General features: G+C 44.7%; 1 protein-coding gene across 3 annotated transcripts; it reads left to right on the top strand.

Annotated features, from left to right (window-relative positions):
* Positions 1–40,378: 40,378 nt before the first annotated feature.
* Positions 40,379–136,553, top strand: LOC144670086 (RNA-binding protein, mRNA-processing factor 2a). Of its 3 annotated transcripts, XM_078532492.1 has the most exons (9): positions 40,379–41,038; positions 69,656–69,733; positions 77,340–77,378; positions 95,794–95,856; positions 102,475–102,625; positions 102,846–102,953; positions 108,437–108,585; positions 129,679–129,748; positions 135,551–136,553. In XM_078532492.1, the coding sequence occupies exons 1-8, from the start codon at positions 40,985–40,987 to the stop codon at positions 129,739–129,741; spliced, it is 705 nt and encodes a 234-aa protein (XP_078388618.1). In that variant the 5' UTR covers positions 40,379–40,984; the 3' UTR covers positions 129,742–129,748; positions 135,551–136,553. The 3 variants fall into 3 exon arrangements, 2 of the variants coding, with proteins under 2 accessions (XP_078388618.1, XP_078388619.1); XM_078532493.1 differs by lacking the exon at positions 102,846–102,953; XR_013573820.1 differs by lacking the exon at positions 102,846–102,953 and having other exon boundaries at positions 40,549–41,038; positions 108,437–108,995.
* The last annotated feature ends 7,626 nt before the right edge of the window (positions 136,554–144,179 follow it).

The raw sequence follows: 144,179 nt of genomic DNA, 5'->3' as shown, positions 1-144,179 counted from the left end.
AAGAAGAAGGGAGATACCCCAACAAAATTATGTTCCACCTGTAACCATTGCTGAACCTGTGGTTCCTGTTGAAGTTGCTCAGTCAAGGATAGACATGCCCGATGTCTCTGTCGGAGTGGGAGACACTGAACTGTCTGTGCCTAATGATGTATCTGATGTTAATGCGGTTCCAGAGAACGTGTTTCCTGCTAAAGATTCTGAAGTCATGGAGCTGCGACATTCCACACGGATCAGGAAACCCCCTGAAAGACTGAACTTGTAATTTTGTGACCAGTATAAATATTGTAATGTCATGAGATAAATATCCTTATAAATACAAAATGTACAGAAAAGTTAAACTTGGAGGAATGTAGTAATTATAGTTTTGGTAAACGAAAGACTGTAACTTTAAGAATAATCCTGTGTTGTAAGATCACATGATCTGTGTAAACCAGTGGGTTAGCAGTGCAGGGAACTTCTAGTAGAGAGTTCATCTTTAGTTGTAGAGTTAGATCCACATGTTTAGTTGCTCCTGTCTTGTAAATAAAGTTCAGTGTTTCCACTAAGAAAAGTTGCCTGGAAAATCAACTCTATAATGACCTATAGCAAGCCTGGGCTTTCCAGGCCTCAATGACACAGAGGTCGCCTGTCAAAGTTATCGTGGTCACCAGGTTGCCTCTGTCCCTGCTGCGGATGTCAAGGTAGCACCTAGTCCTGGTGGCAGGTAACGGAAAATTAAGCAGTTTTGATGTCACATGAGTTTGTACAGGTTCACTCTCATTGTTCAATATTGATACGCTTTTGTTAATGTATGTTCACTTGCTCTTTCAGAAGGTCTGATGTCTTTTCATTGTGCTTCCTAGTCATTAGGCCTGTGCTCACCCCCTATATTCGGTGGGGGGGGAACAGCCTTGGCTGGGTCTATGTCCCCTGGAAGCATGCATGTGCAGGGAGGCATCGATCTTTGCCAGTGCCCTTGCCAGCCGTGTGCGAGAAGCCTCCAGTGCTCACTGCGCTTTTGCCATTCACGCCCTCCTTCATCCCTAAGCCTTTGCTTCGGCAGAACTATATGCTGGGGCTCCCCTTCGGTTGAACAGCTGAGCTGCTGTGCTCACCCGATGACCCAGCATCTCAACATCTCCACCACGAGGCACTGGATGGTTGTGAGCGGCCATGGCGCAAGTGACCTTTGAAGTGCAGTCCAATAACTTTCACCCTCCCTCCGTTACCGACACCCTCCCCACCATAACCATTGGCCCTTCTGGTGTTACCTTTGACCTCCTCACATTCACCCTAGAACCCCACCCCGCCCACTTCACCCATATCAACCTTCACCCAGTACATATTAACGTTACCATGCCCTTCTTTCCTGAGGATCCCAACTCAATAACTGTCGAGATTCCACCCCCTCATCCTGCTGACCCCCAGAAACCACGTCTATGTCCGTTTTCCCTCCGCAAACTCTCAGCACTCCTTCAACAACTATCACAGGACCCTCACCTCCCACCTACAGGAGACCACTGCCCCCTTTAACCCTCACGACCCCTTCAGCTCACCAAACCCTAGGTTTGCCCTCCACGGCTCAGCAGTAGACGGCACAGACCCCTCCCTCTGAAGACCTTCCACCCCTCCCCACTGCCCGATCACACCCGCACACTCCCTCTCCCCATTGCCTGTTCACACCCGCACACCCCCACACCCCCCCACCCGATACCTGTGCTCTACCATAGCCCTCCCACGCTCCCGCTCCATAAACCACCTCACCCATTCCAGACCCCCTCCCCCACTGCTTTTCATCCTTTCCCCCCACTGGTGACCCCCAACGTTTCCAGCCCCACTCTAGGCCTCTGCACCCTTTCCACCGCGCCTTCCCTCTCCTCTTGGCCCCCACCAACAGGAAGAATATCGCCGCACAACCTCCCGCTGCCCCTTGCCTGCTGGAGAGCTCACCCCAGCGATGTCCAGCCTAATGGAGGCTGCACGTGGATTCGCTCAGGAAACCATCAGCTCCCTAGTCCTCCAAGTTCTCCTGCGTCCGAGAACCACCCAGGTCAGACCCGACAAGTGGATGCCATTTTGGTCCGGACCAGCGCTGGCGGGGTTGGGTGTGGTGGGGGCTGATAGGCTGGGGATTGGGGGGCGTGGCGGGGTGGGTAACATGCCCTTATCCTGCCAATACAATCAAGACCGCAAACTTCCATCATCAAATCCCACCATCGGGAAACATTATTATGTCCCCGCGAGATTGTCCACCCCTCCAAGACGCTCCCGGGTGGGAGTGGGGGCGAGGAAATGACTCTTCCCATAATATCCTTATTCAAAAATGTTTACTTTTTCCGAAATATTCCCTGATACATTTAGGGATAGTAATTTGCTGAGGGTTTATTAATGCAGCTGAAAATGGGTTCATCACAGGACATTTTTATCAGTCCACCACCTTTGATTAACCCAATTTTAAACAACTGAAAATGCCTTTAAAAGAATATACAGAATTATTATCTTTTTAATTCGTTCCTGGGGTGTGGGCGTCGCTGGCTAGGCCAGCATTTATTGCCCAGCCCTAATTGCCCCTCGTTCAGAGTTGCTATTGATATTAGCGCATGGTTTTTAAAAAAGCTTTAAATTACTTTAAAAGGATGCACAGAATTATTTGCTAATGATATTAGCGCTTGGTTTTTTTCTTTAGCAAATTGAAGAATATTATTCAAAAAAGCTTTTAAATTGTGCCAAAAAGAAGCTGCTTAATTTTAAGAGCCTCCTTAAAGACATGGGCCTGGGTTTTTCGCCTGGAGGGGGGCAGCGCGATCGACAGGCCCCTAAGTGGATGTGAAACCCACTTCCGCCTGTGACCCCATTTTCACGCTGGCCGGCCAGTTAACTGCTGGCCGGTGTGAAGCACGTGTGGAGGCGTTGCCGGTGGGGACAGGCACCAGGACCAATGAGGATGCGGGCAGTTGCGGGGGGGTGGGGTGGTTTAAAATTGGCTCATGTGCACCAAGTTCACTAGATTGATTCGAGAGATGCGGGGCTTTGTCCCATGAGGAGAGATTGAGCAGTTTAGGCCTATACTCACTAGAGTTTTAGAAGGATGAGAGGAGATCTAATTGAGGTATATCAGATGCTAAAGGGGATAGACAAAGTAGACGTGGGGCGGATGTTTCCCCTTGTGGGGCATTCTAGAATGAGAGGCCACAATTTTAGGCTAAGGGGTGGTAGATTTAAATCAGAGATGAGGAGGAATTACTTTTCTCAAAGGGTGGTGAATCTGTGGAATTCACTACCTCAGAATGCAGTGGATACCGGGACGCTGAATAAATTTAAGGAGGAGATAGACAGATTTTTAATTAGTAACGGGTTGAAAGGTTATGGGGAGAGGGCGGGAAATTGGAGTTGAGGCCGAAATGAGATCAGCCATGATGGTATTGAATGGCGGGGCAGGCTCGAGGGGCTGAATTGCCCACTCCTGCTCCTAGTTCTTATGTTCTTATGTTCTTATGTGCTCCCTGAAGGGTTGACAATAGGTATTCCGGAGCCTCGGGGGAACTGCAGTGACATTCGCTGCACCAGGAAGGCATTCCGGGTGTCGCCCTCAGCATTATGGCATCTGGAGCTGTCGCCCATCATGCCAGGCGGGATGGGAAATGCCCGCAGTCTGCACCCCCCCACCCCCCTCCCACCCCACCCCCCAACCCTTTTCCAAATGATTGCCTTTGGGTTCTTCTGGAGGCAGTGAGCGGCCGCCGCGAGATTGTGTTGCCGCGTTGATGGGATGAGGAGGCCGTCTCGCCGAACCCAGGAGGCCTGGACGGAGGTGGCAGCCCAGGGTGAGCGGGCATGATGTTTGCTCGCCAGACATGGACCCAGAGCAGATAAAGGTCCAATTGACCTTCCGCGCTCTGCCAGGGTGAGTACTGGCTCTGTTTGGACCGGTGGATAGATGTCTTTGTGGGTGGCAGGACCTGTTAATGCTCACGGGTGTGGAATGCAGAGCCTAAAATGGCTCATATCCCTGTGCCTTGAAAGACTTAATAATTAGACTGGATGGCTGGCATGTATGTAAGGGTGAGGTGGGCCAATATGATGAGCATCTGAACATGCGTCTAAGGGGGGAGGCTGGTAGTTCTGGCATATAGAGGGGCAACTATTTTTTTATTCATTCATGGGATGTGGGCTTCGCTGGCTGGGCCAGCATTTATTGCCCATCCCTAATTTCCCCCTTGAGAAGGTGGTGGTGAGCTGCCTTCTTGAACCGCTGCAGCCCATGTGGTGTAGGTACACCCACAGTGCTGTTAGGGAGGGAGTTCCAGGATTTTGGCCCAGTGACAGTGAAGGAACGGCCGATATATTTCCAAGTCAGGATGGTTAGTGGCTTGGAGGGGAACTCATGAAAGTAGTTTTGTCCTCACAGGAGAAGAGGAGGAGCGAGGACGAACGGGTGGTGGAGTGCCAAACCTCCTTATTTTAACTCTGGAGGAGGAGGAAGTTCTGGAGATGGCGTGCGAGTGTGGAGCCAGGTCCACTGGTTGCGGAGAGGCAGGGGTCTGGGAGGAGGGTAAGAGTCCGGAGAGACTGGGGGAGTGTACAAGAGATGTAGGGCAGTGGCTGTTAGATTGGGATGTGTAAACCAATTGTCTTTGTTGCTCGTCCATCCAGGATGCCTTTTTGAGACGTATGTCTATTGTGAGAAGAAACCAGAGTTCATACACTGTGACTTCGTAATGGTGTTCGTGACTGACATTCTCTTTTCCTCCCTCAGATCCTCCATCCTCACGCTGCCACAGAGACCCCAAGGACCCTCCTTTGACCACCGAGGAGGAGCAGATGCTGGTTGCACTTGCATCGCTTCCTCCCCTTGCACCATGCGCCAGTGCAGGTACAGCATGTCGGTGGGCATGTGGGGCCAGATGGTAGTGCACAGTGGTGAAGGCACGTCACACTCACCTGAGGAGCTGGCACAGGCAGAGAGCCCACAGGGCGCTGGCAGGACTGCTGGAGACCAGGACGATGCTGAGCCCGAGGCTGGTGATGAGCCTCTGGAGTCGTCCATCGGGCAGTAGATGCTGGTTGTCCAAGCGAGATGCACAGAAAGGTCTGGCAGAGATCCTTGTGTGCCACGGTCTCGGTCTTGGGAAGTCCATGCGGAGCTTGAGCACTGCATTGAGCTGGAGGTCTGAACACACAGCCTCCTCCTCCATTGAGGGAGCGGCGACTCTCATGGGGAGGCAACTCCAGGAACCCAACCAGGGGTTTCTGAGGCTGCGTTCAGAGCTACGAGCGGGCATACTGGCAGTAACCTCAGCAGGGCTCTGCCAATGTGAGAGATGGATAAGGCATCTAGTGACTCTGCTGGCTGCCCGTCCATCGATGGGGGGCAGGGACGTTCAAGCAATATTCACCTTGGCAGCTGCAATCTCCTCGCCAGGCGATGTGGGTGATGCCAGCAGCTCCTTCACCTCTCTGCCAGTGGCCGTCGTGTCTGATCACAACGCGACAACTGAGGAGCGCCCGGCCATAGCGCTGGAAACTCCCACCCAGACCGGGCCTGCACAGGCTCCGCTGGCCAGAGAATGGCCGCCAAGGTCACCCAGGCCGACAGGGGCATCAGAGTCAGCGCGTCTGCCTCCAATCCTGCTGCCAGCGACTGGGGTGGGGGGAGGTGGGTGGCGGGCACCAAGACGTAGGACTTGTAAATGGAGGTTTAAGTCGCTTTGATCACTAAAGGGGTTATCATGGGTGGTTTATGTTTCATTGCCATTGTGTGCGCTGGTTAATTTGTATGTTTGGCTTCATTATAAAAATGTCTCGTGTGCATTTCACGCTTTCGATAGGGAGTGGGCCTGGGAGTGGCGAGTGACACAGGGGAAGGGCAGCAAACTCTATTTCCGAGGTCGGACCGAGCCTTAAGGGTGACAAGATTGCCTCATCAGGAAAGGTCATTAAGGTGACGTAACCCTCGCCATCCCCTTGACTCCTTGATTCGGGTGTCTAGCTGAAAGCCCCTCTGAATCAAGGCCTCCCTGGTCTCCCTACCTCCCACGAGGATCCTCACATCGGGATCCTGCTCCTTACCCGGGGTCTCCTCCGGCTCTTCCCCAGACCCAGCAGTTGAGTTGTGCGCTGCGGCCTGTGCAGCACGATCCCTGTCTTCATCCTCCAATGGGTGCCTCCTTCAACAGAGCCAGATTGTGCAGTGCGCAGCGCACACCAAGAGGGGAAACGTGCTCAGGAGGATATTGTAGTGATTCCCCCCTTGAGTGGTCCAGGCAGCGAAACCTCATATTGAGTAGGTCTGTGGTCCTTTCGATTACTGCCTTTCTGGAGGAGTGACTGTGATTATCGCTGTCCTCGGCTTCTGTCCTTGGGTGTTGCAGTGGGGTCATGAGCCACCTTTTCAGCGGGTAGCCTTTGACCCCCCCAGGAGCCAACCATCCAAGTGAGATGGAGCAACGCAAAGCCTTGGCCCCTGGAAGTGACAGAGGATGTAAGCATCATGGCAGCTTCCCAGGTACCTGGTGCAGCATCTGACTGTTGTGGTCACACACATTACATTAAGGGAGTAGAAGCTCTTTCCATTGACGAAGGCACCCGGCTCCCCAGCTGGCATCTTTACGGGCGCACGCATGCAGTTGATGGCTCCCTGGGTGTGGGGAAATCCTGCAATTGCAGCCACGCCTCTGGCTCTCTCAGCCTGGCTGGCCTGGTCTGGCCTGGAAGTGAATGAAAGTGTCGACCCTCCGGAATAGAGCGTCAGTGACCAGTTTGATGCAACCCATTGGGTTGACACCACCTAGATCTCCCACTGAGCCCTGGAATGAACCTGAGGTGTCAAAATTCAGGGCCACTGTCACCTTAAGAGCCACTGGCACAGGGTGTCCAGCTGCCCGGTTGGAGACGATCTCTGGATCAATCATCCCACATTGTGGGAGGTGAAACAAATGGAGGCTGTTTGACCAAGTGATCTGTGCACCGACCATGGGAGCGCACGGGCCCCTCAAAATCGGAGACAATTGCTGTTTAAATGGCCTTAATTGACCCTTTAATTGCCGGCGGGCGCACTTCCTGTCTTTCGCGCGCGCCCGCCAACTAAAATAGCACGGGGCGGCGCCATGACATCAGGGCACCTTTCTGGCATCACCTGGTGAAGGATGGGGATTGCCGCAAACACAAAATTCAGGCCTATATATAAATAGACACAATTAGCAGAAAATCACACTGGGGTGATTAGTTCAACCTGGGGGCTGCCCAGTTTTATGAGAGGGGGCCGCGGCTTCTAACATGACGATTTTTTAAACCTTGGGCAAAAAAATAAATAAATCGCCAAATCTCCATTCGCTTTTAAATGTAATTTGCCTTTGAAGTTTCTCAATCACTTGCGTTGGTTTGGCCGATTTGTGAGCGAATTCCAATGGAAACTCCAGGCCAGGCTGTGTAGATTTATCTGTGACTTATATCAGTGCTGTTACCCAACTGGCAAAAGCCTGTGTTTGCAAGTAGCTGGAGAAATGGGGGGGTGGAATCCTTCTCAGATGCCCTTTCTCAATCACCTCGTCTGATTCCGAGTGGAGCAATAAGCACGTCATCGTCCCTCTTCGCCAACTTCCGTTGGATTCCCCCAGCCGACAATCTAAACTCCAAACCTCTCCACAGCGTCAGCCGTTGGGTAATTGGTGTCAGTCTCAGGCCTGAGTCAGAGGTTGTGCGCTCAGTCCCCATCCTAGTGGCTGCAGCGCAAAATCCAAGGTAACGCTCCAGCACAGCAACAAAAGGAGTGCTGCACTGTCAAAGGTGCCGTCTTTTAGATGCAACGTTAAACTGAGGCCCTGTCTGCCCTCTTGGGTGGATGTTAAGGATCCCTTCGCGCTATTTTGAAGAAGAGGGGGAGGAGGGAGTTCTCCCCAGGTTCCTGGCCAATGCCGCTAGAACAGATTATCTGGATCATTACCACTTGGCTGTTTGTGGGGCTTTCCTGTGTGAAAATTGGCTGCCAGGTTTCCCACTTTGCAACTGACTACACTGAAATGGCTGAGCACTTTGAGGCATGAAGGGCGTTATATAAATGCAAGTCTATCTTGCTCTGTGTCTCTACCTCTGAAGCTGCATTTACACTAGATCCCTCCATTTTCTTCCTCTGGTTTATTTAATGTTCCCTCCCCCTCCCTCTTCAGGAGCAGAGCCTTCACACCATGAGCCTCAATTCTAGGATTCCCTTCTTCATTGCGCCCCCCTTGCTACCTCGCTCCCATTTATCTCCAGTCTCCTAAAACCCTTCAGACACCTCTGCTAACTTTTATTTCAAAATCATGAAGAGTTTTTGGTTGAGTAATTAAGAAGAAACCCTACGTAGGGACAGAAGAGTCGTTAGCCGGAGAACACTGATTTCAAGTGATCATTTTATTCATTCACGGGATGTGGGCTTCACTGACTGGGCCGGCATTTATTGTCCATCCCTAATTGCCCTTGAGAAGGTGGTGGTGAGCTGCCTTCTTGAACCGCTGCAGTCCATGTGGTGTAGGTACACCCACAGTGCTGTTAGGGAGGGAGTTCCAGGATTTTGACCCAGCGACAATGAAGGACCAGCCCAAAGAGCCAGAAGGGGGGATGAGGAGAAATATTTCTTGTATGGCGAACACATTGTCTGGAAGAGTGTTGGAAACAAATTCAATAACAACATTCAATAACTTATTATCTTACCGGTCTCCTTATTTAAGGACGGATGTAAATGTGTTGGAAGCAGTTCAGAGAAGGTTTATTAGGCTAATACCAGGAATGGGCGGGTTGTCTTATGAGGGAAGGCTGGACAGGTTAGGCTTGTATCCACTGGCGTTTAGAAGAGTAAGAGGCGACTTGGTGAAACCTTTAAGATCCTGAGGGGTCTTGACAGGGTGGATGTGGAGAGGATGTTTCCTCTTGTAGGAGAATCCAAAACTAGGGGTCACTGTTTAGAAATAAGGGTGGCTCATTTAAGATAGAGATGAGGAGAATTTTTTTCTCTCAGAGGGTGGTGAGTCTTTGGAACTCTCTTCCTCAAAAGGCGGTGGAAGCAGAGTCTTTGAGTAAGGTTAAGGCAGCGCTGGACAGATTCTTGATTAACAAGGGGTTGACAGGTTACCAGGGGTAGGCAGGAATGTGGGGTTGAGGTTACAATCAGATCAGCCATGATCTCATTGAATGGCAGAGCAGGCTCGAGGGGCCGAGTGGCCTACTCATGCTCCTAATTCGTATGTTTGCATGTTCGTACGTTCATCAAAGGAAGTTTGACGAATACTTGAAAAGAGCTTTGGGAATGGGCAAAAGAGTGGGACCAAATGGAGGGCTCTTCCAGAAATCTCACCCAGGAAAGATGGCCTGAATGGCCTTCTGTGCTGTACGCTTCTACAATCCTAAATACGTAGTAAGTCATTATTTAGGCAAAATTCTTGAATGAATTCCTTGACTGACAGGTAGAGTTATCTGATCTACCTCAAAAAGAGTTTGGTTGAGATCTCGAAAGGAAGTTATGAAGGTAAATTCAAACACCTTGAAAACATCTCAGACATGTTAATGGCAAGACTTTTTCAAGCACTTTAAGGTTGGTTTTGGGTTGATAATTTATCCAGCCAAGGTATTAGATTGCAACGTTATGATGTACCTGAGCTTCAAACAAGGTTGGAGAAGACCTTTAGTCTACAAAGAAACTCTGCAAACTATAAATCAGAAGCAAGTGTTGGAGGACAGGCCCCAGTGAGAATATAGCCATGAGATGGTCTACAGTCCACGAACGCAATACAGCTCAGGTTTTGAGGTCAGTTGCCAAACAACATCAGTCACACTGACCTCAAAGGAAGCTGCCCACGACGATCTAGTGATCCCTCTGACATGGAGTTCCCCTATCCTGACAGCAATTTAAATCTGGCGTTCAGTCAAGGGAAAATATTAGTGCGTAGCAGAGATGCCAACAAACAGGCAGGCGACCATTAGCATTGCAGATAAAAGCAAAAAACTGTAGATGCTGGACATTGCAACATCGCGGCATTCACACACATCAGACCAGGTCATTAAAAGCACTTAATATCTCTCACTCTTAATTTACAGTTTCAGACAACGGAATAAGTGATTATAACCGGGTAAAGAAACTAAACTGTGGAATCGTTTTATCCTAATGGAGAAATTTGACATTCCATAAATATAATTTTGCTTTTAGGGCCAGTGAGGGTGTTTAATAGTCATTACGAAGTTAGCATTCTGTTCAAAACTCAATTACAATTCGACTAATTGTTACTTTTTCGGGTGTGTTTGCAGTGAGACAGGAAATGTTAAGTTTGGGTGTTCTAGTCAATTCGTAGGGCGGAGTTTTACACCGACGGGAATTTCCAGTCCTGGCGAAGTCGATGGGATTTTGAAGGGCTTGCTGCATTTTACAGCCCCGCCCCTGCCCGATGGGGGCCATAAAATTCCGCCCATAGATTATTCATTCGTTGCGATCTTTGGGGGCGGGGGCGGTGAAGGTTCCTCAGCAGTGCACCCCCTGGAGAAGCATTGAATGACTCCCATCAATTTCTTAACTTCCACCCAACAGAGAGGGTTCTGCCACTCCGCTGCAGTCCACCCCCCCCGCACTCCCCGCTTTACACCGTGGTGGCCTCGCCCAAAACTCATTCTTTAGTTTATATTTTAGAAAGTTGGAGGGCACCTCCATTTTGAAGCTCCCCCCTCTCTCTCTCTCTCTCTCTCTCACCTTCCGTTCCACCCTGTTGGTGATGCCACTGCTTTGACAATGGGAGGCCTCTGCTTTGCCCTCCAGCTTTGACGGCCCATCCACTGTCTTTAATTGGACAGCGGGCCTGCCCTCCGGCCACTGATTGGCCGCCCCGCGGAAAATAACGAGTGACTAGGCTTCTCGCCCTCGTTCGGGCCTGATGGTGGGTTGAGAGGAATTCTCGTGAATTCTAATGAGAAATTCTCATCTCCGTCTAAAAAAGGGAGACATCTTATTCTTAAAATGAGTCTTCCAGCTCTAGCCTCCCCCACAAGAGGAAACATCCTCCTGGTATCCACCCTATCAACTCCCCTGAGGATCTTATATGTTTCAATAAGATCACCACTCATCCTTCTAAACTCCAGTGGATATAGGCCCAACCTGTTCAACCTTTCTTCATAAGATAAGCCCTCCATCACGGGAATGAGTCACGTGAACCTTTTCTGAACTGCTTCGAACACAATTATATCCTTATTCAAATAAGGAGACCAAAACTGTACACAGTGCTCCAGATGTGGTCTCACCAATGCCTTGTACAGCTGCAGTAAAACTTCCTTACTTTTATATTCCATTCCCCTTGCAATAAACACCAGCATTCCATTTGCCTTCCTAAATCACTTTTTTGTGATTCATGGTCCAGGACACCCAGATCCCTCTGTACCAAGTTCTGCGATCTCTCTCCATTTAGATGGTATACTGCTTTCCTATTCTTCCTGCCAAAGTGGATAAGTTCACACTTTTCCACATTATGCTCCATCTGATAATTTTTTTTTGCCTATTCGCTTAACCCTTTGTAGATTCTTTACCTCCTCTTGACAATTTACATTCCTACCAATCTTGGCGCCATCAGCAAAACTAGCCACCACACATTCAGTGTCTGCATCCGAGCCATTGATGTAGATTGATCCCTGCGGCACTCCACAAGTTACTAACCCGAAAAAGACCCATTTATCCCTACTCTCGCTCCCTGTTAGCTAACCAGTCCTTTGTCCTTGCTAATGGGTTACCCCCCGCTACAGCATGAGTTCATGTGAAATAAAAGGTGATTTTGGGGCAGCCATTCAACCTTACAGCTCTATTAATGCTCGTTGAACATAATTATTGTGGTTTATGAAGTCATGAGAGAAACTTAACTGCGTTCATACCAAGCACTTATTCTCCTTGCTTTGTGCAATGATTCATTGGATAGAGGAACATGAATGACAACAGACCTGGGAAATATTACTTACTCGTGGATATGGAATGAGTAATATACTTTGTAATATACAACCTCATGGTCACAGGATGATGAAGTCACAGGATAGTGTGAATACTCACCTGGCACTAGTTCCAAGTGAATGGAACATGTGGTGCAATAGAGTGGCCCATATCATTCCCAGGGACAATCATGTTTCGGTGAGCCACAGAAGCTGGTATGAATTCTTAATCTGTGGCTCAATATGAAATATAATGGGTCATATTCATTCGGGCATTCCATCGCCCATAGAACAGAAATAAAACCCTTGAATTACTAGTTTCTTTCCAGGGAGCAGGAGGTTATGGGGTTACACCAGCGACTGACATTTTCATAGCGCCTTCAGCATCCCAAAGCACTTCACAACGGCCCCATCAAAATAAAATGTTGAAACGTTAGAATGGGAGACGAAAAGCTTGCTCGAAGAGGTGGGGTCTGGAGGGGGGGAGTGAACTAGAGAGGCAGAGAGTTTTGGGGTTTGTAGGAGGAGGGTGGGCGGGGACTCTGGAGTTTAGGGTTTGGGCAGCTGACTGCATGGCCACCAATTGTGGAGTGATGGGAATCAGGGTTTCGCAAAAGGCCAGAATTGGAAGAGCACAGTGATCCATAAGACCATAAGACACAGGAACAGAAATTAGGCCATTCGGCCCATCGAGTCTGCTCCGCCATTCAATCGTGGCTGATAAGTTTCTCAACCCCATTCTCCCGCCTTCGCCCCGTAACCTTTGATCCCCTTACCAATCAAGAACCTATCTATCTCGGTCTTAAATACACTCAATGACCTGGCCTCCACAGCCTTCTGTAGCAATGAATTCCATAGATTCACCACTCTCTGGCTAAAGAAGTTTCTCCTCATCTCTGTTCTAAAAGGTCTTCCCTTTACTCTGAGGCTGTGCCCTCGGGTCCTAGTCTCTCTTACTAATGGAAATATCTTCCCCACGTCCACTCTATCCAGGCCTTTCAGTATTCTGTAAGTTTCAATCAAATCCCCCCTCATCCTTCTAAACTCCATCGAGTATAGACCCAGAGTCCTCAAACGTTCCTCATATGTTAAGCCTTTCATTCCTGGGAACGTTCTCGTGAACCTCCTCTGGACCCTCTCCAGGGCCAGAACATCCTTCCTGAGATACGGGGCCCAAAATTGCTCACAATATTCTAAATGTGGTCTGACCAGAGCCTTATAAAGCCTCAGCAGCACATCCCTGCTTTTATATTCTAGTTGTCTCGAAATAAATGCCAACATTGCATTTGCCTTCCTAACTACCGACTCAACCTGCAAGTTAACCTTAAGAGAATCCTGGACTAGGAATCCCAAGTCCCTTTGCACTCCAGATTTCTGAATTGTCTCCCCATTTAGAAAATAGTCCATGCCTCTATTCCTACCAAAGTGCATGAACTCACACTTCCCCATGTTGTATTCCATCTGCCACTTCTTTGCCCATTCTCCTAACCTGTCCAAATCCTTCTGCAGCCTCCCCGCCTCCTCAATACTACCTGTCCCTCCACCTATCTTTGTATCATCTGCAAACTCAGCCAGGATGCCCTCAGTTCCTTCATCTAGATCATTAATGTATAAAGTGAAAAGTTGTGGTCCCAACACTGACCCCTGCGGAACTCCACTAGTCACCGGCTGCCATCCTGAGAAGGATCCCCTTATCCCCACTCTCTGCCTCCTGCCAGACAGCCAATCTTCTAACCATGCTAGTACCTTGCCTCTAATACCATGGGCTCTTATCTTACTGAGCAGCCTCCTGTGCGGCACCTTGTCAAAGGCCTTCTGGAAGTCCAAGTAGATAACATCCATTGGCTCTCCTTTGTCTAACCTACTCATTACCTCCTCAAAGAATTCTAACAGATTTGTCAGGTATGACCTCCCCTTGATGAAACCATGCTGACTCTGCCCGATTTTACCATGCACTTCCAAGTATTCTGAAATCTCATCCTTAATAATGGACTCTAAAATCTTACCAACGACTGAGGTCAGGCTAATCGGCCTGTAATTTCTCGTCTTTTGCCTCACTCCCTTCTTAAACAGGGGGATTACATTAGCGATTTTCCAGTCCTCTGGGACCCTCCCTGACTCCAGTGATTCCTGAAAGATCACCACTAACGCCTCCACTATCTCTTCAGTTATCTCTTTCAGAACTCTGGGGTGTAATCCATCTGGTCCAGGTGATTTATCCACCTTCAGACCTTTCAGTTTTCCTAGCACCTTCTCCTTGGTAATGGCCACCATACTCACCTCTGCCCCCCCGACTCTCTTGAACTTTGGGGATGTTACTTGTGTCTTCCACCGTGAAGACTGACGCAAAGTACATATTCAGTTCCTCCGCCATTTCTTTGTTCCCCACTACTACTTCTCCAGCGTCATTTTCCAGCGGCCCAATGTCCAGTTTTGCTTCTCTCTTACCCTTTATATATCTAAAAAAACTCTTGCAATCTTCTTTTATATTACTGGCTAGTTTACCCTCATATTTAATCTTCTCCCTCCTTATTTCTTTTTTAGTTGTCCTCTGTTGGTCTTTGTAGGCTTCCCAATCCCCTGGTTTCCCACTGCTCTTCGCCGCATTGTATGCTTTCTCTTTAGCTTTTATGCTGTCCCTGACTTCCCTTGTCAGCCATGGTTGCCTCGCCCTCCCTTTAGTATGCTTCTTCTTCCTAGGGATGAATTTTTGCTGTGTCTCCCAAATTACTCCCAGAAACTCCTGCCATTGCTGTTCCACTGTCTTTCCTGCTAGGCTCATCTCCCAGTCAATTCTGGCCAGCAACTCCCTCATGCCTCTGTAGTTGCCTTTATTCAACTGTAATACCGTTACATCTGATTCCAGCTTTTTCCTCTCAAATTGCAGGGTAAATTCTATCATATTATGGTCACTTCCTCCTAAGGGTTCCTTCACCTTAAGCTCCCTTATCAAATCTGCCTCATTACACATCACTAAATCTAGAATTGCCTGTTCCCTAGTGGGCTTCAACACAAGCTGCTCCAAAAAGCCATCTCGCAGACATTCTACAAATTCCTTTTCTTGGGATCCACTACCAACCTGATTTTCCCAGTCTACCTGCATATTCAAAAACCCCATGATCACTGTAACCTTGCCTTTCTTACACTCCTTTTCCATCTCCTGGTGTATCTTGTGCCCCACATCCTGACTACTGTTTGGAGGCCTGTACATAACTCCCATTATGGTTTTTTTACCTTTGCGGTTCCTCAACTCTACCCACACAGATTCTACATCATCTGACCCTACATCATTTCCTGTTATCGATTTAATTTCATTTCTTACTAACAAAGCAACCCCACCCCCTCTACCAACCTGCCTATCTTTTCAATAGAATGTATATCCTTGGATATTTAGCTCCCAGTCCTGATCCCCTTGCAGCCATGTCTCCGTGATGCCCACCACATCATACCTGCCAATTTCAATCTGCGCCACAAGCTCATTTACCTTATTTCGTATAGTGCGTGCATTCAGATACAACACCTTCAGTCCTGTATTTCCCGCCCCCTTTCTCATTGTCGTCCCTTTATCTGATGTGCTTGAAGTTAGATTCCTAGCCCTTTCCAAACACTCTGTCTTATTTTGTGTTCTGGAGACTTTAACAGCCTCTCCTGGGCTCTCCTTTCTTTTCAGTTTTTTCATAATTTTCCATGAAGTTGAATCCACCCCCCAACACGGGTCATAGGGCTGAGGGAGGTGACAAATAGTATATTAGCTCAGGTTTGTTGATGGTGAGTTGTGAACATGAGAAATCCTGGCTCGGGCTAGCTTTGTAAGTGAACTGGGGTTTAACAGTCAACATCCAAGGTGGTAAACTTGTCTGTAATTTGCCCTACATGTTAGAAACACTGATTGATTAACCCATCTTGAATGTCACCTAAGTGCAATCGCTCATGGGAAACATCGGTTTGTTTATAATTATAGGGCACAAGTCTTCATAATTAGGAGAATCAATGAACAGAATCTCCTTTAAAAAGGGAGGGAAGCCAGACGCAGTAGGTTGGAACTCGATTTCACCATTGTAGCAACTCGGTGTATTGGCCCGCCCTCCTGGCAATCACTCATCATGTGATGCGATGGGGGGGGCTTCGACCAATGAGCTTATTGTGCGGGTAATCCTGTGGGCGGGGCTTCCGACAGAGAGGACCGCGTCTAACGTGCAAGGACCTCTGCACGTCTCCTCAATGAAGTTTAGCCTTTTCTTCACCGAACCTGCTACTCCATCAAGTTATTACATTTGGCAACAAGTATTTTGCTCCTGGCTGATGTGAGTAAAACAAAGTTGAACCATACCTACCAGCTGTTTGGAAGAATCGATTCATACGATGCTAACGCTGAAGATCGGAGTCAGTATGTCGAGCGACTCGAGTTCTATTTCGTGGAGAACGAGATTACGGCTGAAAAAAAAACGTCAAGCTATCCCGCTGAGTGCCAGTGGAGGCAAAACGCGTGACCTGATTGGAAACTTGACTGCCCCGAAAGCGGCCAGTTCCAAGTCGTACGGTGAGTTACCGGAACCCGTGAAATCGCGCTTTCAGCCCAAACCGCCCGCGCATCATGCAGCGCTTCAGGTTCAGTTCGAGAGTTCGCGCTCCGGGAGAGTCCATCGCCACCTCCGGGGCGAATCTGAAACAGTTAACCGAATACTGTGAGTCTGGGGATGCCGTGGATGACGTGCCCCGGGACAGACGTGTAGGCGGAGCCAAGGATGGCGCCATACAGCGCCGCTTGCTAGCCAAATCCGACATCGGTTTTGAGCGCGCCCGGGCGGCTTCCTCTCGCTATGGAAAGTGCCGCAAACGACGTGCAGGCTTTGCAGCGCGTGGAGAGTGGCGCCGTACTCCGTGTTGCCACTGAGCGTGGTGTGAAAAACAGAACAGCAGGTTTTAAAGACAATTCAATGCCCACCACACGAAACCTTAGGAAGCCCAATGGTAACACGTCGGCCAATAAGATATGTATTTGCTACAGATGTGGAGGAAATCATGGGCCTGAATTTTTTGGTCATCAGGCGCCTGGAGTGGCCAGGAAATGGACCCCACACCCCCCGACCACGATTAGCCCCCGTCTGTGATTTCACCCTGACTGGCCAATGAATGGACAGCCAGTGTGAAACGCACGCTGAAAAGCTCAGCGCTGCTGGGGTAAGAGGGCGGGCGATGATGTCACTGCGGGCGTGGGTGAGCGCTGTGCGAGAGAGAGCTCCCCGAAGGCAGGCAGCTGCCTCAGGGAGCTGCAGACCTGCAAATAATGAAATAAAGCTCTAAAAAGCTGCAAAAAAAATGTCCACGCATCACAACCAAGCACCTGAAAGCACAGCTCGTAAAAATGCCGCCCCCGGATATTTATTTTGATTTTATTTGTTACGGAGATTTCATCCCGCCCTTGGATGAGATTTGCTGAAAAATGTAAAGGCCGCCCGGCCGATTCGCCCCGTCCGCCAACCATAAGGTTGGACGGGCCACGAAAAATCACAGACAATTGCGCCATTAATGGGCTTAATTGTCGGTGGGCGCGCTTCCGAAATTTGTGCACTCCCGCCAAATGAAATGTCGTGCGAGTGCACGATGGCGTCGGGACGCTCGCCTGGCATCATCTCGCGTGATTTTGCGTCCGCCCGCAGGACGTAAACTTCTGCCCGTGGAGCAGACATTTCTGGATTCAAAGAGGCAAAATGTAATTATTGCCACAGGAAAGGACACCTGGTTAGGCAGGTGCAGAACAAAGGATAGGGCAGAATTTTCCCTTCCTCGGGGGGGGGGGGTGGGGGGAGGGGATGTTTAGGAGCAGGCGGGTGGAGGCGCGCCTCCGATCGGGGGCGCGCCGCCATTTTACGTGGGTGGGCCAATTAAGGCCCGCCCAGCCTGACGTCCGCAAGGCAGCGCTGTGCACTCCCTGTGCAGGCGGGGAGGGGAATCCCTGAGCCGGGAGTGCGCTCCTTCGCACATGCACAGGAAATAGCGCACTCATCTCCCTGAGGTTAAGTGCGGCCTCAGGGAGATCGGCTCCACATGAAAGAATTTTAAAAACAGAAGAAATAAATTCCCCTGACACGTCCCCTCATGTGACACTGTCTCATGAGTTGGGACATGTCCATCACTTTTATTGACAATTTTATTAAAAATGTTAAAACCTACATGAAACCTCATCCCGCCCGTGGATGAGGGTTCCATGCTTTCTCTGAAGCCTGCCAGGGCTCCCGGCCTGCCCGCCAACCTTAAGGTTGGACGGGCAGGTCCATTAATTACTTTAACTACTTTGTCAATGGCTCCGATTGGCCATTGACAGGTCGGCGGGCGCACTGATGATTCGGTTGATCCCCCAATGACCTGAAAATTGAAATGGGGCGGGGTAACGTTGGGAGTTCCGCCCGATGTCATCCTGTATCATTTCACGCGTCGGTGAGCGGACACCGGGAAATCCTGGCCATAATGTAATAAACTTGGAGAGTGCAGGATGGGTTTCTTGAAACAAGCAGTAAGCTTTATTAACAGACGTCGGAGGAGACGACACACTTATTCCAAGACCAAGGCTAAAAAGCTCCACCCCTAAGATTGGCTGATTGGTCAATACAGTCACATGATCCCCATAACAGTAAGAAATGGTTTAACTTACAATTATTACATTCCTCCCCCTTTGCTGTCTTATTTTACAAAAGTTTTACCATCTTATTTGCAAAACATCTGAATCCATATTATGTACAATTATATATAGTGCATACCATTATAAATTCAGCCTTTGAGGGGGTTTTCAGATTTTGGTAGAGCGACGCTACTCTCCGACAGGAGGTTCTTCCATTGGATCGACATGCACAGGAACTGCAGCCACAGGGACATCCCTGGACACTGGCAGATCAGAATGATTTACTTCAGCAGAGATATCCGGTATGTCTACTCTTTGTCGATCTGGCACCTCAGGTGTCAAAGTTTCAACTTTGATTTCAGGTGGATTAACTGGCTTTTGGAGGGTTTCTCAACTTCCGAGATGATCTGCGTGTTTCCTAACAATCCCGATTTCCACTTCGACCTGATAAGATACAGGTCCTGTTTCAGAGACCATTGGACCAGGGACCCATCTCGGTCCAGTTGCAAAATTTTGTACAAAAACTGTCTCTCTCTTTTCAGACTTGTTAATGAAGCGCCGACTTTATAAGAGATTGAGTCTAATATTCCCTAATACCACAGGGATAACTAGCTCAGCGGGGGCAGCCAAGCGTTCATAGCTTTTTGCTCCTTCGATGTCGGCTCTTCCTATCGTTGTGAAGCAGAATTCACCGTGGGTTGGGCTGTTCACCCACTAACAGGGAACGTGAGCTGTTCGACCTTTACTGTAAATGTCATGATTCATTTTCTGACTCCCCTGGTTTCTCTCCACCTTCCCTTTCTCTCCACCTGCAGTTCCTCTCGCACTGAGCAGGATTCCTGGTGCAACTTTTAGGCAGGATTCTGACTTAGAGGCGTTCAGCCATAATCCCACAGGTGGTAGCTTCGCACCATTGGCTCCTCAGCCCAAGCACACGCACCAAATGTCTGAACCTGCAGCTCCTCACGTCCTGAGCAGGATTACTATTGCAACGACACCATCATCAGTAGAGGGAGACTAACCTGTGTCAACCAGTCTGAACCCAGCTCACGTTCCCCATTAGTGGGTGAACAGCCCAACCCCTGGTGAATTCTGCTTCACAACGATAGGAAGGACCGACATCGAAGGAGCAAAAAGCGACATCGCTATGAACGCTTGGCTGCCCATAAGCCAGTTATCCCTGTGGTATTTAGGAATACTAGACTCAATCTCGTATTAAGTCGGCGCTTCATTAACAATTCTGAAGGTGTTAAACCAGTGGTCACATGAGGATTTGTGCAATTGCTGAACAGGAATCTTGAAATTTGAGTTTCTGATGTTCCCTCTCATTGTTTCTTCATGCCTGTATTAAAGGTTTGTCACCGCTCTTTCCACCAAGTCATTAGAAGAGGGGTGATACGGTGCTGTTCTGACGTGTTTAATCCCATTTAGGTTCACGAATCATAGGAATTCAGTGCCAGTGAAAGCTATGCCATTGTCTGACACAATAACTTCAGGTAAACCATGAACGCTGAAACTCTGGCGCGGGTTTTCAATGGTTGCAGAGTGGGTGATCTCACTTCAAACACGTACATCCATTTGGAATGTGCCTCGATAATCACCAGAAATATGGTACCTAGAAATGGAACGACATAGTCCATACGTAGTCTAACCCAGGGTGGACCAGGCCACTCTCACGGATGCAGTGGAGCTGAAACGGGCAACTTCTGCTGTTGCTGACACTGGAGACAGTGTCTCACCATCTTTTCTATATCACTGTCTATACCTGGCCACCAGATATAACTTCATGTGAGCATCTTCATTTTTGAAATACCAGGGTGCGCACTATGAAGTTCTTCTAAGAATGGTTCTCTTCCTTGGACAGGGATAATGACCCTTGCTCCCATAATAAGATACCATCTTGACAAATCAGTTCAGATCTGTGCAAAGAATGGTTTCAATTCTTCAAGGACTTGTGCATTTGACCATTCTTGAAACACTTGTTCACGGACTCTTGCTAAAAACTGGATCCTGATTCATCCAATTCTTTATCTGTCTCGTGCAGACTGGTGAGGAGTCCAGGAAATTTAATGCAAGTGCTACCTCTTGAGGTACTGGTATGTGTGTAATACTACTGGGCAAAGGGAGACGACTGAGGGTGTCTACATTTGCTATCTGCACACCAGGACGGTGCATAAAACTGTAAATCATATGCTAATAAAATTAAAGCCCATCTTTGAATTCTAGCAGAAGCTATAGGTGGGATGGCCTTACCTTCATTAAACAACGCTAACAGTGGTTTGTGATCTAACGCTATGGTGAAGTGTAAATATTGATGGAACTTCTTTACTCCATATACGATAGATAAGCCCTTTATTTCAATGTGCGAGTAACCTTCCTCAGCTGCAGAATAGGTTCTGGATACATATCCTACTGGTCTTTCAGATCCATCATCCATCGTGTGCTCCTATTCCATAGGGAGATCCATCACGAGTAGGCATCAATTCCTTAGACGGGTCATAGTGCACCAGCAGACATGGCCAGTGTAAAAGTTTCTTGACTCTTGTGAAGGCTTCCTCTTGCTGTGCCTTCCAGGACCATCTGTGATTCTTCTTCAATAATAAATGCAAAGGGGCTACTGTAGATAGATTAGGCAAAGTTCGACCGTAATAGTTTACCATGCCCAAAAAAGACTTGATCTCCGTGACGTTGACAGGAGAGGGAGCTTCCTTGATTGCCCTGACTTTCTCCTTTAATGGATGCAATCCTCGGGCATCCACTCGATGACCCAGATACCCAACTTCCTTTGCCTGGAAGGTGCACTTTTCCTTTCATAAATGAACGCCAGCCTCTAAAAATCTCTTGCTCCTGTGGATCCTGTGATTAAGACGTTGTCCAGGTACACAATGGAAAAATATTCCCCCCCAACCCTGTTTGGAGGTGGGGGGGGGGTCTTGCAGGAGCGGGCGGGGGCGGGCGCGAACCCGATCGGCGCCGCGCCGCCATTTTAGTTTGGCATAGGATCTTCCTCCTGTGAGTTTAGCATACAGATCTTCAACCTTTGGGATTGGGTACTTGTCTAATTTTGCATCCATTAATTTATAATCATCACAGATGCGAATGGTTTGGTCTGGCTTTAGTACAGGGACTGTGGGTGCATCCCATTCTGAAAACTGGACTAGCTGTATTATCCCTAACTTCTCCCAACGACATAATTCCGTATCAATCTTTTCTCTCAGAGTGTAAGGCACAGGTCTTGCCTTTAAAAGCCGGGGTGTTGCTTCATGGTCCACGTTTATCTTGGCTTGCAGACCTTTGATTTTTCCCAACTCCCCTCAGAATACCCTGTCATTTTTTTTTTAGTAACCCTGGTATTCCTCCTGTCCTGGCCTGAAAAATTTCTGACCAATTTAGTTTGATTTCCTTCAACCAATCATGGTCCAGAAGGCTCGGTACTTCCCGCGTTACAGCCATCATTGGCAACTGGGTCATCTGTTTGTCTGTACGATACAGGCATAGAGGTGATACCTTTCACCTGTATTGCTTCTCCTCAATATGTTTTTGCAGGAAGGATGTTCCCGATGGTGGGGGAGTCCAGAATCAGGGGTCACAGTCTGAGGATATGGGGTAGACCATTTAGGACTGAGGTGAGGAGAAATTTCTTCACCCAGAGAGTGGTGAGCCTGTGGAATTCATTACCACAGAAAGTAGTTGAGACCAAAACATTGTATCCTTTCATGAAGAAGTTAGATATAGCTCTTGGGGCGAAAGGGATCAAAGGATATGGGGAGAAAGCGGGAGCAGGCTATTGAGTTGGATGATCAGCCATGGTCATAATGAATGGCGGAGCAGGCTCGAAGGGCCAAATGGCCTACTCCTGCTCCTAGTTTCTATGTTTCTATGTAACTGAGCAGCGGTTTTCTCCAAACTCAATGGCTGGGTACCTTCTCTGAGATATTTAAAGATGTGTTATCCCCACCACTGTAGTCGATGCTCCTGTGTCCACCTCCATGAGCAGAGGCTTCCCATTCACTAGAAGTGTAAGAGTGATTGGTTCAGTTTTCCTGGCCTTCAGATTGTGTAGGGAATAAACATCAGCCTCAGTGACTTCTGGCTCATCTACAGTGTGCATTTCACTTCATGTGACCTGATGTCTGAATGGCTGCCTTGATGGAGTCCTGCATTGTTTAACAACATGCCTTTATTTTGTGGCACTAGTGACATTCTGCCTCTTTAAATCTGCAGACCTCGGGTGCATGATTCCCCCCACAACGGTAACACTTTAACTTCTGGGTTACTGGTGAGCTGCTTCCAGCGTTTCTTTTTATGTTTCTAGCGGTGGGGACCATGTCCCGCTTCGCAGTAACCTCCCTGATCTTGGCGCCACGCCCGGTGGCAGGTTCCCGCCCTAACTGTGAAACAGCGGCCATGTTGCTCACTCTGCAAAGCCTGTGAGGCCCTCTCAGCGCTCTCTCCATTGCTAGCGCTCTCTCCATGCTGCGCTTCAGGTCTATCTCAACCCCTGCAAGCAAACGGCGCTGAATGGCATCGTCACTTATCCCACAAATTAAACGACCTCGCATCATGTCGTTTGAAGTATCGCCGAAGTCACCCTGCTCCGTTAACTGTTTTAACTTCGTGATGTGCGTTGCAATCGACTCATCGGGAGCCCTTACTCGAGAGTTAAACTTGAATCTTTGCATGATCACTGAGGATTTAAGACCATAAGACATAGGAGCAGAAATTAGGCCATTCGGCCCATCGAGTCTGCTCCGCCATTCAATCATGGCTGATAAGTTTCTCAACCCCATTCTCCCGCCTTCTCCCCGTCACCTTTGATCCCCTTACCAATCAAGAACCCATCTATCTCGGTCTTAAATACACTCAATGACCTGGCCTCCACAGCCTTCTGTGGCAATGAATTCCATAGATTCACCACTCTCTGGCTAAAGAAGTTTTTGCTGAAAATGTCCCTTTCACGAGGTCGACTAGCTCGGTGAAGGATCTGGAATTTGGCGCGTTTGGAGCTGTGAGATTACGGGTTAGGTTACAGGTTTTGCTCCCACGGACAGTCAGGAGAATTGCCCTCTGTTTCTCCTTCGCTGTTATTTCATTGGCTACAAAATAGAATCCTAATCACTCAAAGTACTGACTCCAGTCCTCAATGGGTGAGACGTACGGGTCAATGCTGCCAAAGAGAGGCATTGCTGGTGAGTATACTTCTTTTCTGTTCTTCCCTTAAAATATCGGAATACTCACAGTGGCGGGGCAAGGTGATGCACTATTTATCCTCGTCACCAGCTGGAATAAACTTGGAGAGTGCAGGACGGGTTTCTTGTAAGAAGCAGTAAACTTTATTAACAGACTTCGGAGGAGACTACACACTTGCTCCAAGACCGAGGCTAAAAAGCTCTGCCCCTAAGATTGGCTGATTGGTCTATACAGTCACATGATCCCCATAACAGTAAGAAATGGTTTAACTTACAATCATTACAGATAGGCAAACAGAAAGACAACAAATGAATCTGATTGAGCTAACTGAGACAGCAAAGGGTGAGGCTGCTACTACTGACGTATACTCTCTGCAACATGTGACTGCTGTTAAATCTGGGCCCATTACAGTGACGGTGCCAGTGAATGGCCAGCAGCCGCAGATGGAGGTGGTTACTGGCGCTTCAGCTACTGTAGTTGGGGAGCAGACGTTCAAGTGCCTCAGTGAAGGGATTCGGCCATTGACATTGGAGCGGACCTCCGCCAAGCTGAGAACCTACACTGGAGAATCCATTCAGGTCAAAGGCGTAGCTGCTGCCCCAGTCTGCTACACACAACAGACAGCCCAACTGCCTGTGATAACCTTAATGGGGGAGGGACCTAGTCTTCTAGGTCGAGATTTGGCTGCAGGAGATAAAACCTGACTGGTCAGAAATGTTCCATTTGAAGTCCGATGGAATTCCAGAGGCTCTTGAAGAAGTGACATTGTTTTTCAAGACGAATTGGGGAAAACTGAAGGATGTGCAAGCTGAAACGCACGTTGATCCCCAGGCAACACCGCACTTCACCCAGGCCCAGGCCAGTGCCTTGCTCACTAAAAGAAAAAGTGGAAACAGAGTTGTGTAGGTTGGAAAACCCGGGAATAATTCAGCCTGTCCAGTTTTTGGAGTCGGCCGCACCCATAGTCCCAGCTGTCAAGCCATCCAGACTATAAGTAGGTGCGGCGACTACAAACTGAAGGTCAACGAAGTGCAAAGTTAGACAAATACCCCATTCCTAGAATCGATGACTTGTACCCCAAGACAAGTCATGTACAAAGCTAGACATGAGTCATGCCCATCAACAATTGGGATTGGATAGCACGTCAAGAGAATACATGACAATTAATACACATAAAGGCCTCTCCCAGTACACCCAGTTACCTTTTGGAGTTTCATCAGCATGCGCTATTTTTCAGCGCACCAAGGAGAGTCTCCTGCAAGGACTTCCACGTGTGGTCGTGTACTTAGATGACATCCTCATCACTGGGCTGATGGAAGCTGAACATTTAGCCAACCTTGAGAAAGTGCTGAGTAGATTTATGGAAGCTGGTGTGCGTTTCAAGTGAGAAAAAGGCACATTTCAAGAATCGGAGGTAACCTACCCGGGTCACAGAGTGGATGCTATGGGGTTGCATCCTGTTGAAGACAAGGTCCAAGCAATTAAAGATGCACCATCACCCTGTAATGTGACAGAGCTTAAATCTTTCCTAGCTATAATTAATTACTACAGCTGTTTTTGACCTGATCCATCCACTGTACTGGCACCACTACACTTGTTGCTGAGAAAGACCCACTGCTAGTTATGGGGTTCAAAGGAAGAAGAAGCCTTTGTAACAGCGAAGAAACTGCATCGTTCATCATGCTTGTTGGAACGTTATGACCCATTTAAAGAGCTGGTGTTGAAGTGTGATCCTTCTCCATATGGAGTAGGAGCCGTTTGATCACATCAAATGGAAGACGGATCAGAAAGACCCATTGGCTATGTTTCAAGAACACTTTCCCAAACTGAAAAGGGGCTACTCTAGGGTGGAAAAAGAAGGATTGTCGGTTGTATTTCATGTCAAGAAGCTTCACCAATACCCACTCGGATGACATTTTACAATTGCGTCTGGCCATAAGCCGCTGACAGGGTTGTTCAGTGAAGACAAAGCTATTCGGCTGATAGCTCCAGCGAGAATCCAATGCTGGGCTTTGACGCTATCAGCTTATGAATACACATTCAGGTACTGCCCTGCCTCGCATATAGCCAATGCAGACGCACTTAATCATCTTCCATTACCGGGTAGTCATGTCAAACACCCGTTCCACAAGTGTTAGTGTTATTGTTCCGTTTCTTGGAGTCATCACCTATATGTGTCACTCAGATCAAGAAATGGATGAACCGAGACCTGGTACTGTCAAAAGTCAAAGACTTTGTTTTACAAGGAGCGCCAAGAACTCTTGTGCCTGATGACTTGCCGCCATTTTATTCCAGGAACACTAAGCTGAGTTGTCAAGATGGAATTTTGATGTGGGGTTCAAGAGTCGTGGTCCCATCACAGGGTAGGGAGTCACTCTTGGCAGCGCTCCACAGTGCGCACCCAGGCATATCGAAGATGAAGATGCAGGCGTGTAGCTGCGTCAAAAAAAAACAAAAACAGAATTACCTGGAAAAACTCAGCAAGTCTGGCAGCATCGGCGGAGAAGAAATCAGTCAACGTTTCGAGCCTCCATGGCCCTTCGGCAGAACTGCAGCATAGTTTCAACAAGGGAGAAATATAAATTGGTTTAAGGTGGGTGGGGGGCGGGGGGGAAGAGACACATTGAGGGTGTGGTGTGAGCAGATAATAATCAAAGGATGTCAGAGACAAAAGGGTCAAAGAGGTGTTGAAGGTGGTGGTCTTTGTCTGAGAAAAGTGCTAATTAAGAATGGAAAACAGGATATTCAAAGTACAGCTCTAGTGGGGGTGGGGTGGAAAGACTAAAGGTTTTAGTTTTAGATTTAAAAATAATGGAAATAGGTGGGGAAAGAAGAATCTATATAAATTATTGAAAAAAAAGCGGGTGGGGGGGGAAAAGAAGCGGGGTGGGGATGGGGGGAGGGGGAGTTTAAGATCTAAAGTTGTTGAATTCAATATTCAGCCCAGAGGGCTGTAAAGTGCCTAGTCGGAAGATGAGGTGCTGTTCCTCCAGTTTGCGTTGGGCTTCACTGGAACAATGCAGCAAGCCAAGGACAGACATGTTGGCAAGAGAACAGGGTGGAGTGTTAAAATGGCAAGCGACAGGGAGGTTTGGGTCTTTCTTGCGGACAGACCGCAGGTGTTCCGCAAAACGGTCGCCCAGTTTGCGTTTGGTCTCTCCAATGTAGAGGAGACCGCATTGGGAGCAACGAATGCAGTAGACTAAGTTAGGGGAAATGCAAGTGAAATGCTGCTTCACTTGAAAGGAGTGTTTGGGCCCTTGGACGGTGAGGAGAGAGGAAGTGAAGGGGCAGGTGTTGCATCTTCTGCGTGGGCATGGGGAGGTGCCATAAGTGGGGGTTGAGGAGTAGGGGGTGATGGAGGAGTGGACCAGGGTGTCCCGGAGGGAACGATCCCTACGGAATGCCGTCAAGGGGGGTGAAGGGAAGATGTGTTTGGTGGTGGCATCATGCTGGAGTTGGCGGAAATGGCGGAGGATGATCCTTTGAATGCGGAGGCTGGTGGGGTGATAAGTGAGGACAAGGGGGACCCTATCATGTTTCTGGGAAGGAGGAGAAGGCGTGAGGGAGGATGCGCGGGATATGGGCCGGACACGGTTGAGGGCCCTGTCAACGACCGTGGATGGAAAACCTCGGTTAAGGAAGAAGGAGGACATGTCAGAGGAGCTGTTTTTGAAGGTAGCGTCATCAGAACAGATGCGACGGAGGCGAAGGAACTGAGAGAATGGGATGGAGTCTTTACAGGAAGCGGGGTGTGAGGAGCTGTAGTCGAGGTAGCTGTGGGAGTCGGTAGGCTTGTAATGGATATTGGTGGACAGTCTATCATCAGAAATTGAGACAGAGAGGTCAAGGAAGGGAAGAGAAGTGTCAGAGATGGACCATGTGAAGATGATGGAGGGGTGGAGATTGGAAGCAAAATTAATAAATTTTTCCAGGTCCCGACGAGATGGTCCATCTCTGACACTTCTCTTCCCTTCCTTGACCTCTCTGTCTCAATTTCTGATGATAGACTGTCCACCAATATCCATTACAAGCCTACCGACTCCCACAGCTACCTCGACTACAGCTCCTCACACCCCGCTTCCTGTAAAGACTCCATCCCATTCTCTCAGTTCCTTCGCCTCCGTCGCATCTGTTCTGATGACGCTACCTTCAAAAACAGCTCCTCTGACATGTCCTCCTTCTTCCTTAACCGAGGTTTTCCATCCACGGTCGTTGACAGGGCCCTCAACCGTGTCCGGCCCATATCCCGCGCATCCTCCCTCACGCCTTCTCCTCCTTCCCAGAAACATGATAGGGTCCCCCTTGTCCTCACTTATCACCCCACCAGCCTCCGCATTCAAAGGATCATCCTCCGCCATTTCCGCCAACTCCAGCATGATGCCACCACCAAACACATCTTCCCTTCACCCCCCTTGACGGCATTCCGTAGGGATCGTTCCCTCCGGGACACCCTGGTCCACTCCTCCATCACCCCCTACTCCTCAACCCCCACTTATGGCACCTCCCCATGCCCACGCAGAAGATGCAACACCTGCCCCTTCACTTCCTCTCTCCTCACCGTCCAAGGGCCCAAACACTCCTTTCAAGTGAAGCAGCATTTCACTTGCATTTCCCCTAACTTAGTCTACTGCATTCGTTGCTCCCAATGCGGTCTCCTCTACATTGGAGAGACCAAACGCAAACTGGGCGACCGTTTTGCGGAACACCTGCGGTCTGTCCGCAAGAAAGACCCAAACCTCCCTGTCGCTTGCCATTTTAACACTCCACCCTGTTCTCTTGCCAACATGTCTGTCCTTGGCTTGCTGCATTGTTCCAGTGAAGCCCAACGCAAACTGGAGGAACAGCACCTCATCTTCCGACTAGGCACTTTACAGCCCTCTGGGCTGAATATTGAATTCAACAACTTTAGATCTTAAACTCCCCCTCCCCCCATCCCCACCCCATTTCTTTTCCCCCCCCACCCGCTTTTTTTTCAATAATTTATATAGATTCTTCTTTCCCCACCTATTTCCATTATTTTTAAATCTAAAACTAAAACCTTTAGTCTTTCCACCCCACCCCCACTAGAGCTGTACTTTGAATATCCTGTTTTCCATTCTTAATTAGCACTTTTCTCAGACAAAGACCACCACCTTCAACACCTCTTTGACCCTTTTGTCTCTGACATCTTTTGATTATTATCTGCTCACACCACACCCTCAATGTGTCTCTTCCCCCCCGCCCCCCACCCACCTTAAACCAATTTATATTTCTCCCTTGTTGAAACTATGCTGCAGTTCTGCCGAAGGGCCATGGAGGCTCGAAACGTTGATTGATTTCTTCTCCGCCGATGCTGCCAGACTTGCTGAATTTTTCCAGGTAATTCTGTTTTTGTTTTGTTTTGGATTTCCAGCATCCGCAGTAGCTTTTAGCTTTTTGTTTTTATCTCTGTGTAGCTGCGTCTGCTGGCCAGGAATAGACAGTGACATCGGGAGCATGGTTAAACACTGTTCTCTTTACCAGCAACGCCAGAATCTGCCTGTTTCAGCTTCTCAAAGACTTGATTTGCAATCACCAGAAACCGTACAAATGTTTGTTGGTGTTTCTGACATTTTTTTAAAATTGTAAACATAAGGAATTTAAAGGGGGAGCGAGTGTATTGTCCCTCCCTCCTGTCAGCCACTCAGCATTTGATATGATTGCGGGGTGGGGCTTCGACCAATAAGCTTATTGCGTGGGTAATCCTGTGGGCGGGGCTTCCGATGGAGCGATCAGGTCTAGAGTGCAAGCGCCTCTACGCATCTCCTAAATAAAGCTCAGCCTTTTCTTCACTAGACCTACTGCCTCATCAAGTTATTACAACCATGACGCCCTTTTGCTAAATCAACTGGTTCCTGGGATGGCGGGACTGTCCTATGAGGAGAGGTTGAGGGGACAGGGCCTGTCTTCTCTAGAGTTTAGGAAAATGAGAGGCAGGCTCAGTGAAACAGGCCAAATTCTCACAGGGCTCGAAAGGGTAGATGCAGCCGTAACGAACTCCGATGCTTACCTCAAGTTTAGATCGGGAGTTTGGGAACTACAGTTCCCTTTGGGCCTTCAGGCTTCTGTGCAGGAAAGGGCCGCACATGCGCAGTTTGTCCATTTTCACACCTTTGGGCGGGGAACCAGCCCTGCACACAAGTGCAGAAATAAAAGGAGAAAAGTGAAACGGCGCAAAACTGCAGGTCAGGTGACCTGAACAGGAGCGTCATTAGAAGGAAGGTGTCCAAGGGAACAGGACACGGGGAGGGAAGGGGACAAGAGGTCCCAAACAAAGGTGAAGATCCAAAACCAGGGAGTGGGGCAGAAACCCCAGGGGCAGAATTTTACGACAGTGGGATTTTACCTTCCCGCTGAAGTCAATGGGGCCTATAATGGCTCGCCGCATTTTATGGCCCCATCCCCACCGAAACGGGGCTGTAAAATTCTGCCCCAGGCCCCAGAAGACAGTCCCAGGTAAGGGACAAGGACAGAGATCAGAAACATACCCTGTTAAGCAAAGTTGAGAGAAAGCAGCAGAGCAATAGGCTCCAAATTAAAGAGGGCACTGCGGGGAGCAGACTTGAAGCAAAGCGGGCTTGAGAGAAGCCTGAAGATCCAAGAGGGCAGCTGAAGATTGGTGATGCTGTGCTGCGGGCCGTAAGGGCAAAGGTACCCTTTTGGAGCATTGGTGCTCTGCTTGGCACAGCTGAAAATCTGAAAGTGTGCTCGGGCGGTGAAGCTTGAGTGTATGTGGAGATCCAGGAGGAAAGAATCTCAGGAGGCGAGGTTTAAACCCTAGGGGTGGGTCCTTGCTGAAGCCGCCCGAGTGGGAGTGACATTTGAGAGAGAATTCCAAGGCAAGTTCTTTGAACATGGAGAGATCGGAAACCCTCATGAGAAAGATAGAGTTTCAGTGAGACTGGTTGGCTCTCAATGTGACAAGCATCTGGATGGGTTGATGAGAAATCCATGGAATCCGTTTTGGTTGCATCTGTCACTTGTTTTGGGTCTGGGATGTCCAATCATATTTCATCTGTTAATTCACACGCACCATGTACTTAACCTGAATATTAGAGTATAAGATAGATATGGTAAATTGTTTTCTCTTTCCAAATTTGTATGTGTCTATAAAGCAAAAGCGAGGGTGAAGGAATAATGGATATCTGAATCATTTTCTTGTGTTTGGATTGAGATCTTTCCAATCTATTTGTCTGGTGTAATATCATTCATTTTTTTTGTTTAATAAATGATTTATTCTTTGTGTTAAAGGTTCATGAGCACACTCCTGTGAATTTGTTCATAATCTACCTCCACAGTTTCTACAAAAAAATAAAAGTTAGGATCTACCAAGCCAGGTTTCATTCTGGGATCTGACTTGTCCAGTATTAACATCAGCTGGGATCATAGCACAGGAAGGATGTTTCCCTTGGCTGGGGGGTCTAGAACCAAGGAACACAGTCTCAGGGTAAGACATTTAGGACTAAGATAAGGAGGAATTTCTTCACTCAGAAATCTTTGGAATTCTCTCACCCAGAGGGCTGCAAAGGCTCAGTCATTGAGAATGTTCAAGACTGTCATTAATATATTTCTAGATAGTAAAGACATCAAGGTATATGGGGATAGTGTGCAAGGGGATGTTGAGGTAGAAGATTAACCATGATCTAATTGAATGTTGAAGCAGGCTCGAGGGGCCGAATGGCCTACCCCTGCTTCTATTTCTTATGTTCCTATGGATACAAAGGTGCACCAATGTAATCCTGATTATTGTGTATAATACCCACCAGACAACGGGAATGCTGGAGGATCATAAAATTGTGTGGAGTAAATCTGATTATATGCCCATTATAAATGAACAACATTACCTTGTCATTCAAAGTCTTTTCTTATTCGTTCATGGGATATGGGTGTCGCTGGCTGGATCAGCATTTATTGCCCATCCCTAATTGCCTTTGAGAATGTGGTGGTGAGTCACCTTCTTGGACCGCTGCAGTCCATGTGGTGTAGGTAGACCCACAGTGCTGTTAGGGAGGGAGTTCCAGGATTTTGACCCAGCGACAGTGAAAGAACGGCGATATATTTCCAAGTCAGGATGGTGTGTGGCTTGGAGGGAAACTTGCAGGTGGTGGTGTTCCCATGTATCTGCTGCCCTTGTCCTTCTATGGAAGGCATGTCTACATCATGGAGGACACTCATGTTTGGTCTTTTGTCTTCCCAATTGACTCGCAAGATCTTTCTAAGACAGCGTTGGTGATGTTTTTTAGGGCCCATGGGCGTGTATAAGTTGTCCAATCTTCAGTACTGTGAGGGGCATCAGGAGAACCATGCCCAATAGACTTATGAGTATTGTGTCGGGTCTGATACCATGATTCTCGAAAGTGCAAGTACATATTTTACCATAGGCTGAGTTAACACGCAGGATTTGGTGGTGTACCTCTTCATCAATGTCAGCTTTTCAGGATGGATAGCTTCTGCAATCTGGGGATTTTAGAACATTCCCAACACCTCACCATGAATCCCAATTGAAGGTGTTGGATTTGATACATTTGGCATAGGTTGGTCAGGAACTTTGGTCCTTCCCTGGTGGGAAGTCCCATGCTCTCATCGGCTTCCGTAAATACGCCAGCTACCTGTTGTAGTTCTTCTTCAGACTGAACACTACCTTGTGCATCACATCACCATACTGCAGTTCCACTGCAGATGCAGTCATCTTGCTTTTTGGCCTTCAGCCAATTGAGAAAGACTTACTAATGTTTAATGTACTAAGCTGTGCAATTTCAATCAGTTAAACTTCCTGTGCCCACTTGAGGATCCCTAATCCTTGGCCATAGCCAATTTGTATCTCTTCTCTCCAGATTTAGGTAAATCAGTTGTGTTCCAATAGCTAAACAGGGACTCTATCTGAAATTCCAAGTTACTTAAGTTTGGAGGCTTCTTTAGCATGGGAACAGGTTTTGAAGTGATTCGGTAGCCTAGCCGACCAAAGGAAAAAAGGTTGGGTTTCAATTCACCAGAAGCTGGAATCTTCTGAAATGAGTTTTGGCAGAGTCAAAACAGCCGGGAAGGCATAAGTTCACAGAGACACAATTTAGCGCTAACGTGCACCAAATTGAAATCCCGATAAGAAAGGCAACAGTGGCGGTTGGTTCACCGAAACGGGAAAATATCACACCGACGCGGCATGGAGTTTGGCTAGGCTCAGTGGCAGCATTCTACATCAGAGTCAGCGAGTTGTGGGTTCAAACCATACTTCAGCACATTGGGCAATCTAGGTTGACACTTCTGTGCAGCACCCCGGAGGTAGGGTTGCCAACTGTGACTCAATGCATTCCTGGAGGTTTTATCACATGCTCCAGCCATTAGACGGCCACAGGTCCATCCTTGTGACGCACAGCCTTCCTACACCAACTGGAAAGCAAAAACGCTCATTGCCCAGTTGGATGATGCTTGACTCAGCCAAACACCCTTTATTTTTTACCCCCATTTTCAATATCTGGTAAAGATAAGCATTCAAAGAAAAATTTTAAAAAGAACAATCTTTTTTTAATATCCAAATGACTTTTCTCCAAGATTTCACACAGCCATGTCCTGGAGATTGATCTTCAATTCCTGGAGACTCCAGGCCAATCCTGGAGGGTTGGCAACCTTAAATAGCCCTCATGATGTTTATTTAAGTGAACACTGAACTCCTCCCCAGCACCCATATGGTTCGAATCACACATGCTGGACAGTGTGGAATGCTGCTGATCAATCAAAAGGGGAAAACAATATTGGCCAATTGATTTAACAATATGGCTTATCATAGTGTGTGTGATTTTATAAGCCACTGACTCTTACACACACATGGAATTACTAACCAAACTTCTACACTGACTTCAATAAATGCCACAGAGATTTATAGAGGAAGCCCCATTGACTTATATTGGTCTTACTCAGAAATGCTGTCCTTGGCCCCAGCATTTGACCATCTGTTCAGGTTACACTGTTTAATATGTAGCAATACAGGGGGAGCTTAGGGCAAGTTAAAAAAAATTCTTTCCAGTTATCAACAGTCACAGATTGCAACTCTTTCGAGTACAATCACAGTTCTTGGTTTCCGGGAGTGGGACATGAACCCACAACCCTCTGATTCAAAGGCGAGGGTGCTATGAACTGAGCCACAGCTGACACCTCTCTTAGGGCAAGTTAAAGAAGGACCTGCATTTACATAGCAATTTCCATGACCACCAGGCATCTCCAAGCGCTTTACAGCCAATGAAGATCTTTTTGAAGTCGCTGCTGCAATTTAGGAAGTGTGGCAGCCACTTTGCACACAGCAAGCTCCCACAAACAGCAAAGTGATAATGACAAGATCATTTTCTCTTGTGATGTTGATTGAGGGATGGATGCTGGCTAAGACACCAGGGATAATGCCACTGCTCTTCTGTGAAATAATGGGATGGAATTTTATACATCCACCTGAGCAAGCAGATTAAGTTTAACGTCTTATCCGAAAGGCAACGCCTGCTACAGTGCAGCGCTCCCTCGGTGCTGCCTTGACTTTTGTGGTCAAGCCCTGGAGTTGGAGTTGAACCCAAAACCCTGTGACTCAGAGGTAAAGATGCTGCCAACTGAGCTTAAACTGACATTCAACGTAATGATTCCTTTTCAGAGTTGCTTGTTGTATACTTTGGAAATTCCACTTCTTACAATATTCATTAGAGAATTGTGGAACTGCCGATCTGTCGCAATCCTCCCATACTGTGTCATTAAGTTGATTATAGAAGAGCGTTATTGTGAAATCAGAATACAAAAGTCAGATTGTCTTTCTAATAATTTTAAATTACTCAGTATGTTTGTGTTGTGAGGGGAGTTTGTTATGACTCTCTCCCAGTCAGATGAGCCTAACTTGGCACATTCATCCAATCCCTAAATGATCTATGGACAGCATTTGTGCAATCCACCTACCATCTTTGTCTAAGTGAGTATATTTCCGAAGTAATTTGATGGTTGTGAAGTGATTTAGAACACCCCAATTTATAGGTTTGGTGTCAGTCTAATTTCTTTCTTCAAGCTGTATTCCATTAAGAAAGAAAAGAGAAAAATGTACATTTCTATAGCACCTTTCATGACCACAGGATGAGCCAAAGTGCTTTACAGCCAATGAAATACTTTTGAAGTGCAATCCCTCTTGTAATGAAACACAGCAGCCAATTTGTGCACAGCAAACTCCCACTATCAGCAATGTGATCATGGCCAGGTTTTGTGTGATGTTGTTTGGGGGATAAATATTGGCCAGGACACTGGAGAGAACACCCCTGCTCTTCTTCAAAATAGTGCCGTGACAGGCTGGACCTTGGCTTAATATCTGATCCAAAAAATGGTGCTTCCAACACTGTGGCATTCTTGCAATATGGCATTGAAGTGTTGGGCTTTGATTTTTGTGCTCAAATCTTTAGAGTAGGTCTTGAATCCACCTCCGATTCAGAGGCAAGTGCTACCAACTGAGGTCAACACACAGGACATAAAGGCTGAATTATTGGTTAGTAAAGACAATGATAACTTGCATTTATATTGCACCTCTAACAAAGTAAAACACCCTAAGGCACTTCACAAGAATGTGAGCAGATAAAAATTGACACTAAAACACATAAACCACTGTGGGCTGACAAGTGGCAAGTAACATTCATGCCACACAAGTGCCAGGCAATGACCATCTCCAACAAGAGAGAATCTAACCATCATCCCTTGATATTCAATGGCATTAGTATCACTGAATTCCCCCACTATCAACATCTTGGGGTTACCATTGACCAGGAACTGAACTAGACTAGCCATATAAATACTGTGGCTACAAGACCAGGTCAGAGGCTAGGAATCCTGCGATGAGTAACTCACCTCCTGACCCCCCAAAGCCTGTCCACCACCTACAAGGCACAAGTCAGGAGTGTGATGGAATATTCCCCACTTGCCTGGATGAGTGCAGCTCCAACAACACTCAAGAAGCTTGACACCATCCAGGACAAAGCAGCCCATTTGATCGGCACCCCTTACACTAGCATTCACTCCTTCCACCACTGACAAACAGTAGCAACAGTGTGTATCATCTACAAGATGCACTGCAGAAACTTACTAAGGTTCCTTATGTAGCACTTTCAAAACCCACGACTACTACCACCTAGAAGGACAAGGGCAGCAGATAGATGGGAACACCACCACCTGGAAGTTCCCCTCCAAGCCGCTCACCATCCTGATTTGGAAATGTATCAATGTTCCTTCACTGTCATTGGGTCAAAATTCTGGAACTTAATCCCTAACAGCACTGTGGGTGTACCTACACTACACGGACTGCAGTTTATGGTTATTCCTGAGTGTTGTTGGAGCTGCACTCATCCAGGCAAGTGAGAATTATTCCATCACATTCTTGACTTGTGCCTTGTAGGTGGTGGACAGGCTTTGGGGAGTCAGGAGGTGAGTTACTCATCGCAGGATTCCTAGCCTCTGACCTGCTCTTGTAGCCACAGTATTTATACAGCTAGTCCATTTCAGTTTCTGGTCAATGGTTCAAGAATGCAGCTCACCACCACCTTCTCAAGGGCAATTAGGGATGGGCAATAAATGCTGGCCTAGCCAGCGACACCCACACCCCATGAACAAATAAATAAAAAAGGAGGCATTTAATGTTATTATGGTTATTTTGTTATACACTCCAGGTTTACACCATGTCACATGGCCAAACAGACCAGACCTAATAGACAGGTCCTGTTGAATGATACTGTATCAAAATTATGACTCCTTCTGTCATTCATGGGCCAAAATAACTTGGTTTCAAATCCCTCCATGACCTCAGCCCTCCCTATCTCTGTAATCTCTTCCAGCCCCACAACTCTCTGAGATATCGGAGCTCCTCTAATCCTGGTCTCTTGTGCATCCCCAACTGGAACTGTTCGACCATTGGTGGCTGTGCCTTCAATTGTCTAGGCCCCAAGCTCCGGAATTCCCTCCCTACACCTCTCCACCTCCCAACATCACATTCCCCCTTCCTCTTTGACAAAGCTTTTGGTCATCGAACCTGATACCTCCTTATGGTGACTCGGAGTCATACTTCATTTTATAATGTTCCTGTGAAACCCTATGGGATGTTTTGGTGCATTAAAGGCGCTATATAAATGTAAGTAGTTGTGGGGGGAGGAGGAGGCTATGGTATAACAGAGTTTAACAAAATGGCAGATTCGGGGTTAAGGGACAAATTGAGCAAGAATCACTCTGGCAATGTGGGACGTTATCAGTTTTTAATTATTTTGACTACCTTGCAAGCAGAGAGAAAAAAAATACATGGTATCCTGTGTATATTGGGAATAGTGTTTCGCTTCAGTTGTTACTGGACTTTGGGCTTTTAATGGTTAATGATTTGTACTTGGGGAGATACCCAACAGTGGTCAACAGAACAGGTTTCCATAGGAAAGAACCGTGTGGGGCGATTTTCGCTCCAACTCTTTTTGCCATTAATTATTTATTTGCATTTAAGCACTTGGGTAAGCACTTGTGCAGTGGACTGTGCCGTCAGAGATTGTGCAGGAGCCCATTGCACGGATGCATCATCTTAAGACATTCCGAAACAAGTCGGGGACCAATTTGGCGAGAGCTACGATTAAGGCGATTTTCGTTAAGTATGAAATAGTGACTAAAAATACTTGATTTCGTTCGGAAGCTTTGTATACAAACAGGTTATACGCCTGTTCAATCTCACATTTTCCTTTAGTAATAGAAGTAACAGCGTTTAGGGAAATTAAAAAAAAATATATATATAAAATCCTGTTAGTTGCAAAGATTTTCCCTAGCTAATTTCGAAATTACTGTTCCACGTAGTTGCATAATTTGATTACAGGCTTAAATTGTCAGGAATACATGTGGAATATTGTATAGTGGCCAATACTTTAAAAAATATATATACCCCGGTGAGATGTAAAAAAAGGGCAGCTGTTGACAAGGGATTATAAAACTGTGGAGTGGTTCTCTTTAATATCTCAGCCCTAAAAGTTACCATACAGCCGGCTCCACGCCTAACACCTTATCTTGTCTCCTTGTGTTAATGTGCCCCGTCTAGAAAGCGGGGAAAACTTTCAAATGATGCAATCCCCCACCTCCCACCACCCCAGGCTCCATTTCCAATATTGCTCCATTAGGATTTGAGAAGTGTAGGAGAGAAAGTGGGACTATAGGTTTGCCAACCCTCCAGGAAACTGGTGTGGGGAAAAAAAGTCAAAGGAGTATTAGAAATTACATTTTTTTTTAAAACAAAAAGTCTTTGAACACTTTAGACTGTTGGATATAAGAATGTTGGAGAATGGGAAAATGGTGTTGGACTGGACAAGGCGGGAGTTCATCCGATGAAACCTCCAGGAATACATCCAAGCAAGAGTTGGCAACCCTAGACGGGTCCTTCTCTAGTTTGCTATTGGCCACATAATCACACTTTGAACCTCACCGCCCCCCTGCTCTGATTTTATGATGCAAAGAGGTGAAATGCAGATGGAGGACAGAATTAACCTTGAACATTGACTATCCAATTGGGCCTCCCATTCCTTTACAATGTTGCTTTACAGTTCTCTCGATGGTTTTTCTCTCTCTGTTATTGCCCTCCCAGAGGCGATCAGCCCTTTTACTTCAGTATTTAGTCGCTTGGACCTGATGTTAGGGCAGCTTTTGTTGGCAAGGACAGCGTTTTTTTTTTGGATCTGAACAGATAAGGTACCTTTGAAAGAACTTTCATGAATTTATAAAAGTACAAGATGGAACCCTCAGCGGCTGTCTAAAAATAGACAGACCACGCAATAACATTTTTTTTTTGCTATTTCAAACTTCTAAATGGTACAAATTATTCGTGACCTCTTTGCTTTTCAATGACGCATTTTCTCTCCAGTGTTGATATTTACAACATAGTTTAGATCCCATGTTGAGTGGGTCACTATTATTTTCTCAGCCTTCCTTTTCCCAATATTGCTTCTATTTTTTTTAACTGTTTCGCTATTGTTCTCCCCCTGTGTTGCTCTCCCTCATCCCAATTCCAACACTAAATGCCTATATTTGTCTCGCTGTGTTGCCACTACACTCTCCTGGGATTAATCCAAGACAGAAACAACGAGCTGTCAGGTCCAGAGCTTTAATTACACCTATATATGGACCTGGAGACTGAATTTTACTGTTTAATTAATCACGCGTGATCCAAAGCATTCGCCTGGCAATCTGGAAATATTTCTCCCCCCCCCACCCACCCCCCCTTCAAATCTCCCAATGCCACTTTCTTTCTGAGGGATGAGAAACTAAACAGAAATCCAAACAGTTGGATTTGACTTTTTTTTTTAACGCATTACAACCGGACTGAAGGTCAGAGTGAGACAATTAAAACGTTTCGGTGTCTGTGAATCATTAGCCAGCCCAAACCTCGGGTTAAAGGGAACAGTTTGCAACCCTGTTTGAATAAGACCCTTATTTCTTAACTTTACTAACCTCCACAGTAAGTGACTTTAAATGTTCTTACAGCGAAGATGGCATCTTACAAGCTTATTCCCGTATTCTTAACCTTTCAGTTTGGCCCCGAGTTGCTATATTGGATCCCCCACCCCCCTCCTAAACTATTTGGAAAATATTTTTATAGGTGACAATTATTAAACCAACACCATTTTATTTTTACATAAAATATCTTCCAGTGAATTCGTCGCACTTAATGCACTTCATGTCATTTACCATAAACTCTGTAAACCCTGTATTTTTCCAAGTGCCTTGTGTAAATCTCTGACTATAATACTTACACTGCAATAGTCAAACCATTGATAAGCTGATAAGGGAGACAGTACACAGATTGCAGGTAACTGCAATATAACTGGATACAGCTTTAGAAAAAAAAAAATGCCTCTGTCTCTTATAGTCACCTTGGCAGGGTTGGACAGGGATGCATTTGAAGCGTTGCACACCCAGACATTCCCAGCACACTCCCCCTTTTCCCAAAACCATCATTTTTTTTCACCCAAAGTCCATGAGGAAGGACGATTTCGTGAAGGCGAGGGTTAACCCGATGACACCGGGAGATGAGTGGAGGCGAGGGTTAACCCGATGACACCGGGTGTTTAGTGGAGGCGAGGGTTAACCCGATGACACTGGGAGATGAGTGGAGGCGAGGGTTAACCCGATGACACTGGGAGATGAGTGGAGGCGAGGGTTAACCCGATGACACCAGGAGATGAGTGAAGGCGAGGGTTAACCCGATGACACCGGGTGGTCAACATTCTCCCCCCCCCACTCCTCGTTTCCATGTTATGCCAGGCGGTGCGTGTGTTGGGATGTGCGAGAGGGGAAAGGGAGAGAGCGGCAGCCAACGAGTTAAACCTGCAATTCCAGGTGAGATACATTGGAAGTGATTCCAATCGGTTTAATCGTTTAGCAGCATCTCTGCTGAGAAAAAAAAAGTTGCCTGGCTTAGGGGAGGGGAGGGTAGAAAGTTCAGGCAAAAAAAAGCACATCAAAGTTAACTTTTTTTTTTGGGTTTTTAAAAAAAAGAGGTGCAGGACGCGGTCTGATTGGTGCCAGGTTTCCAATGGAGACCATGACGCAGGCAGTTTGGATAGCCTCCCAGCTGGAGTACATTGTTCCATTGAAATCCTGCTCTCTGCCCTAATTGATGATCAAATTGGAGAGGATCCTCGCTGGGACCAGAGCTGATCGTCTCTCCCCCCCTCCCCTAACCACCCACCAACCACCCCCCACCCACCTCCCCACCTTATCCAAAACTAGCTTCCCAGCCCCCTGCTGGCTTTTGTTTTAATTTTTGCACCCCCCACCCACCTCCTCCCCCTTTATTTCCCCCCTCCCCTTTTCTTAAAACTGCGAAACACGTGGAACCAGGTTTGAGGTGGAAGGAAAAAGCAACGGGTGGCGGTGGTTGGCTGGAGGGAGGAATAAAGCAGCCACTTCTTGCTTGTAGCACATCCAAATGCACCCCCAACACCTTTAGTCCTTTTTTTAATTTCTTTTTTTTATATGTATGGTGTTTATTTTTTTTTTGGTTACAACATTCCGCCCTTCCCCACTTCCCCAGCACCAGCTTCACCAAGGACACTGGTCTTAACTGTTTCGCCTGGACAGCACTAGCGGCGGCAGCAGCTCTTGACCTTTCGCACTGCGGAGAGAGAGACAGAGAGAGACAGAGACACAGAGAGACCCCCCTTTTGCCTCCCTTGGTAAGCGAGCGAGAGAAAGCGTCCAGCCCCTGAAGGAGGAACCCGAGCCATGAGTACGAAAAGTGATGAACCCAATAATAATAACAACAACAACGAGGAAGAGGTAAGGAACTAACGAGGTGGTCCATTTCAGCCGGCCCCCCTCTTGTCCATTTCCACCCTTAATCCGTCTCATTGTTAAATGCAGTGGCCCTAAAAGTTTCTTTTTTAATGTTCGACTCGAAAATCTACTGGAATATTCTTCACCAAAGCTCTAACCAGGGAGAGGTGGGGGGCAGAGAATCCTGAAGAGTCCAATTCTTCTGAAGTTCCACTTTCTCCAGGGCTCCCATTTCCTGGTGAGAGAGTTTGCCTCCCTGACCCTGCCCTGTTTAAAAGCCTAATTTCTTACCTATTTAAGACGGAAGTTCTTTAATACTGAGGGGGTGTGCAGTTTATTAACTGAGCAGCTACTAATTAAAGCTGCGATTTATAGATGCATGTATCAGAGACTCATGTTGCTTTCTTTCTCTCTCTCTCTTCCCCCCGGGTCACGCTCTGACACTCTCTCTCCAGAGCCGAGAATTTAGTTCGTGTCCTGAATTGTTTTGTCATGGGATAAACGTCTCTTAAACCGGGACTGTCCCGGGCAGTTTTAATTCCTCAGCTTCTGAGACCCCCCCGAGTTTGTTTCTGGGGTGAGGTGGGGAGACTCTGTATCCCAGATGTGTGGGAGGCTGGCACTCCCAGGCTTGCTAGATAGAATGCGGCGGGCATTACTACTTTGCCACTGTTTGGCATTCCCGTCCTCCTTTTAGGAAGCGCTGCACAGTTTTGGTTGTCAAAAGTGTGCCAACCTGGGTAACCTGGGCCAAGGGAGGGACGCCTGCATCCTCACTGCAGCCCTGTTGGGGCAAATCCATGTAGAGGGGCAAGAAGGGGTGGGAGTTGGTTTGTCGGAGCATGCAAGCACCTGAAAAATGTGCCCTAACCCCCTCCGAAGTATCCTGGAGCAACACACACACACACACACACACACACACACACACACACGGTCTATCTTTACAGCTCGTGGCTTCTGGCTATAATACCGTCTCGTCCCTGCCACAGCTGAAGTTATATCTCCGTGATGTGGTGGGGCTTAAACTCCTGGGCTAAATTTCTCACCTCCATTGGGGTGGTGGGAGGGGGGAGAGAGAGTGGCCTAGATGGTTATGATGTCTGGGGTCAGAGCTTGTGTTGAAGCCCAGTTTTTTTTTTTCCGAATTCATAGAATTATGCAGGGCAGAAGGAGGCCATTTGGCCCATTATACCTGTGGCAGTTCTGAAAAAGCTATCCCAATTGGTCCCACTCCACTGCTCTCTTACCCACCCGGTCCTGCGTTTGGTTTTCTTTCCGAGCGTCTATCCAATTTTGCCCCTTTCTCAATCTGCTCTCGCCCCCGTGGTAACTCGCTGTGTGACCTGCTCTCACGTGCCCTCTGGTTCTTGAGTGAATTACCTTGAGTTTGTGTCCTGCGGTTATCCCTCCGGCTGTTGGGAAAACTCCCCCCCCCCCCCCCCCCACTCTTTGTCCTATCGCTTTTAATTCTCCAACTGATCCTGGTCAATGCCTTTTTAAAAAGACCACATACATTTTTTGAAAGGGAAAAAAAAACTTGCATCTCAAGCCTGCCTCTGTCTAAATTGTTCCAGTGTTTATCCCAATTAATTCGAGTCTGGACACACAAGTTGTCAGAATAATGATTAGTTGCTAGCTTCCATTTGAATTGATGGAAACTAAATCTAGATTGCAATCTTTAAACAACTTCCCCTTCCCTTGCTGTGAGAGGAGTCTGTAGGGATGGCGGAGAACTATTGTTGCCTGACCTAAGTGCTCTGGTTCATAGCAAGGGCTTGATTGGACATGTTAGCAAACTTTTAAAACCAGCGCCTGAAAGCATTGTGCTGCAAATATGCTTAATGTCGCCCTCCAAGGGCTTTTGATTCTGACTTTCAATTGCAGCAAGTTAGTAACTCGTAATTGGTCTTGTACGGCAGGGTATTTGCACAGACCAGCTACCTGATCAAAGGGCAGCAAACAAACCTCTCCACCCTGCACCGCGTGTTTTTCCTGGCCGGCTTGTTACTGCCTTAGACCACGTTTTAAATCCTGACTCGTAGTAGCTGAGGCAAATCGAGTCCGGAGCTGTTCAAAAGCGAGTGTCGAGGGCGGCGGGCTCTGGAATGGTTCCGCTGTACAGATCTGGGAATACTGTCGCCTGTACGCAAACTCTCTCGTTGTTTCCAGGGCAGGTTTTGAAGGTTCCTCTTCAACTGGGCCCTGTGTCACTCAGAACATTCAGCAAGAGTCTCTGAACTCGAGCTGTAAGTGCAGCTGCATTGTAACAGTAATATTGGGATGAGAAGAATCTACTGTTGGAATTTCATTAGCAAACATGCCAGAGTTGTCATTCCCTAGAGGACCTCTTTCGATGACTGCCTCTACAGATGGCCCTCTAACGTACGCACTTAAAAATGCTTCTATTACTATCCTTCCCTTTCTCTGAAGGCCTCACTTGAATTAGTGACAGTTTGTTTTTAATCTCCCAAGTACATGATACTAGCTTTAAACTCTTAGCTGACCTCTGTATGTGTTTTTAAAAAGTAGGACTTTTAAAGATAGTAATCTCTGGATTACTCTTAGTGCTCCACACACACACACACACACACACACACACACACACACTAGTGCAAGCAGAAATAGGAAGATGGGAGGGTCAATGCCTGGTACAGGAGAGAGGGCTTCAGATTCTTGGAGCATTGGGACCAGGTCTGGGGTAGCTATAAAGGGATGGGTTGTACTCTACTAGATTGGGGCCAATATTCTTGTGGGGAGATGGGCACTGTCCTGTAGAAATAGAGATGGGGAATAAGGTGCACATTCTAACTTTGGAATACTAGGCAGTGCTAGAGAAGGGAATAGTTCCATATTGGATGGGATTGGACTAAGAGGATATAGGAAGTTTTTAGGTGGGTTCAGTGTACCAGAGGAAAAGAAGCCTAAAGTGAGGGTTACAGTGCATGTATGTGAATGCGCGGAGTGTAGTAAATAAGATTGGTGAGTTACTGGCACAGATTGACATGTGGGAATATGATACGACTATAACAGTGACCCGGCTTAAAGAAGGGCTGGTATTAAATATTCCTGGATGCAAGATGTTCAGGAAAGATAGGAAAGAAACAAAAGCGGGGAGGGGTGGCAGTATTGATTAAGGAGAACGTTACAGTGCTGGAGAGGGAGGGTGCCCCAGAGGAGTCAAGGGCAGAATCTATTTGGTTATTAGAGCGAAGGGGAAATGAAAAGTAGCAATTACATGATCTGTGTAGTTGAAAGGCCACCAACTAGTGGGAAGGATGTAGGGAAACAAATTTGCAAAGAAATGAGGTGCAAGAATTGTAGAGTAGTTATAATGAGGGACTTTAATTATTTGAATATAGACAGGGGTACTTTAGTCATCTAAAGAGTAGAGAGGGGCAAGAGTTTCGAGTATAATTCATGAGAATTTTCTACAGTGTGCTTCCAGGCCAATGAGAAATGAGGCACTGCTAGACCTGGTTTTGGGAATATCGTGGATCAAGTGTCAGTAAACAAACATATAGGAGACAATCATTAGAGTTTATGTTGACTATGAAAAAGAAGAAGGAGCAATCCAGAGTAAGAATAATTTAATTATGGGAAATCCAACTTCATTGGTTTAAGAATGGATCTCACCCAGATTCATTGGCGTCAAAGATTGACAGCCAAACTGGTATCTGCACAATGGGCTGCTTTTAGAGAAGTGTGTGTTCAGGTACAGCCTAGGTATGTTTCCATGAAGGTGGAAAGGCAGGGGCAAACAAATCCAGAGCTCCTTGGATGAGGAAAAAGAGATTAAGATGAAGCAGAAAAAGTGTGCTTATGACAGATGTCAGGTGGACAATACAATTGAAGAGCCAGGAATATAGAACGTTTAGAGTGGAATTGAAAAAGCAAATAAAAGGAGCAAAGAGAGTATGAAATGAAATTGGCAGCTACTAGAAAAGGGAATCAAAAAGTCTTCTATAGGTTTTGAATAAATAGTGAGAGGGCGGTAAAAGGAGTGGGGCCGATTAGGGACCAAAAAGGGGATTTACACGTGGAGGCAGAGAGTATTGCTGACGTATTAAATGCTGGCCTAGCTAGCGATGCCACATCCTATGAATGAATACTTTGCATCTGTCTTTACCAAGGAACAAGATGCTGTGCAGGTCATAGTGAAAGAAGAGCTAATTCAGACACCTTGAAGAGTTTAAAATTAGTACGGAGGACATGTTGGATAGGCCGACTGTATAAAGCACCAGGACCAGATGTGATGCGTCTAAGGAAATTGAGGAAAGCGAGAGTGGAAATTCGAGGCACTGGCCATAATTTCCCAGTCTTCCTTAGACTCAGGTAGCCTAAGAGAATGGAGGAATTTCAAATATTACACTCTCCTTCAATAAAGGAAGTAAAGATAAGCTCAGCAACTGCAGGCCAGCCAGTTTAGCATTGGTGGAGAGTCCTCTAGAAATGATGATTCAGGACAAAATTGATAGTTGTTTGGGCGAATGCAGGTTAATTAAGGAAAATCAGCACTGATTTGAGGGGAAATTGTGTTTAAGTAACTTGTTGGAGTTATGTGAAGAGGGTAACAGCGGTTTGATGAGGATAATGCTGCTGTGGTAGTGTATGTGGACTTCCAAAAGGCATTTGATAGTGTTACACAACAGACTGGTGAGGAAGGTTATAGTTCATGGAATAAAAGGGACAGTAGAGACATGGATACGAAATTGGCTGAGTGACAGGAAATGGTAGTGATTAATGGATCTGTTTTGGACTGGAGGAAGGTTTGTAGTGGAGTTTCCTAGAAGTCAGTGAAGGGACTTTCTTTTCTTGATATAGGTTAATGACCTGGACCTTGGTGTACAAGGCACAATTTCAAAATTTCCAGATGATATGGAACTTAGAGGCATTGTGAATCATGAGGAGGATAGTGTAGAACTTCAAAAAGACAGTCAGGTTAGTGGAATGGGCAGACAAGCGGCTGAAATTGAATGCAGAGAAGTGTGAAGTGATTCATTTTGGTAGGAAGAATGTGGAGAGACAGTACAAAATAAAGGCTACAACTCGAAAGTGGGTACAGGAGCGAAGGGACCTGGGTGTATGTCATTGAAGGTAGCAGGTCAGGTTAATAAAGCATATAACAGTCTAGGCTTTCTTAATTGTGGTGTAGAGTATAAAGGCAAGGAGGTTATGTTAAACTTGTACAGAAGACTGGTTCTGCCTCAACTGGAGTATTGTTTCCAGTCCTGGGCATCACACTTTTTTTTAAAGAGGGATGTGAAGGCATTAGGGAGGGTGCAGAAAGGGTTCATAAGTGGCCCCAGGGATGAGGAATTTTAGTTATGTAGAAAGATTGTAGAAGTTGGGACTGTTCTCTTTGAAGAGGGGATTTGATAGAGGTATTCAAAATAATGAGGGGCCTGAACAGAGTAGATAGGGACAAACTGTTCCCATTGGTAGAAGGATCAAGAGCAGAGCACAGATTTAAGGTAATTAAAAATAAAACTCTGGAGAAGATCAGGTCAGGCAGCATCTTTGGAGAGAGAAACAGTTAATGTTTTAAGTCCATATGACTCTTCCTTGGAACTTTTCAGATTTGAGGTAATCGGCAAAAGCAGGGACATGAGGAAATTCCTTTTCACGCCTAAGCTCTGGAATGCCTGTTGTATGTGGGAGTCCAGTCACTGGAGGGAATTGGGATTGTTATCTGAAAAGGAAGAACGTGCAGGGTTAAGAGAAGGCGGTGGCAATGTGGTATTGTTGCTGCACAATCCAGAGACCTAGGGTAATGTCCTGGGTTCGAATCCCACCATGGCAGATGGTGAAAATGGTAGGACCCTGGGAAGTACCGAGGGTCAGATGGACCTTGGTGTACATGTCCACGGGTCCCTTAAGGTAGTGGGACAGGTAGATAAGGTGGTTAAGAAGGCATATGGGATACTTGCTTTTATTAGCTGAGGTATAGAATATAAGAGCAGGGAGGTTATGCTGGAACTGTATAAAATGCTGGTTAGGCCACAGCTAGAATATTGCGTGCAGTTCTGGAATCCGCATTATAGGAAGGATGTGATTGCACTAGAGAGAGTGCAGAGGAGATTTATTAGGATGTTGTCTGGGCTGGAGAGTTTTAGTTATGAGGAGAGATTGGATGTACCGGGGTTATTTTCCCTTGAGCAGAGGAGATTGAGGGGGGGACATGATTGAGGTGTTTAAATTGAGGGGCATAGATAGGGTAGACAGGAAGGAACTTTCCCCTTGGTGGGGGGATCAATAACCAGGGGGCATAGATTTAAGGTAAGGGGCAGGAGATTTAGAGGGGATGTGAGGAAGAATTTTTTCACCCAGAGGGTGGTGGGAAACTGGAACCCATTGCCTGAAAGGGTGATAGAGGCAGAAACCCTCATAACATTTAAGAAGTATTTGGATGTGCACTTGCAATGCCATGGCACACAAGGCTATGGGCCTAGTGCTGGAAAATGGGATTAGAATAGTTAGATACTTGTTTGGCTGGTGCAGACTCGATGGGCCGAAGGGCTGCCTTCTGTGCTGTAGACCTCTATGGCTCTAAGGCGGAGTGGCGGCTACGGGCGAATTGCTCCTTCGGAGAGCCAGCACAGACAGATGGGCTGAATGGCCTCCTGTGTTGTAACCGTTCTGCAGTTCCTGTGCACAAAGGCCATCGATTATCTACCTCTCGCCTAGGTCTTGAGAGCATTTCGACGTAATCTGGAGAGTGTAATTGTTTCAACGTGTCAAGTGAGTGGACTGACTGAGCTGACGGCTAGTGTTGGGAACGTGGACCCGTCTCCAATAACAACACTCGCAGGGATGTGGGGTTAGAGCGACCCTGCACAGCAAGTGTACGTAGCCGGCTTCTATTAGACTAGGGGACATTTTCTAAGTCGATAGCACGATGTAGAAGAAGCAGAGAAATTTTAACTCGCGTACAGGAGAGGTTATGTTTTTCCCTCCTTGGGGTTTGGCCAAGGAAAGAACATGGGTCGTTTTACCTCGAGTGTCACTGAAGTGAGGAATTCCAGCAATCCATTTGTTTTGGGCTGGTATGGAACTGGAAAGGTTCCAACCTCTGTTCCTAGCAGGAAACAATTCATCAAGCATTAGTTCAGGTCTGTTCTGCTACATAAAGAACTCCTTGGGTGAGCACTTACAATCCCTGCTTTGGGAGTTGAACACCAGTCCCTGGAAGGACTGATTCGAATTAAAGTTGAATCAATGGATCAATTGTAAATCGGAGGGCCTGGGGCACAAAGCAAAGATTTCACTTCGTAAACTTTTGATTTTCCATTGAAAGTTAAAGTAAGTTGCAACAGTAAATACTGGATTTTTGCATATGACCCGTCTGCATCTGATAAGATGATTAACATTTAAAGTAGTGATCTATTTATTATTAATATTTTGGCTGATTTTTGACAATATTTTGGGATTTGGGACTCTTAAGCATCAAGGGAGGAGCAGATCTGCTTAAACTGAAGTCCACCGACCTTGATGGCTGACCACTGTTTTTGAATTATCTCCCAGTCTTTCCTTGCACAGTTTTTAGTTTTCCCACCTATTCAAAGCATACCCGAGGCTATCCATAACCTTTAACCGGAGGCTTACTGAGGGCGCACACAGGTAACCTGTGATACTTGCTCCTGATAACACGTGTCCTCCCTGGGACACTTGGAGGTGATGGGACAAGATTATACAACTACAAACTTTGTCACAACATCAACTATTTAACCACCAGTGGCTTGTTCCCTGAAATGGAAGCTTGCTGAGATTGGAGGAAGCTTAAATCTGCTTCCAATTTTGTCAAGGGGGTCTCTTTCTTCCCAGCCTCCGCACATTCTTGGTGGCTGGAAACGTGCGCGAGTACTCCGAGATGATCCCCCTTAAACTCCGAGTGGCCTCAGATTGGTGCACGAGCAGCTCAGCTGGTAAAGGGTGCCTTCTAAAGAGTTTTCTTTCATCACACTAGAAAAGAACACCATTAAATGTCAATATTTGTAAATACTGCCCTGTGAAATACACACCTCCAAATACACTTCGTTGGCGAGAGTCCACAAAACACTTTGGCCCACTTGACCAAGTGGACTCAAATGACTCGGGTAGATTTCTGCAGCAACCAGGTGTGTTTTGCTCTTGGTATTAATGCCCCACGAGGTGCCAGGAAAACTGCCTCTTAAATCTACACATGGATTTCCAGCCAGACCCAGTTTTGACCCTTTGAATTGTTTTCGATGATCTGCTACAAAATGCCCCATTCAGGGCTAGCATTTCTTTCATTGAGACAGACGGGTTGCTATTGCTGTGACAGCTGGCAGACTTGGATGCACTGCCCAGTCAAAAAAAACTGAGCTTGACATGTATGTGCAGAACTCTGCACACCCAACATCCAGATGCGATGCTGATTTATATTTTTATTTTTGGCCAGGAACCAATGGGACATTTGCTGTTGTCCGCACACAGCTTTAAAGCCCAATGCTTCTGGTCTTTGGAACCTGAAGCTGCTGTAACCTGGAAAGCAGTGAGACTTGCCTCCATTGCAGATGGTCTAACTCCGAAACGATCCAAAAAGCCAAAACTGAGTTGCGCCGTTACAAACTGGTTTAGAACTGTCCTGTAATGCTTTAAACTTTTTAGTTCTTGTTGGTCCAATTAACAATGCAACATAAAAACAGAAACAGACATACCTGGAAAAACTCAGCAGGTCTGGCAGCATCGGCGGAGAAGAGCACAGTTGACGTTTCGGGTCCTTGTGACCCTTCCGTTCTGTTGAAGGGTCATGAGGACTCGAAACGTCAATTGTGCTCTTCTCTCTGCCGATGCTGCCAGACCTGCTGAGTTTTTCCAGGTGTTTCTGTTTTTGTTTTGGATTTCCAGCATCCGCAGTTCTTTGCTTTTATAACAATGCAAAGTGCTCGTTTACCACTCTGGTCAGCAAGATTTGCACTTGCTGGAAATCCTATAATCTAGGCAAATTTGCCAAGCGGTCTAGGCATTTATGTTAACCTTGTATATGTGCACGACCTGCTACCTGAATAAGGATGCTGAGTAACTGTGGAAACACAACTCTTAATAGCAGAATATCTTTGGCCAGGAATTTAGCAACGATTGGGGTTTTATATTTATAATATTGGAGTTTTATCTTTCGAGAGGGAGCATTAAAGGTCACTTTATGGAGGGAGATTGAGCTGACTGTTACCAGTGATCTGCATTCCTATAAATGATTCCATTTGGTTTAACGAAGCCTCTGAAATAACCTCCTGGTAAAATTTTGGAGCAACTTAAACCCAGTCTGACCTTCTGAAGACTGACTGACTGACTGAATAAGGTGCACTGCATGTTTTAAATCCTGTCTGATTTTTAGACTCCATGAAGTCAGTTAAGAGTCTTTGGGCATGTTTTTAAATAAAAAAAACATTCCACCCAATCCTGTGGGCTTTGTACCTTTTTCTCCACCCACACCCCCCAACCAGTGAGCTGGGTTAAAACCATCCCTTCACACTGGACGTAGCATTATCATCGGATTCCAGCATGTTTTGTTTGTTTTGTTTGTGATTTTAGTTGCGCAGACTTCATTCTCTGAAGTATCAGTACTGGGGAAATTAAATACTTTGTCTTAATGAGCATACTAGCCCATTCTTGTGACTTCACTCCAGTTTCATGCCAAATTTGCTATAAATGTGGCTTACTAGAAACTCACTTGTTTTTTTGACACATTCACCTTTGCAGTATCTTAACTCTCGTTTTGCAGAATACATGATGTTGAAACCTATCATCACTTCAGTATCCTTCTTAAACTTGAGCTCATCCAGAACCCTGTTGCCCTTGTCCAGAGTCCCCCATTGCCTCTGTGCTTCAGATCTCTATTGGTTCTTTGTTTGACACCACCGCAATCTTCGAAACTTTCATCTTCCAAATCACTTGTCTTCCGCTCCCCTCCCCCCACCCCCACCCACTACAATCTCTGCATTGCAATTCTCGCCTCTTGTGTGCATTCCTAGATTTTCATTGCTCCACTATTGGTGACCTTGTCCTTCAACTGCCTAGGCCTTAAACTCAGTATTTCCATCCCTGAACCACGCCACTTATTTTTTTTTTTAAAGCCACTTCTTAAAATCTAAAGTTATATCTGACTTTTTATTATATAAATAAAACATTTTCAAAATGCATGCATCTGGAGATCCTCGATTTCCCAGCAAGCTGGTAAATTCTCATGCCTAGGCAACTTCAGATTAACTTTTAATTGTATTCCCCACCCACCCCCCCTTTATTGGAAGCTCTTACCATCAGCCTTTGAAATGTTTCATTTGATAAAGCGCATTATACTGATGCAGAGCTGAACAGCTTCTTTGCACTCTACCACAGTAAGTTTCCACTTCAATAGCTGGATCGAGTCACATGCTGCAGAAAAGGTCAGCTGAGAAGTTCAAGGGAGTGGAAGGTACATTCCGAAGGTGAGCTCTGTTGCTATAGAGCCAGCTGACATTTCAATCTAGTGCACTGGTGCGCGCTGTTCACGTGGGAGAGCCTCTCTGGTGCAGAGACTGACTTTTTTTTTTGTTTAATTGGTGTACAAGGGTGGTTAACCGTCAGCCTGGTGAAGTTTTGGACTCTTACAGCCCAGAGTCAGCACATGCAATGGGCCCACATGGCCTCGTTCTGTGCTGCTAGCCAGCTATATTGGAATTTTAATGCTGAATGTTCCTTCCATTTCAATTGTTCATCCTCCATTGCCCAGAAATGCAGTAAACAGTTTTAAGATTGCATACAGAAGACTTGTCTGCTCTGGGTTTGAGAACGAAGCTAATGTTGAAGGTCCAGATTTTGATGCCAGTACTACCATAACTGGTAATGTTTTGGATCTTTAAGTCTTATCTACCAAACCGCCTTGTGTAACTGAAAGATCCATACATGGCTATATCTAGTGTGCATGTAAACTTGGCTGGGACTGGGCTGTCTGCTTATCGAGCAGAATAAGACTGGTACAGATGATTCACAGGAGATTTAAGCTACGCTGCCAAAAATGCTATTTTTGGATCAGAACTTCCATAAATTGACTTGCAAGTCTTAGCAGCTTTTTGAACTGTTGATTTAATCTAAATACTTGTACACTCAAAATGAACTAACATTTTTCTGTTTTGGGTAAAATCCATATTGGGCTATTTAACATCTTCCGCTGGCTGATTTGTGTTTGGAGCTGGAGTTGTGGTGTTGCGCTGGATAATAGCATACGATTGCGCTCCACAGTGTATGTGGGTGTGCTCAAAAGAAGTTGCATTTCTATGGCACCTTTTTTATGAATTGGATGCCCAAAGCGTTTTACAATGTCACAAGCAGAACAACCAATTTTAGCATAAACAGCAGCAAGTACAATTACCAGATAACGTGGCGCGTTGACTCAGGAAAATATAGCGCAAATGTATTTCAGGGAAAGCTAGATAAACACATGAAGAAAGGAAGAGAAGGAAATGTTGATAGGGTTGGGCGATGATTTGGAGTTTAGACTGGTTCAGCTGAAAAGCCTATTTCTGTAATGTGTAAACCACAAACAACAAATGATAGCATTAGATCATGTGAAATAGGGGCAGCGTTTGACCCATCAAGCCTGCTCTAGCTGCCATCCATTAAGATCTTGGCTGATCTGGTAGTGACCTTCAACTCTCCTTTCCCGCCTGTCCCCATAACCCTTGACTCCATTGTTGATCAATACTTTGCCTAACTTGGCCTTAAATATATTCAGTGACCCAGCCTCCACTGCTCTCTGGGGAAGAGAATTCCAAACACTAATGACCCTCAGAGAAGAAATTCCTCCTAATCTGTCTTAAATAGGAGACCTCTTATTTTGAAATTTGTACCCCCTAGTTTTAGATTCCCCCATGAGGGGAAACCTCCTCTCCTCATTTCCCCCACCCCCCCCCTTCAAAATCTTGTGTTTCAATAAGATCACCTCTCATCCTTCTAAACCGAGTTTAGGCCCAACCTGCTCAACCTTTTCTCATAAGACAAACCCCTTCATCCCAGAAATCAGTTTAGTGAGCCTTCTCTGAACTGCCTCCAATGCAAGTATATTCCTCAAGTAAGGAGACCAAAACTATCTACAGTACTTCACCAGAACCCCTCATTTTCCCATATTATACTCCATCTGCCAATTTTTTGCACACTCGCTTAACTTATGTCCCTACACCGACTGTGTCCTCCTTAACTTGCTTGCCAATCTCTCTATGTATCATCAAATTTGGCTACAATACAGTTTGTCCCTTTGTCCAATTCATTAATCTAGATTGTAAATAGTTGAGGTACCAGCACTGACCCCTGTGACACCCCACTAGTTAGTTTGCCAACCTGAAAATGGCCTATTTATCCTGACTCTTTCCAGTTAGGTGCCAATCCTCTCTCCATGCTAATATATTACCCCAACACCATGCGCTCTTAACCTTGTGTAGTAACCTTTCATGTGGCACTTACAAAATGTTAATCAAATGCCTTTTGGAAATCCAAATACACTACATCTACTGGTTCCTCTTTATACATCTTAATCCTCAAAGAAATCTACATTTATCAAACACTATCGCTCCTTTTTAGTCTTTCTAAAGTTCAGTTAAATTTCATCTGTCATTGTTCTCATTCTGTGAGCTGACTATCAAACAGGACCTATAAGATCTTTATATTAAAAGATCTTAACTACCTAACTGGAGGAGTTATTCTACAATATCTTGCAGTGCAGGATAGATTAGTCTGTAGACTGCCATCCAGCCTGGCTCATTCAATCACTGCCAATTTAACAACTGCCTCTAGAATATCTGGCTACATTTGGTCATATGTTACAGTAATTGTGGAATTGAAGAATCCTTTTCGGTCTGCAGAATTGCCAGTGTCGATATCCAGACTTATGTTTAGATAGTTGATGAATTTATTTCTCCCCAAGTCAATGTAACTTACTGATTACACATAGCAAGAACCAGAAAGATTAGTTATGTAAAGACATGGGTATGAGTTGGTTGACCACATGCTTAAATTCATTGCTACCATTTCCGAACTGCAACATCTGGTGCAGCACTGGATAGACAGTATACCCAGTGTTTAGCATTCATTCTTCAAAAGTAAATGAAGCTAATGCGGTTAGCTTTTCACAAAACTCTGCTTTCCTCCTTTTAGAGAAAGAGGCTTGATCTTTTTCTGAAATTTAGTCTATTTGGCGATGTTTAATCGACATTAAAAAAAAGCTTCATGACAACTCTTTTGTCAAGCTATTAAAATTAGCATTCAATCCTTGGCTTCCTTTTTTACTAATTTTATCAGTAAATAGCTATAGACAAACTTGCCATCAAGATTAAAAGTAGCTTTAAGTTTCTAATATGTCTCTGATTTTGTTTCACTAGGCACAATAATTGGCCTAGTTTACAACAGGAGTTAGTCTCTAATTTTAGTAGAAAATCAGTAAAACTGCATTTAATAGTTAAAGGGCAACACCTGAAACGTTTGACCCACCCCCATGAACGTTCTGACCCATGGAAGCAAGCTTGTTTAAGCCAGCCTCTGCACTTTGTACCAAACCTTGATCTGAATGGTGTACCTGTTCTGAGTGCGGGCTTTATTCTCTTGTACACTATTTAATCAGTGAGACCGAACAGGAATTGTTCAAGTTAGTGGATGGAATGATTCAAAGTACAGTTGGATATTGCCATGTGGCCTGAATGTAGGACTTTGTTCTAACCCATTTGTAGAATTAGGACCTTGTCTTGAAACTGGTGTGGCTTATTTAGACATTTTCCTTCCTTTTGTGTTAAGTGATTGCTCACTGATCTCTGGTTCCAGGTTGATCACCCTTCAATATGTCATGCAAGTTGCATTTTAAGCCACATTCCCATAACCTCTGTTAGGTTTTAGGCTAGTGAGCTGGCAATCTCAAAGTTTTTTTTTCTCACTTTCACCTCCTTTCCCCTTCTCTATCGGATGCTACGGCAAATTAATGTTCCAACTGCTACCCTAGTCAACTGGTACAGAGCAAAGCTGGGATAATGATATAGCAGCTACACAAGTTGATTACTGGCAGATTGTGGCATTAGTTGATGCAAAAACTGCTTTCATCTTAAGTGTATTCAAGTGTTTGCATATGCAAACACATGCAAAATGATTCTCAAACTTGACCATGTTCAAAAATACTACCAATGTGGATGTCCTTAACACTTTTGCATTCTGAACATGAAATAGCCTATTGGCTATCAACATCTTTTTCTTTTAATATTAGTTCAAGGGATGTGGGCGTCGCTGGCTAGGATGGCATTTATTGCCCATCCCGAATTGCCCTTGAGAATTTCATGATGCCATTCGGCAATACTGTATTGAGCCCTTGACTGATTTCAACAATGAACACTTCTGATTTTATGTCCGTGGGATGTGGACATTTCTGGCAAGGACAACATTTGTTATCCATTCCTGATAGCCCTTTGGTGAGCTACTGTAGCCCGTGGTGTAGGTACACCCACAGGGATTTCCGGGATTTTGACCCAAATGCGAAAGTGACCCAAGTATAAAGTAGTTGATTAAAAGTGAGGTACAAATTTACTAATGTAGGCCATTGCTTGTGCAGAGTGAAAGTTGATTTTAAGAATGCATGTCATTCTGCACATGGATTGGTAGTTTAAAACACTGCACATTCCAATGTGGTCCTAAATTTGTTTGTATTAATGACGTGAGATGAAGACTTAAATGTCGTGACAATTAATTGAGGCAGGAGTGAACAGGGATGAGTAACTTTGATCGAAGGTTGCAAGTTATGTAAAGCGATTTGGGAGAGTGGACCTGTGGTTGGCAGTAAATTTGCTGCCTTAAATGGTATCATGCATTAGGGGCTGGAGAAATTCCAGGCTTCTTTGTATCATGCAGGGATGTCCATTTAAGGGTAATGATCAGGGGATTAATAGTCAGTCAAATACACAAGCAGCCTAAGGGCCCTATTGGATTTTGGGTTGTGTACTAGGGCTATCAAGTAGAAAATGGATTGCTATAGTTAAGATCTTTTGGCAAGGCTGAACTGTTCGTAGTTTTGTTATGAGGTTAAAGCTCTGTAGAAGGTGCAGGAGGTGGTGAAAGTACTAAACTAAAGGCTTTAGTTACGAGGATAGGCTCAATGAGTTGGTACTCCAAAATGAAGATTTGGGTGCAAGATTGAACATGCCGTTTGAAAGGGCTCATGGATATACCTGAGGTTTTTTTTGGACAGTTATCTTTTGAGCCGTCTACCTGAATATATTGTCGATAAACATTTCCATTGTTAAACCGCTTGCCAGAGTGATCCACGACATTTCCAGTTACCAGTTGGGGTGGGTGTAGCTGTGACTGACTTGTGTGGACTGGAGCTTGGTTTGCCCGGAGTCTGCAGGAAGGTTCCAGATTATTTATTTGAATCCTGAATGGGCTTTGGGTTTCCAAGTTGTGGCTGACGATTCCCCTTTGCTGCTGCCTTGGTGGAAGGGAGCAGGAGCCTGGATTTTTTACACTCGTGCCTTTTGGGAGTAGGGGGGCTGGAGGTGGGAGAAAAAGGAGAAAGGTGCCCTTCAGTGACCGGGCACTTGGTCTGCCTTGAGACACCTTGAAAGTAGTCAGTTAGATGAATAAAGAACTGGAGTCTAAGCGAATAGCTATCAAAGCATAGTCCTGCACCCAACAGCTTGATGCTACTTTAAGTCATTATAGCACCACGACATCTAGCCAATTGCACTCGGGCAGCTTTAGGCAGTATGTACATTTGTGGTCCAATTGGGCATTCAAGATGCAGAATGAAAAGGAAATGTTACCTCTTCTCTTTAGAAGGAGAAGCAACCTTTCAGTTTTTTAAAATCTTGCATAAATATTGTTTACCTGTTGCCCTATACCTCCGTACCTTTGAACCATGTTTCTCATATTCCTCCAATGCAAACTTTGTTGGCACGATGTCTATAAAATTGACATGTTTTCTTTCATTCAGAAATGTCGCCTTGTCATACTTACCAACTGGCATCGTTGTCTAATTGGCATAGCTAGGCCCCCATCTGGTCCTTCAGAGTCAAGTGGCCAAACCTATTCTCTTGGTGCCAATGACCCAGATAGTTCTGTACACTAGGACTAAAACGAGGTGGAATTTTATGCCCCCACCTCTAAACCGGTTGGGGGGGCGTGAAATCGGGTGCCATGGTAGCACTATGCTGACCCGACTCTAATATTTTGTCAGTACCAGGTTGTCCACAAGCCACGTGGTGAAGCCACAAGCTGAAACCATTCCCCCAACCTTCTAATCTGGCCTCCGCACTCCTTGTGCTGGACAGCCTGTGGCCCCAGCAGTGGCCACTGTTCTTGGTGGTCTGGCTGAGACTAGAGAACCGACTGCCATCCGATTGGCTGGCATCTCTCTTGAGGCAGTACGTGCTCCCTAATGAGGGTGGAAGACCCCCTGAGCCCATTAACTCCTGAGCCAATTAACAATCAGACCTTAAAACAGGCTTGGGTTGACCCAGCCAAGCAGATGTGGGCTTGCCCCATGACCAAGGTCACCACGTTGATGTAAACTCCAGCCCAAGGGGTGCCCACCTTCACAAAATAAGTCTGAGCAATCAGTGCGTTCTGAGTCAGGTGGGGTAGAGAAATGAACCTTGGGAAACGAAAGAAGGCAGAATGTGGGCAAAGGGGGGAAAAATAGCGAGAAATGTCAACTGGTGTGGAAGACAAAAATCCAGGGAAATGGGTGGCAATAGAGAAGTGTCAGTTTGAACAGGGGAGATGAATCGACTAAGCTGCGGGGTAAGTAGGAAAGCACAAGAGCCAGGAGGTTTGGAGAAGCTATGCTGTGGGTTAATGGCTATCCCGACCAGATGATTGTGCGCAATACACAGCAAGTGGGCACAAATGGGCCTAAGGCTGCCATTTTCTGCTGAAGTGCCCAGCCTACCTCAAATGAAGGGACAGGCATCGCAAGAATTTGAGCAACAGGTGAAGCTCGTCTTTTCACACTGCGACGATGCAGTAGTAGCACCAGTGGTGTTTTCCACTTTAAGGATGCTGCGTGCTACACGTACTAGAATGTTGAATGTTTTCCAGAAGGAGTTAGATATAGCTCTTGGGGCGAAAGGGATCAAAGGGTATGGGGAGAAAGCAGGAGCAGGCTTTTGAGTTGGATGATCAGCCATGATCGTGAATGGTGGAACGGGCTCAAAGGGCCGAACTCCTATTTTCTGTGTTACACGAGCAATATGGTATATGAATTTCGGTGTCACTGCGATGCAGGGTGGATAAGCTGTATGTCTCTATGACTGGCGGATCGTATCAAACAGCATTTCTCTTCGGCTGTTCGCAATAGGCCGAGGTGCTGACTGTGTTCAAACAGCCCGTGCTTGCAAAACTCCGAGCACGTCTAACGTCAAGATGTGTTTTTGTAATTCGCCAGCGTTTGCTGAACAACGTGTGCTAAGAATTACACGAACAACCAATTTAAGATTCAGTCAGGCTCACTTGTCCTTGCTGGGAGTTACATATATTCATACACGGGGCCTGTCCTCTGCAGCAAAAGGAACTTGTCCGGATATTGCGCCTTTTTTTTTTGTTTGAAAGTGTGGAGAACAACAGCTCCCTGGTTCATTGGCCGAGGGGTTGCCATGGAGAATTGACCAACTTGCCAACCAACCAATCGGCACTTTTTTTCTCGCGTGCAGCATATATTGTTGATCCCTTTGAAATTTGGCATTCTTCTGTTTGTCCTGATGAGTGCAAGACAAAAAAAGCTTTTGACAGCATGCCTCTGATTAGAGGGTATGCCAAAAATGTGCTTCAGTAAGTGAGAAAGTGATGGCACAGCTTTTTGTATATTGTGTCTTTTTTTGTTTTGATCATCCCATTATGTTTCGTACTTTTTAATGGGAGACTGGGAGAAAGAAATGGCTTGGGTTTGGTCAGGTGGAGTGGAGGGAAGGATTTGAAGTGTGGGGCCTCGGTGTTTCAAGATGTAGCTGCCAATGGTGAGGCAGAGGACAGGGGAAATGGGAAGCACAGAAGCCGGCAAGAATTTGGGGGTTATACAAACCAACATTGAGCAGGATAGGATGTCCCAAACTGTTGGTTGCCGACTAGACCTGGGGCCCTGAGCTCTGAGGCAGCAATGGCTGCAGTGGAGCTCTGACTGGATGTTAACAGCTGTAAGACCCCTTTTTAAACCCTCCCCCGCAGTTTTGTTAGTGGTGGGTTTGGCCTAACAGACTGATGTTTGTTTGATTAATGCTCCCAAAAATCCAGTGAAAAGATAGGTTTTTTTAAAATTTCACCTGAAGATTAAACACTCTGTCCCTTTCTCCCCCTTTCCCAGCGCTCTCGGCTCCCACTGACGGATTGTGGTAATTTTCAAGCCTCAATGGGGAAAAAGTTTGGGAAGCAGCGCAGTCGGATGCTGTATAAAAGTCAAATATATTTCTAGAATTACTTGCGCGGAAACAGGTCATATGGCTCAACAAACCCCTGTTGACATTTATACCTCCTCCCATCCTCCCTCATCTAACTCAACCGGCATAACACTCCATTCCCTTCTCCCTCTTGTGCTTACTTAGCTTCTCCCTCAGATGCAACCATGTTATTTGTCGCAACTGTTCCCTGTGGTAGCACAAGAATGAAACCTGTGCTGTGACTAACATGGCTTAATTCTAGTTTTAGGCTCTCTAACTCACATCTAGTATAATAGCTAGCCAGACTGAGTCTCCAACAAAACTGCCAACCTTTCTAACCTGGAATATAAGATCAGGAGTAGGCCATTGAGCCTACTCCACCATTCAGTAAGATCATGGCTGACCTGATTGTGGCCTTAACTTCACTTTGCTGCATGCCCTTCATAATCCTTGATTCCCTCGTCAATCAAAAATCTGTCTTCACCCGGCCTCGTATTCAATGGCCCAATCTTCATTGCTCTCTGCGGGAGGGAATTCCAAATGCTAACGACCATCAGAATAAATTCCTCCTCATTCCCATCTTAAATGGGAGGGCCTTTATTTTTAAACTGTTCACCTCATTCTAGATTTTCCCCCACAAGGGGAAACATCCTCTCAGCATCCACCCTGTCAAGTCCCCTGTTTGAATAAGATCATCTTTCATTTTTCTAAACTCCAATGACTATAGGCCCAACCTGTTCAACCTTTCCTCAAAGGCAACCCCTTCACCTCAGGAATTGGCCTAGAGAGCCTTCTCTGAACTGCTTCCAGTTCAAGTATACCCAGCACCCCATCTCAAGTAAGCAGACTAAAACTGTACACAGTACTGTAGGTGTAGTCTCACCAATAACCCTGTACTGGTGTAACAAAGCTTTCCTACTGCATTTCCCTTGCAATAAAGTCCAATGTTCCACTTGCTTTCTTAACTGCTTGCTGCATCTGCATACTAACGTTTTTGTGATTGTTGTACTGGGATGCCTAGATGTCTCTGTACTAGTATCTTCATTTAAATGATGTGCTGCTTTCCTATTCTTCCTGCCAAATTGGGAAACCAGCCTCCCATATTCCCACATTAAAGTCCCATCTGCCAAATTTTTGCCCACTCGCTTAACCTATCCATATCCCTTTATAGATTCTTTGTATCCTCCACACATCTTGCTCTTCTGTCTATCTTTGAATCATCATCAAATTTGGCTGCAACTTTGCTGGTCCCTTCATCCAAGTCATTAATATAGATTGCAAAATGGTTGAGGCTGAACCTCAGCCTTTCTCGAAAGATTTACAAATTTTGGCCTGACACATCCCAAGCCCACTTGCCAGTAGGTAGTGACCAACCCAGTTGTTGCAGCCATGTCTGTCTGAGTTCGTTCTACTGTCCATGGTGCATCCCCACCCTCATGACGACTAAATCTAGGCCGTGCCTAGTCTACTCTCAGCTGCATGCTGTGTGAACAAGCCAAATCTCTCTCCTTCAAAAACGTTGGCAATCAGTGAAGTAAACAGCCAGTCTCCATTGCTTAAGTTATTTTCATCATCTGGAATAGCAGAGCTCGTAGCTGTTATTTTATAGTGCAGCTGAATAAAAATTTGGAAGCTTGCCTCAATTTCCTTGATGCCTGAGTATAGGATTCTGAAATAACTTGCTCGACACAAATGAAGGGTAAGAATGTTACAACCTGCAATGTACGTTTAGAGCACGCTACTGGTAGCTTCGTACTGAAACTAGTTAAAGGTTTTCTGGATGTTACTGCTCTAGAGAGTATTTCATGAGGGGTGATGTTGCACAAACTGTTTCTCGTTTGAGTCTTGTTGCATATCCAGCTTGAAATACTAACTTGTGTTGCATCTTGCTTGTATAGTTCATGCTTGGTGTGATCACTAACTTGGATGAGATGTGACCTCCCCCTGAAACTTTTATATGGTCCTTTTTGCCCCTGAAGGTACTTTAAATCTGATTATTGGCATTCCATTGTGTATTGGCATTGCTGTAACCATACAACCACAATGAATAAAGATATCTCTGAAAGAGAGACATGCAGTTGAAGGTGATCCTCTTGCACCCATCTGGACAGATGCAAGAGTACTGAATTTCAAAGGGAACCACAACTTATATTGCATGAGAAGAGGGTGCTGATTGGTTGGCAAGTTGACTCCTGGTCAAGCCGTTGCCATGGAGAATGCAATCAAAGCCTACCTACCAACCAATCGGCACCCTCTTCTCATGATTGTTGCTCCTTTTGAAATTTGGCATTCTTGCATCTGTCCTAATGAGTGCCGGATTAAAACTTCAACAGCAGGCCTCCTTTTCAGCAATATTCAAGTTCTGTGCTACCCAGCAAATCTTTGAATAAAGGTATCTCTATTTATAGTGCTTTTACAATGTGTTCTCAATAGGATATAGTCACATGGTGAGTTTAATGCCTGTTCATAGTGGCTTCAATACTCTGACTGTAAATCGGGAGTTTTGGCTTGAATCGACTTGAAGTGTAGCTTCCAAGGAATTTTCTTCCAGTGAGGCCAGGACTGCACACCAGATTTTGGGCTGTATTCTCAATACTGCAGTAAACTGCTTAACACCTCTTGTAATCAAACTTTCATTTTGGTAATCTTGTAATATTTCAATTGGCTACCAGACAGCAGGGTAGATATGAACCTGTTGCAAATGGATCGAGGAAAAAATTTCCCTCGCAAAGGTCACACTTTCGCATAAGGCGTCTCGCCCATTTGCTTTCCCAAAAATGTCCTGGTTAAAGTTGAATGTATCTTTCAGGCAGTTGAAGTTGAACTGGTGAAAACCACCTGCTGAGATGCTTGACTGAGCCTGGCTGTGTTCCAGAGTAAACCCTACTGGAATGACCTGGTTAGAAATGTCACATGTAACACAATGGACATGATATCATCAGAATGTTGACTAAACGAGCTCCAACTAGTGTAATCACCATCTGACTTATCACATGGTGATAAACTTCCCTGGAGATGTGCAAATTAGTTTGAAGGGCACCTGGGATGCATTGGTATTGAAAGCACTGTTGTGGGTAAAGTTAATCAAATTTAATGTGTTGTCCTTCTGATAAGTGGCAGTTCATGCTTTTATAATCCGCTTGCCTCAGGTTGAATGCTTCGTAGAATTCTCATAACACTACAGGTGCGAAACTCAATTTTTCACACTTTTAGAGAACACCAGAATTGGGAGCAGGAGTGGACCACTGGGGTCCCTTTCTCCTGCTTCGCCAATCCAATAAGATCATGGCTGATCTGATTGTGGCCTCAACTTCTCTTCCCTGCACCCCCCTCCCTTAGACTCATTTGATCAAAAATCTATCTAACTCGGCCTTGAATAGGTTCAATGACCCAGCCCCTATCCACTCCCACCATTTTCTGGGGAAGAGAATTCCACAAACTTACGACCCTTTGGGGGGGGAAAAAACCTCCTCATCTGTCTTTCAGCGACCCTTAATTTCGTAGTTCTAGACTTCTCCCCACAAGGGGTACCTTCCTCTTGGCATCCACCCTGTCAAGTCCTCTCAGGAACTTTTATATTTCAATAAAATTAGCAATCATTCTCCTAAAACTCCAATGGGTATAAGTTCAACCTTCCTTCATATGAAAACCTCTTCATCCCAGGAATCAGTTGAGTGAACCTTCTGACTCTGAACTTCTAATGCAATTTTATCCTTTTTTTAATAAGGAAACCAAAACTGTACACAGTCCTCCAGATCTATTCTCGCCAACGCCCTGTGCAACAGTGACACAACTTCCTACTTTTATATTCCATTCCTCTTGCAATAAACAACATTCCATTTGCCTTCCTAATCACTTGCTATCCCTGCTTACTAACTTCTTCTGAGTCATGTACTAGAACACGCAGATCCCTCTGTACCATAGTATTCTACAATCTCTCTCCATTTAAATAATATATTGCTTTTCTATTCTTCCTGCCAAAGTGAACAAGGTCACATTTTCCCACATTATACTCCCCACTCACTTAACCTATCTATATCCCTTTGTAAATGTTTTATGTCCCCTTGACAACTTAGTTTCTTACCTATCTTTGTCATCAGCCAATTTAGTTACCATACATCTGATCCCTTCATTCAAGTTGTTGATTTAGATTGTAAATAGTTGAGGCTCCAGTACTGATCCCCGTGGTGATCCACTAGTTGCAGCTTGCTGACCTGAAAATTTGTCTACTCTCTGCTCCCTGTTAGCTAACCAATCCTCTATTCATGTTAATAGGCCACTCCCTACACCATGAGCTCTTATTTGGTGCAGTAACCTTTTGAGGCAACTTTTCAAATGCCTTTTGGAAATCTAAGTACACCACATCTACAGGTTCCCCTTTATCCACCTTGCGAGAACTCTTAATTAGTCAAAGGCAAACCATGTTGACTCTGCCTTGATTTGTGTTGTGATATTTCTAAAGGTCCTGCTATTACCTCCCTTAATAATGGATTCTAGCATTGTCCCAACGATAGATATTTGGATAGCTGGCCTACAGTTTTCTGCTCGGCGAGTTTCCTTTCTTGAATACAGGTGTTGCGTTAGCGATTTTTCTAATCCTCATGGACATTTCCAGAGTCTAGGGAATTTCAGAAGATCACAACCAATGCACCCACTATCTCTGCAGCCACTTCTGCATCCTAGGGTCTTATAAGGCCATCAGGCCCAGGGGACCTGTCATTTTTTTATTTCTAGTAGTTTTCTCAGTACCTTTTTCTCTAATAATGATTTGATGATTCTCCCTTTGTGAAAACAAACACTATATATCTGTTCAACACTTCTGCCATTTCCTTGTTTCCCATAGTAATTCCCCAGTCTTGGCTTCTAAGGGACCAATGCCTCTTTTCCTTTTTAAATACTTATAAAAACAGCAAGAGTTTCTACATTTCTAGTTAGCTTTCTCGCATACTCTAATGTCTCACTCATTTTTTAAAATCATTCTTTGCTGGTTTCTAAAACCTGTCCAATCTTCTGACCTACTGCTAATCTTTGCAGAATTGTGTACTTCCTTTCAATTTGATAGTATCCTTAACTTTTATCCTTTAGTTAATCATGGATAATGCATCCTTCTCATATTTCATGTAACTTTTGAGTTATAAAATATCCCCTTAAATATCTGCCACTGCTCCTCTACTGTCCTTTTTTTAACCTATTTTCTCAGTTAACTTCAGCCAACTCCGCATACTCTTGCAATTGCCTTTATTTACTTTTAAGACACTAGTCTTAGACCCATATTTCTCAACCCCAACTGAATTGTGAAATTGTGCCATGCCATATTGATATACAGACTTCTCAAAGCATTTGTGAAGCTTCTGCTAAGACTAAAAACATTGTAGATCTCAGCTCCACTCCATACATGACAATGGACTGCTGTGCCGTGCACTCAACCATTGAACTTCTTGTCTATTCTCTAAACCTCCCTGGTTATGAGGAGGGAAAAAATAACCCGAGCCCTTGAGCTTGTTTGCTGCTCTGCACATTTCCTCACCTTCCTGCAAGGATGTTAGAGCTGTACCCCTCCTGTATTTCGGGTGAATACACCTTTAGAACAAAGTGTAATTTGGGTTTAGGCTGGACTGATGAATTATTCCATCATTTCTCCCTCCTGTGTTGATAGGCAAGACTGCCAATAAATTGCAGTTCATAACATTGTCTAATCCTGCAGCCAATTAGAGCTCAGCTTTCTGGTTGACTGTTTACAATATCCGACTTAAAACAAGTAATCTTAGCACAATGTGTCTCAGTATGATAACTGAAAGAGAACAACTGTTTTAATAATTCCACTGGGTCTGATTTAGACCAAGTTCATGACTATTTATGCTCTAGTGTGCATCAGTCATAATGACTGAATTCCGCCATAGAGTTCAATAGTATATGTACACCAAGTGATCCTTTTTCACTCTGCATACCAGATTGGTGGTGATATTCTTTGGAAAGCTTAACATGGCCCTTGGGTTCAGAGAAACTTACTTTATTCTGGCCATGAAGTTTTGACTTGTGTTCCAGAGCTATCCAATGTTCAGGGCTGTTCATAATGTTGATTCAACCTCTGCAAATTGGCTAAATGATGTAGAACGTTGTTGTCAGAATAGTTGAGTAAACTGTACCAGTTTAAAAAAAAAAAGTTCTCAACCATTTTAAATAGCTTACTAATATAGAAATGATTTTTCAAATCAACAATTTGGATGAATGTTCCTTATTGCAAAATGCTGTCATAACCTTCAATATAAATAATAATCAGATTGTCTGTTTTGGGTGTGAATTATCCAAAATTGGACAATGAATAGTGAAGGGGAGCTTTGCGTTCCCTGGTAGCAGTTAAGAACATTTGCTTCCCTATAGATAACACTATTTTACTTGGCTGGCAGGTTAGCCTGCTCACTTGACAGCTCAGTTTGGGTTCCGCCAAGGCTACTCAGCTCCTGACCTCATCACTGGTAGTGATCCAGACGTGGACAAAAGAGTTGAACTCGAGGGGAGGTGAGCGACTGCCATTCTTGTCATCAAGGCAGCATTTGACCTGAGTAGCATCAAGGAGTCCTAGCAAAACTGAAACCAATGGAAATCGGGTGGGTAGAGGCAGGGTTGGGGGGGTGAAATCTTCCACTTGGTTGTAGTCATACCTAGCACAAAAGGAAGATGTTGGAGGTCAATCACCTCAGTTCCAGGGCATTGCTGCAGGAGTTCCTCTAGGCTGGCTACTGTCTCAATTGCCTTGTCTCCATCATAATGTCAGAAGTGGGGATGTTTGCTGATTGCAGTGTTCAGCACCATTGTGACTTCTCAGATACTGAAGCAGCCCCTGTCCATATGCAGTAAGACTTGGACTTATCTAGTTTGGACTGATAAGTGGCAAGTAACATCTGTGACACACATGCCAGGCAATGACCATCTCCAGTAAGAGAATATCTAACCATCTCCCCCTTGACATCCAATGGCATTACCATTGCTGAATCCCCCACTGTCAACACCCCACGGGTTACCATTGACCAGCAACTGAACTTGACTAGCCATATAAATACTGTGAATACAAGAGCAGGTCAAAGTCTAGGAATCCAGTGATGAGTAACTCACCTCCTGATTCCCCAAAGCCTGTCCATCATCTACAAGGCACAAGTCAGGGGTGTGATGGAATACTCCCCACTTGCCTGGATGAGTGCAGCTCCCACAACACTCAAGCTTGACACTAACCAGGACAGGGCAGCCTGCTCGATTGGCACCCCATCCACCACCTTAAACGTTCACTCCCTTCACTGCTAGCACACAGTGGCAGCAGTGTGCCATCTACAAGACGCACTGCAGTGGCTCACCAAGGCTCCTTCGACAGCACCTTCCAAACTTACAACCTCTATCACCTAAAAGAACAAGGGCAGCAGAACGCCACTGCCTGCAAGTTCCCCACCAAGCTTGGAACTATATCACTGTTCCTTCGCTGTCGCTGGGTCAAAATCCAGGAACTCCCTAACAGCACTGTGGGTGTACCTACGTCACATAGACTGCAGTGTTTTCAAGAAGGTGGCTCACCACCACCTTCTCAGGGGCAATTGGGGATAGGCAGCAAACACTGGCCTAGCCAGCGATGTCCATATCCTGTGAGAGTGGAGGGAAAAAATTGTCCATCTCTAGCTGCCCTGAGGGCATTAGGTGGCATGAACCAGTCTCGATGGATTACCATATTTCTCTCTCAACCTGAGTAAACCAGCTGGGTTTTTACATCTTGTTTGTTGGTCCACATGACCAGATTTTTAATTGATTTTTCAATTGTTATGACCTCTTGGCTGCTAGTCCAATATCCTAAACAGAGAAGGCTGGCCGTACTTCCTGTACATGTGGACTTTCTTACCCTGGTGAGGCTGCCAGTGTAATCTGAGAAGCATTGCATGACTCCAAATGGGACAAGCGTTGGCTTTAAGTTGTTGCGAACCTAATTTCAAAGCGGCTTCCTGAATGGCAAACAAAACGTGATTTCGGCACAGTGTCCACTGAATGCAACAATCTTGTGGATAAAATGCAGCAGCTTATTATCCGATGCTGAACTTGTAACCTCCAGGCATTGACCCTGAGCGTATGTCATGATCTCTGTCGAGGCTGGTAAATTTTGAAAAGAAATTTGAATTCCTTGTGTTCTGTACAAACCAACATTTGGCTTCTTACCAAGTTGATCCTTGACAGTTCTTTTAATTTTTTTAAAGACATTAAAAAGTAAATGCCACTTTGCTTTACGCAAGAGATGGTCATCAACTATACGGGTATTTTAAAACCTACCTTTGTTAACCAGCTGCCTTAACCTTTGACCTGGAGAAGTTACGCTAATTTGTGGGTGGCAGTTAGCAGCTAGCACATGATGCAGAATGATGTCAACAGAATGGGTTCAATGCCTATGCCAACTGGTGTCCCTGGAGGCCTGCTTCTTGCCTTACCCACACTTGATGTGGAGTGGTGTCCCTCAGGCTATGTAATCAACTGTGCCTCTAATGGGGAGAGAGAGGTGCCTGTAATCCTTTGTAGATTATGGTTGATTATGGTTAATTACATGAATGACTTAAACCCCTTAATTTTATATCTTAACTTCAAACCCTCTGCTGAAATGCCAACAGACAGCCTGTCTCCTTGCGCTATTCAGAAAGGCCACTCTAACCTTCGGTGTGAATAGCTCTTTCCACCATCCCAGCAACACTATTGAGTCTTCCCCTTTTTGATCTGCAACTCCTGGCCTATCTAATGTACTACAAACTGCTTTCCTTTCATCTATCCCATGTTTAAAATTGGTCTCTTGAACCAGAACACTATCTTACAAACCAAAAGTTAAACAATCCTAAAACATTTCGATCCTAATTATGCATTTGTAGCACATAATATTGCTATTGTAACTTGGTACTGCTAATCTTGGGACTCAATCGAATTAGGGCTAATGAATTTAATGCCGGAACACACTATTGTAGTGCTTTGGGGCTTGGCTTTTTTTTTCTAACATGCTTTCAAAAGTGTGGATCAACGTTTTGGTAAGTTACTGGATATGAGCAGATTTGTCCTTTTGGCATTAGAATTAAAGACTCAATTACTCATTCTCAGCCTGTAAAGATTCAGTTGGACTATTTTTCTGTAGTAAACCTGCTCAAAAAATGTTACGATTAACTGTCCAAGCAGTAACAAGCTATTGCCTTTTGATTTTCCTCACTGTAATGCATTCCAACTGCACAGATGGGCAAGCAATCTGAATCTCTATACAAGCCAAAACAGTGTTGAATGTGACACTGGCTTTAGCTGAGCATTCAATCGAGCCTTTATCCTGGAAGGTTTTAAGTGTGGATATGGCTGCCTTTGCAATGACCTTTTTTGAGCTTTTAAAAAGGAGAGGATAGAAATAAGTTAGCTTGAAGTTTTAATATGTAGACTAAAGAGCAATTTAGTGTAAGCGAGCTTCTTTGACACCATTCACAGTGTCGTTTCCAATGTACTGTGTTTCTAGGCGAGTGGTGGGAGCAACCTGTCTGCTCTGAAAGGAAGTACGGTGCAACCTGGTAGTGTTCAGGCCACGTCAGATATGGGATCTCTTGCACTTTTTGTAGCCTGCCTTTTTTTTTTAGATTCTCGTTTCAACCACAACCTTGACTGTTCAAAGCTATTCATTGTCCTCGATAGCTAGCTGCAAGGATTGTGGCTATTAGCCTGAATCGAGAGGTGAAATCTGCTAACCTACTCAAATCCAAGACAGCAAGTGAGATCGGTCTTCCAGGTTCATTCTACTGGTCTTCACCGACTGGGATGACCAGGGTACCCGAGTTATACTTGCATTTACAAAGTGGTGTTGACTTGACCCAGTTGGGTACTGTTCGTGGGAACACTGCACAAATTGGCCGTGCATCTTGAATATGTTGGTCGTAATGCGTTTTGTGATATGCTAAACAGATGGGTGCTTTTCTGGCCTACTTGATGGTATTGGCTGTCTAATCTTGCTTTCCTCTTGAACCAGATTCAAGCATCCTGTGCAGAATGCAGTAAATCTACATTTTGGCTAATGAATCTTCTAGACATCGGTATCAGATGTTTTCAGCAAATTTTGAATCCACTGCTTTCTTGCATTTGAACAGTAGAGGATGACCTTGTACTCACCCTGGCCTGATGGCTGTGACTGGGGAAGGTGGCATTGCATTTTAACTCAGCTTTGCTTCTTTTAAATCTGCAGGTCCGTACCCTTTTTGTGAGTGGGCTTCCCATGGATATTAAACCCCGTGAGCTTTATCTTCTTTTTCGGCCATTTAAGGTAAGGACTTGTTATGACTGCAGGTTGGTGTCTAGCTTGGGATATATAAATGTTTGCCTCCCTGGGTTCTGTGTTTTGAGCAGTGCAGCCCTGTAGTTTGAGTTTTTGTAATTAAGAGGCTATGCATATTGATCTACATATCTGCTTTCTCCATTTTCTTGCAGTTATGTGCAATGGGTCCTCGGGTGACAATCAATATTCAACCCCAACTTCCAGCTGTCTGTTTTTTTTTCCAGGGAGATGGTGTTGATGTGGCTGTGACATTTTTAAAAAAAAAACACACTTCTAATTTCCTCCTTTAATGTGACCATCTCCCCTTGAGTTTTTTAAACCATTGCTCACTAACTTTATCAGTAGGCAGCTTTCTCTCTCCCCTCTTCCTCTCGCTCTGTCTTTTTCCCCTCTTCCTCTCGCCCTGTCTTTTCCCCCTCTTCCTCTCGCCCTGTCTTTTCCCCCTCTTCCTCTCGCCCTGTCTTTTCCCCCTCTTCCTCTCGCTCTGTCTTTTCCCCCTCTTCCTCTCGCTCTGTCCTTTTTCCCCTCTTCCTCTCGCTCTGTCCTTTTTCCCCTCTTCCTCTCGCTCTGTCCTTTTTCCCCTCTTCCTCTCGCTCTGTCCTTTTTCCCCTCTTCCTCTCGCTCTGTCCTTTTTCCCCTCTTCCTCTCGCTCTGTCCTTTTTCCCCTCTTCCTCTCGCTCTGTCCTTTTTCCCCTCTTCCTCTCGCTCTGTCCTTTTTCCCCTCTTCCTCTCGCTCTGTCCTTTTTCCCCTCTTCCTCTCGCTCTGTCCTTTTTCCCCTCTTCCCCTCGCTCTGTCCTTTTTCCCCTCTTCCCCTCGCTCTGTCCTTTTTCCCCTCTTCCTCTCGCTCTGTCCTTTTTCCCCTCTTCCTCTCGCTCTGTCCTTTTCCCCCTCTTCCTCTCGCTCTGTCCTTTTCCCCCTCTTCCTCTCGCTCACTCTCAAAGAATCTAGGCTGGCGTTTTCAATTCCAGCGTGGGAGTGTTGCAATGTCGGAGTTGCTGTCTTTCAGATGATTAGTAAATTAAGGCCCCATATGCCCCCCTCCAGATTGCATGGCATTATTATTGAAGAGGAGGAGGGGAGTTCTGAGGCCCCTGTCCAAAATTAATACCTAAATTCGCTTTGCAAAAAAAACAGGTTGTTACGTTGCTGTTTTGGGAGCTTGCTCTGCACAAATTAGCTGCCAAAAATATTTCAGTGGCTGTAAAGTGCTTTGGGATGTGCTATGGTTGTGAAAGGCATTACATAAATGCAAGTTCTTTTTCCAAACATCTGGGAGCTTGTGCGAACATTGAGTAATCTCACAGATGAGTCAGGCAACAGCCTGACGCAGCCATACTCACGGAATCGTACCTTGCAAATAATGTCCCAGATACCACGAACACACGTCCTGGCCCACTGGCAGGACACGCCCATCAGAAGTGGCACCAAAGTGGTATACAGTCGGGAGGGAGTTGCCCTGGGAGTCCTTAACATCGACTCCAGGCCCTATGATGTCTCATGGCATCAAGTCAAACATGGGCAAGAAAACCTCCTGATTACCACCTTCTGCCCCCCTGCCTGGGTTAATGAATCAGTGCTCCTCCATGTTGAACACCACTTGGTGTTCACTGAGGGTGGCAATGGCACAGAATGTACTCTGGGTGGGGGAATTCAATGTCCATCACCAAGTGTGGCTCAGTAGCACCATGACTGACCAAGCTGGCCGAGTCCTAAAGGGCTTGACTGCTGGTCTGGGTCTGTTATAGGTGGTGAGGGGACCAACAAGAGGGGAAAATCTTACTTCACCTCGTGCTCACCAGTCTACCTGTCACAGATGTTTGTCCATGATGGTATTGGTAGGAGTGACCACTGCACAGCTCTTGTGGAGACTAAGTGCCACCTTCACATTGAGGATACCCTCCATCGTGTATTGCGGTACTACCACCGTATTAAATATGATGGATTTCAAACAGATCTAGCAACTCCAAACTGGGCATCCATGAGATGCTGTGGGGCAGCAACGGAATTGTATGCAGCCACTATCTGTAACCTCATGGCCTGACATGTTCCCCACTCTACCATAACCACCAAGCCAGGGATCAACCCTGGTTCAATGAAGAGTGCATGCCAGGAGCAGCACCAGGCATGCTTAAAAATGAGGTCAACCTGGTGAAGCTACAACACAGGACTACATGCGTGCCAAACAGCAAGTGATAGACAGAGCTAAATGATCCCATAACCAATGGATCAGACCTAAGCTCTGCAGTCCTACCACATCCAGTCATGAATGGTGGTGGACAATTAGACTCACTGGAGGAGGAGGCTCCACAAATATCCCCATCCTTGATGATGGGGGAGCCCAGCACATCAGTGCAAAAGATAAAGCTGAAGCACTCGCAACCATCTTCAGCCAGAAGTGCTGAGGGAATGATCCATCTTGGCCTCCTCCGGAGGTCCCCAGCATCGCGGATGCCAGTCTTCAGCCAATTCAATCCACTCTGTGAAATCAAGAAATGGCAGAAGCCACTGGATACTGCAAAGGCTATGGCCCTGATAACATTCCAGCAATAGCACTGAAGACTTGTGCTCCAGAATTTGCCACGCCCCTAACCAAGCTATTCCAGTACAACTGCAATATTGACATCTTCCTGGCAATGTGGAAATTTTCCCAGGTACATCCTGTCCACCTAAAGCAGGGCACATCCAACCTGGCCAACTACTGTCCCATCTGTAAAGTGATGGTGGGGTCATTAACTGCTATTGAGTGGCACTCACTCAGTGATAACTTGCTTGTTGATGCTCCATTTTGCACATGCTGGGGTCACTTGACTCTTGACCTCATTACAGCCTTGTTCCAAACATGGACAGAAGGTCTGAACTCCAGAGGTGAGAGTGACTGCCCTTGACAAAGCAGCAAAGTGGCATCAAGGAGCCCTGGCAGAAGTGGAGTAAATGGGCATCGGGGAAAACTCTCTGCTGATTAGTGTCATACCCAGCACAAAGGAAGATGGTTGTGGCTGTTGGAGGTCAATCATCTCCATCTTGGAACATCACTGCAGGAGTTCCTCAGGGTAGTGTCCTAGGCACAACCATCTTCAGCTGCTTCATCAATGACCTTCCTTCCATCATAAGGTCAGAAGTGGAGATGTTCACTGATTACAGTGCTCAGCTCCATTTGCAACTCCTCATACTGTAGCAGTCCATGTCTTTACACAGCAAGACTTGGACAACATTCAAGCTTGGGCTGATATGACAAGTAACATTTATGCCAAACAAGTGCGAGTACTATCTCCCAACAAGAGAGGATCTAACCATCTCCCCTTGACATTCAATGGCATTGTCATTGCCGAATCTCCTATAATCCAACATCCTTGGGGGTTACCATTGAACAGGAGCTGAACTGGACTAGCCATATAAATACTGTGGCTACAAGAGCAGGTCAGAGGCTAGGAATCATGCAATGAGTAACTCATCTCCTGACTCCCCAAAGCCTGTCCACCATCTAATAAGGCACAAGTCAGAAGTGTGATGGAATAACCCCCCACTTGCCTGGATGAGTACAGCTCCAACAACACTCTAGCTTGACACCATCTAGGACAAAGTAGCCCGCTTCATTGGTACCCCATCCACTACAATAACATCAACTCCCTCTGCCACTGACACAGTGGCTGCACTGTGTACCACCTACAAAATTCACTACAGCAATTCACCAAGGCTCCTTTTGAAAGCACCGTCCAAACCTGTGACTTCTACCACTTAGAAGGACAAGGGCAGTAGACACATGGGAACACTACCAGCTGGAAGTTCCCCTCCAAGCCATCACCATCCTGACTTGGAAATATATCTCCGTTCCTTCACTGTCGCTGGGTCAAAATCCTGGAACTCCCTCCCTAACAGCACCATGGGTGTACCTACACCACATGGCCTGCAGCAGTTCAAGAAGGCAGCTCACCGACACCTCGAGGGCAATTGGGGAAGGGTTATAAATGCTGGCCCAGCCAGCGAGGCCCATGTCATGTGAATAAAAAAAAAACTTTCTAGGATGACAGCCTACTACCATTGCTCGGTAGGACCTCCAGGTCACCGATTCTTTGAACTGCACCCAAAAGGAGTTGGTAGTCTTTAAGTGGGGGGGAGAGTTCCATTACTTCCGTATAATGAGGTTGTATTGACATGGAGCTGCATTTAATATGTTGTATCAACTAGATAACCAGGTACCTAATTTAATGCAAATACTATTTATTTTTAAAAAATCTTGTTTGCAAAAATACAATTGTAAAGTCTGCAGAATAACGATATGAATCCTTGGATAACTGACAGGACCTCAGATGTTACATATTGCAGGGAACCCTGCAAGGGGAATAGTTTGCTTCACTTTGAACAATGTTAGAATGACACGTAACTCAAGTGAATTACACTCCATGCACCTGGCTGTTTCTCTTTCTTCAATGGGATGCTTTTTGAGCCTGTTTTTCTGAAGACTGGTTCTGGTTTATAAGGCCACCCTTGAAAGATGTCTTTCCCTCACTGGTGCGTAAGAGTTCAGTCCGTTTGGCTGGTCAGCGCGCAAGTGGTTCTTGAAATTGGATAACATGTTGAACATGGTTTGCTTCGAGCAATTAACATTTGAGTCTGAGGTGCTAATTTTTGTTTTGAAAGAATTACTGCTCGGCTTGGACTATGGCTTCCGGTAACAACTGCCGATCTTGCACCATAGTTTGGTTTGTGTATAAAGTGTGTGTTTTAATGCTTGGACTAATTAGGTGCTGCTTGGGTTTATGGAATTTGATAAGCACTTAACGACCTTCAAATGTGGTCCATAGACTCAATTTGGTTTGCTAAAGGCAGTTAGTGGATTGTGTGCCCCTGTTTTTTTATTTTGGAAAGGTTGGCTCCTCTCTAACAGCACCATGGGTGTACCTGCGCCCCATGGATTGTAGCGGCTCGAGCAGGGGACTCGCTACCGCCACCTTAAGGGCAATTAGGGATGGGCGACAAACGCCTACATCCTGTGACAGAATTTTTTTTTTAATTAGTCCAGTGTGTGTGTGTTGTTAGCATCCATCATCCTTATCATTATGAATCTTCAGGATTTAGCCAAATCGCAGGCTAATGTAGAAATCCTGAATTGGTGGGTGTCTCACACATGGACCCTTCACAGGCTGTGCTGCGGAACCTGGAACCCACCCCAAGCTGGTAAAATCAATTGACCTGGTGAAATTCCTCTTTTTCTACCCCCCCCCCCATATCGTTGTTAGAAACCCCATCAAAAGTTAAGCCTGCTTGATTAGGTATAACCATTTCAAACAGCGATTTGAGTAGCATCACTGCCGAACAATTTGAGCTGGTCTTGGAAAAGCTCATTTTTACATTTGGCCCTTAAGTGTTTCTTATGATTAATTGCTCACATCAAATTTACAGCACAGGAGGAGGCCATTCAGCTCATGCCTGCACCAGCCAAAAATGTGTTATCCAGCCTAATCCTACTCTCCAGCTCTTGGTCTATAACCCTGTAGTTTACAGCCCTTCCCAAGTGCGTAGCCGAGTGGTTTTCAGCCTCTGTGACCTTTTCAGGCAGTGGGTTCCAGACTCTCTCCACCCTCCGGGTGAAAAGAATTCTCCTCAGCTCCCCTCTAATCCTTCTACCAGTTACTTAAAAACAAAACTCTGCCACCTGTCCCCCCACCCCAGGTTATTGACTTCTCCCCCTCTGTTGAGGGAAATGGGACCTTCTGCTCTATCCAGGCCCCTCGTCATTTTTTACACCTCCGATTAAATCTCCCCTCAACCATCTCTGCTCCAAAAAGTAAAGCCCTCAGCCTCTCCTGATAGCTAACGTTCTCCCGTCTTAATAATATTTGCTAGATTATTAAGTTTTTTTTTATAACGTTCATGATGTGCCATCCTATATGTATGGACAATCTTTGCTTTTATTTTGGAGAGCATAATACAATTGTGATTTGATAATTAATGATTTTTGTTTCTTCTGGTTTGTGGGTTCATGAGGATTCATTTTTTTGATGTAAGTGGTCACCCTGGACGATTTGAGCATCTCTACAGCTCAACGCCAAGAATTCCCAATAAGGAATACTCCACAATCGCTTGCGGAGAATGTGCTTTTCCCCCCCACAAGTCACTAGATCTCTCCGCTCCCTTCAAGGGCAGCAGCAAGCTCTCTTCCTTTTACCACTGACTGCAAAGCCCTAGCCATTAAGTTTTAGTATTGTAGACTAACAATACACAGACCGGTAATGTATCCTTGGGTTAATCCGTCAGCTGTTTGGCTGCAGTAGCAACGCATACATAAGTAAATTGATAGACTTGGGCCGTGCAGCTTTTGTGGGCAGGTTGACAAATGCTCTTGCGCAAGATAAATTCCTGTTGAACAATGTAATGTAATGCTCTGTGAGCAATATCAACTTTGCAGGCAGGCACAATAACTGTGCTCTAAGCTGAGCATTCAGTCTAACTGGCCTTTTTTCAAATTGCGTTTTATCTTTTGACTTGAGTGACTCTTCGTTCTAATGAGTCTCCTCAGCAACCCCGGTGCTGTTTAAATCACTGGGTTTTGTTTTAAAAAGAACAATAGTCTTGGTGCCTTTCGCAGCTTCAAGGCGTTCAGAAGCTCTCTGCAGCCATTCAAGTGCTTTTAGCAGTGTCATCTTTGTTGTAACGCAGGGGTAAGTGGCAGTCCATTGGCACACAAGATCTCTCAAATAGCAATATGATCAGATACTGATTTGGGGTGTTGCTTAAGGGATAAATTTTGGCCAGGCTGAATTCTCACTCCCTCCTTCAAATTGTGCCAAGGGGATGCTTTTCTGCTCACCCGAGAGCCGGTGAGTCCTCGGCTTAACATCTCATCCAAAAAAATGGCACCTCCAACTGTGTGCAGCATTTCCGTTAGTGCGGTGCTGGTATGTTGGCCTGGATTTTTGTGCTCAAGTCTCTGGATTGGGATTTCCCAGGACTTTAGTGAAGCTTGGAGCACAAGCACTATTCACTGAACCACATTAGCTCTCCTCCTACCTGGGCCTTGTAAAGGGATATGCTGCCAAAGTTGAGGACCCCTTCCTCGTCCACCCCTTAAAAATAGGAGCGGACAGGAGAGAAGCCTTGTGTGACCTACAAAGACCTTGACCTTAAAACATTGATATTGCAATCAACAGGCCCACAAATTTTTGTCAACCTCACAACCTCACTTTAGGTCTCTGCATTTGAAGTTTTGCACCCAACGGGTGAGACTTGTGCAAAAATCGAGATGTTTGTTTATAAACTTGAGACAATGCGTTCAATTTAGTTGTACTTGTCCAAAGTGATTTCCACTTTTTTAAAATCTAGAGGTGTGCTTTTAGCATTTTAAATTCAAGGCTAGCTTAATTATAATCTCTCTACCTTCGTTTTCAGTTGTAGTTTTTCCTTTTAGAGATTGAAACATGTCTTTTGGAAGCCTGGTATTGAATTTGCCTATTTAATCTCACCTGGTATTGAACTGGTTTAATTCAACAGTTCAAACTGTGCGCTTTGTTTTGAGAAGTACTAACACCTTTTTAACACGAACCTGTGACCTGAATTGTAAAAATTCCATTATTGCAATGTATTTTTCCCCCACAGGGTTATGAAGGGTCACTGATCAAGCTAACATCAAAACAGGTAATTATTATTTTTATTTAACCATAAGTTAGCCAGATGTGGAATTTTCTGCATGTCCCACTACGTCTAACTTGAGACATAACTGAGACCTTTTCACATAAAATGGGGAATCTGGATCATGCAGATACTCTGGCACGAGTTGCTACCCTGCTTGGATGTATCAAGCTCGGGGGGTGGTAGTGCCACTTGAAGCAGGTTTTATTGTAGCAGGATTTGTACAACCTGCCACTCCAAACTGAATTTGACATCTACCAAATTTTATAAGGGACAGTAGCTTGAATGTGAAAATCCAAGATGTACACACAATATTGCTCAGCACGGCTTCCCTTTCCTACTTGGAGAGGGATGGAAGGTTGTGCTGGGCGGAGGGAGGTGTGAATGATATTTTGTATGATTTTTTTCCTGCATATTGTGTTAACAAATGTTAAGACTTGCCAGCAGGATGGGGGTGGGGGGGAAGTTCATTTAGAGGTTTATGGACAAGGATTTTTGAATTTATTGGGAACCGATTGTATTTGTTTTTCCAAAAGGTCCATTGGGAGCGTTGGGTTTGAGTGGGATGGTATTGGGTAAGTTGGGAGTTTGTGGGAATGGGCTGCAGATGCGTTGTTGTAGCGCTGGAGAATCTTTAACCATGAGAAGTAATTCTTGGAAAGGTTCTACAGTTTTCTGTTTCACTTAAGGAATACTTCACTACCCACAAACCTCAAGTTGAGTGGTGTTGGAAGCAAGATCTTTCTAGATAGTAAAGACATGGAGAGCTATGAGGATAGTGTGGGAAAATGGTGTTTAAGTTAGATCAGCCATGCTCTAGTTGAATGGCAGATCAGACTAGAGGGGTCGAAATGGCTTGCTCCTATATGTTTGCAAGTGCTTTTTAAAAGTTATTTAAAAGGCTGAGATGAACTGTACCTTTTTTTTTAAATTGGCTTCAAGTTGAACTTCATCGCCAATGACCAAACTAAAGCTACACTTATTCTCACCAGTTATAAATGTTTGTCTTTCCAATTGGCAGATAGTCAATGTGTTCAACTATTAAACCACAGGGTTGAATTCAAAAGTATTTATATTTAACATGGTTTGTCAAATGTAGCTTAGCCTCATGATCTTCAAGAGCTAACGCAACCAAATATTTATCTCTTGGTAATTCTTTCTCAGATGTAATTACTTAAGGTTTGGACTGTACATGGACTCCTACTCCTAACTTGGATGGTTTAGTGGACCTCTGTGTCATGCATCAAAGTTAATGAATGTATAACCTTTTCATTGACCCCAGCAATCTGCAGGGGGTTTCTGGCATTCATTTACAACCCTGGCCAACAGGGCAGTTCAGCAATAGAATTGTACAAGTTTTAAAATCTGGCAATGATTTCTTGGGAGTTTACGTTCTTAATATTGGACATAGTCTTCAGTGCAGAAACATCTACTGAACCGATCACTTGTGTAATTGGACTAGTTGCGTTTTAAGGCCTGCAGTTTCTGCTAGGCTGTGCTGATTTTTATTTATTTATTTTTTTGGGGGGGAACAATTCGACCAAATCCAATGCATAAGGTTGGGGAAGGGGGTGGTGGGGGGGGGATTTCGAGAACAAATCTAGTTTTTGCCAGCTTTTGTGGAAGTTTCCAAAAGTTTGGGAGCCAGACCCCCTCACACCTGGGCACGGCCTCGGATTGAATTGCCAACGTTTTCTGCTAATTGTGCATGTTTGAAGGCCTTGGCTCTAAAAGTTGAGCTCCTAATGATGCAAGGACACTATGGGTACCCTTTTTTATTTATTTGCTATAATGCACAATGTAACTTGTAAACGGTTCTGTTGTAGGGTGGCCGAGTTGTGCTGTTAATGACAGAGTTGATCAGTCGCTTCTTGGGTGGAAACATTAAGTTTGTTTACTATATACTCAGCAGCAACTACACATGTGCTTTCAACTCCAACTCTATCTCTACACTGACTGCTGAGGTAGCCCACGCTACTCTATTGGTTACTACAGATCATGTGATCTTTCTTAACAAGTATTATTCTTAAAGGTACATTACACACTAAATAAAATCACAATTCTGTCAGTTTAAAGTTATCTTCACTTAATTAAAATTGAGCGAATCATATTGGACTAGACTGATTTAAAAAATGCTTTTGTGATTAACCCATATATTTTTAATTCAAAACTTCAACAACTACATTCTAACATTGCCCAGTTGCACTTGTTCATGGCGAATTTTGTATGTGGCAATTATGCAAATGAGCGAGCAGAAACTTGATCAAACACCTCTGTAAATAAGTGCAATTCGTGCCCAAACCGGAAACTCGTGGCCTGTGTTTATAGATATCAACTGAATATCGTAGAGTTTTATCAAAATCCTTGATGTGCACCCCTCACCTCCCTGTGCAATTGTGATTTTTGATGTCCAGCAATGTTGACTTAACGCAACATTCTTAGCAACATGCTCTGCTTCCCACGAACAGGAATATAAATTTTAATCGCCCTTGTAGTTTGCAAGAAGCATCAAACTTTTTTTCTTAGTTTTCGGATCTTGCTTCTCCTCCTTATCGCCTGAATAGAAGGAGCAAATAGCATTTTACCGTCTGTTGGCTGACTTTCCAGCTCTCTCTCTCTCTGTCTCCCATCTTTTAGGCAACAGGCTGATAGTTCTGCGCTGAAGCACTGTGTGGGACAGCGTCTTTAGAGATTTCGGTGTTAACTCACCGTATTCTGACTTGAGTACCACTGACCCCTGCTCCTATAGCGCTTCAGACTGATGGGGGCCAGAAGGTTGAAAAGCACCTTGAATATATTGTCCTGAAGGGAATTGAGTTGAGATTGATCTAGGACTTTTAACACCGGTCACTTTGTCTTCACAAATATGCAAGTGAAAAATAATTGTTTTGCCCTGGAGCAAATTGATAATTCATTTTGTAAAACTTGTATTTTAAAGCAGAAATGCTAGAAGCATTCAGGTTAGCTACCTGAGTGCTTTCTGTTTCTTTTTCCTTCTTATTTCCAGCCTCCAACAGTATTTTGTGGGTTTTTCTTGTAGTTAAACCACATTCTAACGTGACAAATATTGTCACGAGCTCATTATGCTTTTTAACCATAAGCTATTGATGGTGGCTAAATTCCACCTGGACCTTCTTTCACAACACTTTACCTCAATTAAGGGTCACCTCCTTGTCCCGGTTTCTGTCTGCAACTCCAAACTCAGGTGCTATTTTGCACCAAAACTGCAGGACCTGGCACGAGGCAAGTCCTGTACCAACCAAATTGCTGCATTTCCTTTCAAAGAAACGTCGCTGCTTTTTTTGTAAAATTCTAAAATGCAACGCCGAATTCTGAGTATGATTGTTTCACCCCCAGCGATTGAGAAATTTGAAATAAAAAAAAAAAACAGGAAGTGCTGGAGGTGGTGGGGGGGGGGAAACATTCAGACCTGGCTGTACCTGTGGAGAGAGAAACAAAAGAGTTTGTGTTTCGAGTCTATTTATCATTTACTACGTTTCGGTGTGGTGAAATCTGTTTGTCCCTCCTAATTAGATGGGGAAAGTCACCTTGCTGTAGCGCCTAGCCTCCAAACAATGGCCATGGTTTCAGTCACTGGCTTATGTTGACTGGAGTTGCTTTTCTGGTTGGGGGAGATATCTCGAGCAAGAGCTCCTGGTTGCGATTTAGGAAAGCTCTGATGATTTATCACAAAACATTGATTTCTAGGGCACGTCCGTACGTGGGATTTATGTCCTTTTGGTCTGAAAGGAACAACCCTTAATTTGAAATTTTGTTAAGAGTTTGTAGCGTTGGTCCACGTTCCTTTTTAGAAGGTTTCTGTATTGCAAAGATCAATCAAAGTGGGCACACGATTTACAGAAGTGTATAACAAACAAGAGTTAGAAATCAGAGCTTGTCGAATGAGCAATCGCTCCAAGCAAACCAGACTGTCTTGTTTCGTGCTGTCATATCCCGTGGGAGAACAGAAAAGTGAGTCAGTTGGTAACCTTAACACAAGGGGTAGGATTCCACTTTGATCTAAAAGCAGCTGCATTTTTTTTTTGGGACAATTCTTAGCAACTTGCAAAAGTGAGCACACTATATTTACTGAGCCATCCAAGGTACTGCCTGGCACAGTCAACTGATGGGTGAGTCATAGGTTAAGCAGGAAGCATTGCAGTAGAACAATCTACTTGCAATTTCCCTTCAAGGAACAGAAACCAGTAAAGTAGATAAGTACGCATCCAAGAACATAGTGACCTTTTTTTTTTAAGTAATGGTATAAACAAAACCCTTCATTTTTGATTTTCCTCCTTTTTTGCCAGAAGGTCTAAAGTGTGACCCCGAGTGGTACAAATCTTTTCCTAAAGTGATGTGAAAGAGCAAATGTTTCTCTCTTCCAATTTGAAAAGTTAGTGCCAAATAATAGCAATTGCAAAATCTTTGCGTTACCAATGGGCGTTTACACATTGATAAAAGCAAAATACTGCAGATGCTGGAAATCTGAAACAAAAGCAAATAGCTGGAAAAACTCAGGTCTGACCACATCTGTGGAGTGGAAGACAGTTAACGTTTCGAGTCCATATGACTCATCAGAGAAATAGAAATGAGGTGAAATATAAGCTGTTTAAGGGGGGGATGGGGACAGGAGGAACTGGCAATCTCTCCTTTGCCTCCACCTATCACTGGCTCTCTATCCAGCTCCAGGCTTGATTTTTATTGTGAGGGTTGAAATAGAATACTTAGCAATATGTGTTTATCAATAGGTGTTGACACGTTCTTGTCCATCAAGCTTGATTTATTGAGCGTTAAATGGGTTGGAGCATCTTTTAATTTTATGCCATTTTAATATAATTACCATTTTTTCTGCAACTTTTGACTTTGGTATCTGGAGCAACATGCCCTGGTGCGTTTCATCATACAACTACAAAAGCTCTTCACCTTTTTAATATGAAAGGGGGCAACACTATTTTAAATTCAACTGCTTTCTAGTGTCTGAAATAAAGGCTCACTTAATATTGCTCAATGCGCATTGAAGCATATCAAATTCTTACAAAGGATACAGGAAGGACCTTTCCCCTGCCTGTGGAGGAGGTAGGGGAATGCTATATCCAGGGGGACACAGTCTCAGATTAAAGGGTAGGCCATTTAGGACTGGGATCAGGAGGAATTTCTTCACTTGAGGGTGGTAAATCTTTGAAATCCTCTACCCCAGAGGGCTGTGGAGGCTCAATCATTGTGTATGTCTAAGACAGGGATTTATAGGTAATTAAGATGTCGAGGGATATGGGGATGGTGCGGAGAAAATGGCACTGAGATAGAAGATCGGCCATGATGTAGTTGAATGGCAGAGCAGGCTTGAGGGGCTGAATGGCCACCTTCACCTATCTCCTGTGTTCCTATGTTCTATCTTTGAGTGACCAAGCATATTGTATACCTACAAGAATAGTTCTTTCATGTGAAGAAACACGGCAATGAATGACAACATTCCTTGCAACACAACTAACACAGGTTAAACTCCCTTGCTTTTCAAATAGTTCCATAGCATTTTGAAACCTTGTCTGGCCTGAAGTGGATGTTAACATCTTGGTCAAATGACCGCTGGTGGTGATTTTCTGAATTTTTCAGATTTTGGATGCACAAAAGCTTAACACTACATTTGTACCTTAAGCCTCCAGTTTAAAACTGAAACAAATAAATGACTTATTGAACTCTTCCATGAAACCTTTCTCACTATTCCTGTCTTTTTCTTCATTTGTGGTTTTATGAGATGTGGATGTTGCTGGCAAGGGTTTTCTATATCGCTACACCCATGCTGGGCATAGGCAGGATAAGGAAAGGTTTGTTTGTTGCCCTTCCCTAATTCCCCTTGAACCGAGGGCTTGCTAGGCCATTTCAGAGGGCAGTTAAGAGTCAACCACATTGCTGTGGATCTGGAGTCACACGTAGGCCAGACCAGGTAAGGATGGCAGATTTTCCTTCCCTAAAGGACATTTGTCATAACCATCTGGCTGACCTATTGACAATCGCTTCCTGGTCACTATAACTCCAAATTTTATTAATTGAGTTTAAATTCCACCAGCTGTCAATGGTGAGATTCGAACCCATGTCCCCAGAGCATTAGCCTGGGCCTCTGGATTACTAGTCAAGTGACATTGCCATCTTCCTGAATTCCCGGTTTAGAAACATTGCTGATAAGAAAGCTTATAATGAGTCAAAGTATGTCATAACTCTTTTGGAGAGTATGTGACACTTCCACTATCAGTGATGCTTTGATGACCTTAAGGGTTGAATATTTATACACTGCCCTTGGCTTTACACAAAGTGACAGGCTCAGTTATATGCTCCAAGTTCTAGGTTTTGAACACACACCCTTGTAACCCAGGCAAGAGTGCTATCACTGATAAGGCTGACTCCATTCTTTTCTGGATCCATACCTAATCTTCAGGCCCTGATGAATTTAAATCCATTATTTGCAGATAGGCATCATCACAGCGTATTGATCCTGTTAAAGCACAAACTAGATTTGATCCAAATACCTCTTGGCCTCATCCTGTATTAAGATTGACAGGATGAATTGAAATTGGAGACTTGAGTTTAAAGCCCAGCTTTTGCACATAACCTGTTAATGCAAGTGCGCATACCCGAGGTGTTAAAGTGAGCTCGTTGCTGGACTGCTGTTAGCAAATGAATAAAGACAAGTGATCCTGCAAATGTAAATTGGCTGCGGTTTTACCCGCATCTGTCCACAATGTAAGGCTGTTGACATACATTTATTCATTGACTAGCGTGAGTCTCCAGTTTATTTTCAACAAGTAGTGGTAGATTGTGCAATTAACTTGTGCTGTTGTGTTCTGGTCACTTTATCCAGGAAGAGGTTTTGTCCTGCAACATTTTCTGATGAAATTTGTATTAAACGCTTTAATTAAGCACACGAACAGTGTGGGGAGAGGGTAGATCACACACACAACCATGGTAGTTGTTAAATGTGTGGTGGCACTTGTCGTCCAACCCAACAATTGGCTGCCCTACCCCAACCTTTCCTTATTCTGCCTATGCCCAGGATGGGTGTAGCGATATTGAAAACCCATAACAAAAGCAAAAATACCTGGAAAAACTCAGCAGGTCTGGCAGCATCTGCGGAGAGGAACACAGTTAACGTTTCGAGTCCGAATGACCCTTCAACAGAAGTAAGTAAAAATAGAAGAGAGGTGAAATATAAGCTGGTTTAAGGGGGGGTGGGACAAGTAGAGATGGATAGAGGACCTGTGATAGGTGGAGATAACCAAAAGATGTCACAATGTCATAGAAAACCCATGCTGTGGCACAATGCTGGCCCACTGGCAGAGCAGTGAAGGGCTGAAGTCAAGGAAGGCCTGAGCTCAAGTTGGTTCCTCCGAGTACTGGGTCAAATTGTAGGATAGTAGTTTATTTCTTTGCACTCAACAGGTATCTCCCCCTGCCTTTTCCACCCAGCTGCATAACCTTTGCTCGGGGTCCATTTATCTTTGAGGAAAAAATACGTGTACTAAAATTCTGGATTGGCAAACTATCCGAAGCTATTTTATCAAACCCTCGGCTTCTTAACTTTGAGCTGAATATTGGAAATTAAAACCAATAAAACCATGACAATTCTACTACAAACAGAAATCCCCTTCACTTCAAGGTAGACCTAAAATTTCAGAATACCGCTTGATTTTCTATGCACGGAAAGTAAGTCAACGTGGTTGTTTTGGGTGAATTGACTTGAGCTGTTTAGTCTATGATGGTGATGTTGCACCAGCCATGTTGCATTAAAATGAATTTCTAATTGAAACAATTGGGTTTGGCCAGATGCCTGCTGCAGTGCATTTTGCCTGTCAGTTCAGTCACCAGTTCGCAATGAAAAACAAAATCCTGGGGAAAAACTCGGCAGGTCTGACAGCATCTGTGGAGAGAAAAACGGTGAACGTTTAGAGTCTGTATGACTCGTCAGAGCTGAAGAAGGGTCATATGGACTCGAACCATCAACTCTGCTTTACTCTCCTCAGATGTTGTCAGACCCGCTGAGTTTTTCCCCAGCGTTTTCTGTTTCTCTTTCAGATTTCCAGCGTCCGCAGTATTTTGCTTCTCAGTTCACAATGCCTGTCTATATGTCATACCCCAGTTTTGTAATGAGTGGCGTTTTGAATGATCAGTAATTACAATTAATGAAAACTGGATCTTCACTGTGGCTTCATGATTCCAAAACCCATCAGCTTTTCCATCAGTGGTTCTTTTGAGTGCCGGATCCTAGCTATACTTTTAGATGTTATTACGACTTCTGCTTTATGCTATGTTAAATTTTGAATATAGACAATGAACTGTGGTGAGGAAAACCAGCCATGTAAAAATTCACCTTGGGTCAATAACAAATACATAAAAACATCCCATCAACATCCTGAGGGTTACCACTGACCAGAAACTGAACTGGGCCAGCCATATAAATACTGTGGCTACAAGAGCAGGTCAGAGGCTGGGAATTCTGCAGAGAGTATCTCACCACCTGACTCCCCAAAGTCTGTCCACCATCTATAAGGCACACACGTCAGCAGTGTGATGGAACACTCTGGATGAATGCAGTTCCAACAATAATTAAGCTTGGTGCCACCCAAGGCAAAACAGCCTGCTTGATTGGCACCCCATCTCACCACATTTCATTATAGTGTGCTAATCTCAAACCCTCTGCCATTGACACACAGTGGCAGCAGTGTACCATCTACAAGACGCATAGTGACTCACCAAGGCTCCTTCAACAGCACCTTCTAAACCCGCAACCTCTACCATCTAGAAGGACTAGGTCAGCGGGTGCATGGGAGCTCCGCCACCTACAAGTTCCCCTCCAAGCCACACACCTATCTGACTTGGAAATATATTACTGTTCCGTCACTGCTGTCGGGTCAAAATCCTGAACTCCCTCCTTAACAGCACTGTGGGTGTACCTGAAGCAGTTCAAGAAGGTGGCTCACCACCACCTTCTCGAGGGCAATTGAGGCATGGACAATAAATGTTGGCCCAGCCAGCAACACCCACATCCATGCACGATTCAATAAAAACAAGTTGATCTCCAACCCTATTGGGCAGGCAATAGATTCCAGTCCAGATCACATTCACCCTGCATGTGCACCCATTGTACAATCTGGCAACTCCTTTCAGAGGCTTGTCTTTCTAGCGAAACTAAGAACCACTTAACATTCCTCCTGTAGTCACTGATCTGGCAGGGCTGCATCTGAAATGAAATGCCTGTGGGCTCTTAACCTTTTTAATATAGTTGTGATGGTAGGCTCAACTGTTCAGTTTTTTAATAAATCTATTAGCTGTGATTTTGGTGTATTCTGCAGCAAGGGGAGCAATGTATGCTAGAGCAAGCTTAACACATTTCTGGCGACTGAGTGAAAATTCAGCCGTCAGTAAGCCAAAAATTCCTCCTCTACCTCGTAAGGGTTCTGTGAGGTTTTTGTCCCTAGTTAACAGGGTGAATGTAACTTTTAGTAATCCTGAACCCTGTATTTAAATTTGAAATTGAGCTATATTGTAGGTAAACACAGCATTGTGTCAGTGGTGGAAAATTCCGCTTGCCTGATCTTAAAGCTTGCTTTAACTTTTTTTTTTTGTTTCGATCACTCGTTTCAACCTAGTCTATTGTGACAAGTGATTTGCTTTTTATGATGAATAGGAAAATGCTGGAAATACTTCCAAGGCAGAAGCATCTATAGAGTTAACCTTTTCAGTTTGGTGAATTCCTGTCAGAACGCACTGATACAACTTCAACCGAAACAATTCTATTTATCTCTACAGGTGCTCCCTAACCCGCGTTTTTCTGTACATTTCCAGCATCTACAGTATTTTGTGCTTTTTTTTTCATTGGTGTGTCCCTAGAATTAACAGGAGTTCCTGAATTAATTCCCTCAGCAAGATAACATTGGCCCAGCGTTTGTGGACTCTGCTCTCTGTAACAATGATCTGTATCTGGGTGGCCCATTATTTTTATTTTTTGAATGGGGAAACCTAATTCCCAGCTACCGCAGAACATTATGGATCCCTTTTTTTTATATAATAATGTAAAATAAAAACCGTAAATGCTTGAAATAGTTCAAGTCGGGAGTTGGACCTGGAGATAGAAACAGACAGTGTTTCAGGTTGGTGGCCTTTATCAGAACTGTTCTGACAGGGTCATCGACCTGTTTGCTAACTCTGTCCTTTACTCCACAGATGCTGCCAGGCCTGCTGAGGGTTTCCAGCATTTTGTTTAGTTTAGATTTCCATGGTAATTTGCCTTTGTACTGTGGGCCGCCTCTTTATATTCTAGCGTGGCACCTGTACATAGGCTTGCAACCCTCAGGGAACTAATTTCAAGGATGCTGCTAAAAACCTTGTGATTTTTACTTTCTCTCTCTCTCTCCTGGGGCCTGTTCAAGTTACAAATGTATTGGAGGGGGGTGGTGAAAGGTTGTCCCTTGCCTGATTGGATAATTCACTTCCCTCTTTCCAGTTGGTACAGGTGCCACCATTGATGTGTCAGGAAAGCAGTGGCGGGAGCATGGGTTGATAGTGCGATCACATGATAGAACCCATTCCAATCAAATTTGGCAACTCTACCTGTACCTGCTGGCTGATGGATAGTGAAGGGGGAAATCGAAGCAGCCTCCAGCCCTGGGGGGGTGGGGGAGAAGAGTGCTGGTTCAAGGGGAAAGGAGGATTAAAATGGAAGAAATTGCGGAGCACTAATGCCCTACATGTTGTATAAATGGATAGCCCTGAATTGTTAACCCTGGGCGTTATTTGCTAGAGATCGATTTGTGGTCTCTCCAAGCATCTTTTCCACATGAAATAAACTGACTGCATTTAACATTGGCACAATGAGCAGACAAATGCACCATTTCAAGTTACGTATTGACCCACCCTCTGAAAACCTACCAAAATTGACACATTTGTGTCTTCATGGCTGCTTCAAATAGGGGCATTCAAATGGTTGCGATCAACTGTAAATGGGTTGTTGTTGACTTTGAACGCATTTGTTGAACACATTATCTCAACTAATCAGGATTTGCTGCTAAATGAAATGTTTCATGAAGTTGTTAATTGAAACGTCTGATTCACATAAAAGGCCTGTGACACCAGGGGGTGCTTGATAGTGGAACTCTGAAACACTCGAAACTGGAGACTAGGTCAAGTGAATATTTCAAAACACAGAACTAAAGGCAGGTTGTTGGAAATTGGGATTCAGATCACAATCTAGTTGAATGGTAATGCAGGCTGAATGGCCTTTACCCTTCTATGGGATTTTTTTCTAAATAAATGAGTAAAAACCCTTTTCGCTTCATGTGGTTAAGATGACTCTGCTCAATTTTGATCAATTCCCAAATAATTGACACTTTAATGACAGATCGCTTGAGAATTCCCAAATCTTCCGATTGTTCCGACTCTGATCGGACAAAAATAAACCACCCACTTTTGGGCCAATCTTCCAGTGGAGGATCCAAAAAACTCTCAGCTCAGGGAGCCTTGGAGGGAGTAGCAGAGAGAATCTGTGCAGAAGTCACGTTCCTTTTCACAGCACTAGGTGCCGTATTCTACTAAGATTTTGTGTCCCGAAATGCTGGTGATTGTATGAGTGCATATGTAGGTGGTGTGTGGGGATGGTGGAGTTGGGTGGTGGGGGCTTGTCAGTTGGTAGTCAGGGTGTTAAGGGACAGGGGGAATGGTATAGTTACCTAGGAGTTGGACTAGGATTCTTCTAACATTTCCTAAGCAATTATTCGGGTAAGTCAGAAGTGTCTGACTTTTTTTTGGGAAGGTCTTGGAGAGCAGGGAGTTGTCCATCGCAAGTTCAAACTTCCCGGGCAATTTCCATTGAGTCATTGCATTGGGATTTCCCAAGGTCCAGTGGTACATCTTTGGTGGGTGTTGGGGGTGGGAGCAAAAACACGTCTGTCCTCCAACGAGCTGGAGGCTGGAAGATCTGGGCCATGCTTTTATGCTGAGCACCATTGCAACTAAAGTCCAGCATTTACATATTAACATAGTAACTGGTTTGGTTTGCCTGGATTCAGAGTGGCGAATATGTAGCTGAACAATATGGTCTCGCCAATAAGAGTAATAAAAATCTGCGCACGCAAAGCACAGGAATAATCAACAATATCACTCGGCAATCTCTCCACAATTAATGGTGCAATTATTGTGAAGTCCTTTTAATATCTTAGTTTACTAATTCTGTAACGAATGTTTCAAGCTGCCCATTGGGGGATTTAAGGGTTCCTGTTGCATTTTGACTAGCTGTCAAACAGCCGTGGGATTTATGAGTAACTTTGGTTGCGTTTCCATGTTGCAGAAGACGTTTAAAGCATCTCAGTTGCTAAAATATTAAAAGCTGGGATTTAAAGGCACGTTGGCTAGTAGAAAATGGCTTTGTGAAAAGCATTTGGGCAGATGTGTTTGAATTTTGGCAGAGCTTTTGATGACCTGTAGGTGATTGATTTTACAACATTGTGGACCACAGTGTAGGTGGGGGGAGTGCTTCTGAAGTAGAACATGTAATAGTGCCAATGGGTAGGCAGGCACTAATCTGATTCATGCGTAAAAGACGGAACAAGCCCAGGGAATGATAAGCCAATTAGCTTCCATTTGGGACAGGAAAGATAATTGTTTTTCTATTACACCTTTTTAAGGATTCTAAACTGGAAAATATAGCCTGCTTGGAATCCAAAAGGGGTTTGTTTGACCAATCTTAAGTGAGTTTCTTTGAAGTTACAGTAAAAGTAATACAGTCCTCGAAGGTACCTCAAGCTTGTGACTGAAGTTAGGATAAGTCTAGAGCCAGGGAACACAGTCTCAGAATAAGCAGCAGGCCATTTAGGATCAGATGAGGAGGAATTTCTTCACTCAGAGAGTGGTGAATCTTAGTCCTTTGAGCCTGCTCCACTATTCAATGAGATCATGGCTGACCTTTTACTTCAACACCATTTTGCTGCACTACCTCTGCATCCCTTGATGTTTTTAATATGTAAAAAATCTATCTATCTCAGCCTTGAACATACTCGATGATCGAGCCTCCACAGCCCTCGGGCCGAGAATTCGAAAGATTCACCACTCTCTGAAGAAATTCCTCCTCATCTTTGGTTCTAAACAGCATGCCCCATTTTCTAAGACTCTGTTCCCTGGTTCTAGACTCACTAGGCAAGAGAAACATCCTTCCTGCATCTACCCTGTTGAGCCCTTAAGAATTTTGTATGTTTTGAATGAGATCACCCCTTGTTCTTCTAAACTCCAGAGAATAAAGGCCCAGTCTAATTAATCTTTCCTCATAGGACAATCCTTCCTTCCCAAGAATTTGATTTAGTAAACTTCATTCTATGACAAGTATATCTTTCCTTAGTTAAGGAGACCAAAACTGTACACAATACTCCTGGTGTAGTCTCACCAAGACTCTCTACAATTGCAGTAAGACATCATTGCTCCTGTACTCAAATCATCTCGTAATAAAGGCCAACATACCATTTGCTGCCTTAATTGCCTGCTTCACCTGCATGTTAGCTTTCAGTAACTCATGATCAAGGACACTCAATTCCCTTTGAAATTCAATACTTGCCAGTGTGTCTCCGTTTAAGAAACCCTGCTTGTCCTACCAAAGTGGATAACCTTAGATATCTCCATTTGTGTATTCCATCTGTCAAATGTTTGCCCACTTGCTTCGCCTCCTCAAATCCCCTGAGGCATCTTTGCATCCTCCTCGCAACTCTCACTTCCTGCTAATTCGTGCCTTCAAACTTGGAAATATTATGTTTAACCCATACATCCAAATAATTGATGTGTATGTGAATAGCTTGGACCCAAGCACTGATCCTTGTGGTACCCCACTAGTCACAGTCCGCCAACCTAAAAATGACCCATTTACTCCTGTTTTCTGTCTTTTAAAATTCATTCATGGGATGTGGGCTTCGCTGGCTGGGCCAGCATTTATTGCCCACCCCTAGTTGCCCTTGAGGTGATGGTGGTGGTATAGGTACACCCACAGTGCTGTTAGGGAGGGAGTTCCAGGATTTTTGACCCAGCGACACTGAAGAAACGGTGATTATATTTCCAAGTCAGGATGGTGAGTGACTTGGAGGGGAACTTCCAGGTGGTGGTGTTCCCATGTGTCTGCTGCCCTTGTCCTTCTAGGTGGTAGCGGTTGTGGGTTTGGAAGATGCTATTGAAGGAGCCTTGGTGAATTCCTGCAGTGCATCTTGTAGATGGTACACACTGCTGCTGCTACTATGCATCAGTGTGGAGGGAGTGAATGTTTGCGGGTGTGGTGCCAATCAAGTGGGCTGCTTTGTCCTGGACAGTGTCAGGCTCCTTGTGTTGTGGGAGCTGCACTCATCCAGGCAAGTGGGAAGTATTCTATCACACTCCTGATTTGTGCCTTGGTGGATGGTGGACAAGCTTTGGAGAGTCGGGAGGTATTACATGTCGCAGGATTCCTAGCCTCTAACCTGCTGTTGTAGCCACAGTATTCATGTGGTTAGTCCAGTTCAGTTTGTGGTCAATGGTAACCCCCCAGGATGTTGATAGTGGGGGATTCAGTGATGGTAACATCAAGGGGCAATGGTTGGATTCTCTCTTGGAGATGGCCGTCTATTCACCAGTCCTCAATCCATTCCAGTATATTAACCCCAACCCCATGTGCTCTAATTCTGTTACTAACCTCTTGGTAAGGGCCTTATCAAAAGCTTTGAGAATCTAAATAGACCACATCCACCAGTTCCCCCTTATCTATTCTGCTAGGTGCATCCTCAAAACTCCAACAGATTTGTTAAACATCATTTCCTTTTCATAAATCCATGTTGACTTTGGCCAAATCTACAATTTCTAAGTGTCCTGTTATCACATCCTTTACTATGGACTCTAGCATTTTCCTTACTAGTGATGTCGGGCTAGCAGGTCTGTAGTTCCCTGTTTTGTTTTCCCCCTCCCTCATTTATTAAATAGTGGGGTTCCACTTACCACCTCCCAATCTGCAGGAACCATTCCAGAGGCTATAGAATTTTGAAAGATGACCATCTAGTATCCTGATTTTGATATCGTGCTGTTGCTTCTTTGCCCCTCAGTCAGAATCCTAAAAGTCCCTCCTTAATCACATCACTGTATTTGCTGGTCTACATTGTCTCCAGTCCTATAACCTTCAGACTCCACTCCTCCAATTCTCGCCTCCTGCACATCCCTGATTTTTTTTTAAACTTGCTTTCAGTTGCCTGGGCCCAAAACCAGCCTACATATTGTTACTGTCCTGTTGGATTTACTTCCAAATGGATTTGTCTGAACAAGGCCGTAAAGTTTGTAATGGGCCTTCCATCCGGATTCGCATAGGACTGCAGTACGACATCTGTTCAGGTCCTAAATTAGATTTCTGCTCCGAAATACAGGTTCTTGCAAAACAAAAAGAATTTGACCTAAATGCAAGTCCCCAGGTCGTTTCTAAGCACTACGCAAATTAATTGCTCCCTCCGCCACTGACGCACAGTGACAGCAGTGTGTACCATCCACAAGATGCACTGCAGGAATTCACCAAGGCTCCTTCAACAGCACCTTCCAAACCCACGACCACTACCATCTAGAAGGACAAGGGCAGCAGATAGATGGGGACACCACCACCTGGAAGTTCCCCTCCAAGTCACTCACCATCCTGACTTGGAAATATATCGCCGTTCCTTCACTGTCACTGGGTCAAAATCCTGGAACTCCCTCCCTATAACAGCACTGTGGGTGTACCTACACCACAGGGACTGCAGCAGTTCGAGAAGGCAGCTCACCACCACCTTCTCAAGGGCAATAAATGCTGGCCCAGCCAGTGAATGAATAATAATAAAAAAAAAGCAAGTACAGCCATTTGTGTAAGCAAAAATAACAGCTCATCAAGAATATTTTTATGGGAAATTGAGGAAGGCTGACTAACCAGAGCAGGGTGAAATCCTGCCAATAGCATTGTGAATTGTCTGTCGTCAATTAGAACCTTTTTTAATTGAAGAGAACTCATTATTCTATATTGCACTGAAGTGTGAACCTAATTTGAAAGACCAATCAGTAGTTTGATTATTGTGAGCTACGCATGTTGCCAACTGAATTGGACTGAGGGATCTAAAATTCAACTGGAGCTCTTAGTCTGCAAAGTAAGACTTTGATTCTGGAACTGCAGTTGAGCTAAAATGCCAAATGCAGGACTACAGTGTTCAAAGTATAGAAAGCGAGTTTGTTTGGCTTGCAATTGCTGGACTTGGGAGCTGTCAGCTTGGAATGGTGTCTTGAGGAATGAGTTGCTGCCAATGGTGCAAGCAGCAGACCGATGAGATGAATTCGCTTTGACACGTCGTTTTCCAAGCCATGAATTTTATAGGCTGTGAAATAAAAGCCACATGACTAAGGTATGGTTTTGGGTATTCTTTTCATTAAGCATAGGAAAGCAAAACATGGACTTGATCAAAACTGAAGTGCAGACCTGCACGAGCTGTCGGGTTAATTCGACATTTGAACAAGGCCGCACTTCAGTAATCTTGGCCTCGAATCTCCCAGCGATGAGCCATCTGCAAATCGCTTTGCAAAACGCCATTTTAGGTGTAAAACGGTGGGATCGCAGGACAAGATTTTGGGGTCGTTAGCTCAAAGGCCACAGTGGTGTGCAACGGAGACTCTGGCCAGGAAAATCCTTGGATCGAGGCCCCATGATGCATGTATTGATTCTCACCCTGCCCTTCGTTGCCAACTCTGTTCATTGGGAGGCATAGGCAGCCTCAGTGTCTGCCTGGAGCATGTCTTTTTTTTCCCCCTCTTGACCCCATGCTTGACAGGGTCACATCAATGTTGCAACATGATGCCCTTGTCTCTCATTAGGCCCAGTGAGTAAGGTAAAATTTTTACAATAGTTTAAATTTTGAAAACTGTTTTTCTTGTATGTTTAACTTTAATTATTAAAGGTTACGATCCTGTTGTCTTGTTTTATTGGGCACTGGCCAACCGCTGCCCTGCCTCCCACCTCACTCAACTCTGGTACCACTCACCCCAAATTTTCACTGTGGGGTCACACCCACTCCACTCGAGCATTAAAATGGGATCTCACCAAGGGGAAGCATTGGTGTCAAATCATCTTCATTCCTCTTAAAATATGCTTAATGCAACAAGGTCTTGCTTTGAGAATGGAGCCATTTCCTTGGTGAGTCTTATTTCACCTCTTCAAAATCCAATTGTGTTTCAGTTGGTCCGATATTGGTGCAAGTGAATGACTCCTGAGCAAACTAGTGTTTGAACTAATTGGGAAGAACATTAGACCTTGAAGTGGAATTAATCTCTGATTCAATGTCTCTGTATGGATTTTCTGTTCTGGAAGGTGTTGTAAAATTAGTTAACTCGAGCGATCCTAAGCATACATTGGCTTATTCTGTTTTCTCCACTTCCCTAGCCCATGCAGATGGACAGAATATTCTATAGATGGGATGTAATGTTTTAACACTGATCTCGTTAAATAGAGAATGGACATGATCTAGGGAGTGCTATAATTTGCAAATCCTTGGCCTGATTTGAGGTGTGCACTGGAGTTGATCCACTAGCTGTTTGCAGTGTAATTGCTTGGATGATACTGACTGTGGATAGGGGCACTATGTAACGTGCGCTCTCCTGTTGCTCTGACTGTCCTGTAACTCACAAGAAGCTACGCCTGGTAGGATTATATCAGAGCCGGTGTACCCGGCAGTCCCAACTCCTAATTGTGTGCAATGAAGGCCGAAAATACTCTGCAGGTCCGACAATATCTGTGAAGAGAGAAACAGTTGACCTTTTGAGTCAAATGAATTTTCAGATGTTCAGGGCACCAACCTAAAACATTAACTCTGTTTGTTTCTCTCTCTCTCTCTCTCTGCACAAATGCTGTCGAACCCTGCTAAGGTGTTTCCAGCATTTTCTGTCCTTATTTCAGATTTCCAGCATCCGCAGTATTTATTTTGCTTGTCTCCATTGTCTCAATTTCCCTGCACACTATAGACTGTGCGCGAGCAGGAAGGGGAAGTGGGGATTGTACATTCACACTTCATTTCCTAAAACAGCACAACGTGCATGTTTTTAACTTTTTTGATTAAATATACATCTTTTTTGAAAGTTGCAGGGGGATTTCTGACTTCGGTGACTAACAATTATAATAACAGCAACTGCAGGCTTGAACTGTCCCCAACACGTTTTGGACCACTCGACCCTGATTATATTGCACAGAATATAAAGCTAAGGGATGATTGTGATTTCTATTTTCTGAAAGTTTTCTGAAACCCATGTTAACGTTACTATTTGCCCTGAGCTAAGGGGCATATAATTTAACACTTTTTAAAAAAAAAAAGTTAACATTTAAATATCCAGCACTCAGTTATCTGACTGTTCCTTTTTTTTTTAATCCATTTTGCAGCCGGTTGGTTTTGTTACATTTGACAGTCGAGCTGGAGCAGAAGCAGCAAAGAATGCGTTAAATGTAAGTACAAAGTAATATGAAGACCTGTCTTAATGTATCCATTGAGTAATCTAGCAGAAAGACACTGTACACCTATCCCTTTCCCATTCTGGTGAAACCTCCTGAGCTAGAAGCCAAATCGTCCCTCTTCTCAAAAGAGGTAGTGTTGCTATTTCCCTAAAGAGTGATAATTCAATGCTGTGAGTTTGCTTCAATATTCACTTGTTCCTCCTTTCTTCCCATCCTCAGTTTTGTATTTATATAGCACTTTTTTATTTTTAGCATAATAAAACATTGTGGTGTGTTTACCCCCCCACACCACCCGCCAACCCCCACGAAATATCTTGATTAGAAAGACGCTTGCATAAACTGCATCAGCAATTTGCTACAGTGGCCGTTTAGCAGATGGTTTTCTAGCTCCTTCTGTAAGAGCTCTTGTGCGTTTATAGTAGATCCAGCGATTTTTAAGCATGGAGTCGGACCCAGTGTCTTGACAACCTCCCAGCTCCAACGCAATCTTGATTTTTAAACGCTTTGCAAAGCTCCGAGCCAGTTGTTGTGGAAATTTTCCATTGCTCTCTTCCCATGCCCGTTTTTAAGATTGTGTCACCATTATCATTCTTCTTACAGAAGGTAAGGCACAACTCTAGCTCTTTCATTTAAAATACCTAACCTACGTGGCTGAATTATACAGGGTGCTGTGCCTCTCCCCAACCCCCAACAGTTAAAGTGGCGGGGGGGTGCCCGCTGGCGCCCGCCCAGGGGAAGAATGGCTGCCCTGTAGTCGCCAGTTAGCCATTCGTAGGCTGGAGGTCAGGTTTCTGCCCCGTTAACAGGAAGTCCTGCTTCAGTGCTGCCAGCCAATGCCCGCACCACCGGTCGAAGTGGTGGCCACTGCCAGTGTTGCAACCGGGTGACGATGTGAGCGGCAATGGATTGTAACTTTTTAAGCATTTTGGGAGTCAGCTGGAGGGAAAGGGGAGGAAGAGATAGGGGACAGGGTTGAGGTCTTGAGGGGGAGGACAACCTGGGTGGGGCTGCACCTTTTATTTGGGGCCTAAGAGGCCCATTAAGTGGGGACCCCCCCCAGCCCCTGCCCACCACCAGCCTGCGCAGGGAAGGCTTCCTGGCTGGCTGCTTGGCATGGGGCCCCTCCTGATGCTGGTTAAGTGCCACCAGCGGCCGGATTGGCCCACTGGCAGGCAGGTTGCCTGATGCCAGCCCTGCCACCGGTATGATTGCCGTACGGGAAGGTTGCAGGAGGGCAGGCCACCCGCTGGATTTAACATGCCCTCCTTTGAACCCTGCCAGGGGCAGTGTTAAATCCAGCCCAGGGTTAAGTGTGTTCCCATCTTCAATGGGGAACATTCATTGTGTTGGATCTGTCTAAATGTCTAACAGGAAATGGATAGTGATCTGCCTGTTAATATCCTTCAACTAAGTTTTTTTTGGATGTGCCCACCATCTCTTTCCCTTTTTCTCTGCCCCCTCTACCCCTCGACCATAGAGCCCCTATAAGGGCATTCTCAATTGATCCCAATAGGAAGCGTGCGGTATCAAATCAGCCAGTGCTCCAAGTCTTTAAATGAACGTTCCATAATGCAGGGTGCCCAGCGCCAATTTAATTAACGTCACCCTGAGCTTTGGTGGGGCCTCGAGAGGATCTAGCAGGTGTTAGAAGCTGAACAGATAACCATGTTCAGACACTGCTTGCGTTTTTCTTTGACTAATGCTGACATATTGGCAGTGGAAGTTGACAAATTACTTCCTTCAGGCCCTTCTGATTGCTTGCCAGGTCCAGTATGGCTGATGGATTACGATGCAGATTATTGCTTTAACTGTTGTTGAATTTGCCTACGTTTAAGCTCAGTTCCCCATGAAAGATATGCAACACTGTTGTGGCTGCCTTTTTGAAATTGGGGACTTGCCCAACATGCTCGAAATATCTAATTGGTATGAAGACCTTCCAATGGTAGAACGATACAGCTCAGGAGGAAGCCATCTGGTCTACTATGCCTGTGATGACTCTTTGGATAAGTCTTCCAAACAACCTCACTCCATTTTTTTTTGTATCCCAGATGCCAGCAAGTATCTATCCAATTTCCTCTAACGATGTTATTGAGTCTGCTTCCCACCCTATAGGCTGCGCAGGCCAGATCGTAACTTGCTGCATAAATCTTTTCCCTGTTCGGTCACCTCTGGACCTTTTTATTTGTATTTTCTATTCATTCATGGGATGTGGGTGTCAGCATTTATTACCCATCGCTAGCTACCCTCTTGTTCAGAGGGCAGCTAAGAGTCAACCACATTGCTGTGGGTCTGGAGTCACATGTAGGCCAGACCAGGACAGCAGATTTCCTTCCCTAAAGGACATTAGTGAACCAGATGGGTTTCTACAACAACCAACAATGGCTTCATGGCCATCATTAGCCTTTTAATTCCAGATTGTTGTTGAATTCAAATTCCACTATCAGCTGTGGTGGAATTCGAACCCAGGTCCCCAGAGCATTACCCTGAGTCTCTGGATTACTAGTCCAGTGACAATACCACTGCGCCATTGCCTCCCCAATCTGTATTGCCTGAGTTCCAACCCCCCGTCCACTGGAAGCAGTTTCCCCTTATTCACTACATCAAAGTTCTCCCTAGCTTTGAACAGCTATCAAATCTACCATATTAATGTTCGAAGGAGAACAATCCCTGCTTCTATATTCTCTCCGCCTAATGGGAGTTCTCCATCCCTGACACTGTCTGGTAAATGTCTGTACCTTCTCTAAGGCCTTAACATCCTTCCTGAAATGCGATGCCCAAAATTGTCTGCAACACCCAATCTGAGACCTAACGGGAGTTTTATAACCATGTAAGGTCAGGTTTTTTTTTCTCGAAAGCTTTAGTTAGCGCATTCTCCAGCAAGGGTTCTTAATCTTCCTTCTGTCTTTTAAATTTTTCATTGCTTCCTTCCTTTTGCTCGCTGATGTTCTAGCTTGCCTTTCTGATCTGAATCACGAGGCGTGCACAAATCACTTGAGTGCTAACACGTTTACTGTTCCTGTGCTGGAAAAAAAAAGACACAGCGCCATCTGCGCAACTTGTTTTTTTTGGTCCAGTGGCTTCTGAGTGCTGTTCAAGCCAATTCGTGGGCAAGGCCCTTAGAAATGGGATAGTAATAGCCGTTGGGTAGTACAGAACTTGAGAAATGCTGGAAAAGAGACTCTTTTGGTCGAAGCTTTTCATCTTGCACTCATGAGGACAGTTTGCACGAAAATTGCGAATTGTCCTGATGAGTGCAAGACTAAAAGCTTCAACAAAAAAAGTCTCTTTTCCAACAATTCTCAAATGGATAGTGTTGGCTTTCTCCCTTGGTGGCCTGTTAGACTTCCTGCCATCTTGCAGGTTGGAATGAGCAAGGGCAAAATTCCCTTTTGCACCTGATTTCTGATTCCATTACTGGAGGCTTAACTATTGGGCATGTCCAATTTTGTCTGCTCCCTCTGAAACACCTTGGCACATTTTTTGTTATATTAATGGTGCTTTATAAATGCAAGTTGCTAACTGAATTAATGAAACTGTCTTGATGGATCATGTCCTAATGCCCACCTGGGTTATACCATGTTAGCTTATCCAAATGCAGAGTACTCTAGCCCCTGGAAGACCCTGACTGTAATTGACCCTGAATATTGCTGGTCTCTAGCCTCTAACTTTGCCACCAGGCAACTGCTGCTAATACCATCCACGGAGAATAAATCTGAATGTACTACCAGCAATCAAAAGTCTTGTGGAGGCTTGCCCTGTTGATGTCTGCTTGTACGATATGAGGCTGACCATTTTAAAAAAAGATTTTGGTATTGCTAAATGTAATGGATCTTATTTTGGGAAGCCACTTAAGAGGCTTATGGCCTAGATAGTCATCCAATACTGACAGTTTCTTTTGAGTTATCGAGAGCACCTGGTTGAAACCATTAACCTGGAACAGACTCATTCCCGACCTTGAGTTTAAACCAGGCTGGTTTTCAATGGTGTCGCTTTGAAATAATATTTACGTTGTTTGCCTACTTGAGTTTGTCCCCTTGAATAGTTATGGTAATTGGGAGACATGTTGGCCAGTTTGGAGAGAAATGCAAGCTAATCCCTTTTATTGTCACATTGTTGTATAATTCCCCTGCTGGAGAATTTGGAGGTATTTCAGGTGGGGGATGATTCCTGACACTTGCATTGCAGCCCCCTGCACCCCCTGTGCTGGATCACCGCCAGCCTAAATGTGATTGGGTGGCACCTTTTCTATTAAGGATGGAACCAGGTCTGTACTGCTTCATCACCATTTAGACATGGTGAGCTTCAAGCCGCTACTGCAGCAGATCCTCTGTTTGCTTCATGATTCAGAACCATTTTAGTTTTGTCAAGTGTTTAGGCTCTGGCTTTTTAAGAAATGCAGCTTCCCTCAGTGCTAGAAGCCTAGTGTTCCTAAAAAATTTTTGTTTTGGAGTCTGCAGTCTTTCCTTGGGAATCTTTGTTGCTGTCGCGATTAAAGTTGGGGGCTCTTGCGAAAGAAGCAGATACCGTGTAAATATCTAACACTCTCTGAACAAGTGTTCCACTTTGCCAGCTGTTTTGCCAAGTGGAAAATTCATTGAAGCGACATTGCTGCTTCTATGCCCTGGAAGATTGGCACAGTAAAGCTGTATATTCTAGGTACAGCAATTCAGTGTATTGTTTGTCCTTTCATGGCTTTGCATCTTCCTAGTAACCTTTTTGAGATCTCCACGCATTCCCATTTTAGTTGCCTTGCCATTGGCAGCTGTACTGTCGTCTGCCACCGCCCCCAACCTATAATATTTCCTCCTTCAACCTCCACTGCTCTACCTCTTGAGATGCCCTTTTAAAATCTATCTCTTTGACCAAGTTTTTGGTCATCTGGCCTAATCTCCTTATGGCTCTGTGTGAAACATTGGCTTAACGCTTCTGTGTAATGGCCAAACATCTCGAAGCACATGTTAAAGGTGCTATGTAAATAGTTGTGGTAGTCCTCGTCAAAGATATTCTACTGACAGCAGGAGATTCTCTACCTCAATTGTTGAATCTAGAGTTGGACCTTAAAATGGGTCTTCCTGTCCTTGGCCTATAATTTTGTAGGCCATCAACCATTGAATTCTAATGCAAAGTGGAAATTTGTAATGCCACGCCACTGATTTACAAACCTTTGAATCAGTGTTACAATATGATGCTTTTGGAGGGATTACCTGTTTGTTTACAGTGCATCTGGAAATTAGTCAGACAGGCCTTTGGCTAATGTAGAATTACCTTGTCCCTATCAAGCTGCTAATCAAACTGCTAATCAAACTCCTCCATTTTCATTTTGGACAATCTGTTGCGTTTTGCATACTACTCTTGAATTCAGCCTTTGTTTTAATTTTGTGCAGACGTTCGTTTCTGTAGTAAATTGGTCACTAATGTGCATCTTTCTGACCTGCATGCAAGTGGGTCACGTAGTTAAAGGTTGCTCTAGCTGCCTTCTACCTACTCTCTGTGCATCATCATTTGAATTCCAACTAATACTTAAAGCAGCCATGCTTTCCCCTTATTAACCCCTTCACAGGTCAAATTCAGCACGCATCCCTGAGAACTGTCTTGGCTGTATATTTTCCCTCCCAAGTCGTACTACCTTTTTTTCTCATGTTTAAGTGCGGCATGTTCGTAAAACTGTCTGTGCGCTTTGCTCCAATTGTGACTCTTGAATTCAAGTATTCTCTTGTTTTGGCCGATCCTGTGAGACCCTGCCAAGTGATCTTCTCATGTCTCCACCCCCTTTTCCAACTTGGATTGAGTTCCTGGAGTCAAAATGAACCAGCAACAGTTTGGTGTCAGCATCCATAGAATTCTGTGTCCAAGCCACTCCCCACTTCCATCTAGACAAGGCAGTTGTTTGGCGTTCGTCCTGTCCTGTGCACACCTGCAATTCCAGGTGGAGAAACTGATCCATCATCAGACTGTTCAGTGGTGAGATAATGGCTTGATTTGAATTTCAGAGTTTTGTCCGAAATTACTACGTCCATTTCTCAGCTGATTCATGATCCCAACTCCCAGCTTGTTTGAAACAGAATGTTGATTTTTTTAAAAGCTTTGCTGAAGTTGTGGGCAAGATCCATTTTTGAGTGCCATCCCCATATGGGAAAAACCAGCCTAGGTGTGAAGAGTTTGCAAGGTTTGCTTTGCAGAACTTTGCCTTTTGTAGAAATGGGGTAGGACCTCTCCCTATCAAGAATTGGCAAGACTGAATTTCGCATCACTTGCTGGGGGTTCTCACCAACTCTGGAAGCTGGTTTGGCTCTGCAGCGATTGCAATGTGTAACTTGCCTAAAGCACCTAACTGGGTCATCTGTGTACTCCATCCAAGTTGCTTCAGTGGCTTTAGAACATGTTGCCTGAAATGCTGTAGCTCTTCGAGGGAATGATTGTTCCTCAGTAAGATTTTGCTTTTGTAGTTAAGTCTTTCAGTGTCTTTGAGTGGTAAACGTCTATAATTTTATAACTTGAGTTTTGAGTCCTAGCATTTAAATTCCCAAAACTCTGCCTACGCTTCTTTGGACGCCATTTAGAAAGTTAATGGTATTGATAACTGAGTTGCCGTCCTTATTCCCTCCTTAGGGCATTCGATTTGACCCAGAAAACCCTCAAACTCTCCGGTTGGAATTTGCGAAGGCAAACACAAAGATGGCTAAAAGCAAACTGATGGCAACACCCAACCCCACGAACATGCACCCGGCCTTGGGGGCGCACTTCATTGCACGGGACCCCTGTAAGTATCCACTCTGGAGCTTAATCCTCGTGCCATAATCTAATCTGTGTTTAAATACTTGTGTCGAGCAATCCATTAATGAGGCCATATACCATGATGGCTGCCTTAGCAAGAGTTGCAGAGAGCAGCTTGTGTGACATTTAATCTGAGTAATGCATTGCATCGATATTGGTATCTCAGTAGGAAATTAAGGAGCGTTCATCTTTTTTTCCACCCTTAGGTCCCCACTGCTGCCTCCCACCACCATGCTTTCTCCAGCCGTTAGGATGGGATGCTGATTACGGATTTCTCCAAGGCCAGTCAGTACCACCCCACATGTGGCTGAGAGGTGCGCTTCTGTTGTGGTGGACTGGTGCTCTTTTAAACTTCTTCTCAAGCCCCCCCTGCCCAACCCCCCACTCTTTCCCCCGCCTCCCCCCAACCCAGCCAACCCCCAACCATATCCCCAAGACGACACACTTCCAACCACAGTGTGCCGTCTAGAGGAATAGCCAAAGTGGTGAAACGTGTTCAGCAGTCAGATGACCTTCTCCGCTAGTTCTCTCCACCATTTTATTACTAGGCTCCTCTATTTTTTGAGAGAATATCCCCATTTATTCCATGTAGCTTCCAGCAATGCGAATCTCCATGCTTGGTTGTCTGAGAATGGTTCCTTGGAATGTATATTCTAATTGAAGCATCAATGTTACAATCTGCAGTGTGGGAACGGCCAACAATTGCATGCAATAATTGTAATTGTTTTTCCCCCCAGCCTCTATCGGAAAGCACTGCCTCTTGTTGGATACGCTACTTCAGTTGTCAGCTAGTCCCCTTGTACCTTGTCCCAGGTGCTACTGAGTCCAAACAATGATGATGACTTAAATGTGGGGAGTCACAAGCTCATGCTAAGTGTCCCTCCAGCCAAGATTTTCCAAAGCATTTGCGACAAGAGCCTCGCTTTTACTTCCTTCTCCCACAGGGAAGACACTTAACTCTGCAGGATAAGACTTGAATCTAGGACCTCTTGGCATATAGATTTTTGCTAATTTTGAAATGACCTTGTACTTCCAGAAACTTTCTTTTGATTTAAGCAGCAAAGTGGAAGAATTCATAACAGTTTTAATCAACCCTAAGATTAACCTTGCACAATTTTTTTTGCCAATTTTAAGGTATATGGGCAATAAGAGAAAATTCTCCCCACAGACTGCGGACTCCCATTTGTAATTAATCTCCAAATGCCCAGTTTTTGACATTAATTCTTGTGTGTGACCAGAATGAAGTAATTGTCTCTCCTGAACTAACAGTCTGGATTTTACAAATGGCAGGAGGAGGAAGAGGTCAGACAGAAACGTTCCTACCCCTTTCTATAACTAGATCACTTTGAGATACCAAGTTGAGAATTATAATATACTCGTTTGCTTTGTTTACTGCCTTGACTTTCCTTTATTTGTCCTGGTATAAGTGTGTTTTGGATCTTTGGAGGGACAGTGATCTGTTCAACCCTCGAGTCTCTCCTGCCATTCTGTTAGATCATGGCTGATCTGTGCCTCAATTCTCAACCTATCCATTTACAGGTCACTATATCGATTGACTGGCACGCTGTAGGAAGTTGGTGAACACATCGGTTACTATTCTTAACATGATGCTCTAACTTTAGTTCCTCAATACAGAACAACTAAAACAGTTCCCAGTTCTTTCAATTTCAGTACGGAGCTGAAGAAAGTGGGGGCAAACCCTAGAGGATGGTAGCTTCTGCGTGACATTATTTCTGATGTTATTTCTATTTAATAAATAACTCCACTGCTTAAAATGAAGCCCACCCACCTTATCCTTGCCCATATAAGGCAAAGTGTCAGGCCTAAGAACATAAATCGGAGCAGGAGACGGCCACATAAGCCTGCTCCACCATTCAAAATGATCATGGCTGATCTTGGGCTTCAACTCCCATTTTCCCCACCTGCACCCTGGACCCTAAGGCTACATCAACACTTGGAGCAGGAATTGGGTATCTGCATTGGCTGAACTGAATTTTTACTCTCTAAGGCACATATTTAACTGCAAAGAGTTTTTAAGCTCCTTAACTAAAGGTTAGGGTTGCCATGACTGAATTAGATCATTAATAGGAGCACGGGTAGGCTATTTGGCTATTGAATAAGATGGTGACTGGTCTGATTGTGGCCTAATTCCACTTTCCTGCCTGTCTTATCCCCACCCCCAGCCGCCCCCATAACCCTCGGCCTCCCTTGTTGGTACAGGTACCCAATAGGAAATTTCATTTTAAAATTTCAATTTCATAAAATGGCTTCATGCCTTTGAATATTTACATTACAGCTTTGCTGCTTTTGAAAGCAACTCAAACGTTGAATCTTTCCTCTGGCTCTGGTTTGATCAGGAATTTACCAATTACTGAAATAGTCAAACAGGCAAGGTTTCCCTTCACTGCTGTGGGAGCCTGAGTATGAGATTCAAATTGAAAAATGGAAAAAGCAACATCCAGTAAATGCACCTAAATATTTAGTTGCCCACGATCTCCGTCAGATGAATGTGTTCTCAGCATCTTATTGATGACCCTTTTTTTTGTTGTTAACTTTTTTTTTAAATGGAAAAACCAAATCTCTAGAAACGCTTGCACTGTGTGTTATGTTAGCGGGAGAGATGGTGACGTAGTGGTAATGTCACTGGACTATTAATTCAGAGGCCCAGGCTAATGCACTGGGGACATGGGCTCACACCCCACCATGACAACCGGCAGAATTTATTATTAAAACCTGGAGTTGAATGTTAGTCTCGGTAACTATCATCGATTGTCATTTTAAACAAAAAACACCTGGTTCACTAGTGTCCTGGCCTGGCCTATGTGTGACTCCAGACCCACAACAATGTGGTTGACTCTTAACTGCCTAGCAAGCCATTCAGTTCAAAGGCAATTAGGATGGACAATAAAGGTTGGCCTAGCTGTGCTGCCCATGAATGAATAAAAAGCACATGCCGGTTTATTGCATGGCAATTTATCTAAACTGGTCACGTAGCTTAATAGACTATCTTGCTCAATTGGTTTAAGTAACTATTCTTCCAGTTGGAGTGGGATATAGGGCTGCGAAGTCTATATTCTGTCCTAGCTAAATTAGATTTTAAAATCGTTGGGAATGATGTAACGTTTGAGGACTCTGGGTCTATACTCGATGGAGTTTAGAAGGATGAGGGGGGATCTGATTGAAACTTACAGAATACTGAAAGGCCTGGATAGAGTGGACGTGGGGAAGATGTTTCCATTAGTAGGAGAGACTAGGACCCGAGGGCACAGCCTCAGAGTAAAGGGAAGACCTTTTAGAACAGAGATGAGGAGAAACTTCTTTAGCCAGAGAGTGGTGAATCTATGGAATTCATTGCCACAGAAGGCTGTGGAGGCCAGGTCATTGAGTGTATTTAAGACCGAGATAGATAGGTTCTTGATTGGTAAGGGGATCAAAGGTTACGGGGAGAAGGTGGGAGAATGAGGTTGAGAAACTTATTATCCATGATTGAATGGTGGAGCAGACTCGATGGGCCGATTGGCCTAATTTCTGCTCCTATGTCTTATGGTCATATGGTAACACTTAGCACCAATTTTGCCATTTAGCATCATGACCCGTGTCTGGTTTTTGAGAAATCTGGAGTTAAGAGAACTGGAGGAGAATGCCAGTCTGCCTCTGCTTTGAGCTTTGGAGTTTGAGTAAGACTAAACAAATTTAATGGGCAGGATCTTCATCCTCCTGAAGTGGCAGGAGGACAAGCCCATCACTTCCAGCTACCAGCTGACATGCCAGTCTCCTGCTGTGGCCCCCCGCCCCGCAAGCTTATTTTCATTCAGGTAGGGATCAGCAGGGTGACAGCCCATTAGGACAAGTAAAAGGCCTATTAAGGCCACTGTAGATGCCAACTGGAGTTTTCCCAGTCAGAACGTGGGCCTCCATGAGGCTAAACATGGCTTAGGGGTGAGGTGGCCTCCTAGCTGTCCAGGAGGAGCTACCTCCTTGGTATAATGGTCCGGCAGCTGTAGATTTTTCAAATTTAATTGATAAAAACTCTCCTCGGTGCCTCCATTTGAGGTGTCCGCCCTCTCTCCTAACTACATTGACAACCGTGATAGTGGGGCTGTTGCCAATCTGTCTCCCAGCTCTGGTAGGCATCCAGTGGTCACTCCAGCCTCTGCAACCTGCCCTATCATCCTTTAATTTGACAGCAAGCATGCACCCTGGCCACTAATTGACATGCACGTCAAAAGCTGCATTGGTCCCCAGACCCTGATGCGGGACAGGACCTCAAAATGCACCTGACGTCAGGGTCCCAGCCCCACGACAAAAAACTCAACCCTTATGTTTCTAGAGCCTTGCATTCCTAGTAAATTTTGGACATCCTGTAGGGAATTGAAAACCAAGGAACCAACTTCTGAACTGATGCAGTAATAGCTGGCTAATACCATACTGGCACAAGCTCAAGTATTTGCAACCTAATATCCTTGTATCTCCCACCTGCTGTAGTAATGGAGACAACTGATACTAAGATTGCACTTCTATAAACTCTGAATTGAAGCTTTCTTTAGTGGTTTAAGCAAAAATTTACTTGAATCTGAAGAGACCCATTGTGGTAAACTATTAAATATGTAGTGTCTGCTTTGGGAGGCATTCTGTTAACTGGAATAATATGTTAGCCCAGTGAGCTGTATTTGGCCTAGGAAAGGGGGTATTCATCTGTTGCTTGAACCATTGTCATTTGGCAGTAATGGGAAAGGATTGCTTTCTCTTTGAATGTGCAGGCCCCTAAGCCTGGGGTAATAACTAGATGTTGAAAGTGAGGGGAGTTCCTGTTCTAGTTGCCTTTTTTTGAGAGGTTCTAGTACCATAAACAATGGGATTGGATACTATAAGCTTTCAGAAAACCGGAATTAACCTATATTTTCAAATATATGTTGGCTCTCTTCTCAGTTTTGGCATCAACAAAAACAAACTAATTAGGCTAAAGATTGGATGAATTGAAATCTTGGATTTTGCTTGCATGTGATGGCCCATCGGTATATTGAGCTAAACAACAATCTGGCTTCAGAACGACAGAAGCCACCATTTTGGTTCGGCCACTTCCACCTCATCCCAGACTCCTATATTGTAGGGGGTTGCCAACCCTCCAGGATTGGCCTGGAGTCTCCAGCGATTGAAGACCAATCTCCAGGACACTGCCGTGTGAAACTCTGGAGAAAAATCATAGGGACGTGAAAAAAAAATTCTGTCATTTCCTTTTTAATATTTCTCTTTTACTGGAGATAAAAATGTTGAAAATGGGATGGGGGGGCGGGGAGGTGGTTGCTTGGCGGACAGGCATTATCCAATTGGGTAATGAGTTTCTTTGCTTTCCAATTTGTGTAGGTAGGGAAGGTGTCACGTGAGGGATGGGCTGGCTGGCTATTGGCTGAAAGTTGTGGGGCCAAGTCATGTGATGGCAGCCTCCAGTTGGCAACCCTACTACATTGAAAGGCTTTGGGTAGAAGTAGCCTTTATCTTGATGTACTTATCTTGATCAACTCGTGTACAAAGTTTATGAATACAGGTTCCCATAAAGTTGTGTACACCAAGTTGCGCGCCCTCAGTAAGAGGCACCAGTGCAACCAGTGACTTTTTAAAACAGCCACTTAAGCCGATGGGGGAAAAAAAAAGCAAATATTAAGTGAAGTGGTCTGGACTCCGAATCAATTATTGCCGTAGCTTAAGATGTTGCATTGCTAACTCTTTTTTTTCGCACCCCCGCCCCCTCTTTGAAGGTGACCCAACTAAACATGTGAATCTGTTCTCCATATTTCAGATGACCTTGCAGGAACAGCACTGATCCCTGCATCTCCAGAGGCCTGGGCTCCTTATCCACTGTACACAACAGAACTGACCCCTGCCATTCCACATGCTGCGTTCACCTACCCCGCTGCTGCTGCAGCTGCTGCTGCACTTCACGCTCAGGTAACTAACGGTAGCTGTGTCAGCCACCGAGCACTCCCAACACCTCTCTGCACAGGTCCTGATTTCTTCCTTTGAGTCAGTTTTTTTCCCCCCTCTCTCTCTCTCTCTCTCTCTCTCTCCCTCTCCCTCTGCTCACGAAGCAACCCTTTCGTTTTTTTTTTACCTGATCAACCACAGTTTTCTTACTAATACACACAGGCCCTATCCAATCGACTGCCGCATCGCCAATCCTTACTGCATTTTAAGAGATTTTTTGCATGGATCACTCTACTTTCATTTTGGATCTAGGGGGCAGTAAAGTGGTGCTGTAACTAGTCTAGAATGAACTAGACACGCCTTATTTTCAGGGGTCAAAGGCTTGTGGTTGTGCAGGATAACTTCAAGCAAGAATGGATTATTAGACAAATTGAGTAAGTAAATCTAGATTTTCTTTAAACGTGAATACATTGTTATTTAATGATCTTTTGCCTGTGGTGTGTTATGCTATAGTGTGCTGCCTTTGGGATTTTCTACAAGACGATGTTTCTTAAATCTGTGCTCGCTGCTTAGAAAAGGGCATGAGCGATTTGGAGCAGTAGCCCACTTAAAAATAGCTGCTTTGCGGCAAGTGTTGACCCCCATGATGGTCGTACCCCAAATCGGTGCACTGAATTCTCGATGGGGGTGCATATTTCACAGGGTAGTGCCCGAAAGTGACAGTCCTCTATCTCTGAGCAGTAAGGGTAGAGAGAGATGATCACTGTATGCTTCCGTTGTACTACATGAGGGAACGATTACTCTGCCCGGACGTGCAGAAACTAAGGTAGGTGGTTTATTTTTAATCCGTGGAATATGATGCCCTGGTGAGTTGGACTGCAAGTCAGACTCTTATCTCTTTGTGAAGTTGCCAGGAATAAGCATTCCCAAGTTGAGCCTTCAAGCATTCGGTCTGCTTTGCAGTGTCAAAACTCTATTGCATGGTTTGGCTTCTTTTATTGGGTTGCAAAGTTGTCCAATTTTTATAATCCCACTCCCTTGTACACCTACCACTGAGTTTGCAGAAGAGAAGAGAAACCATCAACAGAAACATTGGCCCAATTTAGTGCAAAGTTCGGAGCAAATAGTGAAAATTGGAATGTGTAGACTGCAGCCTCAGTCACTAAAGCTGCTGTGCTGATTGTAAGCCGGCAAGCAGATATACCTGGTGCAATATGTAGAAGTGAAACGTCCCCTTTTTTGTTTTTGAATCATTCTATTGTGTGGCCAATCTTGTTTGGCCTGTCCGCAACAGGCTGGAGGTAAAAACCAAGGGCCTGGCTGGCAAATATCTGAATGGGCAAATCACTTGAAAGAGGAATAATATTGGGTATCTAGTGTGCTGTCCAGGTATAACTATATATTCTCTGGTTACAAATGGTTAATGCATTCCACCAAAACAAGAACCAGGTCCACAGGCTAGGATTTGAAGGGTACAATCTTGTCCAGTAATGTCCTCGTAAACGCGCAGCACAATAACCAGGACACGGCTTCACTTCATCTGCATGGCAATGCCTACTACTTTCCTCCCCTCCCCCTGTGCTTTTCATCTCACCACCTCCGTTGGTAAACACTTGGGCATGAAGATGGTACCCTTTTGACTTGCAAGTAAAACTCCACAATCTGGCTGCTTTTGAAGCTCCCATTATATCCATGATTTGAGTCTAGCTTAGAACATGGTGGTCCTGGTTCCAGGTTTAATTAGCTTTTTTGTAAATTAAAAAAAATAAGAATTCCCTGCTTCAAAAAATACATTTGCTATCATCTGGACACATTGTAAGCAAAGTATGAGGGATTGAGCTAAAGTTTTCATAATTCTATCATTTTTATACTTCGACCTGATTTGATCATTGGCATTTTTTCCTGAGCTGAGCTTTGATGCTGAGCAGAGTACAATTTGGAAGACCTTCCTTGACGGCAGGTGTCAGGTATTGCGTTGGGAGTTGAGGAGGAGAGATAACACAGTTCATAATTGATTCCTCTGGCTGTTTGGCGCTTGTATACCAGCCAGCTTTCTGCCTGTCAAATGCTTACAAGTAATTTTGTTCAGAAACTGTTCATGCTTCGAGAGCTCCAAATAGCCCAGTTGTGGAAGAGTGTCTCTTTTTTTTGAGTGGGTCTGGGTGAAAGTGGGCAATAGTTAAAAATGGTTCAACCATTGAGTCCTTTGTAGCTCAGCAAGTTTGCTTGCAAACACTTGATGCTCCTGATGAAGACAATTCATTAAGCGATGACCACTTGTTATGGACTGTAAATGCGTTATGATATGGTTCTGCCCTTGAATAGACAATAAGGGAAAAGAAATTAAAGGATCTAGTCCATGATCCCAGAAATGCAATAATTGCTACTTGGCCTTGGAGATTTACAGTGACTGTAGTGTTCCCATTTTTTTTTCTTCCTGTCAATCCCTCACCCTCATTGTAATATTTCCAAATGCTGAACAGCTTAAACTGGACAACCTGGGGACTGAATTGATCCATTCCACTCAACTGGGCCCCTTGCCTCAGGAGGTGGTGGGGGAGAATATTTCTCTTACATTGAGGTCAGGCTTGATTTGAGATGTACAAAATTGGGTCTTGACTACATCCAGGTTCAAGAGAAGAAGCATCAGATCCAATTATAATTACATAATCTATATATGTGCAACGTTGCTGAGATTGCCTGCACCCTAAATATCTTTGGTTTGCTGACAGCGGAGTTGCTAGTTGAAGAAAGTCTGGGGGCTCTTTTCCTTCTGCTCTGTTACCCACCTTTTCCTGTCGTTTCAGACCTCAGATGGGTTTTTATAGGTAACACTTGTAAAGACCATGTCAGATTTAGTGATGAGTTTCTTCAATAGCTTATTGGGAAATGCTGGTATTGTCACGTTATGGTTAACTTAACTGGAGCTTGTTAAAATGTGTGTACCTACTAACTAGAGGCCAAAAGGTTGCTGCTGCTGTTCCTTTTTGCCACTGAACACTAAATTGAAGTTGTCATTTACTGATTTTTGGCTTGGGGGTTACAAGGTTATTTTTTTGGTTTTTGGTTTCAGATTTCTGCTACCCTTTTGTGTAGTGAGGGTTGGAGGGAGAGTGGGAGGAAGTGTCTCTTATTGCCAATTATTTGGATGAGAGGTGAACAGAAGTTATGAATTGAGGTCACTTGATATTCAGTTCAATTAGTTTTCAAAGTAAATATTAACTCCCTTCCCCAAGTTTGTAAATTAAACCAAAACTCAGCCTTGCCTAAATGTGGTTCCCCAGGCTGTCTAACCCCATGCTGGTTGTTGGTCTTGCCATACATTAAAGAATTGGTGGTGGGGGGAAACAATTATGAACATCCTTAAATGGAGCAGATTTGTGATACAGTTTGACACACCCCCGCCCTAAATAGAGTGCCCACATAAAATCTAGCTGTGCTTGGAGTTGCTGGCTGTAGATGGGATCTTGAAGTTTGAATTATGCTTTGTATATTTCAGTGGTATAAACTTGACCTTGTGACAAGCCACTTTAGGAAATTGGACATAACTTAGGGATTGGGAAGGGGGGAGAAAGCCAAAAAATCAATTTGTAACTTGTTGTTTTTGAGGTTTTGTCTCATGTTTTGGCAACGTTTAACTGCCTTGTTCAGGAAATGTTCACATTAAAAACCCCAAACAAGTTCGCATAGCCCATTTGTGGAAAACACTTTTTCGGCTCAACCTTCAAGTGACATGGGCAACAAGTTAAAAGTTGGGCAATCCTTTTTAGGTAACTAACATTTTGTATAGAATGACTATCTCTGTCCCCATGACTATCTCTGCCCCCATGTAGACCTCCTGGCAACACAATTTATTAAACAATCTTATCGAGTTGTTATGCAATGCAGATTTCATCTACTGAAACCTTCCTTTTTGTTGCCTGTGTTCTAATATTCTCCTGTCTGACTTCCCATCCTCCACCTCTATAAACTTAAAACTGATTCAAAATGCTGCTGCCCATATGTTCCCTTCATCACCCTTGTTTATGTTGGTTGGCTTTCAATCCAGCAACACCTTGATTTTTAAAAAAAATTCTTATCTTTTTGTTAATTATCCTTTTCGAATCCCTCTGGCAACAGGCCTCCCTATCTATGTAACCTCTTCTAGCCCAACAACACTTCAGCGATCGCATTCCTTTGGCCTCCTGCACATTCCCAATCTTCTTCTACCCCCACAGTTGGCAGCTATACCTTCTGCTGTCTATGTCCGAGGCTCAAATTCCACCCCCTCACCCCGCCGCACTTTGACCAAGTGAAAGATACCAGCCATATCCTTATGGGCCAGGCGGTGGCATAGCAGTAATGCCACCTGGACGAGTAATCCAGAGGCCCAGGCTAATGACCAGATGTCCCAGGTTCAAATCCCACCATGGCAGCTGGTAGAATTTAAATTCAGTTAATAAAATCCGGAATTGAAAGCTAGTCTCAGTCATGGTGACCATGAAACAATTATTGATTGTCACACAAAAAAATCTGGTTCGCTCGTGTCCTTTAGGGGAAGGCAATCTGCTGTCCTGCATCAGTGTGGTCAACCCTTAACCATCCTCTGAAAAAGCCAAGTAAGCCACTTGGTTAAGTCACAAAAGAATGAAACCAGATAGACCACCTGGCATCAACTGGAAACAACAATGGCAGACCCAGCCATACTGACCCTGCAAAGCCCTCCTCATTAACATTTGGGGACCTGTGCCAAAATTGGGAGAGCTGTCTCTCAGACTAGTCAAGCTCACCAAATCATACCTTGCAGCCAATATCCCAGGCACCACCATCGCCATCCCTGGATGTACACCCCTGTCCCACCTGCAGGGCAGATCCACCATAGTCGACGACACCAGTGGGGAGAGTTGTCCTGGGAGCTCTGAGCATTGACCCTGGACCCCATGAAGTCTTCATGGCATCAAGTCAAACATGGACATGGATGATGGATCAATGCTGCTCCATGTTGAATGTTGAACACCCTTGAAAGAAAGACTGAAGGTGGCAAGGGCACAGAACCTGGGTGAGAGACTTAATCTGTTAAGATTGGCTTGGTAGCAACACTACAGACTGTGCTGGCCGAGTCCTGAAGGACATAACTGCTGCACTGGATGTGCGGCAGGTGGTGAGGTAACCAACAAGAGGGAAAAACCTACTTTACCTAATCCTCCCTAATCTACCTGTTGCAGATGCATTTGCCCATGATGGTGTTGGTAGGACTGACCACCTCAGTCCTTGTGGAGACTAAATGCCATCTTCACATTGAGGATACGCTCCATGTTGTGTGGTACTACCACTGTGTTAAGGGAGATTTCGACCAGATCTAGTAACTTACTGGGCATCCATGAGGTGCTGTGGGCTATCAGCAGCAGCAGAACTGGGTACAACTACAATCTGTAACCTCGTGGCCTGGCATATCCCTACTTTACCATCAAGCTGGGGGATTAACCCTGGTTCAATGAACAGTGTAGGAGAGCATGCCAGGAACAGCACTGGGCATACATGATGGTACAACACCAGAGGACTTGCATGCCAGACAGTGGAAGCAGTATGTGGTGAACAAAGCCAAGTGACCCCACAGTCAGCAGGTCAGATCCAAACTCTACAGTCCTTCCACATCCACATCCTGTCGTGAATAGTGATTGGACAATTAAACAACTCACTGGAGGAGGAGGCTCTCTAAGTAGCCCCTTGCCTATCCTCAATGAATGGTTGCTCTACGACTAGCTGCACCCCTAGCCAAGACGTTCCAGTGCAGCTCCAACACTTGACATGTGGAAAATTTGCCCAGGTATGTCCTGTTCACACAGTTACAAATCCAAACTGGCCAATTACTGCCCCATCAGTCTACTCTCATCAGCAAAGTTTATGGAAGATTTGTTGACAGTGCTATCAAGCAGCACTTGCAACAATAACCTGTTCGCTGGTGTTCAGTTTGGTTTTTGGCAGGGGCCACTTGACTCCTGACTTCATTATACCCTTGGTTCAAGCCTGGGCAAAGAACTGAAAGGTGAGGTGTGACTGCCCTTGATGCCACACTCGGTCAAATGCTGCTTTGTTGTCAAGGTGCATTAGCAAAACTCAAGTTGATGGGCATCGGGGGGAAGCTGGTTGGAGTGTGAAGGAAGAAGGTTGTGATTGTTGGAGGTCAATCATCTCATTCTCTCTCTCTCTCTCTCTCTCTCTCTCTCTCTCTCTCTCTCTCTCTCTCTCTCTCTCTCTCTGTTTCCCCCCCCCCAAAAAAACACCACCCCAGGGACAATAGGTCACCGTTCACACTGTGGCTGCTGTCAGTAGCCAGGCACCCCTGGGGCTGCTAATGATCCTACCAGCAGCCTGTGTTGTCGAAAATTAAAGGACTCTGAAAGAGTTGCCTTTGTGGACCCCCAGTTCCCCTCAGAACCAGCAGTCTCCACATTGAACAGTCCTCTGGCTTTATGGCAATAGGGCATGTTCTCTGAATCTTGCAACTTAATGTTGAGGGACTGTCAGCCTCCAAGCACAAGCTCATTGGATGGATGTATTGCCACCCAACACTCCAACATCACCTGCCTCCAAGAGACCCATATTGGAACTGAAGAAGCAGGTCGTTATTACATCAAAGGCCTACTGTGCTATTTACCTCGTGCTCAATACTGTGCCAGCCTGTCATCAAGTACGTTCTGGGGGACAATTTTTGGCTTGGTGGTTTCCATATTGCAAATGTATACAAGCCTCCCCAGCACCTGCTGGGAACAGCAAGTCCTGTCAATACTGCCTCTTCCAGCCATCTACATGGAAGGCTTCAACACCACACTGACTGGGGTTACTCAGCACCTGACAGTCATGATGAACAGCTCCTAGAGTGGGCCTCCAGGAATGACCTCTCCCTGATACGCGACCCCAAGGAACATTTTTTTTTATTCGGCCAGGTGGGGTTGGAATTGCTCACCTGACCTGCGCTGGGTCAATTCTCTTGAATGTCAACCTCAACCAGCACAGCGCCTAGTCCTGGACAACTTCGCACATAGTCAACACAGGCCATGCTTATTGCTATTGGCCTTTGCCTTCCAGTCAACAACAGTGCAAAGATGATGTGATGGAACTCCCATAAAGCAGATTGGGCAAAATACAGAGAGACCTTGGACCACATCATTGTAACTATACCTGTTCATCATCTACCTGTGGACGTGTTTTTTGTGGTACCGTTCACGGCTGCTTCCACAGCCACCCCTCATGGCTATTGACCTATCTACACCCCACGCCCTCACACTCCTAACGGAACATGAATCATCTCATGACCCTGATGTAACAGACCACCGCACCGAATCTCTCAACACTGCACATCACACCAGGAGGAAAGGACTGCAAGGGTCTGTTTCACTCACTCCAGTCCAAAGTGCTGGAGCCTGCAGTGCCACATTTTGAGCAGCACAAGAACCATCTACATCAAATCGCCCATCAGTCACCCTGTGCCAAGTTGCCAGCCACCCACTCCATGTAGCGAGAGCACCATTAGAAAAGATAAAACAAGAGTCCTAATCCCTTCAAGATCACAGAACTGGAGAAAGCGTTAAGGGGCTTGAGATGAGGAAAAGCAGCGGGATATGACACATTGGCAGCAGAATTCCTGCAACAACTTGAGGCTGACCCCTCGCCCCCCTCACTGCCTCACCACGTGTTCGTCTGCCTAACTCTGTTCTACACAAGAATCATCGGCTCAAAATACACTCCCAAAGATGTGGCATATAGCAAAAAATCACTGCCGTTCCAAAGCCTGGTAAATATCTGATTAGCAGCCAGCCGTCAAGCGGTTTCACTGCTTTGTGTGTGATTGGAGATCATTTGAGCGTTCTCCTGTAGCACCTATATCACCAGAAGTAGAGACAGTCCCTGTTGAGCAAGCTGGTTTCTGTAAGGGGTGCAGCACATGTGATGCTGAAGAAGCTGAAGACTGGCACGGTGCCAGTGTGTGGCACACCAGCCTGCTCCTGAAGCTGCCCGGAATGCTTCCAACCTGGAAGTTATCGGAACACTCGCTCGCAACAGACGACTGAGTCCACCTCGGGCAGGGGAGAAGGGTATGGAGAAGACAATGGGCTACCACAGCGCTCGGTGCTAAGCTCCAGTCATGTTCAACGTATGACCGGCTAACAACCACGTCCTGCAAGTTCATCTCTGCTGATCACATCTGTTGTGCCACCCAAGCTGCATCCTTCTGTATGCTGGACCAGACTCTTAACAAACACGTTACAAAGTTGACGGACTACAGCAACACCCGATGTCCCACGTTAAAACCATATCCAGTGTAATCCACCTCCACAATGCTTGTACCAGAAAAAGATTGCATACACACATGGAGACTAAAGCATGATCCCAATCTAACATTCTTGGGAATGACTGTGGATAGGACTCTGTTCTTCCAGGAACATCTGAAGAAAACAGCAAAGGGCAAAACCAGAAACTACCACCTAACTAAACTGGTTGGATCTACGTAGGGTACTGGTGCCACTCCAGACCTCAGCACTTGCCCTGCCATACTTAGTAGCAGAGTACTCTGCTACTGTCTGGCAAAGGTCCGACCAGCAGGGCAGCCCTGCAGCTACCACCTAGAAGGACAAGGGGGAGGCAGATACATGGGAACACCGCCAACTGGAAGTTCCCCTCCAAGTCACTCACCATCCTGATTTGGAAATATATCGCCGTTCCTTCATTGTCGCTGGGTCAAAATCCTGGAACTCCCTCCCTAACAGCACTGTGGGTGTACCTACACCACAGGGACTGCAGCGGTTCAAGAAGGCAGCTCACCACCACCTTCTCAAGGGCAGCTAGGGATGGGCAATAAATGCTGGCCTAGCCCTGTTGTATGTCCGGCCTCCAGTTGGAGGCTGGAAGATTTGGCCTATGTGCCTCGAGGCACATTCCTCTTGAAGCAACTCGGGAATGGTTCCAACTCTGCATCTTTTTAGCTAAGAACCTACTCGGCAATATGGTGGGTTGGCTAGATTCCTCCTGATAAATCCTGGAGCAGAAATTTACAGATAGGGTATCCTAATTTGATTAACTCGGATGCATTCCGAGTTAAAGTGATTTTCTAACTGTGAAGTATTGCTGGGCTCATAATGTTCATGAAACTAAATACTAGCCCAGGCTTTCTGGTCTCTGACAATCCAGAAATTGGAGAGATCCTGAAGGATGCATGCAGGACCTAGTAGAAGTCCTGATGCAAGCACATCCCCGCTACTTGCACAGGAAGTTTAAACTTCGGATTTTGTTATTTTTTCCCTGGTTTTAACCTGCCTGAATTGCTCTGATTTGGTCAGAACCCTGTTTGCCCTTGCCAGCATAAAGCCCAGCAATCAGCTGGAGTGTCAGAGCTCCAATACCCACAGCAATTTTCATGTTTTCCAACCCCCCCCTCCCACCTCCAAAACAGACACCCACAGACAATACTGACCCCCACCCCTGACTGACCACCTGACTATCGCCCCCCCCCACCACGACCATCCTACTCCCTCACCTCCTTATGCACTTAACCTTCTCTCCTGTCAAAGTGGCTGGGACCTTTTTTTAACTTTACTGGTTTAGTGCTGTAAAAGGGGATGGGTGGGGGCAAGGCGGGAGAATGGGGTTGAGAAACTTATCAGCCATGATTGAATGGCGGAGCAGACTCGATGGGCCGAATGGCCTAATTTCTGCTCCTATGTCTTATGGTCTTTTACTCCCCCCGATACTGCTGCCCCTCACTGGAAGGACTTGAGCTGCTGCACGTTTCTCACCAGGCCCAGGCCAGCAATATGCATTTCCCAGTCTCGGGTAAGTAAAAAGGAACGGAGTGGCGATCCGACGGTGAATGCCACTCCCCCCACCCCCCGAGATTGTTCCAACTTAACCTGCCGACTTTCTAGAGGGGGGTGGGGGATGCGCACAGATTGAAACCTAATGTTACAAAACCTGAGGAATGTGTTGATATAAAACTCTGCTCGTACAAAAGGACCAATCCCAAATAAAATCCTGTAATACGCTTGCGTAAACCGACTGCGTTAGAAATAAAGCTTGTAGGACTCTCTTAACCTCTCTGCCCACTGACATCATTGAAAATGAACTTGGAGTGGCAACTTTATTTCTGGAACTTTGAAAACAGTTCTCCAGGGACCTCGTGAGGGACCAAAGTTCGTCCTTACGTGACACCTAAGCTTTTCAGAAACGAAGGTGTACGTCAGTTAAACGAAAACAAATGAACCGGTTGCCATAGTGATTAAAAGCACCAGATTAAAAGATAAACATTTTCGAGGTTTTAAGCATCATAACTTCAGAGCTGGTCGCCAGTTCTGCTTCATTAGTTTGAAGCCTATTGAAGCTGAAACTCATGTGTTCATGGGCTTCACAGCTATTGGCAAAAGTATGAAGTGTTTTGCCCAAATCTCTCTTGGCAAAGGGTTGCAGGAGCAAAAAGCCTAGGGTTGTATGCGTACATAACGCTTGAAGGTGACAGACCAAACCAGCATATGGGATCCTTGACGATATTAAGGGTGCAGAAGCAAGCACACTTATGCTAAGGGTCTAAAATGCTAGCTAGGCCTCCGGTGTTCAATTCTGGGCACCGCACTCTAGGAAGGATGTGAAGGCCTTGGAGGCCCAGCACTAAAGAGCATCACTAGAACAGTACCAGATGTGGAGAAGTCGGCATGGCTCTCCTGGGGAGTAAAAGTTGAGATTTGATGACGAGGTTCAAAATAAGGAATTGTTTTGAACGGGACAAATGAGAAATTTTTACCTGATCAAAAGTGGCAATGGTTTGTCTCCCTGCAGATCTGAATTTTAATTTGGCTTTTCTTATGGAGGGACAGGGAAGAAAATGAGTAGGTGCCACTCTGACTGAAACCCGTTATAGTTGTTGGAATAGGCTTTCTGACTCTTTTGCCTAAATGCCAGGGCTGTTAGAAATATTACCCCCCTCCACTGCCACCCCACCCCGCCCACACTCTCTTCTGTTTTAATGTTCAGACCATGAGTCTAGCCCTCCTCCTCCCCCTATGAAATATTCTCTCAGAATTGCTGGGTTAGGCTACTTTATATAATTCCTGGCAGAAAGATTACCCCCTCCCCCCAGGCCCAGGCCGCCTCCAATAGCTATCCAAGAGAGAGACACATCTTCGCAGGAACCTCTCCCTTGAAGGATCAGTGTTCGTCGAGCCCAAAGCACACTTACACAAGCCTCCCACCTGACAGGGATCACCAATAACAACAGTAATATCTTGGTTCTATCCTTTGACTGTGCTTGCCAAAAGTAGTGGGATGAATTCTTCTGTGCAATATCCACTGGCACTGAGCCACTTTCCCACCAATTCTATGGACCGTGCTTTTATTTTCCTGCAGAATTGTCGATGACTACTCTTGAACAACTGCTCCCAGAGCCTTCCCTGGGTTCTGGCTAATGGGTTTCTTCGAATTACTCTTGTGTTACGTTGGAAGTGTATTCTGTGTTGCTGACCCTCTGGAGAGGGGTGACCATCAGAACTGAGCTCCTGTGTTCGTGGGTACTGCAGTCATTTGTGCTCTTGTCAGTGTTGGTCATATGGATGAATCTGACTAATCCCTCAGAGCTCCTTCACCTTGCCCCTGGTGGTCCAAATCTAAAAAGTTTGTGGCAGCAAACGTTGAACTTTTTACGACTTTGTTTCTACGTTTCTAATGAAACTTTTTCCCACTCGGTAAACCATCAGGAGCAGGAGGAGGACGTTTGTCCCTGAAGCCTGTACTCCCACTCAATGAGACCATGACTGGCCTGTGACCTAACTCCACATGCATCCCCCTGTGCTATATTCCTTCACACCTTGTGATGGATTTGTGTTGTTCATCTCCGATTTTTTTCGATCAACCACTGACCTAGCAGAATCGCCATTGTCGGAAGAATTCTAAATGCCTGCCCCCCTTTTGTACTGAACTATTTCCTAATTTCACTCCTGGAAGTTTTGGCTCTAATTTTTAGACTGCGCCCGGTAGTCGAAGATTCCCCAATCAGGAGAAACAGTTTCCCTCAATCTATTCTCCTTGATAAGTTAAACTGCAAACAACTCCTTAACCTTCAGATAAAAGCAAAATACTGCGGATGCTGGAAATCTAGAACAAAAACTACAATACCTGGAAAAACTCAGCAGGCCTGACAGCATCTGTGGAGGGGAGCACAGTTGACATTTCGAGTCCGTATGACCCTTCATCAGAACCTTTAATCTTCAGACCTAATTTGTCATTCCTTCTCATTTAATGCTTAGCAGCCAGGTGGTATTTTAACACATTTTATTTTTCTTTTTTCTTTCATGGGATGTGGGCATCATTGGCCAGGCCAGCACTTAATTGCCTTTCCCTAATTGCCCTTACACTCCTTTTTAATGCCCACTATTGCCATCCTGAAGGGTGGTGCCCAGAGGTGCACTGTGCTCCCAGTGGTGCCCAGAGGTGCACTGTGCTCCCAGGTACTGCCTCTTCTACCTACCTCGGGCAATTTTTCAAACTTCTCTCCAGCTATTCGTTTTCTTCTAAAGTTAACCCCAAATCCTTCATTGTGCCTGTTCAGAGAGACTAACACCATTTCGACTTGCTGCTTTTTTTTTGCCCAAGTCCAGCCTTTTTTGAAAGCAAAGCCTATGGCGTGTGCAGTTCTAGTCACCTCGTTACAGAAAGGTTGTAACTGCACTGGAGTACAGAGGAGGTTTAAGAGGATTTTACCAGGACTATAACATTGTAGCTCCTGAGGAACAATTGGATAGACTGGGGTTGTTCTCCTTGGAACAGAGGAGGCTGAGTGGAGATTTGATTGAGAGGTACAAAATTGAGGGTCCTGGATAGAGTGGATGGGAAAGGCCTATTCACCTGGGTAGAGGGGGCAGTGACTAGGGGACATAGATTTAAAGTGATTGGTAGGAAGATTAGAGAGGAGATGAGGGAAGATTTCTTTTCACCCAGAGGGTTGTGGGAGCCTGGAACTCGATGCCTGAAAGGGTTAGTAGAAGCAGAAACCTTCAATTCATTGAAAAGGTGTCTGGATATTCACCTCCAGTGCTGTAACCTGCAGAGCTACAGACCAAATGCTGGAAAGTGGGATTGGGCTGGGTGACTCTCTTACCGGCCGGCACAACGTGATGGGCCAAGTGGCCTCTTTCTGTGCCGTAAACTTTCTATGATTCTACGTATTGAGAAGTTTTTAAGAACATTAAATTATGGGGATAATGTTTGCTTGGTTTAAGCACTATCCACTCTAGTCTCTCATCAAGCTGCTTGACTCCGGTATTCAAGCAATGGCACCTCGTTGCCTATAGTAAAGTCTAGAAAAGAAAGACTTGCAATTGTGTGGCACTTTTCATGACCTCTGTCTCAAAGCACTTCATAGCCAATGAAGTACTTCTGAAATCTAGACACTTACAGGAAACAGGAGCAAGTACCCTCAAACAATAATGTGATCATTTTGTTCATTCATTCTGGAGTGTCACCTAGCAAGGCCAGCATTTCATGCCCATCCCTAATTGCTCTTGAAGGTGGTGGTGAGCTGCTGCCTTGAACTGTCTCAGTCCATGTGCTGTAGGGACAGCCACAGTGTTGTTACAGAGCTTTAGGGTTTTGACCCAGTGACAGTGAAGGAATGGCAATTATAGTTCCATCTCAGGATGTTGAGTGGTTTGAAAGGAAACCTGCAGGAGGTGATGTTCCTGCTTCCACTGCCTTTGACCTTCTAGGCAGAAGAGGTTGTGGGTTTGGTGAAGGAGGTTTGGTGAGTTGCTGCAGCATACCTTGTAGATGGTGCACACTGCTGTCACTGTGCGTCAGTGGCGGAGGGAGTGAATGTTTAAGGTGGTGGATGGGTGCTGATCAAGCAGGCTACTTTGTCCTAGATGGTGTTAAGCTCCCTGAGTGTTGGAGCTTCAGTCGAGCTGGCAAATGGGAGGGTCTTCTATTACATTTACTGTACTGGGCCATTAAATAAATTCAAGGCTGAGTGAGCTAGATTTTTGATCAATGGTTATGGGGGAGTGCAGACAGCAAAGTGGAGTTGAGGCCAAAATTGAATCAGTTATGATCTCCTGCTCAAGGGGATGTATGGGTCTACTCCTGCTCCCAGACTTTCCCCTTGTAGCTGGTGGACATACTTTGGGGAGTCGGGAGCTGAGTTAATCATCTCAGAATTCCCAGCCACTGACCTGCTCTTGTAACCACAGTATCTATATGGCTGGTCCAGCTCAGTTTCTGGTCAATGGTAACCCCCCCCCAGGATGTTGGTAGTGGGGGATTCAGTGGTAGTAATTGAATGCCAAGAGGAGGTGGTTAGATTATTCTTGGAGTTGGTCACTGCCTGCCATTTGCCACTTATTGAACATTGTCCAGGTCTATGGACAGGGACTGATTCAGGAGGAGTAAATGGTACTGAACACTGCAATAATTGACTATCCCTACCTCTGACCTCGAAGGGAATTGCCAGATAATCTGTTTTGTGAGGTTGATCCACAACTCCCCCCCTCCCCCTGGAGGGGAACTTGAATCCAGAATTAGTGACCTTGGTGAGAGTCTACAAATTCTTCCACAGTTGAGAAACTACTGGAGCGCCTGATCTTGGCTGGGGATGAAAGCAATGTCTCTGACCAAATGGAGCCCAGTTGGAAGATTATGGGTATAGAGCCAGATGCTATGCCAGGACACATTCTTTTACTTTTCATCTTTGCTTCTCAAATCAAATGTTTAAAAAAGGTACAAAGAATATCTGATTTCTGTACCGTTAGCAATCTGGTCAGCTGATGATCTCTGCCAGTACAATGTAGAAGTGTTCCCCTCTAGTGACGAGACTATCATAGTTCATACTACCCAGTTGATGTATTCTCTCGAACACTTAATCTTTTAGACCCCATTCTATGAATCTTTTCCCCTTTGCCTTCTGCTGCACTGTATTTAGACATGCACGAGTTTGCTGCTCCAACATCAACACTAATTCACCGTAGGCCGTTTTTACCTGTGGATGAGTAGGCCATTTAGCATCAAGCCTGTAGCACTATAGGCTGAGCTGTTGACTTGATTTAACTCCATGCCCCATATCCCTCAATGCCTTCAGCTAACCAAAAAAAAAAACTATCGGCCTAAGATTTAAAATTAACAATTGACCTAGCATCAACTGCCTTTGCAGAAGTGTTAAACTTTGACCAGCCTCTGGTGTGAACCATCTCCTAACTTCACTCAAGTCCCTGTTGCAATTTTTGAGGTCATGTACCCCCACCACCCTCACCGTCATAGACTCTCCAATCATCAGAAGCAGTTTCGTTCTAGCTCCCGGATTAATTCCCTTTTTAACATCTCAAACTACGATCAAATCCTCAACTTTCTAAATTCTTCGGAATCCAGCTCTTTGTGTAATCTGGCGTTCTACCCACGGAATCGGATGTAGTTCCGGTAAGTCTACACTGCACTCCCTCCCAACTCCAGCACATCCTGCCTGAGATGTGGTGCCCAGAATTGAACACGACTCCAGGTGTGGTCTGACCATGGCTTTGTTTTGAAGAAGCTTACTGCCCCGTCTACTTTAGTCCTCTAGACGTAAAGGCCAGCATTCTGTTAGCCGCCTTGTTATTTTCTGTACCTATTCATTATGTTTTAATGTGGGCACATGGGCCCCGAAGTCTCTTTGAGACTTCTCTCTTTCCAGATTTTCACTATTTATAAGGTATTCTGATCAAACTTCTCTTATGGTCCAAATTGGCTAACCTCCCATTTGCTTACGATGAAATCCATTTGCCACAATTTTACCCAGTCGCTTAATCATGGGCAATAAATGCTGGCCTAGCCAGCAATGCCCACATCCAATGAATTGAAAAATAATCTCATTTTATTTTTGCTTCCATCTACCCTGCTTACAATACCACGTATCTTTGCCAACAGCAGATTTGGATGTGTGACACTCTATCTTGTTGCCTTCAATAGCAGACTTCCTGAAACCATACTCCTCTGGATGCTATGATTTATTTTCAAATCCAGTTTGGCGTTCCCTCTGATTTGGGTTAAATCTGCGTGGTTCCCTCTTGATGCGTACCCCTCAGTCACCGTCGCATCTTGATGCCATGCTTCATGCCTCTGTCTCTGACTTAAATATTTTCCCTCTTCCTATCCCCACTTCCCAAAAAAAAACTGTTGTCTCAATGTACAGTGCTCATTGCTTGAAACAACTGTCAAATGATTTGGCTGGTTGTTTTTGAGAATTTTCAGATGTCGGAAGGCACAGATACTTGACCCTTCAACTTGGAAGATGAGCGCCTGTTTAAGTAAACTGAAATGCCAAAGGCAGTCTGCCCAAACTGAAGTCATACAGCACCGAACGAGACTATTTGGCCCATCAAGCCTGTGCTGTCTGAGCTACTAATTAGTCCCATTTTCTGGCTCTCTTTGTGGCATAGTCTGGCAAAAGTTGCCTTCTCAAGTCTAAATCCAATTTCCTTTAGAAAGTCCCCATTCAATCTGCTTCCACTACCCTTTCATGCAGTGAATTCTGGATTGTGAATGAGTAAATTTTCCATACCCCGGCTTGGTGCTTTGGCTATTTGTTGTTTATTAATTTTGTAGCCTCCAGCTGGATAACGTAGTTAACTTGGACTGTCCAATTTGGATTAGCTATCATTGTGGGATGGTGGTGGTTCAGTAGTTGGGAATCGCTTAATCCAGCATTATCAATCCAAGTTGAACGCAAATCCAAAATATCCAGTAACAATTCACCAGTCGTCAAGAGCTTGACACTTTTTTTTTTGTTTAACAACACTGCAATTTTATGGCCCAAATGCTGATAACATCTGTTGCATTTATTGGCAGTTGATTTTAATTAAAACCTGTGTTCTTCCAAGGTTAGTTTTTATGTTGATTGAAACCACTTATCCAATTCTTGCACCTTTTCAAGAAGTAACAGAGCTGGAGATTTTCTCTCTTTCGCATGAAGCTAAACTAACTGGTGCTTTTAGCTTAAAGTAAGCCTCAAGTAAGATTTTTTTTTTCATTTACAGAATTGCACTTCATTTGCAACCAACAGCCTGAAATTGGGCTCATAACTTTGAGAAATGATTTCTGTTGCAGCAATCAAATTTTTGAAACACTCTGGTTTGTATTCTGCCTTTAGTCAGATTGAGGTCACCAAGTCTTGGCTGATGTCAGGACAAATCTGGCTGGATGTGCTGAGTTCCGTTTCCCACAGCCTTCGGAGCTCTTCTGGTCTTGAATTTGATCACCTGCACATGACCTACATTAGTGCGGCTTAATGGATAAAGAAGATTCATGTCCCCTGACCTAAAAGGCCTCTATTTTCCATGATTCACTGCTCTGAACCAAAAATGTATGGACTGAGTGAATTTGTGTTTAAAACTAGTTTTCCTATTACCCTGGAGCAATGTTCCACATCAACTAGGGGAATGTTTTGCCCTTTACACTTTGGCTAAGGTGAGCTGTTGTCTAGAAATATAGATGTTTTGTCAGACAATGTATGTCCTCTCTTACTGCCCATAATTGATGTCCTTTGTATGGAAAGAGATGTCATTTCTTACCTTTTTTGAAATGTGCATTCCAATTAATTAACTCAGCAGCAACCTTTTGAGAGTTTAAAAATAAAGGTTATTTTATTGTCTCACTCACCCCAAATTAACAAAACGTTAGACACTTGTGCACGCGCACACAGATAATGCACTTTTATCGATTAGTTAATATTGCTGAAAAAAGCTTTATCTTGCAACCATCAGGACAATTTGCAACAATACCCAAGAATTACATGGGCAACCAATTTAAGATTCAGCGTGGCTCGCTCATGGATGTTAGAAGCTACTACATAGTACACAGGGTCCTATCTTTTGCAAGCAGACAGAAAACATACACACTACGCCTTTTTCAATTGAACAAAATAGGCAACAGACATTCTCTGGATCATTCTCAGGGCAATGCCTTGACCAATCAAAATTGACCAGCCTGGTTTGAATTTAACCAAAGCTTGGCAATTAACTGTCAGTCGTCAGCTAACTTGGTGCATTCTCCATGGAGATGCCTCTCCCAATCAGAGCCTACTTGCCAACCAATCAGCACTCTTCTCGTGGTGTAAATTGTTATTCCCATAACGTTTTGGTATTCTCGCAAATTGCCCTGATGAGTGAAAGACGAAAAGCTTCAACAACATGTCTTCTTTCAGCAATACTTGAGTTTTGTGATACCAAATGACCATATAGATTAGTTAGCTCAGCCTCTGATTTACAATTTCTGGTCTCCTAAATGCAGGCTTGTGGTTTCTTGAATGGATTTGTTGGGCGGCAGTGAGGTAGGCTAATGTAGGCAATTGTGGGCATGGCTTTGCTGCACCACAAATTTGTGGGGGGTAAATTAGGTGCTGCATTATAAAGGGGTTGGCCAATCAGTGTCTACATTTTTAAATTTAGGAAAATTGTCTACTTTTTGATGACCTCTGTCCCTTTTGAAAGCACAATAATTTTGATCAAATAATTTTAAACAGTAAATCCGGAAGTCATAAATCTGATTTTAAAAAGTAAAATCTATTAGATTTAAACCTATTAGATTTAAATGTTTTATATTAAATCAACCCATTTGAACTTTTTAAATATTAGTGATTATCCCTTGCTAGCAAGGATAATTGTCTTCCAGGAATCCAAAGATGGTGACTGAGACCAATTCGGAATTTGCAGACTGCAGAGCATTTGTTGTCATGTGGGATGTCTGGTTATGTAGTTATTATATTTGGGACATCGCGTGTTCTTTTTTTGTTGCTCTTTGCTTTTCCTCTTCCTTTTGGGCCTCAAAATGCTTGGAACCCTTCCCTCAGCCTCTGCCGCCATCTGGTTTGGTCCTGGGCGACAGTCTCCCAGGAGCTGATGTCAAGTGTTTTGCGTTTCTTCATGTTGGCTTTCAGCACATTGTTGAAGTGCTTCTACTTTTCTGTCATCCACTGATGCATCTGGCTCTGCCCAAGCTGGGAGAAGGCGACCTGCTTTGGGAGCCTGATATCTGACACCTAGACTGTGATTGACCCAATGAAGCTGTAGGTGAATGACCATAGCCTCGATGCTTTTTTTAAAAAAAAATGGCCTTAAGTATTTCGCAAATAGGGAGGAGGTCGCTTATACAGATTTTTAAAAGTGTAATTCAGGCTAAGTGGGCAATTAGCTCAGATTTGGCTCTGGCTCCTTAGTGTTTGAAGTAGTGGACCCTTGGTTAGCCCATTGCAACATTTAGGTTTGGTAGCCTGTGTTCCAGAAGTTGCAGGGGCATCTCGATGTCCAGTAGCAGCAAATGCTGAACACATCACATCTTCTGACACTGCAAAATGTGGCCTGAGCAGCTCCCACAGGGGCCAATGGATGCCCCTTTTCTAAACTTTATGCGAAGGGGTAAATTGCCTGAACTTGACATGGAATCAAGCATCCCTTAAGGTTTGGAAAAACTCAGCAGGTCTGGCAGCATCGGCGGAGAAGAGCACAGTTGACGTTTCGAGTCCTCATGACCCTTCAACAGATGTTGAAGGGTCATGAGGACTCGAAACGTCAACTGTGCTCTTCTCCGCCGATGCTGCCAGACCTGCTGAGTTTTTCCAGGTATTTCTGTTTCTGTTTTTGTTTTGGATTTCCAGCATCCGCAGTTCTTTGCTTTTATCCCTTAAGGTTTCATGGCTTGATCTGCATATAGATTAAATAAACATAACTGACTATTCTCACTCTTTTTTCCCTGTACCACAGGGAGCTTGACCAGAAATTATTTCAAATAATTATCCGAGCTTTGTATTGTGGAATCCATGCTTGATTCAATTTATTCTTCGGTCAAGAAATCACTGCCCAATTCGTATTGTTATACTTTGTAACTGTAAAGCAATGCTTTGGACAAGGTGTATAAGGTGGGCAGCTTTGTAATCGGTTTGAATTTGACTTGAATTCAAGAGGAGAGCTACTGTGGGAATTTTGTTAAGCATGTTGTGGTAACATTCCCCTCCCCCTGGGCCCTTCATGTGCGTTTCTGAAAATCTGAGTGCAGATTTGGCTATGACATCTAAACGCTCTTTTTAATGATTTATATGTTAATCTAGAGATCACTAGTTCATTTTGAATGTGGATCAAATGTAATGGGAATGGATAAAATGTCAACTGTTCCAGCAGTCGCTGTAAAGACAACACTCCTATCTAGCATTCGTTGATCACTTCTGTCCCAAAGAAAGCCAGATGCTTGCAATTCGACGTATTGAGACACTCTAGTAAATTGCTCGTTAATTTCCCAATGTCTCAAGAATTGAGAAGTGGCTGCAATTGCCTAGCTTTAACAGTGGCCTTAAGGGTAGGTGAGATTAGGCTCCTTAGTCAGCACCTTCCAAACCCATAACCGCTACCATCTAGAAGGACAAGGGCAGCAGACACATGAGAACACCACCACTTGGAAGTTCCCCTCCAAGCCACTCGCCAACCTGACGTGGAAATTTATCGCTGTTCCTTCACTGTCGCTGGTCAAAATCCTGGAACTCCCTCCCTAACAGCACGGTGGGTGTACCTACACCACAGGGACTGCGGTGGTTCAAGAAGGCAGCTCACTAACACCTTCTCGAGGGCAATTAATGCTGGCCCAGCCAGTGAAGCCCACATCCCATTATGATTTGAAAAATATTAGCAGCCAATGTTCTTAATACTAAGTCCACAGGAGGTTTAGGGTGTGTGTGTGTTAGTTAGTGAGTTATAGATTGTGCTTCTCCATGATACACAACAAGCCAACCAAACCATGACAGAAACCAGCAACTTTGTTTCACCCAGAATGCTACTTGGGGGATAACTTAACATGTTGGCATTGAGTAAGAGGCTTTGCTAATGAAACTTGCTTTAGTACCAAGGGAGGGCAGTAGATTTTGGAGTTCTCTTCTACCCACAGATACCTGATGTTCTAAATCAGGACCATGCTCTGAATCAATGGTCAAAGTGAGGACTTAAAGAATGATGTTCAACAAAATGTCCACCAGTTACTGCAACCAGTGCACTGTGAAAATTTAATTGGTGCATTGAAGGGGAGCCCTAAATACTGAACCACTAAATTGATTGTCTTGCAAATACAATGATTTGCTCTTCTTTGTTTCAGATGCGCTGGTATCCTCCATCTGAAGCTTCACCGCAAGGATGGAAGTCCCGTCAGTTTTGTTAAGTATTTAGTAAGTACCTTGGATCGTAATTAAGCTGGTCAGCATCCTGTTCTTTTCCTCCGCTTTATCTTGCTCCTTCCCTCCATTGTCCAGGTTTATTTCTGGTGCTTGTTACAAGAAAGGACAGGAATGTGATCTGTTGGCATTGTTTGGCATTGACCAATTTAGCTCAAACTTGGCAGATGCATCCTTGGCCACTTGGAGTAGGTGCTGTACTTGATGCAAAGCCAATTGCTTTCTACGCATTACCCTCACGAGAAAGCCTCTCTGCTTTCCCATGTCTTACCTTTTGCATTAATTTGACTCTTAGCTGCCCTCTGAAATGGCTTAGCAAGCAACTCAGTTCCAGGGCAATTAGGAATGGGCAGCAAATGCTGGCCTTGCCAGCGACACCCACGTAGCATGAAAGAATAAATAAATTTTAGAAAATTGTCTAAATGATTTTGGATAATTTAGAAAATAGAAGATTACTCCTTCCAAGGTGAAAAAAGCAGTTGTATATGCAAAATTCCTGAAACCATTCTCCTGAACCAGTACTTCTGCAGGGGTGAGAGGGCGGGAGCAGGGCTGGGCTAGCAGCCTGCATGTGACATCACGGGGAAAGAGGTAGGTGATTGGGTATTCTCACGCTCTTTCTCCGCACCCCCCTCCATCTCCATTTCAATCAGGGTAACTACAACATCAATTGAAATAATTTTTAAAAAGTGCAATGCAGGGTTAGAGGATTAAAAATTAAAGTAATTCATTGCAGCTGGATTATGTTGGAGCACATGGGACACCAGTGTAGCCAGAGGTAAACAAGCCGCAGTTAGTACCTGTTGCTGGAGGAACTTTGGCTCAGAGTTAATGAGCTGGAGTCTGAGCTTTGCAAACTGCGATTGTCTATCAGGGAGTGGCAAGTTAGCTGGACACCTTAATCACGCCCCCTTAGGATAGGGTTTCCAATTTGGTCGGCAGTCAGGGACAGGATGGTGTGACTGCAAGTGATGCAGGTATGGAGTTCAAGTGGAGGAACCTCAGTCCTTCCAAATGTCCAACAGATTCAAGATTCATGCAGTGGGGGCTGCAGGGTTGGATGAACAGACGGTGACCATGGCATTGTGGGACAGGAAGCCATTCAAGTGAGAGAGTTAATGGGAATGTGATTGCAGTAGGGAGACAGTTCTCTGTAGCCGAAAGTCCAGACAGCTGTGTTGCCTGCCTGGTGCCAGGGTTTGGGACATCTGCTCAGGGCTGGAGCGGAACTTGCAGTGGAAGGGGGAGGGTCCAGTTGGTTGTGGTCCATGTAGTTATCAATAACGTAGGTAGGACTAGGAAAGAGGTTTTACTTGGAATATGAGCAGCTAGGGGCTAAATTTAAAAAGGCAGCACCTCAAAGGTAATCTCCAGATTATTACCTGAGCCACGAGCTATTTGGCGTAAGTTTAATTAAGATTAGAGTTAAGTTTGTGGCTTAAAGACTGTTGTGGGAGAAATGGGTTTCGCTTCATGGGACACTGGCACCAGTACTGGGGAAAGTGGGAGCTGTACCGTTGGGACTGGCTTCATCCAAACAATGCTGGTGAGTTGTATAACTAGGGTGGTAGCGAGGGCTTTAAACTAAATAGTGGGGGCAAGGGATTGGAAGATGTCTCATTCTAACCCTTTAAATTCATTACGAGAGCAAGATACCACAAGAGAAGTGGTAATCGGAGCATTGCAGGAAGACAGTGTACAAACTCTAAATGTGCCAGCAGACAAGGCTAGAGGTTGCAAAATGGTAAAAAAAAAGACCAAACTAAAGACTTTGTATCTGAATGCACGTAGCATTGGTAACAATATTATGAATTGTCAGCTCAAATAGAACTAAATGTGTATGATCTGATAGCCATTACAGAGACGAAGGCTAGGACGTGAATATTCAAGGGTATATAACATTCGGATAGCCAGGAAGGTAGGAAAAGGTAGGAGGAGGGTTAGCTCAGTTAATTAAGGATGCCATTAGCACAATAGAGAGAGAGAGAGCGAGAGAGAGAGAGAGCCTTACTTCTAAATATCAAGATATAGAATCAGTTTGGGTAGAGATAAGAAATAGCAAAGGTAATGAGCCTTGTGGGAGTAGTTTAGGGCCCTTAACAGTAACTACACTGTCAGATATACAAGGAGAAATGAGGGCTTGTGAGGAAGATAACAGTGATAACCATGGGTCACTTTAATCTACATTGGACAAATCCAATGGTAAATGTAGCCGGGAAGATGAGTTTATAGTGTTTTTGGGACAGTTTCTTGAAACAGCATATTCCAGAGCCGACCAGAGAGCAGGCTATTCTAGATCTGGTAAGATGCAATGAGGCAGGATTAAGTTTTGACCCAGTCAATGTGCTGCTAGGTAGCAGTGATCATAACATGATTGAGCTTCGCCTTCGGTTTGAGGGAGAGAAGAGCGGGTCTAAGGCTTGTGTTTTAAACTTAAATAAAGGCAATTATAATGGTATGAGGGTAGCGCTGGCTAAAGTGAACTGGGAAATTAGGTTAACAGGTAGGTCAGTAGAGATGCAGTGGCAGACACTTAAGGAGCTATTTTGTAACACTCAGCAAAGATTCTTTCCAGTGAGAAAGAGACTCTCGAGGGAGGATGGTTCATTTGTGGCTAACTAGGGAAGCTAAAGGTGATATCAGATTGAAAACGCATACAATTTCTGGAAGATTAGCTGAAGTTCAGAAGATTGGACAGGATATAGAAAACAGCAAAGAATGACTAGCTAAAATATTAAGAGTAAAAGTTCTGACAGGTATTTAAAAAGGAAAAGTGGGTAAAATGAGCATTGGATGTCTGGAGAAGTAATGATGGGAAACGAGGAAATGGCAGATGCATTGAACATACATTTTGTATGTCTGTACTGTGGAAGATGCCAGTAACATCCCAGAAATACTTGTAAATCAAGAGGTGGAAGTGAGGGTGGAGTATTGTCACTAGGGAAATGTACTGAAGAAATTATTAGAACTAAAAGCTGACAAGTCCCCCGTCCCTGATGAATATCACCCTAGGGTCTTAAACTAAATGGCTGCTGAGAGAGGAGATGCATTAATTTTAATTTTCCAAAATTCCCTAGATTCTGGAAAGCTCCTATCAAATTGGAAAATAATGAATGTGACTTCTCTTGTCTCTCTATTCAAGAAAGGAGGGAGACGGAAAGCAGGGAACTACAGGCCAGTTAGCTTAACACCTGTCACAGGGAAAATGCTGGAATCTGTTATCGGGGAGGTTTTAGCAGGGCACTTAGAAAATCTTATCGACGTAACTTTGTGAAAGGGAAATGGTGGTTTTGCTAATTGAGGAAGTAACAAGCAATGTGGATAAAGGGGAACCTGTAGATGTGGTGTACTTGGATTTCCAGAAGACCTTTTTAAGGTGCCACATCAAAGGCTACAGCATGAAATAAGAGCTCATGCTGTAGGGATTAACATGGGTAAATGGCTGGGTAGTTAACAGGAAGCAGAATGTAGGGATAAATGAGTCTTTTTGTTAAGATGGAGCAAATGGAGTGCCACAGGGATCGGTGCTGGGGCCTCACCTATTTACAATCTATAACAATGACTTGAATGAAGAGATGGCTGCTAAACTTGCTGATGACTCCTACCTAGGTAGGAGAGCAGGTTGTGAAGAGGACGTGAGTCTGCAAAGGGGTGTAGATTGGTTGAGAGTGGGCAAAAATGTGGCAGATGAAGTATAATGGTGATGAGAATAGAAAAGCACCATATTTAAATGGAGAGAGATTGCAATGTGGTACAGAGGGATCTGGGTGTCCTGGTACATGAATCACAAGTCAGCATGCAGCTACAGCAAGTGATTAGGAAGGCAAAAGGAATGTTGTCATTTATTGTAAGGAGAATAGAATATAAAAGTAGGGAAGCTTTTCTATAGTTGTATAGGCTATTGGTGAGACCTCATCTGGGGCACTTTTGTACAGTTTTGTTCTCCCTTATTTAAGGATATAATTGCATTGGAGGCAGTGCAGGGAAAACTCACTCAACTGATTCCTGGGGTGAAAGGATTGCCTTATGAAGAAAGGCTGAACAGGTCAAGCCTATACCTGTTGGAGTTTCGAAGAATGAGAGAGTCTTATTGAAGCCTTTTAAGATCCTGAGGGGACTTGACAGGGTCAATACTGAGAGGATGTTTCCCCTTGTGGGAAAGACTAGAACTAGTGAACACAGTTTTTTAAAAAAAAAGAGTAAAAACAATAAATGCAGGAAAAACTCAGCAGGTCTGGAAGTATCTGTGGGGAGAGAAACAAAGTTAACGTTGAGTCCAATATGACTCATATTGATTCTCTCCACAGATGCTGCCAGACCTGAGTTTTTTCCCTACATTTTCTGCTTTTATTTCAGATCTCCAGCATCCACAGTATTTTGCTTTTATTTTTTTAAAGGGGTCTCCCATTTGAGACTGAGATGAGGAGCAGTGTGTTCTGAGGGTCATTTGTCTGTGGAACACATTCTTTCCCCAGAGAGCTGTGGAGGCGAGATCATTGAATGTTTTTAAGGCTGAGTTAGATCCTTCATTGACGAGGGAGTCAAGGTAGACAGGAAAGTGGAGTGAAGGCCACAATCTGATCAGGCATGATCTTATTGAATGGTGGAGCAGGTTCAAGGGGCTGAATGGCCTACTCTCCCTAAATCATATGTTTGTATGGAATTTGTCCCAACCATGTTTTCTTCAGTTTGATGTTGTTTATAACAAATTTTCAGCACTGTACAAATGGTGGACTGTCCAGGCATTCATTCCTCTACTTGAATGGAATAAGGGATTAATAATGCACAGGAGGTTATTTGTCCAGTCACGTTACTGTAGACACTTGTGAAAGAACGGTTCAATTCACCCCACTCTCCTACCTGTTCCTCAGTCCCGCAGTTTTTTTCTCTTTATCCAATTCCCTTTTTTGCAAGTTGCTAGTGAACCTGCTCCACTACCCAGACGGGCAGTGAATTCTAGACAACTTGCTGCATTTGATTAAAGGAAAAGAAATTGAGATTTCATTTCTGTTGTTTTTGCCAATAACGGTGGTCGCTGGTTACTAACCTTTCTGCCTCTAAATACAGTTTATTTACTTTACCAAATTGCTTCATGCTTTTGAATATCTTTATTAAATCGCTGCCTCAGAGGAGCACAGCCCCTAATTCTCCAATCTCCCCTTACATAAGTTCCTCATTTCCGGTACCATTCTAGTAAATATTCTCAGCATAATCTTGTGGCCTAGACCTCCCTAAAGCGTGGCATCTAGATCAGGGCAGCATGTCCCAGCTAGAGCCTTATTGGTAATTTTATATAAAGTTAGCATAATTACATTCCTTGGTGCTGCTTAAAGTAAAAATTTTGTTTTTCATTCGCAAGATTTGGACATTACTGGCACGGCTAGGATTTATTGTCCGGCTTTAGCTGCCATGCGAAGGTGGTGATGAGAGGCCCTTTTGCAATCCATGTGGTAAAGATCAATTTCAGAATTTTGACCCAGCTACAGAGGGGAGCTCAATTGTAATTCCAAGCCCGAAATGATTTGTGACTTGAAAGCAGTGCGCTGATACCCTGTGCCTCCAGCCCTCGTTCTTGTAGACGTGGCAGAGGGTCACAGATTTGGAAGATGCCCCATATTGGTGGAAGTTGCAAGGCGGGGTGCAGAGCAAGCAAGCAAGCATTTGACATGGCCCGCCTGATTTGGTTTGCTCAGCTCTGGGTGTGGAATTGCTCTTCCAGTTGCAAAACGTGTTGTGCGCACAGCGGCCGAATATACTATCTAATCTGTGAGATGTGTCTTGTTTGTTTCTTTCCAGACTGCCCCTATCCAAGAATTCAAGTTTCTCCATGGAGTGATGTGCAAGGACAGACTGGATTTTGTTTTCGGGTTCAAGTTGCTGAAGGAGATTTTGGGCAACTAGCTTGCTTCCACTCAGCTTGAGGAGTGGTCACCTGAGGACTGTGGATTTAAAGAACTTTACTGGTGAATTATCATGTGGGAGGATCTATAACCTGGCAGTCTGATCTCTCTGGTGCAAAGACCAGCAGTAAAATGGCACCCCTGCTGTGAAACTTCAAAATTAAAGGCCGACATTGATGGAACTGTGAAGTACAATGACTGGCACATGAGCAGCACGTCTAATGTATTTTGTCTTTTGTAAATGTATTTTGTAAATGCATCCATTTGGTCTTGGTGTTTGACCTTTGCCCCCCTACTACCCTTTTCTATAGACCGGGATTGACCATTTTGCGAAGACAGTTCAGCAAAGTGGATTTGAGCTGTTGACCAACTTAAAGATCCTCTCTTGAGAGGAGGCTTTTATCATCAGATTCTCTTGTCGTTGGAGGGATCTCCGTGCTGATGCTTAAGGATGTCCACCAGTATACTTTTGAAGTTGCCACAGCCTATTTTGTTTTGTTTAGTGCCCTTGGATTGTTAACTCATCTCTTCTGGAGAAAACCTGTCTTGCCAAATATCAGCTGTTCCTGTTAAAAGTATTTTGAACAATATTGAGTACAAGTATTTTTGTACTGGTGTAATGAAGAATATTTATGCATCAAGGATTTTTGTGCAATTAAAATTGTAACCTGTATTATAACTTAATGTTAGTTCAGTTGTGTTTTGGAAATGCTGATTATAGCCCATATGGTAGTTTAAGAAAAGGTGCAATTGTATTTTTTTGCTTACTTGGCGTTAAGTACTTAAAGTATTAAGAGTGTGGTTGTTTTGCTTGTACAAGGACTGCAAGATTTCAGATGTAAGTTGCTGATCCTTCTAGAATGTGAAACTGGATTATAAAAGACCGAATGTTAAATAGCTTTTCGCAGTTGTGTATGATTCTCTTTCTAAGGTGCACTGGAACTGCAGGTTTCTTGCATTGGATGTGATTTATGGCTCTAATGCTGATATATGATGCTCATAATTAGAATAGGAGACAACCAAAACTGACTGACTAGTGATATGCTGCTGTAGAATGGACAATGTCCATTGGCCCCTGTAAAAGAGCATAGGCTGAAAGCTATTAACCTTGTGCAATATTTAAAACTCAGATTTCCCAATAGGCAGTTGTTTTAGCCATTCACAAGCATAACTCTCTTTTCGCCCCTACCCACCCCCCGGAATGAATGACTGCCTGTGACTTATTCATTGGGTGATGCTAGAAACAAGAGTTTGGGGTTGCCATATTTAGAGTTACACTTTCCTCCAATGACTTCAGTTCCTATCAACATTCCAGTTTCCACTGTGTTAATGAATCAACTGAAAATGAGAGTCTGCTTCTGTGCTATACAATTCTACTGCCCATTCACTATCCCCCATTCAGCAATTGGTGCCAAACACATTTCTCTTGGTGATGTATGTACTTGACCGATCCAGGATGATGGGTTTCTAGTTTCTTGATGTGCTTCATGCAGTCCACATAGTCAACGTTTCTCTCTCTCTTTAAAATCAGTTAAATGTGCAGTAACTTGAAACTGCCAGTCATGAAAGCAGATACCTTCTGATGCAATATTTAATACAACTGTTGGGTGTCTTTTTTTGAAAGTTGATATTAACTGTTTAACATTGCTTGCAAGATGTTTTATCATTTCCAGGTCAAGTCATCATTGCAATATTGCAAAAGTTAAATGTACTTTTCCTATTAGCTTCCGAGGATTAACACTGTTGGCTTTCTAAAAGGAGCATAATAACTGCTAGATGAGTCCAATAAATGGCAATACAATAAGAATTTACAATAATCTGTCTTGGGACAAATGAGAATCGCACATGAAATCGTCCATGTTTTATATTGCGATCTTTCAAAGCCAGAAAGGCTGTAGCCTGTATGTCTGTATATACACTTGTTGCACCCTTATGTTTAACCTCAATCCACATTGAGTGGGGAAGCTGATCCTCAATTTAATGAGGAGTTTGGGTCTATCTTTAATTCAGCAATCCATATTCCCCTTAATGTCATCCCATTTGTAACACGTAATTGTTACTTGGGTTTTTGCCTCTAGTTCTTCACAGTGTGAAATATTTCTTACCGGTTCTAAAATTGTCCTTCCCTCCCGTGTTCAAACCAGTGGAGTTTGCACTTTGGGAGTAATCAGTAATTGGAGCATCAGTTGCCCAACCTTTCGGAAGTTATTTTTGTTCATGTTTCCGCTTGCTGCTCAGACACATTGGCATATATCGAACAGCCTCCAATGAACCCAGTGCAATTAAGCAGTATTTTTTTTAGAAATTGGAAATACTTCTTGATCTAGAATCATAGAATGGTTACAACCCAGAAGGTGGCCATTCAGCCCATTGTGCTCTGCCAGAGCAACTCGATGCCACTCCCCATCTTTACCCCATAGCAAATTTATATTTATCTAATTGATAAACTGGTGGTTTTATTTAGGTAGCCAAAAAAAAAAATTTAATGAGCATCTAATGAGAGGAACCTGATTTTTAATAGATGAAAATGACTTAAGATTTAAGATGATAGCTGACAGCAGTTTTTTTTTTAAATAAAGCTTTCATGTGCCTCTAAGCTTTTTGGGGCAAAGCTTTATTTTGTGCGATTAGAAAGCGCTGTGGAAATTGAGCCAGTTTTGTGGACAGGACCAAGTTTTTCTCTTTATAAACTAGTGTGAAAGTCAAGGCAACTGTGTTTTATGCATTGGAGTTTTGTAGAGATGACACCAGCAGTTTGTAATGCAGGAGCTTTATTTAGTACTTTTTATATATAAAAATGTTTGCAGTCACAAGCTTCCAGCTGTTTTCAGTTTAGTTTGTTTCCCTCTCCCTCTAATCGCACTCCAAGCTTGACAAACAGCTCCCAGAACAGTGTCAACAGACACAATCAAATACTAAACAATTGAATACCACATCTTTTCCCCTTGTAAACCTAAAGGACCTTTTTATTTTAAATTAAGCCATCATAAGCAAACATGTACATTGTCCATTTTCTTTAAGAAACAATTCAATCTGAACTAGGTACAGAAATAGCCTTTGAGGTATAAAGGTTGTTAATGATGGTGCTGAAGTGTACAAACTTGAGGTTGTGATTCTGTATGATCAGTTGAGAGGGGGGATGGCAATCAATGTCATGGTCACTTGTTGGAATGAGAAATATATCCTCTCAATCACTGTCCTCAATACTCTGGCCTGCTCACTGTCAAGTGTCTTTGTGTTGTCATCCAACAGATTAGTTACCAAGCAACTGCTTGATCTGCTTTGGTCCTGATAAATGTGATGCGAGGTTGTGGTTTGACTGTTTGCGATCCCAATCTCCAACTTCAAATTGTGATTTCTTTGCACACATTTGCTTGAAGCCTTTGCTTTACCATACCGCTTTGCAATTTCTTTTGCTTTCTGACATTCTCGTTGAAAGGCAGTGATGGTTTAATAGTCAACAGCATGCAAAAGCTAAGAGTCAGAAGTTTGGCTGATGTCTTTCTGGTCAGTGTGTGGTGGATTGATGAGTATGATTTTTGTACAAGATTGGAACAGTTCATTAGAAACTGTCTGTGACCTATTGCTGGGTACCAGACTCTTTCATGGAGTGATTGTTTCATCTTAACACCCAGATGCCCTTCATGGACAAGATGTAATACAGATTGCTCAGGTTCTGTGGGTGATGCAGTTAGTGCCAAACAATGTAGGATCATTGCGCACTCGAGTACGGGGCCAGTTCTCCCTCTCTGTCTCTCTCTCGCTCTCTCTCACAAGGCCAGCCACTCACTTTTTGGTACTGACTTACTTTCTGCAGTACACCGTCTGTCTCTGATTCTCCCTCGGCTCTGGTCACGTGTGAAATCATGACGATCGCAGTCTTCAGTATCGCTTCACTGTAGCTAACGCTGTCTGTGATAGCGCAGCTATCTCAACTACTCTGAGTGAACCTGCCAAGATGCTTGACCTTTGCAGTTATACTGATGAAGGAAATCTGACCATGGGGATCGATGACCAGATTCTGAGGTGGCTAAATGATGTAGTCAGGGCTTGATGATCAGTGTGGAGAGTGAACTTTCTACCATAGAGATACATGCGCTAGTGTTCACGAGCGTTGATACAGGCGAATGCTTCCCACTCTCCTCTGCAGTATTTGTGGTCAGTTTCTGGCAGCTGATGTGATATGCGTAAGCAGTTAGTCATTGAAGGAAATAAATGTGCAGAGTTCAGTCCCAATCTTATTTCTTGACGTTTAAACAGCAATTAACTGGTGGGCAATTAAACAATTCGCTGGAGGAGGCTGCTTCACAAGCAAGCCCCATCCTCTGATGGAGGAGCCCAGCACATCGGTGCAAAAGATAAAACTGAAGCGTTTGTAACAATCTTCAGCCAGAAGTGCCAAGTGGATGATCTATCTTGGCCTCCTCCGGAGATCCCCAGCATCAGAGATACCAGTCTTCAGCCACTTCGATTCACTCCATGTGATATCAAGAGATGGTTGAAGGCATTGGATACAGCAAAGGCTATGGGTCCTGGCGCTAATACTGAAGACCTGTGCTCCAGAACTTGCCGGCCCCCTAGCCAAGCTGTTCCAGTACACTGGCATCTACCGGCAATGTGGAAAATTGCCCAGGTATGTCCTGGTACACAAAGAAAACTATTCAACCTGGCCAATTACCGCCCCACCAGTCTACTCTTCATCAGTAAAAGTGATGGAAGGGGTCACTAACATCTATCATGCAGCATTTACTTAGCAATAGCCTGCTCCCTGATGCTCGGTTTGGGTTCTGCCAGGTCCACTCAACTCCTGACATTACAGCCTTTGTCCAAACATGGACAAAAGAGCTGAACTCATGAGGTGAGAGTGACTGCCCTTGACATCAAGGCAGTATTTGACCGAGTGTGGCATCAAGGAGCCCTAGCAAAACTGGAGTCAATGAGAAATGGGGGTCAATTCTCTGCTGGTTGGATTCTTACCTAGCACAAAAGAAGATGGTTGTGGTTGTTGGTCAGTTATCTTCGCTCCAGGACATCACTGCAGGAGTTCCTCAGGGTAGTGTCCTCGGCCCAACCATCTTCAGCTGCTTCATCAATGACCTTCCTTCTATCATAAGGTCACAAGTAGGGATGTTTGCTTCTGATTGTGCAATGTTCAGCATCATTCGCGACGACTCAGATACTGAAGCAGTCCATCTCCAAATGCAGCCAGACCTGGACAACATCCAGGCTTGGGCTGACAAGTGGCAAGTAACATTTGTGCCACACAAGCGCCAGGCAATGGCCATCTCCAAGATGAGAAACTGTCAAACAGCTATTTGGTGCTCAGTTTTTGTTGGAATATTTCCATTTATTAATTATAATGGTGAACTCAATTGCTTTACTACCTCTATAATTTTCCTCCTTGGTTTTACTGCGGCAGCTGCCCGGAGTTTAATTCCTGGAGGTTCCAGGGCTATCCTGGAGGGTTGGTGACCCTTATATGTGCTCTTGATCGTAATGAGTGAGCTGAGAGAGTGGCCTAATTGTAGAGCGCAGCTATCGGATTGCTGGAGGTCCCTTCTCAGTTTTTCTGGGGCAGTCCTGGATTTTTTTATTAAACACCCTGGTGTCCCAAAAATTTCCCAAAATTGTTCAAACGTTTCAGCTTACAGATTTTCCAATTTTTGGACAACCTTTAAATGATGCCAATGGGAACAAGGCTGTAGAAAATGACCAACACAGCCAGAAGGTAAACTGTGACGATACAGCGAGGCTGGGTGGGATGCCCTGGGATGATTGACAGCTGATGCCAGGAAGACTCTCCCAAGCTGGGCTTGCGCTCCGGGAGCTCTCGCAAGATCTGTCCGGCCCACTCTCCTGGACGCCTCTTAGCAACCATGAGCTCGTTGATGGTGGAGGGCATGTGACAGGCAGTGCACTCCAGGTGAAAGTGCTCAATGAGAGGGGGGTCGTGGAGAAACAGCCCAGTACCACACGGGAGTGGGGCACAATCACACAGACTCTTTCCTTCGACAGCACCTTCCAAACCCGTGACCTCTACCACCTGGAAGGATCAGATTAGCAGCTACATGGGAACACCCCCATCTGGGAGTTCCCCTCCAAGCCACTCACCATCCTGACTTGGAAATATATCGCCGTTCTTTCTAGGTAATCCCTAGAACTCCCTCCCTAACAGCGCTGTGGCTGTACCTACACCACAGGGCCAGCAGCAGTTCAAGAAGGCAACTTACCACCACCTTCTCCAGGGCAATTGGGGATGGGCAATAAATGCTGGTCTAGACTGTGCTGCCCACAAATGAATTTTTAAAAAACAACTCACTGGTTTCATTCATTTGTCAGTTCTTGCACATTTCAACGCAAGTGGAAATAATATCTCGGTGCCAAATACCGTGTCCTTTGCGATTGTGCACTCCCATTGCACAGATGTGTGGTAACTGTCGAAGGGGCTCTGCAATCTGTGTACCTGGGAATCATGATTAAAAGTTGGTAGTGCCGAGAACTGATGCCAACTCTTGTTAGATGGGGTCAGAGCACATGAATGGCTTTGGAGGTGTGTGTAGACTTCAGTTGCTATCAGTCTATACCCTAGCAAGTCAAATTTGAATGCTGCGAATGAGCATTTGTCCTTGGGCATCAAATTGTGCTGTTGGGAGTTGAGTAAACATCGTTGATCATGTTCTGTTTTACCCCTTCCGTGGGTAACGCTGTCAAGCATATGTGTCCCCTCGATTTCTGACAAGAAGAAATGATCTTCCGCAATGCGCTAGGTGCTGAACCCCTTCAGTAATGCAGAATGCACTGTGGACTAACACCTCTTTGAATAATAAAAGCTGTAAGATATTGGCTTTGCTCTGCTAGCGTTGTCTGAAGATTGGTTCCATACCGTGTCGAGCTTCGCGAAGACTGTGGAGTCATGAAATGATGTCGGTAGTTCTTGGATTGTAGGAAGCAGATGCGTGTCTGGAATGATTGCTTTTGACTGCCTTAAGGTTGATGCATAGTCTTAAGTGTGCAATGTGAAAATCGCAAAATGACTCGTTCTAATATCCACGGCAATCAGTCAATTTGGTCAGTGATACCTTCTGCTTCTAGTCCTTTCAGCTCCTGTGATAATTCAGAGGGCAACTGACAAACATCTCTAATTTTGCAAAACTGACATCACGAGGACCCTGACAGAACCATTTGTTTACCAGATTCGGGGAGATTAAGGAAGGATGCCATTGTGTATACCGATCACGTTAACGTGCGCTCTGGGGGTCTTCAAGTTTGAAGCAAAGCTTATCGAACAGGTTTGCTCCCATAAGGCCACGTAGAACATAAATCTGTCTGGATGACATTTTTGTAGCATACCAGAACTGTGGTTCTAGACTGGAATAGAGTTATTATAAACTTGAAGAATATCTATCACGGGAGTGAGGAAGTTGCAAAGCAAAAACAATGTTAGAGTTTGTCACTATAGATACTTTCGTATTAACATTGAGAAGTGGCGCAAATGCGGCAACCTCAAATGACTTTAGTGCCCTACCATCCATGATGGTACGTGTGTGCTGTACCTTTACCATGTGTCAAAACGATGAAACCTCCCCTCTGCCACAACTTGCACACCTTTTGTAAAGTGGGTTTCACCTTAAGCAGGAGTTTCATTTTTTTACCCTCTGGCTGGTCATGGTGTTGGGAACCAATGGGCACCTCCCACAACGTGGGCACACCGGAGCCCCTCACCCTGACATCTCTGGCAAAACGGATACAGATCCAGGCCTGAAGTATTTTCTGACAGCACTTGCCAGTGTCTAATGTAAATGTGTCTTCTGTGAGCTGCTCGATTATTCGCTGGCTTTATGTTCTGAGACAACATACATATATTGCCATCTTGTGGACCACCTTAATGAGCAATTGGGCCTTGAACCCCAAAATCCATTGATCCTGTGGCATAGATGTCCCAGCAGTGAAAGGAAAAGTACTGGAGCCAGTAAATTTAAACTTTCCTCCATCCTCGTTGCCAGTTGTTTTACACCTCAGAGATACGCAGAGATGACACTAGTTTCTACGTGTGCAGGATTTATTTTCAGTGCTTTTTAAAAATGCCTATAGTCACCAGCTTCTAAGCTGTTCCTTTCAGTTTGGTTTTTGATTCTGTTTGTAACCACACCCGGGCTTGACTAACACCACATACGACAGTCAGCAGCCGCACACAATCAAACACCAAACAATTGAATGTAACACTCTTTCTGCTGAAAATTCCTCTTGTGCTGATTTGGCTGATTTTTGGACTAATTACAATGAGAAAAATGTCAACTCCAGGGACCGTTTTATTCAAAGTAGTCATCAGGTGATTTGGTCTATTATGTCTGCGCACGTTTAATATTGTCTAAACTTTTTCGTATATCCTTAATCTCGCATCCCTTTTTTTAACATCACCCCTCAACCTCCATCACAGACTGACACTGCAGAGTAATCTCAGATATTCGGTGTTAAAATCCTGGCTTCTTGCCAGCCAGACGTTGACAACCCAATCAAACTGCAAT

The sequence above is a fragment of the Cetorhinus maximus genome, chromosome 30 (assembly GCF_964194155.1).
Source record: "Cetorhinus maximus chromosome 30, sCetMax3.hap1.1, whole genome shotgun sequence".
Classification (NCBI taxonomy): domain Eukaryota; kingdom Metazoa; phylum Chordata; class Chondrichthyes; order Lamniformes; family Cetorhinidae; genus Cetorhinus; species Cetorhinus maximus.
This window is presented reverse-complemented; position numbering and strand designations above follow the sequence as displayed.

Bases quoted from the DNA above. Each gene is read 5' to 3' on its own strand.
- LOC144670086 (XM_078532492.1), top strand. From the start codon at position 40,985: ATGAGTACGAAAAGTGATGAACCCAATAATAATAACAACAACAACGAG. The intron at 41,039-69,655 runs GTAAGGAACTAA...TTAAATCTGCAG, and splicing joins ACAACAACAACGAGGAAGAG to GTCCGTACCCTTTTTGTGAG. The intron at 102,626-102,845 runs GTAAGTATCCAC...TTCCACCCTTAG, and splicing joins CTTCATTGCACGGGACCCCT to GTCCCCACTGCTGCCTCCCA.